A 144,179-nucleotide genomic window follows, 5' to 3' on the forward strand; every position below is an offset into this window, starting at 1 on the left:
TGGTAAATCGGCCAAGTATAGTTTGAAAAGCAGAAGCACCAAGACACATCCTTGCCGTATGCCCAAAGTGGTAAACACAGGGGCTGTCAAGGCACCACCTCGCTCAATTCTAACCTGCACAAAAGTATTGCTATACAATAACTTTATAAAGTATGAAAGATCATTGGGGCAGCCATAAAATTCTAGTTTTTTCCAAAACCTCTGCATGCGAATATAATCAAAAGCGGCTTTAAAGTCCACAAACAAGGCATAGACACTCTGGGACTTTTTACACACTAGTGCCTATAGGATCCATGAGCCTAATGTTATGGATAGTAGCTGACTGACCTCTATAGCTGGTTTGAAAAGAGTCCAGCAACTTAGCCTCATCAACCCACTTCTGTAATCTATCTAACAAGAAGCATGCAAAAAGTGTCCCTGTCCTATCAAGCATATCCAAGAGTCTATAATTACCCGGCTCACTCCGACTGACCTTCTTGTAAACAGGTATAAGTTTGGCAGATTGCCATGATGATGGTATTTTTCCTTCCAGAATTACTGTCCTAAATAAAATTGCAATATTCATGCCCATATGTCAGGGTTATTCTTTCAAATGATATTGCCAACCCATTAGGACCGGAGACTGAGATGACTTTACTTTCCCAATCTTCAGTTCAATGTCTCGCCTCCCAATTCAAAAGATGTTATAACACACAGGAGAGGGTTCTGGGTTCAACGTTGCCGTCATCATGCTGATACAATGGGCCTCATTACGAGGTAGCCATGGTGCTATTAGCACCATGGCTACCCCCTTACCACATACCGGGTCGGGGCTCTCGGAATGGGTACTTACCGGGTCATTCCAACTTTGGAGGACCCGGTAAGTCCCCATTCTGAAACCATTCCCTTTTGAGCCCCCATAGGGCTCAATGGGAATGGGCAAGTAGCTAATAACGGTACCACAATTTGCGGTACCGTTTTTAGCTCTGAAGTCCCTCAGCGGGTCCCGTCCTTAACACCTGGTGTTAAGGAAGTGACCCGCAAAGGGACCTCGGAATATGGAGGTAAGGGATTACCGGCACCAGCACCTTTACCGGTGCCGGTAATCCCTTACCTCCTACCTCGTAATGAGGCCCAATGTCTTTATATGGTGAAGCCACATCCTTTAATCAATGGGGTTTAATCATTTCCTGTCTGGATTGCCTTTTGTTTGTCTTAATACTGACCATATATTTTTTGAGTGTCTTGATTTCAAAGTGAGAATCATCTTTTGCCAGGCAGCATTATTTACCGATAATGGCCACCATTTAATTCATTGTCTGCATTTGTTCTTTATCATCATTGTCATCCTAGCCACAGTAAGATTATCAAGGGTACTGAATCTTATTTCACAGATGGCTCTACGCATAGATCTTTTACAGTCTCTGATCCATCTATCATTGAATGATAGATTTATTGTTTTTTTATTATGCGCTACTGCACAAGTGTTGCAAAGCACAACCATGCATGGGAGGGGAAGACATAGGGAGGACAAGAGAAACGATCTTACTAGGCAAGGTACATTCAGATCATGCAGGAGAACAGAATAGGAAGTGTGGGGTGGGAGGCAATAGGGACCAAGTGTGCCCAGTCCTGTCTGAACATGGGTGAATTGCAGAGAACTACCACTCTCATGGATCCTACCTGAAGTGCCGTAGTGCTGAGGCAAATGCAAGGCCCAGGGGCGCAAGTGCAGGAGACTGGTGAGGAAAGTCTCCTGTGAGACCTGTGAGGCTCTGAAGGTACAGCGGGTAGCCAGTCAGTGAAACTGAGCAGTAGTAGAGGAGAGAGAGCGGGAGAGCAGAAAGAAGTGGTTAGCAGGGGAGAGGGAGAGAGAAGGAGGAGTCGAAGAGGAAAGTCTTGAGGAGTTTCCAGAATTTAAGGAGATCTGTCTCAAGGCGGAGAGAGGCGGGGAAGCTGTTCGATAGGCAGGCACCTGCAGTGGATAAAGATATTCCCCTATGTCTCTGCTTGGAGAAGCGGCTCACCCACAGAGAGTTGGAGGAAGATGAGAGGCGGCTCGGGAAGGACAGTGTTTAGGAACAGAGCATTGCAGAAAGCCTTGTTGACAATGCAAAGGGTCTTGAACTTAATCCTTGCAGCCACGGGGAGAAAATGAAGGGATCTCTGCGCCAGTGAGATGCGACCCCTGGGCTTGAGACCAAGGACAAGTCTCGGAGTTCTGGTCTGGATGAGTTGAAGAGGACGGAGGGTAGAAGAAGGCAGGTTGAGAAAGAGACTGTTGTAGTAGGCCATCCTAGAGAGGACACAGGTTCTGTAGATGGTGAGCCTCTGGGGTGAAAGTGATAAAAGCTACAATACCTCTGAGAAGGTGCAGTTGGTAGTGGGACTTTTTAGAGATATCCGCGATGTGAAATGAGAAGGAGAGAGTGGAGTCAAAGATAACCTCCAGATTTTTTGCCTTGTTGGTAGGTGAAGGTAGAGCTAAGGGAGGCCAGCCAGGAAGAAAGATGGAAGGTGGGAGCAGGGGGTTCCGATTAGGGCAATCTCTGTCTTACTGGCATTGAGGCACAGGTCGTTTGCAGCACACCACGGCTGAACTGCGGACAGACATTCAGGTGTGAGTGAGGAAGAGGAAGAGGCTGAGGGTAGCCTGAAGGAGAGCTGCATGTCATCAGCTTAAAACTGAAAGTTGTCGGTGAAGGTGGCTATCATACTGGCCAGCGGGGCCATGTAGCCATTGAAAAACCAGGGGGATAGGTGAGATCCCCGGGGGACACTGCATGTAGAGAGAGTAATAGGGGAGAGAAAGGACCCCAGTTCTACCTTAGATGGGTGCTCCGAGAGAAAGGAGGTTAGCCACGCTAGGACCTGATCATTGATGCCCAGGGTGTCACAGAGACGAGCGATCAGGGTGTTGTGGTTGACTGTATAGAAGGCAGAGGAGAGGTCAAGTAGAATTAGGACTGAGGGAGAGTTAGAATCAAAATTTGAGAGCAGACCTTCACGGTGTTCAGAGGATCAGTTTCTGCGCAGTTATCATATGGCTTTATATGGTTTCAGATGTTTGATGTTATAAACTACATATCTAACACTGTGCAAAGCAACGCCAGATTTTATTGCAGATATCCAGTATTCTATTTCCTTAATATCACATATCTCAAAATACTAGATATATGTATTTATTGATAATAATTTGTTTCAATTAGAAGCTTATTTACTCTCTCAATATTGTTGCTACACCAGTTAATTCTATTACCTGCAGGATTAATAGTCATTGCTCCAATTTTCTCATTATCAATAGTGAACTTGGTTCTGATAGTCAGTGTAAGTAAAGCGTGATCACTGAAATCATTAGTTGTAATATATAAGGTCTCAACTAATGCCAATAACTCGTGATTAGCTAAAGAATATTCCAGTGTTGCTCGCTTCTTCCCCAAAGTCCAGGTAGTGCATCCAGGTCTATACCCGTGTACACGACCATCGAGCATGACAACATCCCCATCTTGCAAAAATTCCATCCAATATTTACCTTATCGATTAGGAACATTTGCTGCATTAACCTTTTCTGGTGCTCAATATGTTTCCAGTAGGAATACATCTTTGATTAAAAACACTTTGCTCATTGAAGTCACCACCAATCAAAGGATATTCCTCCCCATTCCCGTGGTACCATTCCACTATTGGTTCAGATAATGCAGTCATGATTGCTTCGTCATTAGACCCCTCGGAGGAACATATATATTAATGTTAAATGTTAAAGGTATTTGTACCGCGCACCGTCACCAATGGAATTGGTCCCCAGGTGCTCAGGCGGATCTGTAAACGATAAAGGTGGGATGGGTTAGTAAGGTGAAGAAGGGAGTAGGATAGTGAGAGGAGTGGTGTTCTGTTGGCAGCTTCAACTCAGTATACACCGGGTGCTGAGCTTTGGTGCGAGTATCGGATCGGAGTTAGTCCGCGTGTGCTGTTGTTGCGGCTTATGTGTTGTTGCAGTGTTGTGAAGTGCGTGCGGCTTGTTGTGCGAGAGATGGTTGTGTGAGTTTTTGAGTTAGATAAGTATGCAGAGTTTGAGCTTATATTGGTTAGTGGGTTACCTGACCTTTACCATGCTAACATTCACAACTCCATCTGAGCGCCACGCAGGCCGGTGTTCACAATTCTAGGTGTGGCACATGTCAGCATTCACGTTTTCTGGGCGTGGGCATGTTCTCCTTCAATCGATCCTATCCAGATGCGACGCAGGCCAACGTCTATCCAGATGCGTCTGCTGGTCTGGATATGTTTGTCCGGTACGTACGAGTGGGAGAGTTACTTGGGGCTTTCGTCTGGGTCTAGGTATGTGGTCAGTTTCTGCAGCCTTCCTTTGTGGCTATTTTCCATGATGTCTTATGCTTTGTCGAGTGGTTGGTTATGAGTGTTTGTCCAATTTCAGAGTGGTCGAGGTTGGAGTTATTTTCGTCATTGTTTTAATGTCTGGGCATTCTGGTGCGTCTCTGCTGTGGTTACGCTTTGAAGAGCCATGATTTGAGGAGTTTGCTGAATGCTAGGTGGTTTGTTGTATTCCGTGTATTCTTAGGTAGGTCATCCCAGGTTTTGGGTGCCTGGTGAGAGAAGGACGATCCTCCGAGTTTTTTTCAGTTGTAGGGTTTTGGTTCTATGCGTATGTCGGTGCTTGATCTTAGTGTTCTTGTCGGTTGGTGTAGGCGTAGTTTGTCGCTTAGGAATTCTGCGCCTTGTTTGTGTATTGCTCTTTGTGTGATGCACATGGCCTTGATCTTTATTCGTTGTTTCAGTGGTAGCCAGTGTAGTATTTTTAGCGCGGGTGTGATGTGTTCTCTTCTGGGTAGCTTGAGGAGGAGTCTGGCTGCTGCATTTTGTATGCATTGCAGTTTTTTTAGAAGTCGTTCGGGCATGCCCAGGTATAGGCTATTGGCATAGTCTACTCTGGACATGATCAGAGCGATGATGTTAAGTGTTTTGTTGGCGAATGACAGGAACGGTAGGATCCTTTTTGCTGCTCGCAGGAGGAAGAATCATTTCTTGATTACCGAGTTTACTTGTGGCTCCAGAGTGAGGTTGTTATCCATCAGGACCCCTAGGTTTTTTACAGTTGAAGATCGTTCTGGTGTGGTGCCAAGTTCTCTTGGCCAGGGGATGTAGTTGATGTCTCCTCCCTTTTTGAAACAATCATTATCTCTGTTTTGCCCGGGTTGATTTTGAGATGGTTGAGGTTCATCCAGTTGAATATGTCACGAAGGCAATTCTCTAGTGTGGTGTTTTCTTCTCGGGTGTCTTGTATGTTGAAGATTATTTGAGTATCGTTGGCGTAGTTGTAGCATGTGAGGCCGTGTTTTTTGATGAGTTTGATTAATAGGTACATGTAGATGTTGAATAGAAGCGGGGAGAGGGATGATCCTTGTGGTACTCCGCACGTGGAGACTCTGGGTTTGGATTTACAAGGTTTCATCCATATTGTTTCTGTTCTGTTTGTTAGGAAGGATTTGATCTGTAGTAGGGCAGTGTCTGTTATCCCTAGTCCTTCTAATCTCTTTATGAGGATGACATGGTTGACAGTGTCGAAGGCTGCAGACAGATCAAGGAGAATCAGGGCGGTGCTGTTGTCTGAGACTGCGTTTGTTTTTAGGTCGTCCCATATTGAGAGGAGAGCAGATTATGTTCCTCTCATAGGTCTGAAGCCAACTTGTGCCTGGTCTAGTAGGCAATGCTCTTCTATGATTTCTTGGGTTATTTGGTAGACGTATGTTTCTAGTAGTTTGGCTATGTTGGGTATGTTGGAGATGGGTCTGTAGTTAGATAAGTCCTCTACGTCTCCTGTTGTGTCTTTGAGTAGCGGCTTGATGTAAGCCGATTTGAAGGCCTGTGGTACTTTAACTGTTGAGATTGAGAGGTTGAGGAGGTTTCTCTGGTATTCCATGGGGGTTCCTTGTTTGAGAATTGTTTTGTATATGTCTGGGGGGCAGGGGTCTTCAGGAGAGCCCGAATTGTTGCTTTGGTTTAACCAGTTTGACGAAAGCCTCAACTGATATTTCTGGGAAGTTTCGTAGCTTGTTTGCGTGTTCCTCTTCTGTGTCGGTGGGGTTTGAACTTTGAACGCTTGGTCTGTTTTGTATGGTGTGTTGGATGGAGGTTATTTTGTTTTTGAAGTGGTCTCCGAGGTCTTCGCAAAGTTTTGTCGATGGTATTGGCGTGTTGTTGCAGGCCAGTGGGTTTTTTATTTCGTTTATGATTTTGAATAGTTCTTTTTGAATACATTACCCTTGCCAGAAAGACCATAGCCTCCCACTTCATCAGCTATGATGTTATCAAAATAGGTATTTGTAGGAATTCTCTTTGCTGGTATTGAGGAGTGAATACCCAAAATCAAGCCGTAAAATGGTCTACTAAAGTTCCTTTTTTTTTGCAAAAGACTGAAGCCGTCTAAATGCAACTCAGACATTAAACAACACTCCTGAATCAAAAAAATGTGTCTCTGAATTAAAATGTGTGTGGAATCACTATTACTCATTAAATGACTGAACCCTCTAGTATTCCATGATATACACTTTAAATCTCATGGCTGCTTGGTGATTAAGACCATAAGCGAATCAGTAAACCATTGGTCATTCTGAGTTTGGAGGCAGCCATGCTGCTATTAGCACCATGGCTGCCTCCAAACCCGGGTCCGGTGTCTCTGAATGGGGACTTACCGGTCATTCCAACCTTGAAGGACCCGGTAAGTCCCCATTCATAAAACCATTCCCCATTCCCATTGAGCCCCTATAGGGCTCAATGGGAATGGGGAAGGATCAAATAACGGCCCGCTAATAGCGGCCCCGTTATTTGCCCCCTGGTCCCTTAACGGGTCCCGCTAAGAATGGCTGGTCAGACCAGCCGTTCCTGGTGGGACCCGCTAAGGGACCTTGGAATTTGGCAGTAGGGGGTTAACGGCACCGGCATCCTTTCCGGTGCTGTTAACCCCTACCGCCATACTCGGAATGAGGCCCTCTGAATTTCTAAAAGTGAGGACTCAGTAGTACAATCGATACTATTGCTTTTGTTGTTATCCTGGGGGATTTTTTCAATGTGTGACAGAACTCTTTCACCCACTGGAACAGCAGGGGCATTCTGGTTTAAGATTGCATATCGATTTGGCAGATGACCTTTACACTTATCACACCCTGCCAAGGTCGAGGTGGCTACAGGCACCTCCTCGTCTAACACAAAACCCATGCTTCTCAAAGTGTCAGAGTGTGCACGTACCATCTGAGCCACCACACAGTGGACTTTAGCAAATGTACCATCATTAAGGCCCAAATGTTGAAAGAACTAAATCTCCCGATTGCAGCACCCTTAATGAAGTGACTTTATAAAGTAAATTCAATGTACCAGTGTGATAGAGCTTTGCCACCTTGGGGTCCAAAGATTTGGATGCAATATTGAAAGTTTTAGGATCTAGCATCTTGTTCACCTTTCCCTGGCCTATAGCTATACCATTATGACCCTTTGTAATAAACTGCATAGATCCTGCTAGCTCATCATTCAGTTCCATAGCATTTACAACCACCTGATCCTTAGTTATGGCTTCAATTATAGATTTTTCCGGCTCATATACTGTATCTGGCACCTCATCGATGATGAGTCAACTAGTCAAGGTACCAGTAGATTTCGGCTGTCTTTTTCCTGCACCTCGCTTTCTTTTTCCTCAGCTTCCTAGTTTTAGATTGTTGTGAGGAGGCCACCGTTGAATTTAAAGTATTAGGTCACAGTGATTTAGACTTAGGTTCACCAGGGATCTTCTTCAATTTGCCCTGATGCAGCTTTTGCTTCTTTACTATACGTCTCACCTTTCTGCTAGGGAAGATTGAAGATTCTTCATTTATAGGCTCCACTACTTCAAGTTCAGCCACTGAGTCAGGACATATCATTACATTTGCCTCAGGATCAGGGGGAGGCAGTTATCTGCAGCAGCTCTCTGTCCACGGTTTGTTGCAAAAGATTATTTGGAGTAAGAGTTGTTTATTAAGATTTTTCAAATCCTCATGTATCGCAACACATAGCTTCAATAAAATCTTAATGGCAAACTGTACAACATTATTATTAAAACCAAGGTGGGTGCTCGAATCGCTGGTCAGATTATTACTTAAGTCCCCACCCAAGGCTTGCTCGGACTTCCCATTATTAGACTCCAACTAAGGGCACATTTTTTCGGGGAGGGAGACAGTCTCTGACTTGAGGCGGGCGGTGAAGTTGCAGATGGTATTCCACCCAGCACAGGCTCATCTGTGGTTACTGTAGGTTGGAGCGGTATGTGAGCTGCTAAATTACTTCTGAACTTCCTGCAAAGAGTAGCATAACCCAAATAGGGAATTGTCGTGTAGGTCACCACAATCCGAGCGAGAGTGATAAGTAGTCACTTGCTGTACCGCTGCTTCCAACCTAATAGTATTGGCTCCCTCCTCCGGATGAAAGAAATATGTGATTTTTCCTTTTGAAACTTCGTCAGATCAGAAATCAAATTCACCACGTTAGCACTCTTTTTTGCTTCAAAGGCAGCCTACTGGGCATTTCTGTTGTTCTTTAATCCTTCTGAAGATGATTTTTCTCTGCTGTAAGACTTGCCCTTCTGCAAATTGTAGTGTCTTGCTCTACTGACCCTCTTCCCCAGCATTTTCCTTAAGCAGAATAACCCGTGCCTCAATAGAACACAGGAAACTGTTTAGTATCCAACACGTAGATAGCAGAATGCCCCAATTAAACTAAGGTCACCTATTTATAACAATAAGGCAAACAAGCTGCTCGATAGTTCAGACTCGCAAGATGTCTTTGTTGCTTGTATCCAATAAACCTCAGAGTTGACCCCAGCAATAATATCTTCAAAAACAACTCAAGAGTGCTTAAGATTATTTTTTGTGGGGAAAGTTAACAATGCCGTAGCATAAACCTGTATGCAACTACACCCCTTCACATTAGCGGCACCGAGAATTAAGAACCAGCTCCACAATGTAAACTGCTTTGCACACTCGTAGATGGTAAACTTACTTTAATACAGCGCTGTGACAGCCTACAGGGGCCGTGCGATAAGAGCCAAAACAATAGCGTTCCAGGACAGCTCCCCAAACACAAAAACACCTGTCGTCATAAGTTATGTCTTTGTTTGTTTGTTTTGTTTATTATTTGTAATGCGCCGGAATACCCTAGGGTAACGGCGCAGCAGATACAAGAATTTGCGAAACTTAGTTACAGACAATAAAATATAAACATGGCATATACATGGCATATACACAATAATAAAGAACGAAAGCAAGGAGTATATACATATATACAGTTAACAGATGTGTTGACAATCAATGTTTTTAGACTTCACTTGAGCCATAAGGTCCTCCACATGAGAAGTTATGTGTGGTTGATCTGCAGATGGTTAGCTAGATGGTTTGTTTGGACCACAAGGAATGGAGTCAAGAATCAGAAACTATCTACACTGGCTGGCAATAAAGGAGCGTATCATTTTAAAATCCCTGACACTGGTCCACCACTGCCTAAATGGCTCAGTTCTGGCATACCTGAAGAAGGAATTTAACTGGTATGAATCAAGCAAAAGCCTAAGATCTGCTAAGCAAGCATTACTTGAATCCAGCCATGCCAGAGTAAAAGCCACAGGCGTAGGTAGAGCTTTTAGCACTAAGGCCATCTCCCTTTGGTACGAGCTACCCCGCAAACTCAGGTTTGAAAGCAACTCCCAATCATTAAGAAAGCAGCTGAAAACCACACTCTTTAAATAATTGACACACTTACCACCCCTGTGCTCTTGTGGAGCCTATCTTACTTTCTACTTGTACTGTCCTGTGAACTCTCTGTCCTCGTGTCTCTGTCGCACCCTTATGCTTGCGAGCTTTCGGTGCGTTACAAATATATACATAAATAAATAAAATCATAGTACTGTTTCACCCAGTCCTGTTTTCTTGAGTCTTTTTGATTAGTGAACACTGCCTTGAACACTGCAGAGATGTCTTAGAGTAAGAGGGTGAGGTAATGTTGGCATTTCATTGGTCTTTAGGTCATCCCATATGGATAAGAGATCTGACTCTTTTCTTCTCATGGGTCTTATGTCTACCTGGGCATACTACATGATGTTTTAACACACAGTCTGTTCGGACAATGTATGCATGGCCGTCCATACTTTGTGCCACTGTTTTATGTTGAGTTGGAACTGTAGGAGGTTTGCGTGGTCTTCCAATTCTCATATTGCCTATTCACTAGCGATTTCAGCTGCAATCCTGAAGGCTTGCTGTGCAACTTCAATTGTCAATGATACATTCTCATGTGTCCTGCAACTTCAATTGTCAGTAGTAAATTCTCATGTTCCAGATACACTTTGTCGGGGCTTTTCTCCTTTGTATGTCTTTGCAGATGCCTGGGGAGGCAGAGTCTATTGGCAAACATGTGATTTGCTTGTATTACCAAATTTGTTGAATTCCTATTGAGTGATTGTTTTGGGGTGGAGAGTGTTTGTGTTCTTCTTGAGATGGTTCATCCTTTCCATCTGGTCACACCAGATCTACTCTTCAGCTGTTTGTATCTCCTATACTTTGTTTATGAATGGAAGTGACTTCAATGCCGGTCAGATAGCACAGTGAGATAAGCACTCACTTTTGAAATGTGTGAGCAGCCTGCTGTAGCAGGTTTGAATCCAGCTGGGTGAAATAAGCCTTTAATTCTTCCAAGGTCGATAAATTGAGTATCACTCTGTGGGATAATAATGTCTTCTATTATTTCAGCGCTCTGAGACCTATGGGTGTGAAGCACTATATAAGAAATACATGACTATTCATGTTCTTGAGACTGTGTCAGGAGAACTATTGGTCATAATGTTGGCTCTGTGTTTGGATATGGAATGTACGTTGGTGTGATAGCAGTACATCCCATGCATTTATGTTCCTAATCTCTCTGGGGCTTTGAGTGGTGTGCCTCTGCTCTTCATTGTGTTGAGTTCTGCATTGAACTGTTATAATAGATTTCATTTGTGTCTTCATAATCCTTTTCAGTTTGAATTTCTGTAAGTTTCTAGTTTGTGGAGGAGAGGATGCGGCATACCCTGTGTGTGTTTAGCTGCTGGATTTCTGATTGAATTGCATGATGGGCCTGTGTTATTGCCTGGTTATTGTTTATTATTGTTGGGAGCGAGGTCCAGGTAGTGCATTTATATTTTCGTTCTGAGTTCAAGTGTCTTAGTACATCTTCTGTTGCCTTCACTTTCTTCCATTTGTACACATGTTCTCTTGATTTTTCTGCTAGGTTCCTTGCTGTGTTTTGTTGGGGCAAAAACAAAGAGATCATGGCTGGAAGATTTTGAATGAATCTGAACTTCTGGCATTGCTCTGGGCAACCCTCCAGACCATTGTTCTTCATCTGCCAAGCCATTACAGAAGGAGGTAGACCATATGCAAATCAGGCTTGGTCCTACCCCAAAAGGGGCAGCCCAGCATGAACTGCTAGGTCACATCCCTTCTGCACGAGACCAGTTTGGTATTATGGGCTGCAGGGGTTGCAGGGGTGTCCCCCCATACATTAAAGACAGTGCAGGGGAAAAACAGGCAAAATCCAAAAACATCGAATTCCAAAATGCAGGAAAGTGGGCTGCGTAATTTTGTAATTCAATCTTTTGGGATACGTTCTTTTAATGTTCCTCTGGGTCGGACTGAGTCATAAAATTAGCTCGGGCACCAATTAAAAAGTAGCCCACAGTTGCAAATGGTAATTCTTCCCTTTTGTGATAGACTGTTTGAGTAGTACCCAAGGCGCTGTTTTGTGATGCAAATTGTGCATTTTAAAGAATATGTATACAGTAAGACTTGCCAAAACTACAAGCCACATGGTGAAGTAAGTCATCAAACTAGACCATATTGGCCAAAAATGCAGCCCACACTAGCATTTTACGTTTTAGGCTTGGGCATTGCCCTGTAGCCTAAAGGCCAGCAGGCCAGTCCGAGCCAGGAAGGAGGGATGAGTGAAGCAGAAAGTGATCTAGACCACAAATTTCTTTAGATATTGATCCTTGCACAAGGTCCTTCCCCGTTTCTCCAAGTGCTGCGAAATGTATATGCTCAATAGTGACATTAATTTGACTAGAGGCCTTAGAGGGCAAAAGGCCCTGTGATTACACTGACAATCTCTGTAATGCCACCTAGCCCCTTAAAAATGTTCTTCTACAATAGCCTGGGAAATTTATGAATGTGTAATCTGCCGTAGAAAATACACGCTGCAATGTCTTTAGGTTCGCCAGAGAAGTACCATTTAAATACATTGGTAATTATTAGTTGAAGTTAAGAATAGGGAAGGGGAGCTCGGCATAATATGATGACTCTATGAGAAATACTCCCTCCTCTAATGTGGATGGACTCTTCCTCCCTGTGGATAATATTCAGCATGGCCTTTGGTGCCACTGGAGTTATGGACTTGAAAAACACACCTCTAAACCTAGACTGTGAGCATCCATACTGGACTGGTCTCTGGTCTCTTCTGTTCCCAGCTCATGCTTTATGGAATTCCTCATCCCCAACCTCAGATATGATTCTGTACAGTCTTTCTTCTCTCTCTATTTTCTCCATTTCTCTTGAATCTGACTGCCTTTGTGAATTGGATTACTTCTTAAACAATCCACAATTCCCTTCCCCTTTAGTAGACTTGGCTTCAGAACAATCACTCAGTCTACACTTGGCATTCATTCCTTTCTTTGGGGAGCATTCTCCATGCTCCACATTCTACACCCTTTCTAGCTGAGACAATGGCAAATGATTCAGTAGTTGTGTCTAATCTCAGTTTAAGGACTTCCTTACCTCAGTTTAAGGACCGCCTTCACGCTCTAGTAAATAGAGACACATTTATTTATTCCACTTCCTTGAAGTCGCACATTTTCGTGACGCCATACAGTGTGATTTATCACTAGAAAAGCCATATCATTTATAAGACGGATTTGCAAACCTTCACAAACTGCCAAAATGTAATTTGTATTTCAGTTTTTTGTCTTAAAACTGTAATCCTTCCTGGACAGTACACATATGGAAAATATCCTTAAATATAAATACTCACTGAAATATGAATGAATATGTGAAAAAGTGCTGATAAATATGATCACTCATATCTCCATGTTATATTTCTAGCATCACACTTTGTGAACTTGCAGGTGTGTTTTGGTGGTGCATGTAACTTTTAGAGTGCCATTTTCTTTCCTTATCACACCCACAGGTGTGATCTTTCACTGCATCAAAAAGTGAGACTGCTTTTATAAGAGTTTATAAGTTTATTTAGGTGAGGCTTTCATAGCATAATCAATTTAAGTCTGCATTGTATGTAACCCAGCAGGAGTAAAGCTCAAGTCAAGTTTTGGGTATCTCTCTTTTCATCCAGTACAGAAGTGCTGCTGCACTCAAAGTCGTGAATGTAGCCATGGCACATCATCTGCCAATATGAAGGATAAGGAACAATTTCCATGGACATAAAAAAGTGCGTAGTTTCATCATCAATATTTCTGGCGTAGCCATTGCAACCATCATACATTATAAAACAATAATTAAACCTTGTTCATAAATAACAGATATAACCTCATGAAGTTACAGTGATGGATGCTAAGATGCAACCCTAGGTGCAACAAGTTTTGACCCCTTGTCCTTTCCTGTTGTAAAGCACTCTGGTTATGACCTCATGCATGTAGGATATTGTTGGTGGGCACCCCAGTATTGGTTCATTAACATTGGTTTAGCGTACACCAATCAATTTGGCTCATTTGGCTTTAAAAGAGAGTTGAGCTCCTCTTTTGGAAGGCCATCTGAAGACTTTGCAAGGAATAGCAAGAAGAACTCATCCGCGGACTCTGGCTGAAGATATAGTGTGCTCTACAACTTCTGGAAGTGAAAAAAAGGGCAGGACCTCCAAAGAGTGAAACAAGATCCCTGCCATAAACATTTTCCCAGGGAATACAGGGGGATACCATATCCAGAGGACCCTTAACCCGCTCCAGAACCGGTACCCAGTCAGAACAAAGCGTTCCCTGCTAGGCTATGCAGCAAACTTCCTATGTAGGAAGCTCTGAACCCCGAAACCAACGACAAGCAGCTACCTGCAACACACACTTCAGCTTTGAGCCATCCCCGTAAAAGGACAACACAAGCCCATTGAAGAATCTGGGGGAAGTGCCTCAATGAGCATCTACTGACATCTGCCTTAAAGGACATTTTTCGAGCCATTCGAGTCCCTCGAGCTGCAACCGACTGCTCAAAGACATCCGAGATGTCTCGACATGTGCTTCAGAACCACGATCAGCACTGAGACAATGATTCCTGACCCGATTCGCCATTTAGGCAAGCCTGCAGGCGTTCGTCCAGCTTTGCTTGCTGAACCATGTTGCCTTCTGATATCTGCAGCTGACTCCCATCTTGAACTCTGTCACAAAAGCCTGCAAAGTGCCTCGAAGACGACTCGATCCTGTCGAGCACTAAGAACACATACAGCACAATGTACATTGTTGTTCTGTTCCCTTGGTCCTTCCCAGAATGCCCCATCAGACACAGGGCCGGTCTTTGCATCAGGCAGCCCAGGCAGTTGCCTGACGTCAGTCAACCTCTAGGGGGCGCTGCACCAGCAGTCCACAGTGCTAGAATGCACATGTAACATGTTTGGTTCCTAACATTATAAAAGTGAATGTGCCTGTTCATTTTTATAATGTTAGGAAACAAACGTGTTACACGTGTATTCTACCACTGGCACTGCTGGAGGCTGTGGCCTCGGCCAGGGCAGTTTCCACTCCATTTAGTGCACAGGGCGAAACACTAGGAATGCGCCCCCCCGCACGCCATCCCATGCGCCACTCCCACTGCACCCCGCGCTCCACTCCTGCCGCACCCCGCCAACCACTCCCACCGCACCCCGCGCACAACTCCCACTGCACCCTGCGCGCCATTCCCAAACTACACCGTTAAGGATCTCCTACCCAAAGTCAAACAGTCCTTCACACAAAGAATGAATAGCCATTTGCAACGGTGGGCCATTTATTCACGGGGGCCCAACACAATTTTATGCCCCAGTCCCACTTTGGCTGCAGATAATGAGGACTGGGCACACCAGCCAAGAGACCATGAATATGGCACAGGATGCAGTAAATCCAACCAACAAAGAACACAAGATGCTGAAGGGGGTTTGGAGGCAACCTAAGCCAAAAGGGCAATGACAAGGAGACACCTGAACCCAATAAACAACCACTTTAACATTCTTTGCATGGGAATCAAGGGTATGCTTTGATACAGTAAAGTCTGTCTGTTGACTTGTTATAAGGATACATGGACCCGGATTATTTATTCATGGAATGTTTGTCGGGTACCTGCATATTTATTTATTTATGCAATGTGTGTAGGATACAGGTATCCGACAAACATTGCATAAATAAATTATCCGTCTTCAAGTACCCGACAAACATTGCATAAATAAATAAATAAACCATTTCGTAGCTTAAAGAATATTTACTCAGCAACACTGGTCAAAACTATTATCCGCATAGTGAAATAACTCATCACCAGTGCCATGGAAGTGGTTTAAAGTGTAATTGATATATAGTTTGGAAAAGAAGAGGCATGAAAGAAATAGCGCTGCTTTAAACTATTATCTTGGCCATTTTCTGGGCTTGCAGGGACACACCATGGGCCCAATCGGGTCTCCGTTTGTACCGTGTCGGGGCCCACGGTGCATCCCTGCAAGGCACGCCCACTCCCCACAGCCCACTGCACCTCCCCTCTCATCTCAATGCCAGCACGAAGCCATTTAGTGACTAATGGGCCACCATTAGCAGTTTCCTGCTGGCATTGTGATGGAAGGGGCTGCTTTAAGCTGCAGGGGGACCTAAAGTGTTTTTATTGGTGTTCTTATGCCCCCCATCACAAGTGGCGCAAAAGTGGTCAGTGGGAGCCTCGACTTCTGTAATGTCACGTAGTACTTTTGTACTACGTGACATTACAGTCGGAAGGGGCTGCGCCAGCACCTGACCTGCGGAACTTTCCCCACGTCAATGCGCCACCCACAAACTGGGGAATTCCATTATCTCCAGAGGCTCCAGGGACCGGGGCAATTGCCCAATTCTTTCCTCCTGCTCCCGTCCTCGCAGGTGATGCCTATTGCATAGGCGTTTTATTTATTTTAAAATGGTATTGCAGAGATGACTGGGCCATCCAAGAACAGCCTCTGGAGGCCACACAGCTAGACACTTTTGTCAAGGCTCAAGTAGTCATGAAAAAGGAAGCGAGCACTGGTGGTGGACTCTCCTCAGGAGATCAAAAGGCCGGTTCTCGGAAGACCTGGGCAGAGTGTCACCGTCAGCAGATCTTAGACAGTTGCACGTTCCAGCGGGGTTGGATTGGTCGGTCCATTGGCTGAGCCAAAATCACTTCGAGGGCTAGGCCCTGGGGGCTGGTACCACGATTGGGCCGGTTTGGGGGTTACTATGCCCCCCTAGTTCCCGCACCCGAGCATATTGTTCATTGTTCCCTCTTTCCTGGGCAAGCACTGCTGACTTTATTTTAGTGCAAGAGTTTCATACATTTCACTGCTCGCTCAGACTTGTCTTATACTCTTCTTTGTCGTTGTGGTTCTTTTGCTTGGAATAGCAAGCACAGTAGCCTAACGAGATAAACAAACACCTACACGAATGCGCCCTGTGAATGATGGTGTGAAGGATGGATGCAGGCGCTGGACCAAAAGCTGAGCGAAGTCTGCACAGCAGCTGGCTAGGGAAAGCGACTCAGCAACTACAGTAGAAACCGTCTCCGTGGACGGTTGGCCCAACTTCCGTATACTGCAAATACCCAGACTTGCAGGATGCATACTTCACTTTCTTTGTTCCATCCGGGGCGACATGCTGTAGCATCAATTCATTGCCTTTAAAATACCCTGCACGGTGCAGCTTCCGATGTCCTTTAACACAAACGCTGGGCAATGGCCATGACTAGCTAATGCCACATTAATCAAAGCCAGGTGTCTAAAGAATGGTTCAAGTGTTGTGGAGTCACCTGCTCACACTTTCTGTCATGTGACCAACCAGTGCGCCAAAGATGTTTCAGAGCGTGGGGCCCTTGATGCCACCCATTTCTGCATTTGATACACCAGCAGCTAAACACACCCTGGGGAGGCAGCTCCTTCTGCATAGTCCATTTCTCTCCCAAACTCGGGACAATGTTCTTTATCATAATGGAGAATGTGAAAAAGCGCAGGGCTGCAAGGCTGGGGGGTGAGGGTGGAGGGCAAAGCGCACTATGCTTGGGGTACACTGGAGATGCTTCCCCTGATACCCGCAGTACTCCAAGTCCCTTGAAATGAAATTCGTCTATACACTGCACAATGTGCAAAGGCCGCTGTTATTCAAGCAGCACGCGACTAGTAATTTGCAAAAAGTTAACTTAACGAGTCCCAAGAAAAGGTCATCTTCCACCCTTTAAGAATTTGATTGTTTTTGTTTTTATGTTGGGATGGTAGACATCGTTTTTCTTTGCGATCGTACAGTTTCATGGTGCTGTCGGGAGCTAGAATGAGTGATCATGAAGGAAACATTTAAGAATTTTGAGAGTTTACAAGCATGAGTGAAACAAACCCCAATACTGGAACTGCCATTTCTCTGCCGTGGTAATGCACTGCAGTGTGTTTCAATGTAAAGTCCACATTGTAATGTCATAATTTTAAATCGCCACCTCTCCAACATTAACATTCGGAGCTATGTTGAATTGTACATGCATGTTAACTCTCTGCATATGTTTAAAGTAGACTTTACCTCTCACATGGAGTAGTGATATTGTTTACGTTTGTCCCTCCTAAATATATTTAACTTCCTGTTAAATATTTGATGCAATACATATTGCATAAATGCATGTATTTTAATGTTGAGATAGACGTGCTTGTACAGCTATCGGTGGGTATGTTGCTGGTGCTTGTTCTTGGAGGTTTTAGTAACACTGTTCAAGACCAGTTCTTCACCTTTTAAGAGTGGCTAAATGTTTGAGGTCATACGAATGACATTAGTGTAGATCTGAAATTGTCAATTCTCTGACCTGAGTCACAGCAGCAAACTGGTCATTGTTACTAAAAATGAAGAGCAAAAGCAGACTAACTTAACCAGGCCTGTTCGGGTTTGACCCTTTTATTGCTGTTTTCTGAGGTTCATGAAATTCAGCTGATGCCAGCATTGACAATTTTGTTAACTCATAGTCCCCACTCCCGCTGCTCAGCCCACGACACATGCATGAGATCACAGGTCTGGGATGGGGGGCGCCAACGATGCTTCCCGCCTGGGATGCAATCTGTTGTAAGACCGGCACTGATCAGGCATATTAAGACCCATTGTTCCCTTTATGCTGAAGCCAAGAAACCTTTAACAGGCATGGTTATTAATCATAAGAACTACCGTTACCCTCCTGTCAGTATCCAGAGTGCATCCCTTTTCCTTCTTTGAAACTGTCTATCCTCTGCATTCCTTTGCAGGGTGGGTTGTATTTCGTAGTGTTCCTAGAACCGTCTGTTGTGATATAAATAAAGTAGATATTTTCATACAACCTTGACTGGACAGTCTCTTTTATCATTGTCTAATAATTGTAACCATTGATCCTTGACTTTTTGGAGATAAGCCTGCCATTCCGTCCATGTTACCAAAATTGAACAAGGAGCTTTATAATTGTTCTTGTTATTCCAATATGTACGGATCCCTGGTGTATTAGAGGTGTGGGGCTGATTGATGGTTTGGAAACCAGTATTCACCCCTGGACGAGTGGTACCACAGAGGTAGATTTGTCACATGTACATTAGAAAAGTGTTGTTAACACCAATGAAAAGTACAGCTCTTAAAGAAAAATCATGTGCAGAAATGTATACGACACCTCACAGTTGCCATATTGGAAGTCATTTTTTTAAACATGCAAACGAAGAGCTCTGGAAAGGAGAATGCCCTTACAGTGTCTGCCCTGAGTTAATGATGACTATGGGCCTCATTCCGAGGTTGGTGGTAGTCATGGTGCTATTAACGCCATGACTGGCACCAATAACGGTACCGACTCTGACCTGGTTCAATGGGGACTTACCGGTGTATTCCGACCTTTGCGGGACCGGTAAATCCCCATTGAAAATACCATTCCCCATTCCCATTTGAGCCCATATAGGGCTCAATGGGAATGGGGAAGGAGCTAATAACGGTACCACAAATTGCGGTACCATTATTAGCTCTGAAGTCCTTTAACGGGTCCCGTCCATAACGCCTGGTCAGACCAGGCGTTAAAGGAGGGACCCGCTAAGGGAACTCGTAGTAGGGCGGTAAGGGATTACCCGCACCGGTCTCCTTAATCGTGCCTGGTATCCCTTACCGCCCTACTCGGGATGAGGCCCTATAGCCGTTGTCAGGCCGTAAATCAGGTGACTATGGACGTTGTCAGGCCGTAAATCAGGCTCATGCTAAATATGTGGCTATAATGCCTGGTAAGAACATGGTGCTCTTAAGAAAAGCATTGCTCTTCCATGAAACAACACCCTTCCATTTTTTTGCATGCACCACCGAATAAGGCCATTAGTCACATAATATGGAGTGAATAAGAAAAGCGCTGTTCCATCAAGGAACACCATTTTTCTTATTTTACATGAAGCTCAGAATCAGGGTCTGAGATGCTCATATGCAAATGTGATTCCCAAAGATCTGCTCAAGGGCATCTGATAGAGATGCTCCATACATTTCCATAAATGTTTACACTTTTAACCTTTTTGAATCAGGTAGAAGGAGCCAATCCGAGATGCTCAAAGGCAGCCCCCAATCTATTTGATAATCAGGCCCTATGTTTTAGTAGATGTTAAGAGGCTTCTGAAATTGAGGCCGAAAAATATCTCAGATGAAATACACGACTGGTACATTTGAAGGCCACACTTGAATGACACATTCAAATATTATAGGACATTTTGGGTAAGGGTGTTTACAGCAAAGATACTGTACCCCATAATGTTCAAGGCAGCAAAGTAAAAGGGCTGAAAGCCAGCGGCTAAGCTAATGTGCACAATCTAAAAACATCGATTGCTGATTTATTTTCTAAAATACAGCAAAAGCAACTAAGCTGCACCAGCGCTGAATAGGAGCTTAAAAAGTATCACGGAGAATTGTTTTTGAATCCCCACAGAGCAGTAGATATTGCTCCCTGGACACAGAGATACAATTATGCTCCATGGTGTCATCAACAAAGCACTCAGCAGAGCAGAGTATTGTGCGTTCAAAGGGGTTACGCACTGAGCTAGTTTACTGTGCTGAAAAGTGTTAAACATCTATTGCTGCAGGACAACGAATAGCGCCTCTGTACAAACAGATGGGACCAAGAGCCGTGCATCCAGGATTACAAATCAATCATAGTGGCACAAAGAAATCGCACTGAGAAAGCTATTGATTTTTCAAGGGGGAAGGAAGGTTAAAAATACAGGTTGCAGGAGGTGGTTTGATGTTCTGTTTTGTCCTTTATTATTTTCGGTTTTATTTATTCTTAGAAGATGTTATAGTCTGAATTGCAATTATTTATAACCAACGTATTTTGCTTGAAGCAACTTTTTTTAATTATAGACAATAACATGTGACTTAATGAAACCCGTGCAGGCAATCAAACGACCTACAGCAAATTAACAAGTTAGGAAATATTGCATGGCTGAGTCTCCTAACAATTAAGGAACTGATGAGTACATCTCCACAAATCAATATACAATTAAAATCAAACATAGAACACAATTATTATAGACATATTTCAAGTGTTTTCCCTGAAACAATGTCGGAAGCTAGACCACAGTTGGCGCATCCATTGCTGTAGGGCAACAGTGACTGGCATTGAAGAATACAGAAGACCACATTTTCACTTCTCTGTCACAGTGATTTGTGTGTCCTACTGGTGAAAATCCACCACCCTAAATGTTTGTACAAAGGTATGTGGTATTGCAAAAACCTTGCACCAATGCAAATGAAATCAGCAGCAGGGTAAAGACAGCCCTATTGTAACAACAACTCATCGTTCTATGCATTTTTGCAGCTGGCAATATTTGCTCTAATCCTAGTCCTTTGCCCTGGTGCAAAAATGGATAGACAAAGTTTGTTTTTTGCACTAGGACAGTGTTTGCCATAGTGTTAATTGCAATTGCACACTTGCTAAGTTCCTATAATATGGCCCTGATAGTGTTGCGCCTTTCATTTGACTTCATTTTTATTGAACCAAGCAAAGTGATCAGTGATGTCATCAGTATGCTTAGGCGCTGTGCCTCGTAGTTCAGGTGGTGTAGCTTCCAATACCTACCAAATTTCAAGTGGTGTGTTGCATTAAATCAACACCATAACATCACTTCAAATAAAGTTGATTCACTGAATTTCAAAGGTTTGTAATGATATAACTCCCATCACCCGTAGTTCAACCTTTTTTCTGATAACATAACAGATTTCATATCTGTTCTTATTAATATGTGTTCATCAGCTACACAACATGTGGTTTATAAAGTATTTAATCTTTTTTTGTCCACTTGATAAGAATAGATTACTAATGGTCTACTTGGACAGGGAAGGGGGTTAGGGGTCTAATGCAAAAAAAACAGGCTTCTTTTCCCCCTCATAATAATCACTTGTAAGAAGGAAAGTGTATGTTTAACGTGTATGTTTGCATCATTTTCTTCAGTGGTGTTTCTATTTCATTCATGTAAAAAAAAATTGTGTCACATTTTAATGGCCAACTTAAAGGTGGGAAAATGGGTAGTGAATAATCAGCCGTTCCTTTTTGTCTTGAGCGATTCAGCACTAATAGGAGGATTCTGTTTGGTGATGCCCCAAGGACTCATTGAATTACATTATGTTTCTAGGTATGACCTTTTCACTCCCAGATTTCTTCACAGAGAGAAACAATGTGGGATTCTCCTTGTATACACACCTTAGGACCTATTCATCAAATATATAATTCCAGAAAAACATACTCTTCTTAAACATTCCCTAATTTATCAGGATGTACACTAAATGTTTATACTACCACCCCTTCCTTCATTACTTACAAATGACAAGGGTTTAATATATTTCCCTGTATTGTATCACTCCCCTCCGGAATATTTACCCTTTATCATATATTTAAATATTAATTTATTTTGGCTGTCTCACAGACAGGGGGACACCCTCAAAAGGACTGGCTCTCCACTTCTAGGAACTGGTGGTCAGCAATCAGAAAGATGGGGGTCAGCTCCCCTCCATAACCTGTCTGCTGTCTCTTTCAGTGAAGAAGGCCTAGGGCTTTCACTCCAGGTAGGTCTCACTGAAAGTCCTCAGTTTATAATACAAAAGGGATGCAAATGAATACAATCTATTCATTTCTCCTTTTTATTGTTATCAATTATCTTTTCCGTCCTTCCAATCATTATTCAGTGAGTGAGTGACTGCCCGTCCCCAGAATCTGAGTTTAAACTTGTATAGAGCAAAAACTACACCCCTTAAATGTGTGTATCATTTCTCTAATTTAATTGATCAATATATGTGATTGGGCAGTGTTCCAAAAGAACCATCACACTAAACCAACCCCTTTGGAGTCATTGGGCATATTAATGAGGAGGGCAGTCTGAATGGAGTTACTTCCAAACCGAGTTTCCCTCACATTTGTTGTGATGTCATCTTAGAGATTTTGCATTAAACAATTGTAACTTTCTTTAACACTATATTCCACACTTGTGATCATGTTACTAATTGATTCATTAGTATGCTTTAACTCAGGCAAACTAAATGGTGCTAGTCTGATCTCAGCACATGGGATGTGCGTGTCACAAATGTCTGTCTTTTTTGCTCTGATATTTTTACCCTTTCCAGCTCAGAATAACAGGCTCTCCAGCATGGGCACTAGGGTATATACATCACTGGAATGTTCCATTTCTACACACAATTATATGCATTTGCCTAATTTGTATAATTAACATAATACTAAAAAACATGTTATATTCAGCTGACATGACTTTTTAAGCTGAGCATTTGTTTTTTTTAAAAAAAACAAGTCTCAAGGACTACCTTTCAGAAATTACAAATGAAAATGTGATTTCAAATGCAATTCCAATGCTGCATTATTACAAATTATTTACATAGTATTACATATGTCCCCAGTTCCTGGTCTCACTCAGCCAAATGCAATTGTTTCCTTCGGAAATCTAGTGATTTGGGCCATTTATGACTAGGGGAACAGTTTTCCATAGACATATCCCTCAGGGCTTTTTTTACGACTCAGTCCCACCGTTTGGAGAGAAATAATTTAATGCAGACTTTCAGTTTTCACGTGTGTTATGTATTTCCTCCTTCAAGCAGCTGGGTAGATGATTTGATATGATTATGTAGACGAAGGACCACTGCAGATCACATTTCAGATCATACTTAAATGATTGGTTTTATTGCAGGCAACATCGGTTCGCAGAACAAAAGCAAGTGTACACTTTTTTTGAAATCCTGCCTCTGGGTCCGAGTGTCATTTCCTTCTCTGGAAGCAAGTCACCCCCTCAGTCCTGTTGGTGTGCTGCTGAGGGTGTGGCTTGAAATACCATGTGGTTTTAACACCCAAAGCTGATGCTAGATTCACAAAATGTAATATATATAATCCAGAGAGTGGCCCTCATTACAACTCAGGTGTTAAGGGTTAACGCCACCGTTAACCCTTAACGCCTGATTCTGATTTCAATGCTTGCTTTTAGCAGGCGTTAAAATCCATGGCGCTAACCCGCCATGGTGCTAATTACGCCGCCGTAATTTAGCGCCTTCCCCACTCCCATTTTGCCCTATGGGGCAAAAATGGGAATGGGGAAGGGAAAATGGGAAATGGGGATTTACCGCCCCACTCACCTTGGAATGGGGCGGTAAATCCGCCATCCACCATGGTGTAAACAGAGTTTACACCATGGTGGTAAAGTTGGTGCACTTAGCACCAAGGGTGTAATGACCTCCAGTATCTCTGGATGCTGCATGCTCACCAAATAGGTCAAAACAACCTTTTGTTTAGAATATACATCAAGTATTTAACATCTCAAAAATATGGCAAGCGTGTTATATCTTGAAATGAGGTGAGTCCACACCAATGTTAGTTTCTGTCTTCTTTCTAAATGTCCCTCTCCACAACCAGACTGCTGTAACTGCCTCTGCTTCATCATGGGGCTATAACCGTATAACCATCTTCTACATTTGTGTATGTCATAATACAAAAGCCTGGGCATGAGGCCTAGTCTGGACATAAACAAATAGCTACACATCTTTACATAGGCCTAGGTTTTGCATTAGCAGGAGGCAAGCACCATTTTGAATGTGACCATTTTGCATACAGTAAAGTGATAGGATGGTTCATCTCTTGCAGGCCAGCCTTGCTTTATTGAACACTCTTCCATCCTTCGGGATAACTACCCCACATAAATAATCTTTGACCACTACTGGTCCTTCATACCTCCTTTCCCTCTTTTGCACAAATCCCGGCTTGCGAATCCAGACCTTGTCCCCTTCTGACACTCTTACCAATCTCATCCTTTCTTGACATCATACTTGCTTTTCATACTCTCTCTCTTACTCTCCACCCTTTCCTTTAGGAATCTGTGGTTCCACTCTACAAATCTAGCTCTCGCCAGCCGCGTTGGACACACTGTGGTGGAGGCTTTCCTCCTTCTAATACCTGAAATGGTACCACCCTGTTGTGGCATGGGGAGCTAATCTGTATGCATATACTATTATGGAGACTTGCTCCCTTCACTACCTGACATGCTGATGAATTGCATTATGGTGCTGTTGAACCTCTCAACCAACCCATTAGTTTTGGATGGAAGAGAGATGTCTCGATATGAACAACACCAATGCTGGTCAAGACCTTTTTCATCAGGCGTGACATGAACTGAATGCCATTATCAGATAATAAACTGCTGGGAAAACCCTCCCTCTGGAATACATTGTCTAGAAATGATACCACTGCCTGTGTGTCTGCCTCCTGCACAATGAATGTATCCTTCCATTTATAGAACATATCCATCAACACAATGATATATATCTGTTCATTCCATTAGATCCTGTTATTGGCCCCAATGAACTGATAGACACAAATCCCCATGGCGTTTCTGGAAATTCAATTGGTTTCAAAGGTTGGGTATTACATTGCAGTGTCTTGTCATATTCCTTACAGAAATCGCCATTCTTTATTAAGCTCTCCACCTGACTGTCCAACTCTGGCCATCTCTTAAGCGACCCTTGGTTTTGGATATCCCTAAATGCCCTTCATGACCTATTTCAAACAATTTGTTCCCAATGCTTTGTGGGGGAACACCTCTATTGGATCTGAAGAGTAAACCTTCCTCAAAATTGAGTTCATGCCTGGCCTTATGATATGCACTTAAACCATCCTCCGAAGTCCAGTTAGACTAATTGTCTTGCACACATACTATTATTTTACTCAATTGGGTATATTTACCTTCTGCCTCTTTCCACTCAGTTTCGAGAATGGAGGGAAAACAAGTCCAAAACACCTCTCCCTCCAACTCTTCATCCAAGTTGCTTTCTCCATCAACCTGACAGCTTTCATATCTAGATAAAAAGTCAGCCAGGACATTGTCTTTCCCAGATATATGTTGTACAACAAATCGGTGCTCTTGTGGCACAGTAACTCACCTGAGTGTCCTTCTAGTCACTCCGTCTAAACCTATGGAGTTAAAATACCTACAAGAGGTTTGTAATCAGTATATACAGTAAAATTCCTACCCTCATAAAAATGTTTTGAATTTCTTACAGGCCCAAAACACTCAAAGATCCTCTTTTTCAAAAATGGAGTATTTCTCCTCTGTTCCCTTCAAGCATGTAAATGCATATGCTATCACTCTTTTACTAACTCCTTGCGTTGGCAAAAGAATGGCACCTAGACCAGTATTGCTAGGATCAGTGTGTATTAAGGTTGCGCATGTGGCGTCAATGTTATTCAGTACAGACACTTTCATGATACCCTTTTTGATGTTTTCAAATTCTTCTTGACAACATGTTGACCACTCAAAGGGAGCGTCTTTTTTACATAATTTCCTTATGGTCTTGGACTTGTCAGCAAATCCACTCACAAACTTTGAATAGTACTCTACTAAGCCATTGAAATATAGTACCCCCTGTTTGCTCTTGGGAGCCTCCATGTTCACAATGGCATTCACCAAACTTTCCTTAGACAAAACTCCCTGACCATTGAGTTATGTCCTAGTATTCAATTTCATTAACCCTAAATTTACCATCCTCGTCACCAAATGTTATTTCTTGAAATGAGGTGAGTCCACACCAATCTTTGTTTTTGTCTTTATTCAGGTTCATCGGAATGCCCCTCTCCACAATCAGACTGCTGCAACTGTTTGTGCTTCATCAGGGAGGTCCCTATATACATCTTCTACATTCTACTATGTCATAATACAACAGCCTGGGCATGAGGCCCAGTCTGGACATAAACAAACAGCTTAAAAATCTACACATATGCCTCAGTGTTGCATTAGCTGGTGGCAAGCACCATTTTGAATGTAAACATTTTGCATGCAGTAAAGTGAGCACCATATAACAAAGCATTTCATGAATACATTTGCATTGTTGTTTCAAAATTGCTTCAGTACATGTCAACATAAAAAGTGAGAAGAACAGATCTGAATGTAGCCAATGCATTTTGGATATAGTCCATCATCAGAGCTGAAATTTTATTTTAAAAAAAAAATATCAAGAAGCAAATATCAAAAGGAATGAAAACATCCAAACCAAAACATCAAGCAGAGCAGTATTCAAATTAAGACTGGTAACTGAGTTTGCAATCTGTCCAAGAAACAGTTCATACCTCTGTGAACTCTCACTAGGGGCGCACTAAGAATCATCAACGGCAAGAACCGGGACCAATATCCTGCGTGAGAAATAAGAAATATGGAGAGTTTATGAAAGACATTTTGAAAGCGCCAAAAGGGAAAATGGACTGATCATAGACACAAAAAGATAAACAAAATCAACCTGACAATTTAAATATATAGTATATCTCTAGGGATCTTTTTTCTCTGTAGTGCTCCATACTCTAAATACTAAAGCCTAGCCTTATGTTTTTGAACCACAAGAAAAATCAGTGGTGCCACCATAGAGTTCAAATGATTCACAAAATGTAACATTTTAAAGTCAACTCTATTCCAAATAGCAATTGTTCCCTAAAACAGCCCAACACTATAACATGTTGGATTGTATTGTGTACAGAGGATTCTATTGTGTGCATAAGGTAGATCTCTGACAGAGTTTTCTTTCTGTGTTTAGCCAACAACTGCATTAGCTTGTGACTTTATTTAGATCCCAGAACGTAGCTGAAAATCAATCTATGTTCAGGTTTCAGTCAGCTGTTTAACATTGCCCAGCTGATAAGATCTAGCATGTGTTGCGTTGAGAGGCTGTGAATTCTTTAAAGCAGCCGTCTGATCTCGCATGCGTATAAAATTACTTTGTGTTTCCTTTTCTATCCATGTGCTTTGTGATTCTATTTTAACAACTGTGTGTGTGCTGTGCAACTCTGCTGTGTGCGAGAGTAAATTGTTTTGGGAGAACGATCTCTGCTTTACATCAGAGAAGCCCATATTGATTTTGGACTACATTTCCCATAACCCCTGGCCAAGCTTTTAGGGAAACGTCAGGCACTTCAGCGCCGGTGCTTCTGGGCCAAGCTGGTCTTCGCCGGTCCTCGCCATCATCAGCGTTATCGGCCACACACCTATTTCACATCCTGCAGGTACATTTTCTTTGTTAATTCCTCTGGCTTTTTTCAGTCGTACTGAGAGATTTTTTTTTAACTTTCCTATTCATCATGGCTTCCTCAAAGGAGAACCCCTTTATCTAGCTGCCCTCCGAGTAAACCGGATCACACTCATTAATCGCCTAAAAAATTCCAAACTAGATGACACCACCACAACTGAATACCCTGCATTTGCAATACAGATGAATTCCCAAACCAGAATCGAAGAACCCACATTAGACCAAGCCCATTTTGTAGGCCTCAAAGCGACATCACCTACAGAAGATGCCTCAGATTTAAATCCCATATCGGCCATATCGGACAATCAAACATATGTTCAAATGCCATTAGCCCAAACACCGACACCCCACACACTAAAAATGTCACTTCTAAACACAAGGTCCCTAAACAATTACGCTCTGAACATTCATGACATGATCATAGAAAAACAGCTTGATATGCTATGTCTGCCCAAAAGCTGGCTTCACAATGCCAGTGGTCCTGCCATCAATGCAGCGGTTCCACTGGGATATTTCATACTTAGCAAGAATCGCAATTCTGGCATTGGAGGAGGGGGGGGGTTGCTATAATTGCGAGAACTGAGCTAGGCCTGTTCTCTGCTCCAACAAATTGCCACAAATGTGAGAAACTCCTAGCCAAATGAAACACAAACCCCAATAGCTGCATACATTTTGTCCTCCTTTATACACCATCCAACCCCATGCCCAATTTCAATGATGAACTCATTAACATTCTAAGTACTTTGGAAGGTACCAACAGGGCCAAACTTCTTTAGGGGACTTTAACAGGTGGAAAGTCAATAGGTCAGACAAAGAGGCCATCCAACTTGAAAAGGACTTTAACAATATTCAATACACAGTAAAAAATAACACCCGCACCAATGACAAAAGTCACAACCTCAACTGGATATGTAGCAATAAACTTACCATTCTTGGAATCCAGACATCTCCTTGCATTTGGTCTGACCACCTTTATATTGAATGGACCCTTCAGCTGCGAAATGCATCTGAAAAACTTGAGAATCTGGCCAAATACATCAGTTCCAGGAACTATAAAAAATGTTATCACTCGGAACTCTCAAACTGCCTCAATACTATCATGAGGGACACCACAGACGATGGCTCAGTAGACGATTTACTCAAAAAATACCAAGATAACTTTTCAATGCTGTGAATCGAGTAGCACCCATTAATGTAAGAAGGGTATCAGAAAATCCTACACATCCAAAATGGTTTAACGTGGAACTGAAAGAGCTAAAAAAGGTCAAACGTAAACTTGAATCCAGCTGGACAAAAAAAAACAATCTACGTCCAATAAGGTTGCCTGGAAACTAGCTTCTACAATAATGAAATAGAAAAAGCCCCAAACAACCTGAGAAAGCTCTTTGACATCGTCAAATCCCTTGAAAAACCCACCACCCTTCAAATTCCTTTCTCACCAACCACTAAAGACACAATTACAGTCCAAACTGCCCTGAATGAAATAATAATCAAAGCTAGATCCACAATTCAGGTGATACAGTGGCTAGAAGACACCAGCCTAGACTTGACAAAACAAAAGACAGCTGGCAAAACATGACATTCCTTCAAGATCACCAAGTTAGAGACTAGCGACATGATCAACATCCTCCAAAATATGAAACCCATACCCTGCTCTGAAAATATTGTCCCCTCCGAAATAATTATTTCTCAGAGAGAACCTTTTGTCCCCTTTTTAACTGGATTCACCAATGCATCTTTTCGGGACAGCAAAGTGCCTATTGGCATTAAGACCGTTGAAATCACTTTGATTTAAAAGAAGCCTAACTTAGACCCTAAGGACCCCACAAATCTCAGACCCATCACAAACTGCAATATCCTACTGAAAATCCTTGATAAAGCAGCATACAAATGATATCGGGCATGTTTTGAAGTTCAAAACATCTTACACCGGAAACAATCAGGCTTCAGACCCAACTACAGTACCGAGACCACACCATTAGACCTTCAATTGCCCGGGCCACAATACTATTGAGGCTGGACTATTGTAACTCTCTACTAGCAGGGACAACGGAAATCAATATAAACAAATGCCAGGTAACACAAAACAGAGCTGTGCGCACCGTAAATAAACCAGAAATTTGAATATGCCACACAGCACAGAAAGGATGTATACTGGCTGTACGTGACACAATTCTTTTCAAGACCATGTTGCTGTCACATAAGTCATCAAAGTCCTTTAAAAAAAATATGATTAATATTTTGGTGTTTCTTTATTCAATGCCGATTTTCTCGTTTTGGTAAGGCAAACAGACACAATGCAAGGCCCAGATTTGTTTCTTGCTTTTCCTATGACATTCTAAGCTTTTCATCTCAGATTGGACAGTTCTCCATTTTATTAAACGTTTGCTGGATTCTTCTGGTGGACCATAAAACCCTCACATGACACCTTACCCACTCAGCTAACTTCTCTAAAGAAGCAGCTCTTTGGGTCACCTCCTTCCTCGAAGGCAGAGCAATGAAGGTATTCTCTAACATAGCTAACGCTACCCCCACCACCATCCACTGTGGAGTCCCACAGGGCTCTTGCAAAGCACCCACACTGTACAACCTGTTCATGAAGCCTTTCTTCGACAAGCTCGAAGCACTTGGTATCGCGTATACGAACTACGCTGACGATACTCAGGTACTCTTATCTCTCTCTGGCTCATACCATAAAGACGCTGAGGCACTTCACACAATATATACCACCACCCAGGCCTGGATAGCGGTCAATGGCCTTTGCCTCAATGGGGATAAGACCGAAATAATTATACTAGGTCAAAAAACTACTCTAGCCAAACTTGATAAATTGTACTCCACCTTCACCATTGATAATACTATCATCCCGGTGTCTACATCTGTCAAGACCCTAGGGGTCTACATAGACTCCACACTATCCATGACCAGACAGGTTGGCGCTATCACTTCCTCATCCGCACACACCACCAAGCTCATAAACACCATAAAATCTTACCTATCCAAATCTAATTGTCTATCAATAGCCAGAGCAACTATTGGTGCTAAACTAGACTACTGCAATGCCCTACTAGCAGGTACATCTGATAAAAATCTAAACAGATTATAATTCACCCAAAATAATGCTCTTCGTGCAGCTTTAAGCATCCCTAAAAGGGAGCATATTTCCCAGGCCAGACAATCAGCGCAATGGCTCCAAGTCAAAGAGCGAATCACTTTCAGAATCCTCACTCTTACGCATAAATACCTCTCCCTCTCTGCACCATCATACCTATCAGAGACACTTACCAAATCCTACTCCACACACCCCACCAGGACACAATACACCAACCTACTCCACATCCCACAAATCAATAGGGCCAAAGCTGGTGGGCTATGCTTACCCTACATTGCCGCCAAATCCTGGAATGCACTACCCACATATATTAGAGCAGAAAACTCACTCCTTGCTTTCAGAAGAAAACTTAAAATCTCACTATATGTACTTTAAATTGCAACTGTTTATTTTGAAATGTAACTATACATTGTCTGTAATAATAGCCACCTTACTGTAAATTGCAAATGTTCATTTATTCTGTAACTAAGAATTGTCCGTAACAAGTGCCACGATGCCCCCACGCTGTTGCACGCTCTACAAATCCAAATAAATAAATAAAATTCCTGTTACACAATTTCTTTTTGTGCTTTGTCAAATAATGTTGAATATATACTTTTATTGTAGACAGACTGAAAACATTGCATGTGTCCTGGCACATATAATTTCCCTACCTGAGGAAGAGGCTTGTGGGGGGTAATGCAACAGATTACTAATTTAATACTGGGACAAGTGAGAGGGAGGTAATGGTAAAGGTATGATAACTGGTGGGGTATTGTGATGAGAAAGAGTGAGTTGGGGGAAGTGGGGTACTGTGACTAGGAAGAGCAACATGGTGCTATTGGGGGACTGTGAGGAAGAGGAGTGAGGTGGTGGTAGTGCGGTACTTTGATAGGGAAGAATGATCTGGTGGTGGTGGGGAACTTTGAGGAAGAGTGAAGTGGGGTAGAAGGGGACTCTGACAAGGAAGAGTGAGTTGGTGGCATGAGGAAAGATTGCTCAGGGACAAAATGTTTGTCTTGGAAGCAGGACAACACAGCGCAACACAGGTTCGGATTCCGATCCCACACTTGGAAACCACCCGCTGGTATTAAGTGGATTATGAAAGAACAATTATAATTATAATTGACTGTGATGATGAAGAGTGAAGTGGTGGTAGTCTGGGACTGTGATGAGGAAGAGTGCAGTGGGTGTAGTTGGGAACTGCAAGGAGAGTGAGGTGAGTGTAGTGTGACTTTGATGAGGAAGACTGATATTGTGGTAGTGAGGGACTGTGACAAGGAAGGGTGAGATGGTGGTAGTGGGTACTGTAATGAGTAAGAGTGGCATGGTGGTAGTGGGATACTGCGATAAGTAAGAGTGACATGGTTGTAATGTGGTACTGTGATGAGGAAGACTGACTTGGGGTTAATGTAAGATTATCATGATGTATTGGGACGAGGAAGAAGGATGGGGCTATACAGGTAAGGTAACTATTCAGTACTTCCACGAGGAAGAGGGATATAGGGGTTCAGGTATTGTTACTAATTAAGTTATCTGACAAAGAAGTGGGTGGTGCGATAATGTAGATCTCTTCCCTGGTGACGTCAGGATGAATCGAACTTCAGTGTTAAGTCATGTGAAAAGCTTGTCCAATCAAAACAAAGGATATTGTAAATAAGCATTGGCTTCCCTTGATCGTATGTTGCAAACTTTTATTTCAATTCAATTTAACAAATATAAGCTTTTTTAAATAAATGTAACACCCCCAAAACCCTAATAGACCTCTAAAAATGCCATCCCACAGACTTAAGTTAATTTAGGAAGCAATACCTTTATTTTTCTTTTTTATATTAAAAACACAAATTGATTCCTAAATTAACTTTAAATAGTCTGTTCCCTTAACTAAAAGTTACTGAGATTGACACATCTCAGTATATTATAGTTTTACAGTATTTACACTTTTTTTGCCACTCGAAATTCAGATCTAGACCTCAGCAAAACACTTGAAGAAAACATACAAAACAACACTATCCTCATGCTCCAAACCATCACAAATCATCTTTTGTTACCCTTCCAGCATACTCCCTTACCTCAGGACTGCCCTCCTTACACCCCTTATATCATTTCAGGGCAGTTTCACAAAACGAATCTAGATCTGCATAATGGAGGATTTCCAGAAATGAAAAACCTTTGCACTTCAATGCATCAAGGGAAATATAACTTCATTTTTGGGTACAGGGCCATCCGACTCTATGCCAAATTAAAAAAATTACTGGTCAGATTTATGCCAATCAACAAAGGATTTCCTTCAACACTTTGTGCCTGAAAGCAAAAAGGAAAAGTGAAAAATACACCTATTTAGGAGCCTTTATAGCAATTGAACTGTAACACATATTTGCAGAAACTTTCCAAGTTTTGGGAAGCCTCGACCTCAATTTATGCTTGAAAGGTTTTGTGCCTTTCCATCCTATGGCTCACAAGTTATTAGTGTGATAGTGTCATGTATACAGCCCTGTCAAATTGAACATTTCCCTGTGGTAAAATGAAAGGAAAAGTGAAAAACAGAGCTTTTTTTACCCTTTAATACCATTGGAATCGAACACACATTTGCACACATTTTCCAGGTTCTAGTGAGCCCAGTCCCCAAATTATGCTTGTAAAATTTTGTGGTTATCCGTCCTACGGCTCAAGAGTTATTAGCGTGATAATGAAATAAATACAGCCCTGTAAGGGAAGGAGCGTACCTGACCCTACCACCCTTGGGTGCCTGAATGAATTCAGGTAGGCCCCCATTCTGCCGCCACTTGCATCCACACCAACACACTGTGGGAGTTGTGGAGTAGTAGTGGGAGTGAGCAGTGGTAGTTGTCAGTGGTAGTATCGATAGTAGAAAGTGTTAGCATGAATAGAGCAAGGGGAGAAGCAGTAGGAGTGGAGAAGCGGTAGTAGTCAGAGAGAGGGAGTAGCGGTGATGTGGTATTTTTAGTTGAGAAGCAGTAGTGGAGTAGGTGTAGTAGTAAGAACCGACACATAGAAGTAATAGCAGAGGGGATATTACAGTGGTAGTTGGAGGTAGTATCTGTAGTGAGATCAGGCGTAAAAAGAGAAGTAACTCCAAAGGGTGGAGATAAGAAGAAGTGTAACAGCAGAGGGACAGTAGAAACGTGGGGCGGAAAACATCTTGGTGCCTAGTGTAGAGATGGGAAAGGTGACACCATGCATGTGTGGTGAGTCAGGGGCAGAGTGCTGAAGAAGTCGCCATCACTATAACTCCATTAGAACACTAAGCCAGATTAGGCGAGGGAGAGCTAAGTCAGCCATCGACTTAGAGAAACCAACAGTAGACTACGAAAGAATGAAAGAAAGATAGGTATGACCTTTTGATAATTACTAGTGCACCTGCTAAGGATGCCTGGAATGGCAGGGGGGCCGTGATAGGAAGTAGAGAGAGAGAGAGGAATAGCCCTAGCATCAAACTCACCAATTTGCTGGTTTGTCCTACAATTTGGCGATAACTACCAAGCCCACTATTTTGTAAAGATTGAAATAAACACACTTGGACTGACAAACGGCATCATAGTGTTTATTTGTGGCAGACGTCCTATCACATTAGCCATCACATTTTCACATTTCCTATGGATCATAGGTTTCACATTAACTATAAAGCAATGCTATATATACATATTACACGGCCTGCGGTAGCAGCCGTGTAGTTATGGTTAAGTTGCTCAACTCATAAGAAGAACACTTTTTGGGCAGCTTATAACTTCGCTCCCCCTAGCCGAATCCTTACCAAACATTGCAAAAAAAGTATATGGTCTGAATTTGTTTGGCAAGTTTGGTGAGGTCTCGTCAAGGGGGTGCAAAGTTATAGGGGGGTGTCCCACATTTTTATTCCATCGACGCAATGGAAAAAATCTTTGCTAACGCCTACAGCCCAAACCGCTGGATGGATTTTCTCAAAATTTGCAGTAGGAGAGGCAGCTTGGTCCTGAAAACGTATTTATGTAAACTTGGTGTAAATCCATCCAAAAAGTAGGTAAACAGAAATTAGTGATATCTGGGTCCGGTCCGCAGAATCATTTCCCTTTTTGGCCCATGGACAGGCATCCGGTTAGCCTTGAGGGTGCTGTGATATCCGCGGACATCGGCCGCACCCACTGTTTGGATGGTGAAAAGCGTGAAGTGCGTCAGATTTTTGGAAATGCAAGCCATGTAGGATTAGCGGACAGCGGCCAGTGTCCATGTACATCGCGGTAAAAACATACTAAAAAACACAACATTGCACTTGTCAAACTTATCAAACAATCTCTGGGGAGGTCAGGGGTGATGAGGGATGGGATGGGAAATGGCGATACGAAGCCAAAAAACAGGGTTTTTTTGTCTCTGAAGTCTGCGAACAGTACAGCTGTTCGGGACACTTTAGATGTTCGAGGACATCTGTGCCTATTTCTGCATTACAGGGTTGGTGAAAAGCAGTTCTTGGATGGCTTATAACTTTTGCTCAACTTAATAAAAGTGCATGAAATCTTGTAATGTTAGTCTAGACTTGGTTCTGAATGGTTTTGGAAAGTGTCAAGAGGTAAGAAATTTAGAGGGGGGGTCCCAAAATATTGTAAAGACTTATAAAGGGGTGCCATTGGATGAATCTGCACACAAGTTTGCAAAACGATATTAAATATAGATATACATGTTTTTGCAAAGTGTGGTGGGATTCTGTCAAGAGGGGGATAAATTAGAGGGGGCGTGTCCAAATATTGTAAAGGCTTATACATGTGGTGCCATTTGACAAAACTACACAAAAGTTTGCAAAACTATTTTAAATCTAGATATATATGTTTTTTGTAAAGTTTGGTGGGATTTTGTCAAGAGGGGGCTAAATTAGAGGGAGGTTTCAACATTTTTAGATGGCTCATAACTTTGTTGCTGTTTGACGAATGTGGACAACAGTTTTCAGAAAGATTATAGACACAACTTTGAATGTTTGTGTAAAGTCTGAATGGATTTTGTAAAGTGGGGCTAAGTTATATGACTATTGTATGCACATACATGTTGACACTTTTGAAAAAATGAAACATGGGCAGATTTAAAGCATGGTTCTGCAAATGTACCTATTAAGTCTTATAATGTAGGTACAATAAATAGTGATATAACTGAGGTAGCGCATGCGCCTGTGGCAGTGGCAAGATTGTCGGGGTCATGGTATAAGGTCATCACCCAGACAATCTGGTTACTGGCCATGACCGCGAGGGACAACAAATGAGGTTAAAATAGCCATGTCCACTGGGGACCGCCTATGTGGTAAAGTTATTCTAAAGTGGGATAGGTTTGAAAGGGAAAAAAAAGTGCCTGTGGTAATATGGTCATAGGGTTCTGTCTTTGCCTTCTCCAGGCTGCCATGTAAAGAGAAGGGGGCTCTGTATGGAGTCCCGCCTTCCCTTTCCAAGGTGGCCATCTTGGAAAACGATGTTCCTTCCTACAGCGGGACACAGCAGGTGTCCCGTTGTAGGAAGAACAATCTATTTATTAGCACCCCGGGTTCCCGTTTTGTGAACCAGGGGTGCTAATGGACTTTATACCCCATCAGAGGTACTGGAATGGAGGATGACGGTCTGGAGCCCTTGTTGTTTATTTATTTATTTATTTATTTATAATGCGCTGAAGCCAGCAGGCATCAGGACGCACACAGACACAATTTGCTTGTGCTGATAACTTGGGCTGCTGGGCCGTTTTCCCCATTTCAGTCCCTGGAACGTGGGATGGACTCCACATTATTCCCATTAGCATAACACAAAATACTAATGGGAATGTTATAAGATTTTTTTTTCTATTTTTTTAACTGTGAAAAGTGGTACCTAAAGGAACCTTTCTTTTGTTGTTTAAAAAAGTTTGCAGGAGAGGTTAGAACGTAAGGTGGTAAGGGAAATGAGGCAAGAGGCACCATGCACTAATAGGGAGGGGCAGATGGACAGGGGAAGATGTTGCACGTGTTTTACTTCTAAGGTAGTGGGCAGTGTTTCTCATGCTCCTGGATTACAGCGTTAAAAGCACTATGAAATTGCTTCCCCCTGGAGAGTGGTGTGTTGCAGTATATACAGAGGACTGTTGTCTTCAAAAGATATGGATCAACAGCCTCTTTTATTGCTTGCAATGTAGCTGGTGGGATTCTGTGTCCCACAACAGTAGACTGTGTGGTTACAGTATTGGTTGAGGAAGATGATGCGGAGGAAGACAGCTTACTACTTACTAAGAAAGGAATAATCTTTCTGAGAGCATTACAGTGGTTGGATTTGGTGTGGCGGCGCATGGAGGAAGTCCTGTTGCACTCAGTGCATTTCACTTTTGTAGCTTCAGCCTTTGGTGCATACCCAACAGTGGTAAAGAATTGCCACACCAATGATTCTCTTTGGGTGCTAGAGGCAGGCATTTCCTCTACCTCATGGGTGCCATGCTGTTTTTTTGGGCCCACGAGGGACAAAGACATTCCTAATGGAGGGCGGCCCGCAAGCAGCATCGGCCGCCCTCCATTAGGAAAATCTTTGTTGTCTTCTGGGCCGGACAAAACACTGGCCGTCATTGGCTCAGCACACACGATCCACGTCGCTTCTATGAGCCATGTAGTGCGTTTGTGCTGCACCAATGGAGGGCCAGCACTACGGTTGGCGTGGCCAGTAAGGCTTGATGTCGGAAGGCATTTCAGCCTTGCTTGCCACGCCAGCTGTAGTACGATTCCACTTACCTAGCAGTCACCAGCGTTACAGCCTACCTGCCTTCCAGCACGTCTCCGATAAGTGGTCTGTTTGTTTGTGTTTGTGTGTCGGGTCTGTCCTGCTGTATGTTTGTGTTGTGTATGTTGAGATTGGGGGGTGGGAGGCATGTCGGATGTGTATGAATGTTTGTTTTTGAGTGTTTGTGTTGTGTATGTTGAGATGGGGGGGTGTTAGATGTGTATGAATGTTTGTTTTTGAGTATTTGTGTTGTGTATGTTGAGATGGGGGGTGGGGGCGTGTCGGATATGTATGAATGTTTGTTTTTGAGTGTTTGTGTTGTGTATGTTGAGGTGGGGGGTGGGGGGCGTGTCGGATATGTATGAATGTTTGTTTTTGAGTGTTTGTGTTGTGTATGTTGAGATGGGGGTGGGGGGGTGTCGGATGTGTATGAATGTTTGTTTTTGAGTGTTTGTGTTGTGCATGTTGAGATGGGGGTGGGGGGCGTGTCGGATGTGTATGAATGTTTGTTTTTGAGTGTTCGTGATGTGTATGTTGAGATAGGGGGTGGGGGTGTGTCGGATATGTATGAATGTTTGTTTTTGAGTGTTTGTGTTGTGTATGTTGAGATGGGGGTGGGGGGGTGTCGGATGTGTATGAATGTTTGTTTTTGAGTGTTTGTGTTGTGTATGTTGAGATGGGGGTAGGGGGCGTGTCGGATGTGTATGAATGTTTGTTTTTGAGTCTTTGTGATGTGTATGTTGAGATGGGGGTGGGGGGCGTGTCCGATGTGTATGAATGTTTGTTTTTGAGTGTGTTGTGTATGTTGAGATGGGGGGCTGGGTGGGCGTGTCGGATGTGCATGAATGTTTGTTTTTGAGTGTTTGTGTTGTGTATGTTGAGATGCATGTGTGGATGCATGCTTCAGAGTTTGAGTGCTGAGTTGGGGGGTGGGGGGTTCGGGTCTGTATGGGTGCATGGTGTATGCTTGAGAGTGTGTGCTGATTTGGGGTTGTGGGGGGTTCGGGTCTGTATGGGTGCATGTTTGAGAGTGTGTGTGCTGATTTGAGGGCTGGGGGGTTTGGGTCTGTATGGGTGCATGCTTGAGAGTGTGTGTGCTGAGTTGGGGGTTCGGGTCTGTATGGGTGCATGGTGTATGCTTGAGAGTGGGTGCTGAGTTGGGGGGGTGGGGTTTCGGGTCTGTATGGGTGCATGTTTGAGAGTGTGTGTGCTGAGTTGGGGGGTTCAGGTCTGTATGGGTGCATTTTTGCGAGTGTGCTGAGTTGGGGGGTGGGGGGTTTGGGTCTGTATGGGTGCATGATTGAGAGTGTGTGTGCTGAGTTGGGGGGTGGGGAGTTTGGGTCTGTATGGGTGCATGATTGAGAGTGTGTGTGCTGAGTTGGGGGGTGGGGGGTTTGGGTCTGTATGGGTGCATGATTGACAGTGTGTGTGCTGAGTTGGGGGTGGGGGGTTTGGGTCTGTATTGGTGCATGATTGAGAGTGTGTGTGCTGAGTTGGGGGGTGGGGGGTTTGGGTCTGTATGTGTGCATGATTGAGAGTGTGTGTGCTGAGTTGGGGCGTGGGGGGTTCGGGTCTGTATGGGTGCATGCTTGAGAGTTTGTGTGCTGCGTTGGGGGGCGAGGGGTTCAGGTCTGGATGGGTGTATGCTTGAGAGCCATGGGGCATAGGGTTTGCTTGAGGTGTGGGGGCAATGGGGCATAGTGTTTGCTTGAGGCGTGGGGGGCATGGGGTATAGTGTTTGGTTGGGGGTGGGAGTCATGGGGCATAGTGTTTAGTTGCGGTGAGGGGGCCATGGGGCATAGTGTTTGGTTGGGGGTGGGAGCCATGGGGCATAGTGTTTGGTTGCATGTGAGGGGGCCATGGGGCATAGTGTTTGTTTGGGGGTGAGGGACAGGGGGCATAGTGTTTGGTTGGGGGTGGGAGCCATGGGGCATAGTGTTTGGTTGGGGGTGAGGGACAGTGGGCATAGTGTTTGCTTGAGGCGTGGGGGCCATGGGGCATAGTGTTTGGTTGGGGGTGGGAGCCATGGGGCATAGTGTTTGGTTTGGGGTCGGGGGGCCGTGGGGCATAGTGTTTGGTTGAGGGGGCCATGGGGCATAGTGTTTGGTTGGGGGTGAGGGGGCCATAGGGCATAGTGTTTGGTTGGGGGTGAGGGGGGCAGGGGGCATAGTTTGTGCTTGGGGGGTGAGGGACAGGGGCATAGTGTTTGGTTGGGGGTGAGGGGCCCATGGGGCATAGTGTTTGGTTGGGGGTGAGGTGGCCGTGGGGCATAGTGTTTGGTTGGGGGTGAGGGGGCCATGGGGCATAGTGTTTGGTTGGGGGTGAGGGACAGGGGGCATAGTGTTTGCTTGGGGGGTGAGGGACAGGGGGCATAGTGTTTGGATGGGGTTGGGAGCCATGGGGCATAGTGTTTGGTTTGGGGTGAGGGGGCCATGGGGCATAGTGTTTGGTTGGGGTTGGGAGCCATGGGGCATAGTGTTTGGTTGGGGGTGAGGGGGCCATGGGGCATAGTGTTTGGTTGGGGGTGGGAGCCATGGGGCATAGTGTTGCACTCCAAGAGTAAACTCAATAATAAAGCTAAAACGGGCACAGTTAGGAGATGTACATCCTTTGCTTTTTTGAGGAAACCTGACTCAACGAAGGCCATACTCTTCTTGGGTAACCCAAACAGCAAACTATAGCAGTCCAAAATAACGGAATGTCCAATCAAGGGTCAATAAAATATATATAATGTAATTAAACAGACGATATACAATAACTAAATTGAAATAAATGATAACAATGGAAAATGTATAGTACAAAATGTTTGTAATGCAATAAAAATCATTAGCCCTCAAAAACATATTCTTTTTCCATGTGTTTAATACAAATTGGGGGTTGAAAAAGCCTCCTGACATGTCCCGCCTACCGCCCCGCCCACTTTTACTTTTCGGCCCACTATAGCCCTCATGTAAGGTACTTTCGGCCCTCTGTCAAAATCAGTTGTGCACCCCTGCTCTACCTCATCTTCTTAGTTCTCTTCATTGTCCTTGGAAATACTGCACATTTTTGTTGTGTGGGTCTGCTGCTGGTGGCGGTAGTGACTCTTGGGGAGGAGGGATGGCAATAGCTGATGCAATTTTTAAGATAAATAGCAGTTTTGCTAATATTCTACCAAGTATGTGCTTTGTAATAGATTGTTAATGAATGAGTAAGAATAGTTGTAGGAGCTGTGCAAGGATACATTTTGAACTTTAAAGTTCTTAGATCAGTAGAAAATGCAGTTCCAAACTGTCCTTGAAGCAAGGACCTGAACGTGAAGTATAAACATGTTCATGGACACGTCATCATGCCATGCGAGTGCATGGTCCCGTAGCACTGTCCGGAAGGTCCGCAATGACGTCAGACATTCGTGGACATCCACGGACGCAAAAACTATGGGAAAAGTTGCAAAAAGTGTATAGAAGTGTTAAACATGATGCTAGAAGGAGTTTTAAGGTGAAACTTTGTAAATTGGCCAAAAAAGCTTGCTATAGTGGGGTAAGTATGGTATTAGTATGTTGTAGGAAAATAGCATGTACTGGTAAAAACCCATGAAATTCTCAGAAAAAACTTTGTTAAATGGACGTTATGGTTAAGTTGCACCAATAAAAACCTATGGAATTTAATGAAAAAAACGTTGTTAAACAGACGTTATGGTTAAGTTGACTAATAGAAACCTATAGAATTCAATGAAAAAAACTTTGTTAAAGGGACGTTACGGTTAAGTTGCACTAATAAAAACCTATGAGGTCATCTTTAATGTCCTGGGTGTTAGTCTTAGCAGTGCACGGTGGTGGCGTGAGTTATGATTGCTTAGCTTACTATAATGGGCACATTTTTGAGGTTTTTCGGTTTTACTTGTAACCATAACGTCCCTTTAATAAAGTTTTTTCATTGAATTTCATAGGTTTTTATTAATGCAACTTAACCATAACATCCCTTTAACAATGTTTTGTCATTGAATTTCACAGGTTTTGTTTGCTTACTCTTATTATTTGCAGTGTTGTTAGCAGTGGTGGGCATTTTTGCTGCTAAACACACACTGCAAATAATCAGAGTAAGCATACAAATATGATATTCATGTAAGAATTTAAATCAGAGGCAAAAACAAATGTGGTGTTCAATTGATTAGTGAAATTAACATGTATCGAGTTTATTGAAAAAAAACAAATCAAGGAAAATAAAGACACATTGGGCCTCATTACGAGTTTGGAGGTAGCCATGCCGTTTTTAGCAGCATGGCTACCCCCAAACCGGGTACCGGGTCCGGGTCCCGCAAAAGGGGATTTGCCGGGCCATTCCGACCTTGGACGGCCCAGTAATTCCCTTTCGCAGGACCCGGACCCGGTACATCCCCATTCCCATTTGAGTCCCCATAGGGCTCAATGGGGAGGGTGCTAACAACGGGCCTGTTAACGACAGGCCCGTTGTTAGCATCCTGGTCTGCTAGCGGGTCCTGCTCGACCTCGTAATTTGGCGGCCCGGAATGAACAGTGCCGGTCCCTTACCGGCACCGTTCATTTCGCTGCCGCATACGTTGTAATGAGGCCCATTAACTCTGTTCTAAATAAACGTGAAAACAAAACATAAGACCAGTCTGTCTTTTACTATGAAATTCTTTGAAAAATGATTGCAAACATGACAAAATAACGTTCTATTGTATTCAGTGTTGCCTAAAATAACCCCTAAAATCAATGCCTACAACCCTACCAAAAAGTCAAATGCACCACAAACACAGATATCACCTTCCTCCATCCCTGAGAGATTGCAATGACCGCTGAAGCACTCCTGGCGTAAGGTCTTTATGCAAGCATGCAAATGTGACAGCCCAAACTCGATTAACTGAATAGCTTAAATGTATGAGAAATGTTGTGTATCCCAGTTCGGCCAAATGTATTCACCCAGACCTATATGAGACATGCATAGTTCCTCGCTTGTCTGCACCCAATAAAACAACGTTGTTGCTACATCATTGAAAGTAGAGGAGTCATTGAGCATTGCAGTGCGTTTGGGGACAATAAGCCATATCTTACCCTGACGTGCCTCACTACATGTAGGCCAAATAGACATGGGCTATACTTGCATGCTCACTAGTCGAACAGACTCAAGCAGTCAATCATTATTACCCTTAAAATCCACCCTAGAAAGACATGGCTTGCAACTGTGATCATTTCACTGACCAATCAGCTCACAGATGGGCCAGGCTGAGATTCGTCAACAATCCTCATGGTGAGTGGTTACAAATACTGTGTTATCGATCCTGTTGTCTCCAGTTGCAATTGTTTAGGATCTGGAAGATACCTTCAGTCAGTTTAGGTCAATATAGTTGTCCCTTTGCTCGTCCCATGACAACTGATCTTTTACTCTGTTTTGGTTTTTCCATGAGACCACCTATTCCACACTCAATATGTGGCTGGGAGGATTTTGAGTTGCTTACATTTTTTGATGCTCAACTTTCTTGTGGTAAGATAAAGTGTTGGTTTCACTGCATGGGATGCCTTGTTTGTGAGAGTACATTAGAAACAGTTGTTTTTAAACATTCTCAATGTTTCAACATGTATACCTACAGTTTCTGACAAACCTGGGCCTCTGGAAAGGGAGTTATACTGTGTTGAGGGTTAGCCTTCATTACAGACCAAATAAATGATGGACGCTAGGCAGTACATTGCTTATATGCAGTCAAAGCCATCAGGGTTTCAGTTGAGACCCCAAACATAAGATGCATATTGCTGAGGAGTGCAATACTACTTTATGTACTGGTAGCTAGAGTTATATTATTTTTAGGCTAATATCTGATTATGGCAGTACACAGTAGAATTGATTCCAATTGTAGGATGTCTGGCATATTGCTAGCTGTGAATTTGTTGATTCCTACCTGTGATGAAAACTACGGTCTCCAGAATGCTTGGCTGCAGAGAGGCGGTGACTGCAGGGTTTGATTGGCCTTTGAACTGCTTTCTGTTACAACTATAAAGTGTGATGCTGAAGCGCTGCAAAGTAAATTTGCTGATTCTTTCAAAAATGTCTTTGAGACTAATACCCCTCTTGACACTGGAAGCTCTGAATCAACTGTGACAATGGTTCTGGATAACAGCTGTTCTGAAGCTGCTCTGATAGCATTATCACCAAGCAGGCCTCAGCAAGACACTTATACAACTGAAATGAGTACTGAAACTAGAGCTGTTAACTTCCCTTGTGTGGAATAATCGCATGCTCGTGCTACTAAAATGGTGATTTTGGCAAACGTGGCTGCCCTATCTATAAGCGGAGTTGCGACAATAGACGTAAATGTAAATTTAATCAACGATATTATTTCTTCTCTCTTGCCTCCATTGATTCCTATTGTTGGAACAAAGGAGGTGGGCTCTACCCATAGGGGTTTATAGTCATTTTTTCGAATACAAAAATGTCGAAAGTCATTTTTTCGAAAAAATAATGTAAAAAAAAAGTTGAATTTTTTTTATTGCATTTTTTATTCGAAATGGGGGGGGTTCCCCCCCCAAACCCCATTTTTTTACATTTCTTTTTCGGTTTTACCCATTTTTTTTTTTATTCCCGGAACCCGAAATAAAAATATAATTTAAAAAAAATAAATTCGACTTTTTTTTTTGTACATTATTTTTTCGACATTATTGACATTCGACATTTATTTTTCGAAAAAATGACCGACCACCACCCATAGGTCTGCATACATTTACATAAGGCATGGTGGCCCCTACAAGCAGGCCTGAACACCAGATTACCTCCTCACCTGTTGAATTGGTGATGGACAACAGCTTGGATTCTAGCACATCTTGTGCACAATTTTTAGTATTAGAACTCTTATTAACAACCATACTTAGAAAATGTGAACATACGTCAAACTGAGAAGAGCAACTAAAGGGCATTCATGATGAATGTTTATTAATAAGTAATATGATTAAAGCACATACAGTGACACTCAAACTATTGTACGATGAGACTAATCCCATGTGGCCAAATACAAATGTTGCCTGCCTGCAGGACATTGTTGCTGAGCCATTACCAGAGCTAATGAGCGACTCTAAAGCTGTTGACGATAATGTTCAGACGGCTGTTAAAAAATCAAAGAGAGCATGGTCTTGGAAGTTAAGGCTGTCATGGAGCCTCCTCCAGCTCATGATTTGGGAGAGGCTGCTAAGGAGGAGTCTACTAAGCATTCTGGGAGAGTTAATTGACAACATGGATGAAGTGAGGGAAAAAAAACGTTCAAAATTCCAAGATGGAGGCTGTAGCCAAACATAATAAAATAACTATAAAAAAAGGTGATAGACAGAATCTGACGCTTAATAGGTGTCCTGTCACTAATACGATTTAATGTATCTTTCAGCCACATAATATTACCAATCAAGGGAAGAACATGAAAAAGCCTCCTAAGGTAGAGGATGCTAGTCTGATTATGTTGGAAAACAAAAATCTCCCTTTGAGCCTGATCCCACACCTGTATCTGTAGTGGAAGGAGAAAAGATATGTCGCAAATGTAACTGCAATGGTCTAATGACACAAAAGCAAATGCCAAGCAATAACGATGTTTCTGAAGTTGCCACGAATAATAGCAAAGGGAATAACTTTACCCATAAGGTAAATGAAAATCCAGACATGTCTAGCAATAACGTTTCACGGATTGACTCACCCAAGTTGGGTAGGCAAACATAAAATCTACAGCCTGGTCTTTTGGGTAGGGCTGGATTTAGAACTATTAAAGTACAGTCTCTTCCACAAATTGGACACCTTAATCTGTAATTGATTGACTTTTTTAGTTCTGCTTTGTTACATCCCACAATTACTTGTTGTCACCTCTTGTGACATTAAACTTGTTGAAATCCGTGATAAAGCTGAGATGGCGCCCATCTATGTAAATTATTTTCAGGACTCAATTGTGGAATAGATCCAGGCAGCAGAAAATGATTTCTATACACTTGGATTTACGTGTAGCATTGCCTGAGAGGCTGGGGAGAAAAGGGCAGAACTTCATCCAGCAAAGGCCTCTGGGTTGGGAAGCAATCTGAGTAGAACGTGAAATTGAAAGGTCATCAATGGATGGTATCATATCTACTTATCTAGAAAAATGTGATATGGGTCAGGGCATGAATAGCTTACCCGAATGTCTCAACCTACACTTGGTACCCAGGAGAGAGAGGGTCCCTAGTCCCTGCCAAGGAGATGAGGTCCAACAATCAATCACAGTTTAAGCTAACGTGAATGGGAGGAGGGAAGTGGCATTCCAAAAGCAGACTAACCTACAACTACCTGCAAGTGAGCCAGACTGGACAGGGTTATCTCTCTTCCTTCCAAAAAATACTATAAATATCCCTAATAATAACTTTAACGTCTCATTGTGGAATAGGGGAGGTAACGCTCACGTATTGGCTGATGATGGTCTCGTTCACTCTCTGCCTCCTATAATTGTATTAGCCTGGCAAGAAACGTTTTGCATGCAGGACCTTGTGCTTGACGGAAGAGTCACTCTACAAAATAATGCTAGTAAGGGGCCCATTGGTCACCCTAAAGGAGGGCGTTTGTCTTTTGTATTGCTCATTGGCATCTTTAGAGGTGGATTCAGCCCATACACAACCATTTATTTTAACATGGGATCATGTTGAATTGGGATCAGCCAAAGGCTGATTATTAACATTTATGATCAACCCGGTCTTACTAGATCTCGGACTATATGCAATTTGGTTGGGAACTTGATAGAGAAATCTAATACAGTTGGATGTGACGTGTTTTTGTGCGCTTTCAATGCCAAAGTCCCTCCAAATGCACATGACTGCAAGGCTTTTCCAATGGCCAAGCTAAACACACCACTCTGGATAACAAAGGCAAAGCATTGGCCGCTTGCCAGAATGATCTAGATATATTTATGATCAATGGAAGGCATAGTTTGGATTATCCTGGGTATTATATTCGCCTTACTGTTAACTCTGCCAGCACTGTACATTATTTGTTTCTATCATTTCACCTGATTAGCTTGAATGCTGATATGTGTTTAATACATTGTACTGAGAGTGCCCATTTTCCTCTTTTTGTTACATTGAATATTGCCATCCCTGAAGCATTAGCGGAACACAGTTGCTGCATTCAAATCAATTCTGCTGGTAAACGAGCCATCTGGAATTCCAATAAGCTGAGGGTCACTAATCAATTCACCATGTCAAATCCCAAAACTAGTGTAATGGCATCTGCACATGAATTTCATTGCAAGTGGAGTAAGGTGCCAGCTTTTCATTTTGTGGAAGCTGGATATCGGGAGATAGTTGACAATGTAATTGGAAGCATTGGCGCCAACTCAGGGCTGTCATAAATCACATCTAATCGGCACACTGGGCACTTTGATGTGAATATTCCAAATGCAAAACGTGATCTCCACAAAGAATTGAGAACTACTGCCAAGAAGTGTGGTGGGAACAAAGAACTGGCTTGTTTGATCAGAGACTGCAAGCGTAATTGCCGCTCATGGCTCAAAAATGATCAGAAAGCGCAACAGCATGAAAGGAGGAGCAAGCTGACGAGAGTCATCATTACCAGACATAATAAGGTCTTCTGCAATATGGTTTGTGGTACTACTCAATCTAATTTACTAATTTCCTGTGTCAGTGAAGCCGACTGGGATAAACACATAAGGGCCAGCTTAGGTCAATTGCTAAATGAAGCAGTTAATGTTACTATTCTGCTGTGAAATGGGAGAACAACACAGTAGAGTCTGACATTTGCACTATAATTAAATTCCTAAAAATATCACGGCCCATGGTCCTGATGACCTGAGTAACGACCTACAAAGACCTAACCCAGAATGGTGGGGTAGCCTGTTGCATAGCTCGTTCGGCGCTATTTCTGCTATTAACAAACTTGCCCCGATGTGGAATAAAAAAAGGATAATAATGCCAGTGCATAAGAAGGGCCTTAGACAAGATCCAATAAATGATCAATTGTTAGCGATGATGGATGTGCCTTCCAAGGTGTTTGGTAGAGTACTCCTAGCTGAGCTGGCAATCTGGGCTACTACAAATGATATTATCTAAAAGTTTCAAACTGGCTTCCAGAAGACTGCTGGCATGGCAACTAATCTCTGATCATTATCAAGCATGGTACAGTACTCTTGGCATATACGCAAATCCAACATGTGTGCTGTTAATGTAGATTTTGCAGCTGCATTTGACACAGTTCCACGTGAAAAACTGTGGAATAAGTTTGTTGTCTTGGGTATATCACTGGGATTGTTGTGACTGATGATGGCCCTGCACTCTAACACATCTGTGAGAGTGAAAACGGACAACCCCCATTACTACACATATCCGCCTAAAACAGGTTTGCACCTCGGCACCCCTGTTGTTGAATATTTATCCAAGTGATTCACATATTGCATTAGCAAATAGACAGTCGGTCACTCCTAGGTTGGGCATGACGAAGATACCTTGGCTAGGCTATGTCAATGTCTGGATCCTGCTTGACTTAACACTGTTAGGGCGGCAATGTAGATTTGAGTGTTTGGTGAATAACTGTGACAAAAAAGGCCTGAGGATTAATGTAAGCAAGACCAAGACTATGTTGTTTAGCCCTAGAGTGAAACGCTCTAAGCAACATGTGATCCTGCGGAAGGGATTGGAGTAGATTGAACATTTGCACCAGTATGAGGATTTAGGGATCATTCTGAACAGTCATCTAACGTGGGAGTTACATCTGGAGCACGTACAGAGGACGGCTAAATCTGCACTGTCTGGTTTGAAAATCTTCGGAGCAAGACAGCTGGTTTTTCCCTAATAAATTCAATACATGTATACAAGGCTAAGATTAGTCCACTATTGCTGTATGGGGCTGCCATCTGGTCATCTAAAATATTACAAAAGATGGTGATGCTGAAAAGTATTAGCCTCCGGTCCTTCTTGAAGCTTCCCACGTGAACTCCTTGGAAAATGCTTGTCGAATGTCCTATATAAATCTTTATTTTAAGATCATGCTTGCTACTGAGGGTGATCTTTTACATGACAATGGTTTATTAGTAAATAATGACTGTTGAGTGCAAAAAGCTATCATTCTGTAGGAAACAGCAGGATATACAAGATGTGATTGATAGTAGGAGGTCTCCTTTTAACCCACATTCAGGAAGTGTATCCTTCTCTGTAAAACGAGAACTGTTAGCCTTTGACCATGAGCAGGCCTTGATCAATTTAGCCACCAAGCCTTCAACAGCGGAATATGTAGTGCACGCGATGAGAGCTTCAGGTGGCAATGGTTATTTAACGGCTTACCCCCATAACCAAATTACAGTGGTTTGTATGCATTTCACATTTAATTTGTGCTATGCCTTATTTATTAATAAGGATTTAAGTGTAACTAATAACCAATGTAGGATGTGTGGAGGGTTATTTGAAGAAAACCTCAAACACTTACTGGTAGAATGCAACTCTTTGGATTCCCTAGTAGACAACGACCCTTAACAATTCGAGCTGACATAATAATAATTTATATTTACATAGCGCTACGAACCCTCAGGCATCTGAGTGCTGCTTATTATTACCCACGGTGTGTGGTGCTCATTTATTGACCACGGAAGGATAAAAGGCTGAGTTTGGCTCTGCCCGGATTCAAACCCACATTAGCAGGTTCTGCAAAGATATGAAAGCGAGCACTCTACTTGCTGTGCTATCTGACTTGCAGGATGACGTGAATTTAGTATGGCAAACGTATTTGGAGGGAGATGATTTTTGCCTTATGTATCATTTGACAACATTTGGGGATTGCTGTTCCTGACCCACCAACCCTTCAAATGTCCTTTCCCACCCTCCAAAAAAATGCGATGTGTTTTTTCAACATTTTTTTCGGAAAAACACCACTGGTACCACTGGTTGCAGGATCCAATTACATCTGAATGAGAATCATCAAACACTGCCTTTCTAGACTCTAAGGTCTGTAGCTCTTTCTTTCTATGACTGACTCACAGAAATATGGGAGCAGGATGTGAACAATAAGGGAGGCGCTTGTTGCAATGACCTTTGCAGCTATTTGAGATCATTGGATAAGCATATCATGTTTTTGCTAGGCCTCCATCTACAGCACTCCCCTACTATATATTATGCGTTGTATTATGTTCTCACATGCTTGTATTGCTCGTCTCCATACGCCACCGGCTGTCACTTAACTGTTTCTGAAGTGTACAAAGGCTTTAATGTTCCCTTTTCTGATACTCGTTGTTGTCAACTAAAAATAAACAACAAATAATTAAGGAAAGAAAGAAGTGACATAGTTATGGGGGAACAGGAGGCATTGATCTAATCAATTCTCTATGGGCCTCATTACGAGTTTGGAGGCAGCCATGCCCTTAACAAGGGCATGGCTGCCTCCAAACTCGTGTCCGGGTCCGTGGTCCCTGAATGGGGAAATACCGGGCCATTCCGACTTTGGAGGGCCTGGTATTTCCCCATTCAGGGAACCTGGACCCGGACCCAGACCATCCCCATTCCCATTTGAGCGCCCATAGGGCTCAAATGGGAATGGGAAGCATGTTAACAACGGGCCCGTTCATGACAGGCCCGTTGTTAACATGTTAGTCCCCTCGCGGGACCCGCAAAGAACGTCTGGTCTGACCAGACGTCCAGAGCGGGTCCCGCAATGGGACCTCGTAATAGGGCGCTATTGGTTTAACGGCACCAGCAGCTCTACCGGCGCCATTAAACCCATACCACCAGGGTCGTAATGAGGCCCTGTGTGTTGGACTTCCGTATTCATAGTCGAAGTTTATAAAAGAAGAGGGCAAGCAACCATCACACTCCTACAGTCAAATTTGGTAGTGGGATAGGTTGGCAAACTATAAGAGAATGTATTAAACAGCAACTCATTATTTGGGCTGCTGTTAATCAGGCAGTTAGAATAACTGTATGTTGGGATATTTGCAAAATCCAATTTGAGTGCCTATACAGCTAAAAAAATAAAATAGAGATACATTACAGTCTCATTATCCCACAAAGGTTCCCAAAAATCAAGAACTAATGTTTCGTAATCCTTTACAATCACCTATGTGCAGACTCGAACTGGCCTATAGGGCAATGCCTGAACCAAAAACGCAAAATGCTATTGTAGGCCAGTTTTTTTGGGTCAAAGTGGGCCAGTTTGATGACTCACTTCACTATGCAGATAGTAATTTTGACCATTGTTGCTGAATACATATTTTTAAATTGCATATTTAATCCGAAAACTCCACCTTGGGTACAATTCAAACAGTCTGTCGCGAAAGGAATGAATTGACACGAATAACTGTGGGCCACTTTATCATTGGTGCCCTAGACAATTGTATGCCCCAGTCCGACCCTGCCTATGTGAACAAGAAACAAGTGAGCCCGATATGTGCCTTTGTTATTATAGTCAAAAGGCCTCATTACACAGACGGCGGTAACCATGCCGCTATTAGCGCCATGGTTGCCGCCGGTATTTTACCGAGTCCGCCATGGTGAATGGCAGAATTACTGCCCTATTCCAAGGTGTGTGGGGGAGGGTAATTCCCCATTCACCATGGCACTTCCCCATTCCCATTTTTGCCCCCATAGGGCTCAATGGGAATGGGGAAGGCGGTAATTACAGTGCTGCAAATTGCGGTACCGTAATTACCTCCAAGGTCCCTTTGCGGTCCCGTCCTTAACGGCTGGTAAAACCAGCCGTTAAGGTAGGGTCCCACAAAGGGACCTCGTAGTAAGGCGGTAAGGGTTTACCGACACTGGTACCCTTACTGGTACCGGTAAACCCTTACCGTCATCCGTGTAATGAGGCCCAAAGTCTGACAAATACAGTGTAATAGGCCCTCATTACGACTCCGGCGTTAACCAACGGCGCTAATAGCGGCTTGGTTAACGCCGGTAACTTACCGATTCCGCCAATGGTAAAAGGGGAATTACCACCCCATTCCAGGGTTGGTGGGGCGATAATTCCCCATTTACCATTTAACTTTGCTTTAGAATTTCTCTGCAATCTCAATAACATGTTCACAGGGCTAACCCATAAAACATCCCCCAGAATTGTGAGGCCAAGTTCTTTATGGCAAGCATTTGTAAAAGGGACAAGATGGTAGCCAAAATAGCCTTTCAAAATTGACTTTGGACCCTTATCAAAACTTGCCATTCTTCAAGCCCCACATATCTTACGTTGCTTGGAACATTTTTAGTTCCACAGTTCCACCAATGTCATGTAACATATGCACCGCTTATTTTTCTGGATTCATAAATTCCATACATTCATACTGAATCTCATACCGAGAAGATCATATGATTGTACTCCACCCACAATTTCCTGGTTAATTCCAAATGGACATGGAGGCTGATTATGCTAATGAGCGTAAATCTTCATCTGATTTTTTGTTCTGGTTTTGCTATATGGGTATTAATAGTTTTTTTTTATGGAATGTAGCATTTGGGCTTTGAGAGTGCTATCATCTGCATACATCAATAAAGGAATACATAAAGTATCAATATGTGGAGCATCCAAAATGAGCTTGCATAGAACTAAGTATAAAGAATTAGTGAAACAGTGAAAGAGCAGTATGGCAAGGACACATCCTGATAATCAAGTGATATCAGAAAACCACTATGGTTTCACAGAGGGGTATAGTACAGCATAACAGGTGCTTGATTTAACATTGATGATTTCAAATTATGTTTGAATCAAGTTGATGTACGTACCTTGCCTTTGTGGACATGTCTATGGCCTTTGACATGATCAATAGACTTTTTTGAAAGACGTTGGTGTCCCTAGTCATTTCCGCTTAGGCAACCCCATGAGAGAAACAGCACCACAGTATGCTTTGGTTGTAACAGTGAATACAAAGAGTCATTCCAGTTAAAACAGGTGTACAACAAGGTTGTGTACTGCCCGCAATAGCGTTTACTTCATATAGCAACTGGCTTGCAAATTAATGGATTTCCTCTGCACCGGATTCATCAACAATTTGAACCAAGGAAGTTATTTGAGTAACGCTGATAACAGAGTACTTCTTGCCATACTGCCTTCAACCTCTGGTACATGCAAGAGATCTGGTACATTCAAGAGATTCCTACATGAATGATAAGGACTTTCTTCTTATTGAATGAAATCTCAGATTGTAATAGCTGGGTTCAAAATATAATACAACTCTCCTTATATACGAATGGTGGAATTCTGCAGCAAGTCAAGAAAATTGACTATTTAGCCAAAATTAGCGTTGAGGTTGTATCAGGGAAATTTTAAACTAAGTTATTACTATTCGTTTTGTTTTTATCAAGTTTGAACATGCCACAAATATCTGTTAGGATCTTGTACAAAGTAACACACATAATATTATTAACACAGATATAAACAGAAGAATCAAATGTAAAAAAAAAAAGCATCTAAAAAGAGTAAAGAATAAAATAAGAATAAGCGGTAAAGCACTTTGTTTCACAGTCATACTTTTAACAATTTTCAAAGCCTTAATAATAATCTGAAACCTCATGCTGGGCAGAGGGACAAGATTGTTAAGACACACCAGCTTCTTCAGAAAATAGTGTCTCAAAAATGGAAGGGTGGAATTTAGGAATCTTCAGTCAAATGATTTCACTGAAACAAATACCCTCCATTCCACCGCGTTTGAGAGGGTACAGTCTTGTGAGTTAGGCAAGTCATCTTAAAAACTAGCATGGCATCCAAAGGCAATGAATGTAAGAGTTTAAAGACATGAGAAGTAAGATTCAAACAGGGATGCAAAGTAAAAAACAAGAATTTAGTTGGAGAAGCACATTCCCAAGGAGCCCTAGAAATTTCCTTATCAACAGTCCAAGACAGAATAGAAGCCAGAAGATTAATATAACAAATCTAAAGATCTGCAGTCTTGTTTGTGTTCTTTTTTAATGAATAGGAAGCCACACATGGTTTGATGCCCTGCAGGCAGTCTCAGACGCAATGCATCTGGTGAAATATTCTGGCAAATCTATGTATAGGTTGTATAAAACGGGTCTCAGGATCCACCCTGGGGCAACCAAATGTCAGAGGGAGTGCACTATAGTGAGCCCATCGCACTGTGATAACTGAGAATGAATGGCCAAAACAAATAGAATCACCTATTGACCCGAAGCCCAATGCCAATCTGATTTAAGAGGACATCAAGGATCAGCTAATGGTCAATTGAGTCAAATGCTGTTGGGAGATCGTAAATGCAGGCAGAGAGGCACTTGCATCATCGTTCTATAATAGACCTCATCCACCACCGGCAAAGCGGAAGCTTCAGTTCTGCAGCACGGTCGAAGTCCTGACTGGTAGGGGGCCTGGAGATAATGTTTCCCTGTCAGGATGATGGCGGCCTGTTCCTCTGATATCAAACGACTCTTTCTAAACATTTCCCTGATTAATTCACTTTGACTGTGAGTTTCAGCCTAAGGGGTCTCTAGAAGTTTCTGAAACATATGTAGTAGTAACATTGAGCACACTTTCTGGATATTTCATATCTAAAAACGTTTTGAGAAGTGTCTCAACCCAAAAAATGTATTCTACTGATGTAGTGTTTAATACGGAAAAAATGTGAATACATAAGTTTGGTTCCATGAGCTTTTCGATGATGCAAATTAAAATGTATAAAGGTTTTTTGCTGGTTAACTTGTTGTAGGAACTATAGTCCCTTTGGGCCATTGTGTGTTGCTGCACGTGCGTATCGTTTCAAGGCTCACCAGGTCTAAGGAGACTTCTGTCATCATGAAGTCCTTTTGCAAAGCTTGTTTAGGCCAGTTGAGACTGATCTGGTGTTTGTCGTCAAATGCAGTTGATTTTTTAACTGTTTGGATGCTTCTCTTTTTCTCCTCTGCCATGATTCTGCTACTGTTTTATTGTTTAGTTTTATCTTTTTTAACATGGTGGTAAACTATCAAGAATCATTGTTGTTCTCTTAATGACAATAATGCCTCCATAAGTGTTAGAGTTCACGAACAAAAAGTACACAGTCTCCGAAAAGGTTCCGTGGACATATGACAACCCTCTCATCAATTGTTGAAAATCCATGATCTTGTAGGTCACTGTACCGATTCGTTTATCGCTTGATGTGCTTTGCAGCATGAAATAAACTGCACAGAGAATGGGCGTGTGTGGCTGGTTGACATACCCGAAAGCAGACATTGTGGGAGGCAAGAGTTGGTGTGCTGCTGCATACTGGAACTTACTGTGCTCTCTCTGCACCTGTTTCCTCACCCTGGCATGGTGCAGTTAACTACGGTGCATTGTGATGCAAATTGCCCAGACACATTGCGTTCTAGGGTTGAGGACTGGTCCTTCTAAGACCACATTGACTTTTCATCGATTTCAGGCAACATTCTTATTTGTGAAGGTGCTGAAATCCGGGGAAAGTGGTGGGTTGTTCAAATGCCATGTAGCCAGTATTGTCCGGAGGGTCCTAACAGGTAACTATGCAACACTTGGTGCAGATTGGTGAAACAGTGTGGAACTGTATGAGGAACAACACTTCTTCAAGCCACAAACCCACAAACACATTTTTACTTGTACTGAAATCTCGAGAAAAGGGTGGGGTGTCCACATGTCATGTAGACAGTAATATCCAGATGGTCCTACCAGGTAACTTCCAAATTTGGTACAGATTGGTGAAACGCTGTGGAATTGTATAAGGAACAACTTTGCCAAGTCACAAACCCAACCACAAACCCACATATTGTTTCTTTTATAAATATAGATAGATAATAAAATTAGATGCAATATACATTACATTTATCATGGATCAATGATTTTAACTATTACACATACATACATTGTCCCTAGTAGTATCCACTCTGTACTAATTAATGCTAGGTCAGCGCTGAGTAATACGACTGGGGTGGATGATTTTATTGAACGAAAAAAACTTTTAAATATTTTCTTTATGACAGAAACATGGTTTACAGATGGCTATATTGCATTTGTTAGACCCTCATAATTTCTTGAATAAATGGGTTAATCTTACCCCCCAGAGAGGGGCAGGATTTCAGTTATCTGAATTTTGATGTACTGAGCTGGGGGACAGGTATCCACTTTTAATCTGTTTTTCTCAGATTTTCATTTTGCTATGCAATTGTATTCCAGGCTTTGCCATGTCTTTTCTCTGAATTTGAGAGACTATCTTGCAACTGATGCACTTAGACAGCCTATGATACTATTAATTAGTGATTTTGATATCTGGTGTGATGTGACTGATGATCCAGGTTCAGATAAGTTATTGGTGATAATTCACAGTAATGTTTTGTTATCTTTCGTTTAATCTCCCTCTCACTTTTAGGACAATTGCCAAAATCTGATTCTTGTTCAGGGATCTGGAATTATTTGTGTGCATACTATTCCTTACTGCTGGATACTGGTGTGTATCACTAGCTGAAGACATGCAACATGTATTTGTGTTTTCATTTGATAAATCACAATATGCATGGTACTGGAGCCCTTTGATACGTCAATAGTGGAAGCTGTTTGTGATATTCCTGAGCAGGGCACTCCCAGATGCAACTGAAAGAGGAACAATAGTTTATGTGGATGATGTGCTAATCATAAATGAAGATTTGAAAAACAATTTCAATGTGCTCGGCCAGCTACAGAAGGCTGGGGCAAATGTATCTCTACAGAAAGCACAATAGCGTAGAAAAATAGTAAGCTTCCTAGGCCATTAAGTGACAGAACATGGGTTAAACCCCAAAACAAAAAAGGTGGAAGCAAGTTAGAAACTAAAAGATCCCACTCATTTGAAAGGTTTAAAAAGCTTGTTAGGAATGACAAGCTACAATAGGAAATGTCTTGGAAATTATGCAGAAATTACATAACCTAAACAGTTACTGAAGCAGGGTGTACCTTGGAAATGGGAAACATAATAAAGTGAGGCAGTGGCCAAGATAAAAGGCTGTCTGATGAAAGTGCCATGTTTGGCATAACCAATAGAAAACTAGGGTTTCGTTGTAGAAAAAGGATTCACAGAACAATGTATGTTAATGGTGTTATACCAAAAACATGATGTAAATAAGAAAACCTTTGCATATGCCAGCAAAGCATTGTCACAGGCAAAGACCAAGTTTAGTGAATGTGAAAAACCACTTCTGACCATTGTCTGTATATTGCAACATTTCCATCCCATAATTCAAGGGGAGCGAGTGATTGTTGAATCAAATCACCAGCCTCTTCAATTTTTGCAGAGTAAAAGGATCAGATCTGGGAATTTGGCCCAGTCAAGAATCACTTCGTGGACATTAGCACTTCAGGGATTTCCAGTGGCGGTGAGATGTGGACAAAACAAAAAGAGCCCAGTTGCTCAAGGGTTAGCAGAATTACATGACTGTGCAGCTGTTTCTGCACCGTAAGATACAGAATTAGAAGCACATTTAAATGAATGTGAGCAATCCCTACACAAGGCTTTCAATGTAAAAACATATAAGGATCTCCCAAACATGTATGTAGCTGGATGTGCATATCATGTGGGAGGTGATTCTGAAAAAGAACGAGCGGCAGGAATAGGAAACTGGTGGATTAAATGCTGTAGCATCCCGAGAGTAAGCAGGAGGCTAGGCCCTAAAAGCAGTCAAGTTGCAGAATTGTCCACCATTTATAAGGCAATATCTACAGCAGTTGAATATAAACTTAAAGAAATAGTTTTAGTCACTGATTCTGACTATGCACAAAATATCTTGTGGAGTATTTACCTGGCTGGAAAGAGAGGTGAATGCTTACATGTGGCAAGAAACCACATAAATATGGCAAAATGATTCAAGCCATAGACAAACTTGTTTAAAATGAATTACCTGGTCATCCATTGGAGAAAGGTGCATGGTCATTTGAAAACACGTTGGGAATATAAGGAAGGAATGATATGGCAAATCAATTAGCCAAAAATCAAGGCTTTGATGGGCGAGTTATTCCCCATTGAACACCTGCAGGGTGAGATGCAGGTGGATGCGATAACACATTCCAAATCTCCTAAAACAATTGATCAGTGCATAGCACAATCGAGTTTTGATACTCCTGATCAAGATTTTATCAAGGCACAAAAATAGGATCTTATTTTAGGTCAATTTTACAATAACTTGTTAGATGCAGAACAAAATACTTTGACTGAGGAAGATTGCGAAGGAAAAGATAGTTTACAAGATGGGCTGATGATTAGGGAATCCGTGTTAGGACAAATTTAATGGGTAGGGATTCATGTTACATCATGCCCACGTTGCCACAATTGCAGGCCACAGAGTTACCCAGAAAACTTCTGGAAATCTCAAAAGATTGTGCCTACTGGCCACACATGTCACAGGATGTAGAACGATGTGTGCAATTTCAGCCTGCTTCCACAGCTCACAAAACACCATTAACAAAAAGAGGTTTGACACTCCCATTGTCCGATCTAAAATAGATTTTGGATGGCCCGTGCAAAGAGCAGCAACCATAAACAGGTATATGTTAACAGTCTTTTGTTTAATGTCCAAATGGGTGGAATGTATTCCAGCCCCAGACTGCAGTGCCCAAACCACAGACGTTTTGTTAGTCAATCATATCTTTTCAAAATTTAGTTTGCCTCAGAGAATATAGTCAGACTGTGAATTAAATTTTACTAGGTCAGTAATGACAAACATGTGGCAAATATTGGCAGTGAAAAGGAAGCTGCAAACTTCCTCTTCAGGGGGAGTGGAACGGTGTAATAGATCAATCGTTGACATGTTTAAAAAGTTTGTATCTGAAGCAGGATCTAACTAGGATCTTTGACTTCCTTTGGTGTAATGGCTATCAGGTCAACACCATCTAGATTGAAAAATGTCAGCCCCCATGAAATTTTGAAATGTAGCAACATGGTTTTGCCACAACGCCTACTTTACTGAACAAATGAACAGGTCCTTGTAAATGCATCCACAATCCATAAATATGTGGAAGAACTGAGGAAGTACTTGCAATATGCTTTTTCATTTGCACAGCAAAATTTGGAAAATTGCCACTGACAGTGCAAAATCATACTATGTTTGGAAAACATGTGTGAGGGAATATGAGGTAGGCGACCAGATATAGTTTAATTTTGGAAAAGGTAAACATAAAAACTCCAAATTCCTTGCATCATGGTACGGTCCATTTGAGATTGCAGATAAGGTTTCACCTGTAGTCTACAGAATCCCCAAAAACGAGGGAGGATTACCAGTGGAACACGTTGTCCATGTTAACCAGATTAAGCCCTTGGACCCTAAACATAAGGTAAAAAGGCTTCAACAAATTGGAGAAAGCAGGGAGTGAGAAATGTAGTTATGTTCGGGAAATAAAGCACTTGCATATCAAACAGAATCACCATAGCAGGTAAGTAGGTATACATATTTTAAAAAGTATCAACTTGGAGTGTAAAGGGGTCAAAAGGAGAGATACATCAGGTGAGTAACTGTGTATAGCTTTAATAATGATGTGTGAGAAAATGAGATATGAAACAGGTGGGTACATGAATGGAAATATGAGCCCAGAGTGTTCAGGAGGTAAATAAATATATAATTGATAATTAAGAAAGGGGGTATAGTAGGAAAGTAAGGTGTATATCAGAGATGAGAAAGGTGGGAAGTTGATTGCGTGAGTATGATTAGATTGTGTGAGTATGATTAGATTAGCTGGGATTTTTAATGCAAGCGAATTTGGTAGGAATGTTTAATTAATTTGTATTCTTTTTTTCATTAGCTGCTGTGTTGAGATTGGTTTTAGTTGAATAATATGCCTGGACAGGTGCAGTGTTCTTTTTTGGTACTTAGTCCATGTTGCTTTCAGATGATTCTGAAGAGGTTTCCTCACTGTATTGTATTTTGGTGTATAATCTGCATTTATATGCATAATTCATTTTTGATTTCAGATATCCAAATGAAAATGGAAAAATTAATGGATCAAATACTTGATTCTTAATTTGTTTTTTTCTGTTTGCTCTAGAAATTAACTGATTATCCCGCCAGCGCTCTGAGCGTTGGAGTGCAACAGATCTCTGGAGGACCCTTGGAGTGGAGTCCCCTGGAAAAGACCCACTGGACCGAAAAAGAGGGTGAAGAAGGTTAACCCCAGAAGGAAATCCCATTTGCAGAGGATGAAGGTTTACTTCATCAAATACCACTTCCTGGACAAGAGCCCTACTGGAAATTCTCTCTTCCTTTGGTATGAAGACTTTTTAAACCTCATATTTTATTTTATTATTTTTTATAAACATTGACTTTTCAGGAGCAGACTGCCACTGGTACTCATGGTTGTTTTTGAATGTCATTTTATTTTTGAATGATTTATTTATAAAAAGAGAAAAACAAAGATATCAAAAATTCTCAAGAAAAAATAGGTGATATAGGTGATATAGAAAAAAAGAAGAAATCAAAACAGAGATCACTAATAAAAATTAGGTGGTAAAGGTGATCAGGAGAGTAAAATATATCTATATTTGTGGAGACTCTACCGTCTAACACGAAAGACACTACGGCCTTCCTCAACCAGATCGCTCATATTCCTTTGCATCACAAATGTCGTCTTGTGGTTTCACTCTACATGTGCATTTCACATTCCCAAAGCCTTGCAGCAGTGAAAAGGTACCCGTTGACGAGGTTGCTCAGTTACTAGGACCTTTCCCAGATGTTACTAGAGATGTTACTCTTCATTCGGATACACAATACATTCATGTTTAACCAGGATTTCTACAATCAAATCTGTGGAACTGCCATAGACACTGCAGTAGCCCCAACCTTTGCTAACTTGTATGTGGGTTCTTGGGAAGAGAATATGTTTTCAAATGAAGAAAAAAAGATTTATACCAACAAGGTTATCCTTTTGCAAAGGTATATTGACGACCTGAGGCAGAATGGATGGACTTTTTTCAGATGTTAAATCAGGAGCAATTTAACCTTAAGTTCACTGAACATCATGACAGATATGAAGTGGTCTATCTAGACATTCAAGTGAAAATTGTGAATAACACTACCACTATGGAACTATACCAAAAAGACACAAGCACAAATGCCAATTTACATGCTAGAAGTGCACATCCAACCTGCCTTAAAAACAGTATACCGTATGGTGAGTTTCTGCGAATTAAGAGGAATCGCAGCAAAAAGGTGATGTGGGAAAACAATGCCAAAAAGGCTGCTGCCAGATTTTTTGCAAGAGGGTACTGCAAATGTGCTACCAACAAAGCTTATGACCGAAGTTGCAGTAAAACTAGGGAAGAGATACTTGCCAAAGATCAGACCCAACTCAGAAATTCCCAAGATAAAGGTGACTACCATCAGATTCATCACAACGTACAATCTAGGTGCAAAAGGAATAAGGCACATTTTGGATAAACATTGCCATCTACTAAAGAGAGACAAAGACATCAGTCATCTTCTCCAAGCAAATGCAACAGTCACTTACAGCAAACCGGCCTCTATTGAAACAAAACTCTCACCAAGTATGTTCCATACTACTAATGACCAAACAGCGGGCAGTTGGCTTCCAAACTGAACACCTAATTTTTTTAGTTGTGCCAAGTGCAAAGCGGGCCATTTTGGGTTGAATACAAGAACATATACCCATCCACGAACAAGGAATGCGGTCTTAATTAAGAAAGAAATTAAATGCTTCACACAATTTGTAATCTACATTATCACTTATGAGTGTAACCTTTCGTATATAGGCAGTACTAAACTGGAGGTAAAGTTGCAAATTTTCCAGCATCTAAAGGCAATCAAAAACAGAGACATGTCCTACCCTTTTGCCAAGCATTTTGAGGATAAACATCAGGGCACCACCTCCTCATTCCAATATTTTGTGATTGACATGATTGCTGTACATCCACGGTGGCTCAGACAAATGGAATCTCACTATATAGTGGATTACAATACCAAATCTCCAGCAGGCCACAATCGAGATGAAGAATTATATACCTTTGTGGGTGACTGAACAGTCCAAGCAATATACAAGATCCATAACATCAAGGGCCTCTGGTAAATAATAAGTGGACCCTTGAGAACTCTAAGATTATTTACCCTTAGAGCGTGTATCAACATTATTATTTTGTGGTTTCAGATGTGGTTGAACTTTCACAGATGTTTTTAACTTACTTTTATTTAGTGCATTTTTACATTGCTGTTTGTATTTTCTTTTTATTACACAAGGATTTAGTGGAATATTTGTTAGCATGTAACACAAGGAGAATGTCAAATTGTAGATATAATAGCAGATGCAGATCAATTAGGGTGTGCAATATATAGTATGATAGAATCACCCTTGTTCTCTCAAGTCCAGTATAGTACAGTCACCATTTTTGGACTACTACTACTCGTAGTTTGGACAGCACACAACACCCTCAATATTTGCTATTTGCACAATGCCTATTGAACAGTTCCATTTGGGGTGTATGTGATGGCCCTGTTCTGGGCAACCGGCACCTGTAGCAATACTACTATTAGTTTATACAACACATTGCACATTCTTAATGTAGAAGGTACAAGAACTCGTAAGGGAGAACTTGCTAGAAAACATTGTGGCAATGCTCAGCAAATTTATTGCATATTATACAGTTCTATTTGTGGTGTATGCGATGAGCCTATATTGGGCCACTTGCGCTTGCAGTGACAATACCATTAGTCTACATAGCACATTGCACTTTATTAATATAGAAAGTAGAAATACCCACAAGAGAGAACCTCCTAATTACCATTTGAACAATCTGCTATTTGCACAATGCCTATTGAATGTATTGCATACAGTTCCATTTGGGGTGTACACGACAATCCCATATTGGGTAACCGGCACCTGTAGCAATAATACTTAGTCTATTTCACATTGCACTTCATGGATGGATAGTCATTAGCATTGACTAAAATTCTATTTTGCACATAGCACATTGCACTTCATGGATAGAAGCATTAGCTAGCATTCTAGTTTGCACATAGTATATTGCACTTTATAGGCAAAATGATTGATGCATCGATCGAGCATGATCTACAAGTGGTATTTTATTATTTTTGATAAAACTATTGAAAATACAGTAGGTATCTTGATACACCCACTAGGGTTGATGGATCATGTCAACTGATCAAAATCTCTGCTTTATTTGCACTTTTATTCTGTTGTATTTTGTCCTGTCGAGTTTTAAATCATATGGCGTATATATCAGTGACAACGGTGTCAAATGTCTTTAGGCGTGTTGCATTTCACACAAAGTCCCCATTGCAGATAACTAACAAATGACGATATTAAACTATGAACTGTGGTAGTAAATTTCATTAGGCGGTGTCACAGAAATGTTTTAAATACAGCCCACTGCTGTAAACAAGAATCCATATGTATATTCGGGTGCCGTTGAGTAAGTCATATCAATGTATTATACATATTTGGGTGCCGTTGAGTGAGTCATCTCAATGTATTTTGTATTTTAGGGCACCTCAAGATGGCAGCATGCATGGACAAAACATTTCAGTTAGTCATAATATGCAATGGTCACTGCTAACAACAGAAATGTAGGACCAAAATCTGTTATAAAACACAAGTCCGCTTTCCCTTGCACTTAAACCCGACGAAGCCCTATTAGGGTGAAATGTGTTTTTCTCTGATTTTTGCTGCCCTCCTGTCCACTATTATGTTTCAATAAAGGACTTCATGTACAGCAGCTACGCCTGGTATCAAGTTTGTACTCTATTTTTAATAATTGCCTGAGTGCACCCTGGACTGTGTGACAGTCTGTTCTTTTCCTCTCATGATTATATATATATATATTTAATGAAAAAACTTTAAGGGAACGTCATGGTTAAGTTGCACTAATAAAAACCTATGAAATTCAATGAAAAACCTTTGTTAAAGGGACATTATGGTTACAAGTAAAACCGAAAAACCCCTGAAATTCGCCAGTCGTGGTAAGCTAAGCAACCATAACTCACGCCACGACCGTGCACTGCTAAGACTAACACCCAGGACATCAAAAATTACATCACAAATGTCATTGATGACATCACTGATGACATCACATATCTGGCCCACTTGTTTTTGTTCACTGACAAAATATTAAAATTGAAAAAGGGGCTATATATCTAGATGTTAACCTTGTCATATGTTCTTTAAGTACTTTCCCTAAGGTTTGGTCTCAGCTCATGGTGCACATACATGGGGAAATAAGCAAGCCTCAAACACACAATCCATTTGTATACATGAAGATAAACTTTAATGTTATTAACATTTTCTGATGATGCTGTTTCTTTCTTACTTTAGTTTACCTATATGTGCCTGTCACACGCCGTAACCTTTGGCGTGTATGGAAGAGGTGGCGCTTGAGCGGCATTTGAATGTTCCATCATGCTCTGTGTATCTTTCGGTGGCAGTCTAGCTCTCGCGGCCGTGCGAAGCCTTTTCCGTACGTCGAACCCGGAAGCCTGCGTGTTGCAACCCTTTCGCGTCAGGCTTCGTGTGAGACGCTGCTGGAGTTTTCCTCGCTTCGCTGTGCCTTCGCTACATACTTTCTCTTCCTTTCGGGGATTACGTTCTGTACCTCCTACTTTCTGTTTACTCTTCCCTTTCCCTGGTTCGCCTCCTGTCCCTTCACCTACCGGTCAGTTATTTTTGCCTTTTGCCTCCTCTTGCCATTTTCATTTCTTCACTCCTGGTAATTTTCCTTTCCTTTCCCTCTAGTTTAGTTTTTTTTCTTTTTCACTTTCAACGTCTGGTCTTTTTCCCCTTCATCAGTTTTCAAGGTGGTTCCTCATCCAGTTGTGTGACTTTTCTTTGGTGCCATCAGAGTTCCCTTCAGCTTGAAATAGACTAAACTGCCTCTGGACACCGTAATCCAACATAGCCCAGAGAGGGTTTTTTTGTGCAAAACTGCTATTTATCTTAAAATGGCATCAGCTAATGCCATCCCTCCTCCCCAAGAGACACCACCACTGCTGTAATCAAGGAGCATGAGAAACACTGCCCCCCCACCTTAGAAATAGCACACACACAACATTTTCGCCTGTCCAACTACCCTTCCATATTAGTGTTTGGTGCCTCTTCCCTCATTTCCTCCCTACATTTCGTTCTTAGCTCTCCTGCCAAAAACCAAATACATCCAAAAACAACAAAAGAAATGTTCCTATAGGAACCACCTTTCACAGTTAAAAAATAGAACAGGAAAAAATCCTTATAGACTCCATCTACTTTATATTTCTCAGTAAAGTACATAGAATCAATATGATTTTCCAACATTTGCATTTTGTGTTATGCTTATGGGAATATCGTGGCATTCATCCTCCATTCCAGGAACTGGAATGGTGGATACAAGCCCGGCAGCCAATTTATCAGCCCAAGCGAAGCGAGGGTGGATAACGAGGTCTCTGGACCATTATCCACCCATTCCAGCCCTTGTAATGGGGCATGAAGGCCATTAGCACCCTAGGTTCCCAAAGCGGGAACCCGAGGTGCTGCAAAAAAACTATTTTTCTTCCTTTTTCCTAGGAAGGAAAATCCTTTTCCGAGATGGCCACCATGGAACGGGAAGGTGGGGTTCCATACAGGGCCTGTCTTTGCTTTCCATGGAAGCCTGCAGAAGGCGAAAAGAGAACCCTATGACCTTATTACCATGAGCACATTTTCCTTTCCTTTCAAATCTATCCTAATTTCGAATAACTTTACCACAAACCCAGTCCCAGGTGGACATGTCCACTTTAATCCTATATTTTGTCCCTTCTAGTCATGGCCAGTAGACAGATTTTCCGGATCATGACTCTATTCCATGACCCGGACATTCTGGCCACTGCCCATGGCCACAGGCTACCCCTGATTCACAAAAGCTATACCGCAATTTTTTTAAACTACATTATGACACTTGTCAAATAAGAAAACACTGCCACATTTGCAAAACCATGCCTGTAGATCATTGCCAATGCGCCTTAAGCAAGTTTGCTGGAAATCCAACCACGTTTTATTTTTGAAAACTGTCAAATGAATGCACATACAATCGTCATATAAGCTCTGCACAAATTCCCACCAAACTTTGAAAACTCATTCAAATCAGGTCAGAAATATCCAATCCCTTCCTCATCACCCTTCACCTCCCCAGAGAATATTTCATAAGTTTGACCAGTGCAGGGGGGCGTGGCTAAATGGCCGCGTGAAAGGATGTGCCCTGGAGGAGCTCCCCATAGATCCGACATCGATCCTGAAGAAAATTGAAGTTTTCATGAAACGAGGCATGCCGGCAGCATATCCACAGATGCGTGAATAGCCGGTGCATACACCGGGTTCCAAGAGGGGGCGATTAGCAGCTGGACTATGAAGCTATAGCAACCGGAAAAAGCAGGGTGCCCGAGACCTAAACGCCAGCAAGATGGCTGACGGAGGACAAAGGGCCATAAACTGGCCGTGGAGTCGCCGCAGCAACATCAGCTGGTGCGGCTGAGATCGAAGCCGCTGCGATGTAGGTTTACTGGTGCAGCTTAGGCGGTGCCCAGACCTGAGCATCCGGCCAGAGGAGTCCCGGAGGACGAGCCGCAGTTACATTAGCTGGTTTGGCGGAGAACAAGCCCGCTTCGACACAGGCCCTCTACATAAGTCCAGTCCATTAGCGGAACCCTGCACCCGGCTGGAGGGGCTCTACCAGATCGAGGGACGAGAACCGAGGCCCGTGACAAGCTGAAATGCAGCGAGAGACTATACCAGCACTGATCGCCGAACACTGTGTGACGCCAGAATTAAATGCCCCCCTGCTGCCGCCACTGAGGACGAGAAGGCAGGACAGTGGGTGCTGCACGCCTAGGGCTTTGTGGCTGAATCCGAGGCCACCTAACGGCGCGGAGGCCCTGCAGTGTCGGGGCCAGGGAAGGCTGGACGGTGGTGATCCGCATCACTGGTGGTTGAGGCCAGAATCCGAAGTTGCTGCACAGCCGCGAAGGGACCCACTAGAGCTGGGCCCAGTTGATGCCTGAGCTGGCTGGGCAGTGACCCATCGCACCCAGGAGCAGAGCAAGGAGGCCAGAACCGGAGACATCTCCGAACACTTGGGAACCCGACAGAAGATCGGAGTGCCCGGGGGTGGCGCCCAGGGGGTCTCCCGCACGACACGTGCCAGGATCGCCGGAACGATCGCTTGGCCCTGGAAAGTAGGGGAAGGCGCAAGCCCCTGGTACAAGGCAGCACCCGCAGCCATTGAGCGGCAGCCGAGATGAAGCACAAGTCAAGGTGAGGACGCCGGAGTGCCCAGACCTAGAGTCAGAGGGGGGACGCACTGGGTACAGGGACACTTACCAGGCACCAGGGCCCACACCGTTTTCCACGGAAGGGAGAGGAATCAGTGAACCGCCTAAACGAGGCCCAATGGTCACTAGAACCTGTTGCCCATACGGGGCAGACCAGCGTAATACGCTTCAGGGCATACGCTGCACACGAGAAGAGCACACAGAGGGTAGTCTGTGCTGGCACAGGGCCCGGGGGCACACTAAACACACCACCGTCGGTCGGGGGGCCGAGGGGTCCTACCTGGGCCCAGAGCAGAAGAGTGGAGGCTAGCTGAAGCACCTGACCACCGGCGCCTGTGAGAGCTGCGGTGCAGGCACAGGCCAGTGAACTGAGCAAGCCTGGTACGTGGGAGGACACAGCCCATTCCAGGAATATAACAGCTAGTCAGCACACATTTCCGACATGCCCAAACCACATCTCAAGGCCTGCATAGTCCAACACTATGCAGGCCTTGAGACGGGGGTCCGTTGCATTGGCCCACACCCCGCTGATAAAGCACGAAGTCCAACAAGACCGTAAGATTGAAGAGCAAGCAGCCCATGCTGGATGACTATACTAAGAAATCACCAGGAGCGGAAGGAGCCAGGAGCAAGGATAAAACTACTGTCGGGAGCGCGGAGGCACCGGGCACAATCCAGGAGGTGCTTGCTGCGATTGCGGACCTGAAAGTTGCCTGGGAAACTAAATTGGGACTAGCCATGAACAAACTTAAAATGGCATTGGATCTTAAAGTTGGGGCGGCCCAGGAGGAGTTGAACCTACTTAGACAGGACGTTAGGACACTGGCAGAGCGCACCGGGGACTTAGAAAAAGAGATGGCCCCAAACACAGCAGACTGCGCAGCCCACAAATCGGAACTACATGCCCTTCTGCAGCGAGTGGGCAACCTAGAGAGCAGGGCGGAAGAAGCAGAAGGATGCGCCTGACAGAATAATATCCGCATCATAGGTCTGCCCGAGGGCACTTAGTGGCCCAACCCAACGGAATATGTTGAAAACATGTTACTGCAGGAAATAACGGGAGGGGCGCTGACCTAGGGGTTTGCAGTTGAAAGGGCGCACAGGGCCCTGATGAGGAAGCCGCCACCCAGGCCATTGATTGCGAAGATCTTAAATTACCGGGACCGAGAAAAAATACTTGAATTCTTCCGGAAAGTCGGAACAATTGAAAAGGCGGCGGCGAGTATAACAGCGTACCCTGACTACACTTTGCAGGTGCAGCGCAGTAGAATGAACTTTGGGGCAGTGAAAAGAAGACTGGAAGAAACAGGCCTCAAATATATGCTGCTCTACCCAGCCAAACTAAAGGTGTTCCACAAGAACAGAACTTTGTTTTTTGAAACTCCTGAGGATGCCATGGGGTGTTTGGACATGCAAAGCTGCCCCCAAGAATCGGGAATCCAGACGGGTGCTGAAGAAGATAAGTAATATCTGTCTGTGGCACCCAGGCTGAATATAGTATTGGTGGAGGTTATTGGGGTTGTGCTGCTTGGAACACACATGCATGCAGGATCCGCCTGAGCTGAACAGCCTTGATTACACAAGTGGGAGCTCCAGCGAGCTGATCCTAATACCCCCATAGCGTTAAGCTTAGTTAGGTCACTGGTAGTCCGGTGACACCCTGCCGGGTTCTTGTCCTCAGGGATACCGAGGAGAGACCAAACGCGGGTGGGCCTGAGATCCAGGGATGGAGCTGGGCATCTGTTGGGGCTGGGGGAAGGGGGGAGGGAAAGGGTGGTGTGCAGTGGGTTGTAGTTGGTGAAGGGAGGGAAGGGGAGGGTATGGGAGTTGGGGGGCAAGTGAGCCAAATTCTGTGTCATCGGGTGCAATCTGGGAATCTGAGAAGAGAGGCAGGACATCAAGCTAATGGTGTCGGGTAATCTTAGAGTGGTGACCTGGAACGTGCGGGCCCTTAATAGTTACCTGAAACGTAATAAAGTAATGATGTTTCTGAGGAGGATGAGGATCGATATAGCTTTATTACAGGAAACACACCTCACCAAGGAGAAATTGGAGGTGGTTAAGAGGAAATGGAAGGGGAGTGTCACGGGCGCCACGTACTCAGCGTATGCAATGGGGGGTCGCCATATGGGTGGCACTGCACGTGCCGTTTCGGCTGCTCCGGTCGACAATAGATCCGGAAGGCAGAATGGTGGTGGTGGAGGGGCTCTTGGAAAACCGAGAAGTGAACATAATAAACTTATATGCCCCAACCACGACACGGCAGCTTACTTTAGGTCACTGTACAGTAAAATCAGCCCCCTGCTAGGGGGATCTATACTGTGGGGAGGGTATTTCAATTGCCCCTGAACCCCAGGGTAGATAAGTCGGGTGGTAAGTCGGAAAAACCCACGCCCGCAGTCAAAGTGCTGAGAGCACTGTTGACAGATTTTAAACTGGAAGATGTGTGGAGATGGCTGCATCCAATGGATAGGCAATATTCACATTACGCTGCACCGCATGACCTGCACACCAGGCTGGACTACGTGTTTGCTGCCACTGAGATAGTGGGCGAAAAGATGAGAGCAGAATATAAAGCCAGAGTGCTTCCGGACCATTCTCCCTTGGTCCTGGAGTGTATCCCAACGTGGAGGCTCAGAGCGGAGGCCCTACAGGACTCTGGATTCCGAGAGGACCTAAGAGAGGCTATCACGGAATACTTCAATATTAACACTGGCTGCGTGCAATCAGTGGGAACAGTATGGGAGGCATTTAAGGTGTTAGTGCGAGGGGCAGCTATATCAAAATCCAGGGGGCTCCAAGGGGGTGTAGAACAGGAATTGCAAGACACGGAAAGGAAGCTAGAGGAATTGACGCGAAAAGGGGGGACCACCCAGGAAGTTGGTGCAAAGATAAGGGAACTGCAGGACGCTAGCGGCGAACTGGGATAGGCTATGTAAGCTGAATTACAGGAAATACATAGAAAGGCAGCACGCGGGTGGAGACAAGCCTGACAGACTGCTGGCCTGGTTATACAAAAATGAGACACCCCGACCGGTGATTAGAGAAGTCAGGGGGGTGGAGGGTCAGATCCAGGATACACAAGAGGGGGTGAATGAAGAGTTCTTCAGATACTATAAATGCTTTTATGAGGATGTGGGTGGAGATCTGGGTCAAGAGATTCAGGAAACACTAGAAGACATAGGTCTGCCCACTCTAAGACGATTTGCAGCGAGCGGACTTAGATACCCCAATCACTGCAGACGAACTGGAGACAGTGATCCAACACCTGCCCACGTGTAAAGTGCCTGGGTCGGACGCATTACCCAGTGAACATAAGATGGGTCAAGATGCTATACAGCAACCCGATCGCTAGAGTTAAAACAGGTGCCTTAATCTCGGAAAAATGGCGACTCAGCAGGGGGACCAGAGCAGGAATGCCTATGGTCGCCAATGTTATATATTCTCGCGTTGAAACCGTTGGCGGTCTGCCTTAGGAAAAAATACAGAGAGATGGGGATTCGTACGACGGAGGCACACACTTGATATCCTTGTTTGCCGACGACATGCTCCTCTACCTGCGCTTCCCGGCGGAAAATTTGCAATATGTCCTGGAGGTAATGGAGCGATATGCCACCATCTCGGGCATAATGGTGAACCCAGGGAAGTCCAGCGTGTTCCTCTTGGGGAGATACAGAGGCATCCCACCGGAGAAACTGCCTATTTTACATATACCCTGGCAGACCGAGACGTTTCGATACCTTTGCATAAATGTGTTTCATGAGATAGAGGCAGAGCATAAACACAACACTGAGAAAGCAGTCGAAGGTATCAAAAACAGCATGGTGTTTTGATCTAGATTGCCCTTAGCCATGATGGGGAGAGCAGCTTTGCTCAAGATGGTCGTTCTGCCTAGACTGCTGCACTTCTTTGTAAATGTCCCGTACCTGAGCCCCAAATGATTTTTTGTCAGACTACATAGCTTGTGTAGGGGCTTCATATGGCACAATTCTAAGAACAGGGTGGCCCTCTGGAAATTGCAAAATTCATGTGACAAGGGGGGTATAAATCTGCAGAATTTTGAACTGTATTATCTGGTGGGACAGTTGCTATGTGTGGCTAGGTGGTTGTCCGAAGAGGAATCGGCAGAGGCCAGGCTTCTGCAGAGCGGCACTGCCCCTTACTTCCTTAGAGACACAGTGTGGTTACCCAAAACGAAAGTGTCAAGGATGGGGAAATTACTGGCACTGGGCTGGGAGGTCTGGCGCAGGGCATGGCAAACTGTGGGTGACCCGGACTCGCTTTCTCAACCGGTCCCGTTGGCTGTGTTATGTGGGGGAGACTCCCAATTTATTAAAGGGGTCCGCAGATACTGGGAACCAGTGGGCCTGGCCACCCTGGGTGACATGTGGCAGGAGGGGGAGGCGTTGGGATTCCAGAGACTGATGGAGGAGACCGGGGTGCATAAAGGCCAACATATTACATACTCCAGAATTATGAAGCAGGTGCGGGAAAAGTGGCCCGAAACAGTGCTTGCAGAGCAACCTGAGGCCACCATAGAAATGATGTATGATGTCTCAGAGGGTGGGCACGGAATATCCGGGATATACGAGTTACTGAGTACGAAGGCAGGAAAAGAGTTGCTCCAATTAAGACAAGACTGGGAGGAGGAGGTGGGGATACCCATGTCAGATGGACAATGGGAAAGGGCACCAAGGTACCACAAGAAGTATCCCGGAATGCGAGACTGCAGCAGATCCAGCTACATGTCACCCACAGGGCATATTTGACCCCTGCCAGGATAGCTAGGTTGGGAGGCTCAGCTGTACAGAAATGCCCTAGGTGCGGGGAGGAGCGGGCTGGGTTACTGCACATGTTCTGGGCTTGCCCGGAAGTGAACTTATTCTGGTTAGAACTGAAAACACGATTGGCTTGCAATGGGGTGGAGCTTGATGTTGGATCTGCTTGGGCATGCATGCTGGGGAGCTTTCCCAGACCACGTAACCTGAAACATATTAGCAAGATGAAAGATCTGGCCTATGTCCTGGCCAAGCGAAGAATCGCTATGTGTTGGAAAGCGGCCCACAGGCCTAGATTGGAGATGTGGTGGGCAGACCTCTTGAAATGGGCAGAGGTAGAGACTACAGCTTGGTATGAAGCAGTAACTAGAGGTGGGGAGGCGGAGGTGGGTCCCCTGATAGCCTGGAGGCAAATGGTGACTTCGATAGTTAACCCCCACCAGGTTAACCACGAAGCAGATGACTTGCAGGAGTTGATGATAATAGAGACGCCTGAGGGGGGCTCAGGCGGATGACATGGACACAAAGGCTCAAGTTAATGGGGAGGGAGGGGGAGGACAGACGTGAGCATTTTATAATGTAGCATTTTAACACTGATCACGAATGTCCTAACTGGTTGTAATGTTTGGGGTGTTTTTTTTGTTGAAAATAAAAATTATTCAAAAAAAAAAAAAGTTTGACCTGTGCAATGCTCAGAAAATATTATTGTCCCGAGGGTTCGACCATGTCTTTTTATACATAAGTTGATCTATCGCAAACATTTCCAATGCACCTTACCTGACTTTTCTTCTTTTATAAACATGCGAAATCTGGCAGCAGGGCGCGTCCATCTTGTGCTATTCTTATCCATTGCTGCATCGGCCTAAGGTAAACTGCCCTGACGTCACTAAATCATATTCCCCGCCCCTGAGCCTCACTTCACCAAACCTAGCAATATTCTCCACCTTTCTCTGTGACGTACCTCGTCAGCGTAGCCAAACACGCCCATAATCACCTACGTAACGTAACGCAGACCCGAAAATGAACACACATGGACTCACAACACAGCAAGTCACAATTCGGAATATTAAACTGTACTTTAAAAGAAAACAACACTGTACAATTTGTAAAGTACTTTTATATCACAATAAACACTCAGAGAACATCGGACTATTGCCATATTCAATCAAATTGCCAATTTGTTTCTTCGCTCGCGATCCAAAAGGTTTATCGTGAGGCACGCGTTGTTCTTTTTGCGTACACAAGGTGTTCGTTTCGGTAAAAGAAGCGCTTCGGTCGCACACTGAATTCCAGTGCTTCTGCATCAACTTGGGCCTAGACCACCATAAAGGATGTTATGTTGCTCCTAATCGCTAGTACAGCGTAAGGACATATGGGCCCATGGCGATTGTCCCAAAATATAGTCACTGTGATCCAGTTATTAACAACGATCTGCAGCTGCCGATTAAAAAAGCCATCAGTTGGCATCTGTAATCGATGACAATCACAGAATGGAAGTATGTATCTGTTTCGAAAAAACATAACAGAAAATGTGTCTCACTACCTGACCTTGATTACAATTTATCTATTGACTTATTAATTCGGCATAGAGTTTATCTATTGACTTATTAATTCGGCATAGAGTTTAAACTAATGATTAGCACAGACATCAAACAATCTCAACAGAAAGAAAACAACGTGGAAAGTGATACACAATTCGGCATGGTCATATATGACATTTTAATGAAAAATTTGCGTTGAACCTGGGGGAATCGAGTGGTGGTCTACATGCACCTCGATGCTGAACTCCCCATAACCACGTTAAAAAGACCACTACACACAAAGATTGTACTTGCGTCTCATTGCAATAAGCCACACAGAACAGACAAATAGAATCTAACGCAAAAATAATGTTCAGATAATAATAAGTTAATGCTCTTTCCAGTATACAAACGTCAAAAATCAAACTTACATTATATTCACCATTTCCATTCTCTTAGCGTAACTCAGACTGTAACGCTCACTGTGTTAGCACCACCGATTCTTCATTAACTGAATTTACATGTTCCATACACACGTTTGGAATGCATAACCTTATTATATCTTCAATATTACAAACCTCCTTTCATTAAATTACTGTTGGAATGGTCCCTTTCTCTCAAGGTCAAAAACAATTGAACCTTATACTGTGTGTCCGATGTGTGGGCTTCCTTAGCTCTCAACCAAAAATTCAAAGCTGGTGACCTTCACTCAGAATCAAAATACATTCCTACTTCGCAACAACTTGCCTCACTGCATCCATGAGAAGTTGTATTCTCATCCGCGTCCATCAGGCACTGCAGGTGGCTGCCTGACGTACCAGGCTCTAGGGGGCGCCAGTCTGACTCCATTATTATTTTAATTACATTTTAACACAGACACATTAGCCCTTTATTTGCCGCGCTCTGAGTGTACCACCATCACATCAATTTATAAACATCAAGCATTTTAATTAAGAGTGTAAAATAGCCCGAAATTGCTTCTAGAACGGGCATTCGGAATGTAGTATTACTCTATAATACCACAAGGTAAGGTTGGGATTGGAGGCTGCAGAAGCAACAACCTATATTTACAAGTCCACAATCCCATGATTATACATCTCCATGCCTAATGTCTTTCACCTGTACTTTACGCACATATTGTGGAACACCTCCAAATGTACCAAGTGACTTTCGTGACAAAAAAACACAAATTTTTTGCTTCTTGCACCCATATCACATCCCATCCTCATCACCCCTCACCTCCCCAGAGATTATTTGATAAGGTTGACAAGTGCTATGTTTTGTTTTTTAATATGTTTTTACTGCGATGTCCTCGGACACAAAACACAGATCCAAGATGGCAGGCGCATCGGAACAATCTGACGCACTTCACACTCTTTACCATCCAATCAGAGAACATGTCACATGTCCGTGGACATGACGTGAGCCGATTAGCCAATCAGTGTCCTGTCCGCGGAGCGAACAGGGAAGTGTCTCAGCGGAGCAGACATAGATATCACTAATTTTTTGTGATCTACTTTTTGATCGTTTGAAAAAAAGCTACTGGACGGATTTTCACCAAATTTACAAAAGCATGCTTTTGGGACCAATCTGCTGCTCCTGCCGCAGATTTGGTGAAAGTCCATACAGCGGTTTGGCCTGTAGGAGTGAGCAAAGTTTTTTCCCCATTCAATCTATGGGAAAAAAGAAGTTTTGGGACCCCCCTTATAACTTTGCCCCCCCTGGACCAAACATCACCAAACTTTGCAAAATAACTCAGAGTGGGCCATATACTTTATTTGCAAAGTTTGGTGTAGATTTGTAAAGGGAGAGCGAAGTTATAAGCCACCCAAAAGTGCTCTTCCTATGGGAATAGCAACTTAACCATAACTACACAGCCACCAGCGTGGCTGTGTAATGTGTATATATATATATATATATATATATATATATATATAGATATAGATATATATATATGAAATTCAGTGAAAAAAACTATGTTAAAGCGACGTTATGATTAAGTTGCGCTAATAAAAACCTATGAAATTCAGTGAAAAACTTTGTTTAAGGGACGTTATGGTTCCAAGTAAAACCGAAAAACCTTTGAAATTAGCCAGTTATGGTAAGCTAAGCAAACATAACTCGCGCCACTATCGTGCACTGCTAAGACTAACAGCCATGACATCAAAAATGACATCACAAATGTAATTGATGACATCACTGATGACATCACATGTGCATTTACCTTTCATGAAAAGTCTGTACAAGGGTTTCTTATTGTAATGTTAATAAAAAAAGTGTGAAGGATCATTGGAATAAATATCAAGGGCTAATTAGTCCATCCAGTATACAAACGTGCTCATGTAGAAACGTAGGTATTGTGTGCAGCAAACATGATGGAGATGCAATTTTCATAAGCTTGCCATGTTAAATAGTGAAATGATAACTGTTTTCTTATTAGACTTTTGAATACTATGAAACATGTGATAAGTAGATAATAAAACCCACTTACTACATAATTGCATTATTACAGACAAAACACAAAGAGACACCACATGCAAATATGAGTATATACAAAGAAATTGAAGTAAGAGAAAAACAGCAGCAGTAGTAGCAAAAAGTGTTCATAAACTAACTGATTACCTTTATGCAGATAAATGATTGTTGTTCTGTTTCAAAGCTGCTACTTACCCTATGCATATAATTCACATGATGTTCCTGGACTCTAATGAAAGTAGTGAAGTAGCTCCCCCCAATTTCCTCACGACCATGGCTCAGAGAATCGCGGCCTAGACACCCACCACGAGATGAATTCGCCTACCTACCAGACGACCGAATACCCTGGTTCAAGAACATACGGATATGCCCACCAGCTTGCCCTACTCAAGCCGACACCTGTGGCATGGATGAACTCGACTAAGACCTCAACAACAAGCACCCACATCGTTAGAAATGCCATGACGACCTAGCCAACTGCCAAGAACACACGTGCCACCATGCACACTGGACACTCACACACCAACCCACACGAAGAATATAATCAGTGCTATGACGTAGGTGACGAATACACCCACTGACGCGCATCTTTATTATTTTTCACATAGGTTTTCCGAAATGCAGAAATGCAAGACGCACAAAGCACTCGCTTACACGCTTGCTGACGCTTCTCCTGACCCTTGCATCGTGATGAAAATATAACGAAGACATGATGTTGCCTATGAAGCCATGTCGCACCGCAACACAGGTGCCGTGCATTACACATCCCCACCTATGAACCAGGCCCAAGTAGGCCGCAAGCAAGAGCCGCCATGAAAACTGAACGAGCAAGAGTATAAGTGCTGACCATGCAGAACGAGCCAAGCGAGAGCTGACAGCCAAGGGAGCGATGTTGCAACTCGTATGCTACCAGCCGACGCCAAGGTCACACCTGTAAGCAAAGCCAAGCACGCAGAAGCAAATACAACTTTAAATGTGCAGAATTCTGCCTCAGCCACAGTCTCTCCTCATGTGACCAAGCCAACCTGACAAGGTGCCAGACCCACGAGGGAGAAGTCGCCTGGGTCCCACGTCTGGGACACAGGCTACAGCAATGAAATGACCCAATGGACACCTACAGCGATGGGAATGGTCTGCTCTCAGGCTTATGAGCAAATCCGTGCATTGTCTGCACGAACACATAATTACATATTGTTGCTAGTGACAGGTACACAATGAGCTGGGAACAACGATGGTCCCAGGTTGGGGGGCTCGCGAGTGGACATGGGGGCACTCATCACTGACGCCACTAACATTAGCCAATCATTAGGGGTCTTCGTGTAACAATTTTCAAGTATCTAATAGAAGGGACAACCCAAGTATACCACCTGACTGACCCTCAACCACTAATAATGTTCTCTATATGTATGCTATACTAACCCTACCACTCGAGGAACCAATCCAAAGTGGCGATAGGTTTTTCGCTAACTTTCCCAGGTGATGCAAGTAGCGCGTCATACTGAGGTAAAAAGGGCCTGCGAGCCGCACGAACTTTGAGAGTCTGGCCGGACGCGTACGTTCCTAGACCCATCCCTGCCCTTGTTCAATAAATAGCAGAACCACCTTGCTTCTTGCGTGTGTCTCATACTCATTTTTGGGGAACATGGGAGGAGTTGGGGCCTCCCAGCCTGGAGGTCCGCGGACAGCCCAGCCGACCCCGGGAAAAACACCCCGACAAGTTGGAGGCACTGCTGAGATCTGGTTACGATCTACCTTTTTATTTTTCCAAGCCGCTGCCCCCTTTTTGAGGACTACAGGACCATCGCGGAACTGCGAGAAGACCGGACAACGCAATCCGGATATTGGCCCTCAGGAGCCGGTTGAGAAGTATCCCGCCCGCGGTTGGCGAGTGTCCAGACGAGGGGAGGTGGCGAGCCGCTTGGAGGGGTGCACGCATTCGAGCGGCCCCGCATCAAGAGAACTTGGTGAGTATGTCACACCCAACAAGCAATGTGAGATTGTGAGAGAGTGGGGAGAAGTGAAATAAGGGTCGTGGGAGGTGTTACTAAGGTGTGCGGCAAAGATTTGATAAATTAGTGTTGACGGTGAAGTGAATGGTAGCTGGACAGGCGCGAGAGCCGTCGGCTACGTCACGGAGAAGAGTGGGCGGAGCAAGAAAACATCACGTGCGGCTGCTCGTAGACACTGATTGGCCTAGGTTGTGACCACCTGTAAGAGGGTGGGTGTGTGTGTGTGTGGCTTCCTACGAATTGGCGGTTATTGATCAATGAGTAGATGAGGATCCCTATTGCTCGAGCAGCGAAACTCGATAGATAGATGACATTTTCCTGTAGGCGGTAGCTAACTGGTTGCTTAATACGGAAGATAATTGGCTGGTTAAGCCCTCCTGTTGAGGGGTGTATCACACGCGAGGCGACACAGCGTGCGCAGTCTGATTATATTATTGGTTACCTTGTTCCAGGCGTGACAAGAGGACAGCTGTGGGGTTAACGGGAACAAATAGCAAAACTTATTTCGAGCTTTCTGAAGCGTAAAAGATCTTACCGATAGTTTTGGAAGAGGTTGGTGACGTCACCCGTAGGGCTTTCATAGGATACCTCGACCACACAGCATTGTTGAAGAGTGGTGGGGAAGTGAATAGTGGTGAGGGTGTGAGCATGGAGGATGACGGCCACGACGAGTGAGGAAGGAGGAGGAGGGGAGGAGAAAAGTGGGACGGCTGTATAAGCACGTCACACAGGGCACGCAGCCGCAGGGGGCTGTGTGCGCCTTGGCTGTAGGGGGGCCGTAACGGTATTAAGGAAGAAAAACAAATACAGGGAAACAACAGCATATTTGCAAGCGTTATATTTGGCTGTTTTTCTTTTAGCGGATGGTCGCAAGTCCCCAAACTACGGGGCCAGGTAATGACTACTATACTGAAGGGAGCTAACAACACAGTGTAACCATATCATACGGGTTAGGATCGGGAGGGTGGGGGAACACCCTCACTACCCCACTACAGCATATATGTAAAACACTATCACCCCATAGGGAAAAACTGATCAAATACAGCATAGAATGGACACAAGGGACGGACAACAAAATGACGACACCCTGGCCGTACGTCCAACACTCGCTACTGACACATATACATAACACATACAAGGGGAAGAAGTTGACGCACCACGTGGAGGTGTTTAACCTATGGAGGATGTTCCAGGGGTCCCGACCAGGACCAACCGGAATGTTCACTGTGGAAGAAACGAAGGAGGAGAAGAAGATTAAAGAGGAAGAAGGAAATGGGGAAAAGGAGGTTGAAAGGGCACAGTGCGCGGGAAGAGGCCGAGAGGGGGAGGAAAGGCTTAGCATCGTAAATGAAACAGAAATAAAAAAGGAACGGACCGATGACATGCCTTTAGCGAAAATAGTGAAAAAGGAGGAAGGGGGCTGATATCCTGTAACGGAACTACGAGAAGTGGTAAGGCAACAACTAACGGAGGCTGAGTGCTATTCGAACCCAGCGTAGAGCCCACCACCATATACAGCTACAGGTGGCTACACAGGGGGGGAGGTGACAAGTGCGGTAGGTCCAACTTATAAGAAGATGCACGCAAAGGAAGGGAAGACTAGTGAAGAACCAATCCCAACCATAGGACACGACGAGTGGGTAGCTGCGCAGGTGCTGCTAAAATTGCGAGGGCCATTAACGGGAGAAGAGAAGGAGGTAGTAAGGAAAATGAACAAGGATGATGAGAGTAGCAGTGAAATAAAAGGGGAAGAAGGTAAAAAGAAAGAAGGGAGCTGTTATGAGCAGAGGAGGAGATGTTGGAGGAACGATTGGCGGAGTTAAGGAATGAGCAAAACGCCCTGATCAAACAGCTTGAGAGGGAGGAACAAGAGAGAAGGAGGGAAAGGAAGGAAAGTAAGGATGAGTTAGAAAAAATGAGGGAACGAACTGAAGAAGGGAGAGGGAAACTGAAAGGATGAAGGTGATAGCAGAAAGGGTATCTCGAGCAGCACAGCGTGACAGGAAAAGAGAGGAAGAAGAGAAAGAAAAGGAAATGGAAATATGGAAGAGGAAAATACTATCAGAAACCACCAAGAAATACGAGGAAGGGAAGGTAATAGAAAGCTTATTAGAAAGGGAGAGACAGAGATGGGAAAGGAGGAGAGAGGAAGAAAGGATATTAGAGAAGGTGAGCAGTGAGGTGATGTAGGAATTAAAAAAGAAAAGAGAGGAAATAGGTGGTGAAATAATAGAGAAAAGGGAAGGGGAAAGAGGAGATAGGAAAGGAGAGAGTGGGGTAAGGAAATATGTACGCAGGGACGCAGAAGTAGCAACAACATCAGCACAAAGGGGAGCAATTGGTAAAGAAGAAGTGGGAGGAACGGATTTAATAGTTTTAAAAACAGTGACGATTAGGGGGAAAAATACAGATTTGGGGTTGTCGCTCCTGGATGATTTTTGCAGCGAGGAAGAAGGAAATGGGGGAGAAGGAAGAAGGGGCGAAAGGGAAAGCTTAGACAAATTGTACATCACCCGCACCAACAGGGAATCCCCATGGGCATGCAGAAGGAAGGAAGAGCTGGGGGGGAGTGAGGAGAAAGAACAAGGAATGGCGGGAAGGCAAACACGTGCAGCTACACCCGCATCATCCCGTCCAACATGTCCGCCAACACCCGCTCCTGAACACACCCCCTACGCCGGCAGGCTTAGAGATCTCCCCGGACGCAGGCAGGAAGAACGGACACACACACCCACATCAAATAAAGGAAAAATTAAGAGAAGGGGAAGAGATGAAGGAGAAACCGCAATGAGCAGGGGAAATATGGACATAACAGATGACGTAGACGGCACAGAAGAAGAGGAGGGGTATACGGACTCTACACCGCAACAACTGGGGGGACAGATGGGACACAATCTAATGCCACTATTGGAGAGAGGGGGGGTCAGACCACAATACGTCCCTTGGAAGCATGCAGATAAGGAAAATATAAAGTGTAGGCTCCCATCACTAAGTGGAGGAGCGGGAAAATGGATATATGAGATGGCAAAACACACTGCAGGACAGAAACTAGCAGTAGGAGACGTGAAGGGCCTACTAATATCAATATTAGGGGATGCGGCAGATGACATCTGGAAGAGAGCGGGTTTCCCCGGGGTCACAATAACGAACACATCACATGACGGGACCGCCATTTGCGAATTGCAGGCATGCATTATGGCAAGCACTGAGGGTACAACCCAGACACCTCAGACATAGGAGCAATTACATCATGCAAGATGCGTGAGAACGAAGATCCTGTTGATTATATCCAGGAGATTCAGGAGAAGTGGTGTATGGAAACTAGAGAGCAATGGGACAAGACACCGGCAATATTTTACCACATACTAATACAAGGGCTCCCGGAGGCAGTACAAAAACAATTGAAGAAAGTAGTGGGGATGGAAGCAAAGGCTTGGCCGGAAATACAACTGACAATAGTACACCATTGTAGGACGTGGCAAGAAAAGATGAAACAAAAGGAAGGAGATAGAAAAGCGGAAGAGGCTAAATTAGTGCAGAAAAAACTGACTAAGTACACCATGGAAGGTGCACTAATAACTACACCAACAACAATGACACCAAACCCCAGCAAGTAGTGGCCATGCAGGATCCCTCACAACTACAAACACCACCACTACCACAATCACCACAAAGTATAACACAACAGCTGCCACCACCCCCACCATACACAGCTAACATGGGAGGAGGATACATGGCATCAGGAACTGGATATTATAATAACATTAGGGGAAGGGGAGGAATGATGAGGGGGAGGGGATATGGCTATCCTGCACAACAGCAAGGGGGAGGATTCCGAAGCTTCTACCCCACTGGGCAACCAGTGTACCAGGATAATGCAGGAAGCTTCCCATGGCAGACCAGGGAACCACCTGTATGTTGGGTTTGTGGAATGTTAGGACACATGTCACGTACATGTAGAATGAGACCCTCCACACCAGCATGGGGGGAACAAGAACAACAAGGGCCTACAAGGGTGCAGCAGGGTTACCAACAACTGCAGGGGCTGCCACAGAGCAGCACACAGCAACAGTTAGTAACACAACAACAGCCACAGACATATTCACTACCGCAACAACAGGTAGCAATAACACAACAACACCAAGTGCAGCCAGTGCAGCAGCCCACTCAAATACAGGACCATAAGGTAACCTCCACCGATACACAGCTACAACAAACACAATTGGGAAGGGTGACTATCCTGGGACACAACCCTTACACAGGAAGTGGTCAGTCATTATACCCACAATAGGACAGCCCACAGACATCCTTGGTGTGTCCCATCCTGTCGATAACACCTAATAGTGTGGAGGAACCACGCATTGAGGTAACGATAGGTGACAAAAAATTATCATTCCTTGTTGACACTGGGGCAACCCGGTCTTGCATAAGGGAGGGTAGATTTAAGATGTCAGGTGAGGCCATGAACACCCACGGATTCTCTGGGGTTAGGGGGTTGGTTCCCTTTACTGATAACATCTCCTTATCTATTGGAGATTATGACATGTCTGTCCCGCTCCTGTATTCAAGGGAATCACCAGTGAACTCGTCGGGAGGGACATAATGAGCAGGATAAATATGACAATCTCCTTCACGGAGGATGGCATAATTTGTTCCACTCCAGGAATAAACATGCTCACTGCACGACAAATACTGCAAGCATACTGTGGACAGACAGTAACTCGGGCTGAGCCAGTGGATGGCGAACTGTTCCAGTACGAAACGGACATGGCATTCGCCTGGATGCCAGGAATAGAAGGAAAGATCTGGAGGAGGCCAGCAGCATATTTGTTCAGGCCCGAGACACCAGCCAATGAACCAGAAGGGAAGGTGATTTCGGTGAGCATCGAGAGTATTATAGTAACTATTGATTATATCGCAGTACATGCCCAAGACCGGGAAGGGAGAGCATGGAGGGCAGTGATAGCCCTGGCTGAGGGATGCAGGCTCACCCAGGTGTCCGATGAGGAGCTCTTTTCAGAAGACAAGGAAGAAGGTGAAATGGTATTTATGATGAGTGCAGATATATGGCTAAGAGTGACATATAAGCAAGTGGCACAGAAAATGGCCATGGTACTTGAAGCACCCGCATCTACCCCAGTTCCCTTTTACGAGGAAGATATGGCAAAAGTTCCAACATCACTGTGGACCACCAGTCCCTATGACGTGGGCTGCATAAAGAGTATCGGGGGAGTAAGAATAAAGCTGAAAAAGGGTGCAATACTACCTAGAGTGAAACAATACCCATTATCAAAAGAGGCAGATGAGGGCATATATGAAACCATAACGGCCCTAATAAATAATGGCATATTGGTACCATCAGAATCACCATGTAACACGGCTGTGTACCCAGTGCGCAAGGCTAAAGGAGGGTCTTGGCGTTTTATCCAGGACCTCAGACCCTTGAACAACATTGTAGAAGCAGAATACCCCGTAGCAGCAAACCCAGCCACAATATTATGTGGAATTCAGGCAGAGGCCTCACGGTTCACAGTGATTGACCTCACTGCACCCAGATTCACAAGACTTGACAAGCTACACATACAGAAACACAAAATGGAAACACACCAGGTTACCACAAGGGTACTGCGAGTCACCCTCAATTTTCAACAGAGTAATACAGATGGACTTGGGAAACGTTGAATTGGAAAGTACGGTGCTGCAATATGTTGACGATATAATAATTTGCAGCACAAGCCAGAAAAGGTGCAGGGAGGACTCATTGAAAATGCTGACGGTATTGGCTGAAAAAGGTTACAAAGTAGACAAAGAAAAGTTACAGTACTGTCAGGAACATGTATTATACATTAGTCAACTAATATCCCAACACGGAAGAAAGATTGCACCACAAAGAGCACAAGCTATATCAAACACGCCACTACCACAAATGGTGAAGGAGCTGCAGCAGTTCCTGGGATTGTGCAACTACTGTAGAGCATGGGTTTTTGACAACAGCTCATACATAGGACCCCTACTTGAAGCATTGAGAGAATCACACAAAGGGGACAAAACATTGGGGTGGACAAGGGAAATGAAGGAGGCATTTGACGAGTTGAAGCACGCCATACCCACTGCTCCGGTACTAGCCACCCCAGATTATGAACGGCAGTTCTTTATCTTTTCACATTGCGACTCTGCAGTAATGAAAGCAGTATTGACTCAGAAAACCAGCATGGGACACAAGCCAATAGCGTTCTACAGCGGTCACTTGGACCCTGTTATGTTAGGTCATTTCCCTTGCGAACAGAGTCTCGCCGCAGCTGCATTTGCGGTAGAGAAATCATCATCGATTACAATGGGGTGCCCAACCACACTATTTGTGGAGCATGCGCTGTTTGCAATATTGAATAAGCCTAAGTCCACACTAACCACGCAGAGGGCGTCAGGTGATGAGATCATTTTGTCTAGACCTGAACTGTCAATTGTCAGATGTAGTACAGTTAACCCAGCAAGGTTTATAGCGGAAGTTATTGAGGAAGGTGACTATGCTCATGATTGTACACAGATTATCGAAATGTATTCATGCACTAGAAAAGTTGAAGAGGATGCACTCAACGGTGGAGACATTTTGTTTATTGATGGGTCATCAACAATAGACCAAAGTGATGGGATAAGGAGAACTGGGGCAGCAGTTGTAAAAATGACAGAAGATTTGATGTATGTCCCGATGAAATGTGTGCAGTTACCACAGCATTATTCGGCTCAAGCAGCAGAATTGGTTGCACTGATCTTGGCGTTGAAGGAAAGAGTTGACAAAAGAGTTACTATGTATTCTGATAGCGCATATGTCACGTCAACTGTCCACTCGGGGTTGATAAAATGGCAGAGAAGGGGGTTTAGGAGAGCTGATGGCACCCCAGTGCAACATGCTCTCTTGTTAGCAGAACTAATTGAAGTAATTAATGATCCCCAAGAAATAGCTTTGGTTAAATGCCCGGCACACACTAATGGAGACAACCATATATCGAAAGGAAATGAAACAGCAGACGCACATGCCAAACATGCGGCGTACTTCGGTGAAATATGGAACCCTCCAGAGTCAGAGAGAGAGAGGGAGGGGGAGGGAGATTGCCAAACAGATGTTGATGAAAGAAGGGTACACCCATCTCCCAGCCACACAGATAATGGAATTACAGGCAGCCGCACCAATGGCAGAAAAGAAACTATGGGTAAAAAGAGGATGTACGATGTCCCCAACTGACGCACTGTGTCGTCAAAATAACACCGGAAAGGTGGTCATGCCGTTGGCACTGTTGAACACCACCCTGGCCCAGCTCCATCACCCAGCTCATACAGGAAAGGAAGTAATTGCAGCACGAATTAGGGAAGACTGGTTCTGCCCCGAGTTAAATTCTCATGTAACAAAGTTTATCAGCAATTGCCTCACATGCCAACAGTTTACGGCCGATCACACGCTGTAAGTGATAAAAGGTACTATACCCCAGCCAGAGAGACCCTTCCTGCACATTCATATTGACTACGTTGATATGATCAATGTATGTCAAGGTTGACTACGTTGATATGATCAATGTATGTCAAGGAAATAGGTATATAATTGTAGTGGTATGCCCGTTCTCCAGGTGGATCGAGGCCGGACCCTGCTCACATGCAGATGCGTTCAGAGCAGCTAAATTTTGTGTGTTGCGGTCAGATAACGGCCCACACTTTGCTAATGAAATGTTTCAGCACATCACGTCCTTGCTGGGTATTAAGCATACATTTGCGTGTGCATATCACCCACAGGCCAACGGTGTATGTGAATGCCTGAATGACCTATTGAAAGAAGAAATAGCAAAGATACAGCAAACAACCAAGAAGAGCTGGTTGTACTGTCTCCCGCTAGCTCTATTTGAGCTAAGGAATAGGCCAGGGTCTGATGACCACCTCACTCCTCACGAGGTGGTGACAGGACGTCAAATGCACCTTCCTCTGACGCCTACATCAAGAGCATTCACAGACCATGAAAACACTGCAACTGTTCTTGGTGACGAAATGTATCAATATGTGTCTTCTTTGATTACTAGTGCAGCGTTTGTATCTCAACAGCTCGAGCGCACAAAGAGTTCTCAACAAGAAGACACCGACAAGGAACTGGAAAAGGAAGGACTAAGCAAAATTGCTAAAGGTGACCATGTACTACTCCACAACTTCAATAGAAAGTGGAACGGCCCACGCTTTACTGGTCCTCATTTGGTAGAGGAGGTAGCTACCAGAGCGGTGAAACTGCAGGATAAGCGTGCCTGGAATCACCTTCACGATGTGAAGATCTACAAACTCCAGACCCGCCCTAGCGTTAACGACAGGGCCATTGGAAGAGCAACGACAGCAACGGAATTGGCTACGGAGAAGGAAACGTCAGCCACAGCTGATGACAGTAGTGTCACCACATGTGATCACACCCCAGATTCCCCAGAGGCAACTACTGAAATAGACACTGGACACTTGCCCACAGCCCATCCCATGGTCACAAGATCGAAAAGTAAACAAACTTCCGCCAATTGAGCCCCAAACCCCCTCCCCTCTAAGGTCACCCCCAATTGAAGGACATTGTTTTGCGCACACACACACACGTAAAACACTTGTATGTTTTTCTCTTTTTCTTCTCTCGCACATGCAGGTACCGTGTATAATTGTTTTGTTAAGAAAATAGGTAACAGTGTACTGTGCCCAGGAGTAGATGCTGCCCACGGATGATAGCACCCCTGAAGCGCTATCACACCAATTTGTATATCACATAAAAAGACTGAAGTACCTGAAAAGAAGGAGGGTACGTGTATATTACACCGCATTTATTTTGGCCATAGAACAATCATTTCCCCATCTCCACCAGCACTTACCCGTGCTAAGGGATAGATCACTAAGGTTAGCGTGGGAACAGCTCTTCGCCTGGGCACTGAACGATTACTTGATAGGGAGAGCTTAATAACAACCACTAACAATAATAACAAGCGTATTGAGGATTTTCAGGCGGGCACCTTTAACGTCGCAAGATTAAGCTGCCGGACTGCAACAAGGTAAGAGCAAATGCTGGGGAGACTAGCTTTTATAATAAAAATGATAGGAGTATTGGTCATCACTGGTCTATTGGCTGCCTCTGTATGGCAGAAAAGTTATGCTATCAATATTATGGCTGCACCCAAACCTAACATACCCCCTCCCACGGCCGCAACAGGTGTCACGTCAGGTGGTACTAGCAACCCTCTGCATAAGGGAAGTAGAGTTAAACACAGCACATATTCAGATAAGAAGGGTATTGATAATTACATAACAGATTCAGCACACGTCTCAAACAACATGTGGTACCAGCACATGACCCAAATAGGTAAGCAGACAACAGAAGATAGCTGTTATGTTTGCTCATTGATCCCATACGCCATGAGCGCTTCTCGAACATTCGTCGCCACAGAAATACAAGAAAAGACAGCACGATGTATAGTATATCTGGCACTATTCCAAACGAGAGGGCGATTTCAAGGAACGGTGATGAGAATGGAGTGGAAAACAAAAGACACATACTCATACAAAAACAATTTCCTCAAGTCATATTTGAGTTACCATAAGAGCAGTTTGCATGCTGAAGCATTCAGATACATGAAAAGTGGCCCTGAAAAGGGAGAAACGAAGAAAGTAACCTTACAATACCTACCATGTGATTGGTACGCCACTGAAGTTCCTGGTATACAAGGCCACTGGTAACAATAACAGGGAAGGTATACATGAACAAAGAATGGGAAATAGGAGTGGTCGGTAGCATCATGGTAACAAGAGAAAATATTACCACCATAAAGGAACACAATGACAGATGTTGGTCGACATGGGGCAAGTACGTACCCATGCTGACACGGATGGAGAAGGATGAAGACCCAATAAGCATACTACCCCTGACCGTGCCCAAGTTATGGTACCAACACAGAGGAGATGTGGAGGTGGGATACAACACCAAATGTGGAAGCGTGTTAGAATTACCAGAGGGGGGTGCTGGAATGGCAGTGATAATGGATCACTATTGGGCCTGCGGAAATAAGGCATATCACACCCTGCCCCCGTTGTGGAATGGTATATGCACAATGGTACACATCAATGTAACATCGCTAGTGGTGCCCCAAAAACATGTGAATATGGCCGACTTCCCCAAAATGGATGAAGGGAACAAGAGGAAGAAAAGATATGTACAATCACAGGAGAGAGAGAACAACAACAACAACAACAACAATACTGTCCTAAACAGGGAAAAGAGACAAGGAGAACCCCTGACAGGAAAGTACCTGTGGGGAAGGTCGGAAACAGCTCTCACTTCTATTCCACCAGAACACAGGTTATTTAGCAGGGCTGCTATGTTCTTCTCGTCAATAATACACCCTGGACTACAAGCGTATGCAAACGCTAAATGGCTCCAGATAACCCGATGGGAACTAATGATGACGATTAATTCAACAGTAAACGGATTCAATGCAATAAAAGAGGAACTGCGAGCAGTGAGAATGGTAGCACTACAGAACAGATATGTATTGGATCTCCTCACAGTGATGGAGGGAGGGGTTTGCGCAAAGATAGGACAGTCATGCTGCACATTTATTCCTGCTAACGATGCCGATAATGGTACACTTACCGAAGCAGTATCACAACTGGCCCAGATGCACTCCAAGATGATGGAAGAAAGTAAAGGAGTAAAGAAGGATGATAGCTGGTTTTCATTGTTATGGTCATGGATGCTATCATGGCTGTCGGACGGGCTGAAGATAATAGTTGAATGCATAATACTGGCTGCAGCTGTATTGATTGTAATAAGGTTTTGGAAGGCCAGGAAGGCACGCACTACAGACGAAATGATCGAAATGGTTGGCATGCACCCCTTGATGCCAACTGACGATGACCAGCACACAGACATGATAATAAAGGAAAGAGAGAAACTGTGCAGACAGATCATCGCCAATCACTTAGACCCACCATCCGTAAAGCTTGAGAACCCAAGAAACCCGAGGAGCTATATCAGAAGATGGGTATACTGCAAACCGGGAGGGAGCTGTGTATACATGTACTGGTCATTTGAAGACCATGTCAACCACTATGGACACCTGGGAGGAGTGACTAAAATATGGAGAGTAAGAGGAGATAAAGAAAAATATATGTTTGTGGTCGACAAGTCGACCAGAGGGGGGATTGAAGTGGGAGAATGGGAGAAAAAGCTCCCCCCAATTTCCTCGCGACCATGGCCCAGAGGATCGTGGCCTAGACACCCACCACGAGATGAATTTGCCTACCTACCAGACGACCGAATACCCTAGTTCAAGAACATACAGATATGCCCACCAGCCTGCCTTACTCAAGCCGACACCTGCGGCATGGATGAACTCGACTAAGACCTCAACAACAAGCACCCACATCGTTAGAGATGCCATGACGACCTAGCCAACTGCCAAGAACACACGTGCCACCATGCACACTGGACACTCACACACCAACCCACACGAAGAATATAATCAGTGCTATGACGTAGGTGATGGATACACCCACTGACGCGCATCTTTATTATTTTTCACATAGGTTTTCCAAAATGCAGAAATGCAAGACGCACAAAGCACTCGCTTACACGCTTGCTGACGCTTCTCCCGACCCTTGCATCGTGATGAAAATACAACGAAGACATGATACTGCCTATGAAGCCATGTCGCACCACAACACAGGTGCCGTGCATTGCACATCCCCACCTATGAACCAGGCCCAAGTAGGCCGCAAGCAAGAGCCGCCATGAACACTGAATGAGCAAGAGTATAAGTGCTGACCATGCAGAACGAGCCCAGCGAGAGGTGACAGCCAAGGGAGCGATGATGCAACTCGTGTGCTACCAGCCGACGCCAAGGTCACACCTGTAAGCAAATCCAAGCACGCAGAAGCAAATACAACTTTAAATGTGCAGAATTCTGCCTCAGCCACGGTCTCTCCTCACATGACCAAGCCAACCTGACAAGGTGCCAGACCCACGAGGGAGAAGTCGCCTGGGTCCCACGTCTGGGACACAGGCTGCAACAATGAAATGACCCAATGGACACCTACAGCAATGGGAATGGTCTGCTCTCAGGCCTATGAGCAAATCTGCGCATTGTCTGCACGAACACATAGTTACATATTGTTGCTAGTGACAGGTACACCGCGAGCTGGGAACAACGATGGTCCCAGGCTGGGGGGCTCGCGAGTGGACCAATCAGAATATGGGGGCACTCATCACTGACGCCACTAACATTAGGCAATCATTAGGGGTCTTTGTGTAACAATTTTCAAGTATCTAATAGAAGGGACAACCCAAGTATACCACCTGACTGACCCTCAACCACTAATAATGTTCTCTATATGTATGTTATACTAACCCTACCACTCGAGGAACCAATCCAGAGTGCCGATAGGTTTTTCGCTAACTTTCCCGGGTGACGCAAGTAGCGCGTCATACTGAGGTAAAAAGGGCCTGCGAGGCCCACAAACTTTGAGAGTCTGGACGGACACGTACGATCCTAGACCCATCCCTGCCATTGTTCAATAAACAGCAGAACCACCTTGCTTCTTGCGTGTGTCTCATACTCATTTTTGGGGAACACGGGAGGAGTTGGGGCCTCCCAGCCCGGAGGTCCGCGGACAGCCCAGCCGGCCCCGGGAAAAACACCCTGACAGTAGTGTGAATACAAGATATAAAAATAGGAGCTTATACAGGGATAGTACAGTAATAAAAAAACAACAGAACTATCAGAAAGTGCTGACAACTCTACTGATTATTTTAATGCACAGAAAGGATTGCTATCTCTCAAGCTTGTGTCTTCCCCTATGTATATGTTTCATATGATATGACTGGTCCCTAAGGGAATTATTGTAAGAACATACTTGAAGGATAAGTCTACAAATATACTACCTTTTCCACTTTTAATTCCTGACTGCTACTGAAGAAACCATGTGGCCTAGATATGTCAGTAAAGGAAAAAAGAGGGAGCCACACATGTAATGTCATCAGTGATGTCATCAATGACATTTGTGATGTCATCTTTGATGTCCTGGGTGTTAGCCTTAGCAGTGCACGGTAGTGGTGTGAGTTATGGTTGCTTAGTTTACCATAACTGGCGAATTGCAAGGGTTTTTCGGTTTTACTTGGAACCATAACGTCCCTTTAACAACATTTTTTCACTGAATTTCATAGGTTTTTAGTAGCGCAGCTTAACCATAATGTCCCTTTAACAAAGTTTTTCACAAAATTTCATAGGTTTTTAGTAGCAAAGCTTAACAATAGTAGTTTTGACTTTATGTACATGTAATATGGAACATACTGAACCACTTCTACTGAATGTGATGTCCGCGAACTTTTTTGATGGCCGCGGACATGTTCGGACAACAGTACCACTACCTAAAAAGTCTGGGGGGGGTATGTTTAATTGTTATATTACAACATAACATTTAAAAAATTCACAAAGTAGAACACATACATATTATATGTAGTTATACATAAGAAATGTAACCCATATATGTACCACACTGACCATTCATTTAAATATTATGTTCTAAAATGGAATATACCAAGAGAAGATAAATTGGGTTCCAACATAATTACCTCACAGACACTCCACAACTAAGACCAAGACCAGACCTACACAGTACTCAGAACATATCTTACCTGAAATAGTAAGTGTACATCATTTTACTCATATCTTTATAAACTTTCTGTATTAGATTAAAAAAAAATTATTATATATTTTTTTTTTCTCACAGAAATATCTAATACTCTGGAATGGCTAGAGGCACACTTCCCACATGACAAAATGTCAGAAAATAATGAAGCTAATGGTACACACTTTACAATATAAACCATTTAATTGTTATTATTTTATATATATTTAACATATATATTTCTTTTTGTACAGAGCATACGAAAATAGAAAATATCTCTGAAGAAACTGTTATGGAAAACACGCTTCACAGCTTAAAAGAAAAAATGGATTTATTATTGAGCAATTTTAATAATTTGAAAACTTTTGTTGAGGTTCATTTTAAATCAAAAACCTCAGACCATTGTCCCACATGTACTTGTCCCCCTCACCATATCCCAGTCAATTATCCCCAAACCCTCTCCATAATCCAAAACGTTTTGATGAGACTTCCATCCTTTCTTCACCTGATACCAATCATGTTGAAACCCCTAATTCTCCTGTTTTTATTTTTGTTCCTGCCTCACCTTCTCTGTCATAAATTATTAATATATGTGAAATAAAGTTAAATTTTATATTATGTTGTAATTAGTTCCCATTTTTTATTTTTTTAAAAGCAATGTAGATGTCCGCGGACAACACGGGTGTTCTGAAATGTTCGTAAATAAACGAAAATGGAGGTGTCCTGAAGAACACTATACCTGTCCATACTGTTCGCTAGCAAGTTGAAACTGTTCTAAGAACCCAATTGGTGTCCTGAAATGTTTGTAATTAAACGAAAATTGAGGTGTCCAAAAGAACACTATACCTGTCCGTAGTGTTTGCTAGCAAGTTTAAACTGTTCTAGAACACACGCGATGTCCAGAAATGTTCGTTTGATGTGTGACACACTTTTAATTCATTCAGGACCTGAACACTGTCCGTAGAACATCAACGCGCATGCGCAATCCAATGTCCGTGCATTTGGTGTCCTGCGGACAGGAGCTTCCTTCGCGGACATGTTTGCGAAGGGATCATGTGACCGCACCAACGCTAATCACGTGTTCTGAATGCGGACACTGTTTGTGTCCCCGAACAAATTAAAAGTACATTTTCAAGTAATCCACAATATTTTTCGATAAAAACTCATCATGGCACAAGTCCCACATAGTAATCCTGAGTTTTTACATATCTTTTGAAACTTTTTGAACCCTTTTTTGTGTTTGATCTGTCCGCGTACAACGTGCATGTCCGGAACCGCGTACAAGCACCCCTATAAAAGACCACGCCTTGAGAGCTTATTCTCATTGGGTTTCTGGCTATTCTTCAGAGCACAGCTATTTCTCGTGCAACTTGCTGATTACAGCATCGAGATGGCATCCCTGGCTGCAGAACTGCCACCTGGTGCTGCACCTGCTCCAGCACCACCCCACCTTCCCAAGGGCCTGAAGAGGGGAACAGGAGTGTGGATGCAGAGGAGGAAGAAGAGGATGACGAGAATGAGGTAGAGGAAATCCCTACTACCCGCACTAGACTTGAGTCTTGGGTGTGGCGGTTATTTTCCATTTATGGGAATGGTCCTAAGGCTTGTGCGAACCGTGTTATCTGCAATGAGTGCAAAATGATACTCAGTCGCAGGAAGCACGGTTCGTACAGCTTTGGGACCACGACCATGAAGCAACACCTGAGGACATTTCACTCTGGGGCTAGTCGTAAGGTTGTACCTTGCGAAGAATGTAGTAGGTTGATTTCCTCTACTTCATCCTCCGTTTCTGATCCTGTCACCACAAGGACCACCTCTGTGGGACAGCGTCTTCCTCAAGCTGCCTCACAGGCCATACAGATTTCTGTTGACCCTTACCTTTCGAGGGTCACAGTTGTATGTATGTACTGTGACACAGTACTCTGCAAGGGGGAGCGACTTCGGAGTGCTTTTGAGACTGTCGTCTCAGAGCACGAGAAGACCTGCTCACTACCCAAATAAAACTCACTCTACATCTTCCTCTCTCAGCTCGCCCTTTCTTATCCCTGTAGTTGGTGTCCCCCCTTTACCCTCCTTTCCCCTCCTCTCCTAGTGTGTCGTGTCTAAAAAACCAAAAAAGAAAAAATTACAAAAATCAAAAAAAATAAGGCTCTTTTCATAGCCGCCTTTCACAGTTAAAAAATAGAAGTGAAAATAAATTAAGCAGGGCCCTTTGTATTTTTGAGAAGTCTGCCGACAGTTTGCGGACATCAAAAAAATTGGGTTGGTACCCTATCATAACCATTGCAATTTTCTCTGGTAGGAAGTGGTGGCTCTTAAAAGAGCCTTTGGGAGGTGTTTGTATGTCAAAAATTATAAATACTTAACACCTACTTCAAAATAGATGCTGTAAATCTAAAAAAGGTTGTAATGCATTTTGTATATTTGTCAAAAAAATCTGATTGCCAGCATAAGTAAGATGGACTCCATCTCTGCGAAAAATGTATGTACTACGAAACATAATATTTTCATTATGAGAATAAGACATGCCAAAATCTCTTAGAAAGGCACAAACAGCCTTATTAACATTGCGCCTTGCTTTTTCCATTCGTGGACCAAATGAAGAAGGACAAAGCCACATTTGTCTCAGTGCAATCCGTAAAATATGACTTGAGAATTAGGAAACATGTCCATGACCTTCCCAAGTCCTTCCTGCATAGAAAATTGCAAAGAAATTCCAGACACATGTCCTAAACTATTGCCTCCGCAATGAATTACAATTATGTCTGGATGTTGCTCTGTCTCCAAAGTAGCACAAAGAGGTAGCAAATCCAACCACTTAATTCCATGTACTCCATGCCAGTGTACTTCCACATGTGGAAATCCAAGATCTACAGCTACTCCACAGCTTTCTGCATGTACCTTCAACCAATGTATCCATGAATCTCCCAAAATCCAAACAATCTGTTTTCCGAAAAATACAGCCATAGCTATCTGTTGTTCTCTCAACAAAAAAAGTATCTGAGAAACTCTCTCCTGGCACAACAAAAAAAGGATAGGACGCTCAACAGCTCGATTCCTTCTCTTCAAAGACATGTATGTACGCAGAGAACAATTTTCTCTAACTCTTGCATACACAGTCACCATTCATAAATCACAAGGTCTTACCCCAGACAAAGCAATGATAGACATTGGTAACAAAGTCTTTAAAGAAGGCATGAGCTATGTAGCACTATCACGCTTACGTACACTTGACGGTCTATTTCTAATCAACTTTGATGCAAGTAAAATAAACGCTGATATTCCTTGCATTTTAGAATACAATAGACTTAGTCCACTATACACCCCCCATCTAGAAACATATCCTGTTCCACAAAAAGGAAAAAGGTCTAAAAGAAAACTAAATCAAACAGAAATGCAACAGGATGTCACTGCAAATCCTCCAAAGAGAGTAAAAGAAACTAAAACTTCATCAAGTACTACAAGCAAAAAAGAACCAATTAGGGAAAGTAAACCAGGTACTTTGTCAAAGAAGGAAGACAAACTAAATAAAAATCACTCAGATACAGAATTACCTGGTCCATTTAAACTCTCAAATATAGCAATGAATATTCTATTTCAATTACCACCAATTGTTGACAACATTTACTTACACAGTACAGACCCATTGTGTATGCAAATGTTAGTACTTCACAGAAATGCAGCAAACAATCCTGACAACACGTATAGTGTTTATGGAATAAGACAACAATTGGACTACTGTGCTGGAATGGTGAAATTCACTATAAACTCACAGGAAGATCCACAAGAATTTCTAATTTACTTACTACAAGTACTGGAAAACAAAAACATACCTATAAATGAAATCTTCTAGATTTCATACATGTGGAAACATACATGCATTCTCTGCAACAATGTGACACAAGAAGAAATCCCCAATGAATGCTTCGTATATATATCAATACCTAATTGTGAATCCATTCCATTTCAGCAACTTGTACAAAATGCAAACCATGGTAGATTATGTTCTACCTGCAATTCAGATAATCGCTCCACGTTAGTAATACAAACACATAGTAAATATGTAATACTAATGCTTCTACGTTACAATGCAGATGGTACCAAAAACAACTGCAAGCTGACTGGATTCACACATGGTCAAATATCACTTGGTAAGAAAACCTTCACAACACTAGGTATAATCTACCATGCAGGAGCCACAACCAATTCAGGGCACTACACTGCATATAGAAAAAAGAAATGTGGATGGTTTGAATGTAATGATAGTACCATTACTCTAAAGCAGAGATTACTAGCAAATCTTACAAACGCTTATTTAATGTTCTTAAAACCAAAATTTGATAACTAAACTCTACTTAAACCTCAAGTAAAATTGTAGTAAAAAATATAAACTGTTAGAATATTCCAAAAGATATCTAACTGCCCAAAGATTCTACAACAATTAATCAGATAAATGAATACCACTAAATTAGAGCAGAAAATAGACAGTTAGAATACGCCAAACTGTCCCAAAATTTAACAATATCCAAACAGATAAATCTATACTACTAAAATATATAAAAAAATAAACAGTTAGAATATGCCAATTGGTATCTAACTGTCCCAAAGTTTAACAATATCCAAACAGATAAATCAATACCACTAAAATATATTAAAAAATAGACAGTTGGAATACGCCTACTGGTATCTAACTGCTTCAAAATTTCATTATATCCAAACAAATAAATATGTTACTGCTCCAAAAAAAATGCAACAACCTAATGTATCAAGCATTAGCCAGAAACAAGAAATGAACACTGAAAACAAACAAACAAATAAACTGTAGCATAACCGAAAAAGGTTTTTTTTAATCCAACATGGATTATTTTCTCCCACAGACCCAATGATTTTAGCAACGAACACAGAAACTGAGCAAATTGCACAGTACTCTGGTTTGTAATCTACTAAATATGAGGGTCCAAAAAAAAAAATATGTTGATTATACAATGTAATAAGTCATTACAAAATACGAATACTAACATGCTATTTTCTTTTATCACAGAAATTAACAAGAAATACATGTACTCCAGTTACTAAACCAAACAGTAAGTATATTATACACTCTATGCCATGGCCACAACCATCGCAGCATATCACACCCATAATATCTTATAACTTTGTTCCTTATAAATTTGTTTTTGACCCAAAGTTATAAGCAACTATAAGTGTGATATGCTGCGGTGGTTGTGGCCAGGGCATAGAGTTTTGGGTGCATGCCCTCTGCCCTGGCCACAACCACCGCAGCATATCACACCCATAGAGTCAAACATTTCAACTGTAGCCTATGGAAACTTTTAATGTCAGTGGACATTACCAGTGTTCTTAGAACACTTTCAATTTGCCAGCGAACAATACGGACAGCGTCTTCAGAACACCCCCTGTGAACATTTCAGGACACCGCAAGAGTTCTTAGAACACTTTCAACTCGACAATGAACAATACGGACAGCGTCCTCAGGACACCCCCTACGAACATTTCAAGACAAAGCGTGTGTTCTTAGAACACACCCCCATTTTGTATATGTGCGAACATTTCAGGACAACGCGAGAGTTCTTAAAACACTTTCAACTTGACAACGAACAATACGGACAGTGTCCTCAGAACACCCCCATTTTGTTTATTTGCAAACATTTCAGGACACCCCGAGTGTTCTTAGAACACTTTCAACTTTCCATTGAACAATACGGACAGCGTCTACAGGACACCCCCTGCGAACATTTCAGGACACCACGAGAGTTCTTAGAACACTTTCAACTCGACAATGAACAATATGGACAGCGTCTTCAGGACACCCCTACGAACATTTCAGGACAATGCGAGAGTTCTTAGAACACTTTCAACTTGACAACGAACAATACGGACAGCGTCCTCAGAACACCCCCATTTTGTTTATTTGCGAACATTTCAGGACACCCCGAGTGTTCTTAGAACACATTCAACTTGCCACAGAACAATACGGACAGCGTCCCCAGAACACCCCCATTTTGTTTATTTGTGAACATTTCAGGACACCCCGAGTGTTCTTAGAACACATTCAACTTGCCACAGTACAATACGGACAGCGTCCCGAGAACACCCCCATTTTGTTTATTTGCGAACATTTCAGGACACCGCGAGTGTTCTTAGAACAGTTTCAGCTTGCTTGCATACAAAACAGACACATATTGCTTCACGCTCAACACCATCCAATCAGCGAACACGCCATATGTCCGCGGACATGACGTAAGCCACTCGGCCAATCAGGACACTGCCCGCGGAGCGAACAGGGAAGTGTGTCCGCGGACCGAACACAGATATCACTAATTTTTTTTTACCTACTTTTTGGTCATTTTAAAAATAACTACTGGACGGATTTTCACCAAATTTGCAAAAGCACGCTTTCAGGACCAAGCCGCTGCTCCTGGTCCAAATTTGGTGAAAATCCGTCCAGCGGTTTGGGCTGTAGGCGCGAGCCAACATTTTTTCCCATTCAGTCTATGGGAAAAAAAGAAATTTTGGGACCCCCCCTATAACTTTTCCCCCCCTGGACGAATCCTCACCGAACTTTGCAAAAATATTCAGAGTGGGCCATATACCTTTTTTGCAAAGTTTGGTGTGGATTCGTCCAGGGGGAGTGAAGTTATAAGCCGCCCAAAAAGTGCTCTTCCTATGGAAACACCAACTTAAACATAATAGTTTAATTCATTTTTTTAACTATTTGAAATCAGGGTACAAAGTTGTGTATTCATTGTTGTGCCCAAGATCATATAGGTGTACTGAAGCTTCATGTTTGTTTCTTTCTGCAGTGATTTTGGTTATGTCCCAGCAGAAATAAATGGAGGGCGTGTAGGTAGAGGTGATTCAACATTTTTACAGTGGCTCTGAATTTTGGCTAGGGCTCCACATTTCAACAAGGATAAAAAAAAATGGTCCCATTAGTGAGCAACAGTATGAGACGCACGTGTAAAACTCAGGTTGAATTTAGTATATGTCAGTATTGTGGATGCGCAAAACACATGCCAGCTAAAAAATAATTTGAATGTGATACTGCACAACATGGATTTTACTCCCTATCACAGTCATGGACTGAAATGTTGTGGACCAAACATTAACATGTACTAATTTACCGTATTCCTCTGATTTATACTTATAACATATTCCCTATTAACATTCAGGGAAAATCACTGCATGATTTTGTGTACACACCTCAGTGCAAATTGATAAATTAAATGTGCTGTGCAGAGTTGATTTAAAATGCAAACAAATAACTATGGAAGAAATGGTTTTGCAGGGGATCTAAAAACTGGTTCCATTGTTCATATAGTAGAACAGGAAAGGACAGAGCAGGGAAATGTAACTTTTGCATCTGTTGCTGTTGCTCTAAGCAGGCAGTTTAGTTAAGTGTTCGGAAGTTTACAGAGAGTTGGATGATTGGCAAAGGGAGGTGGTTCTGATGGAATGATGTCACTGGAAGAGGCAGGCATTTCTATATTTTATGGAAGCAAGATCTACATTATGGACAGTCTTAGATCAGAGGGTTTAAGTAGCACAACACAGGGGGACTGGCTCTCTCAGGCTCTTGGGCTGGTGCAGGCACCTTAGAAGGGTCTAGCAATCTCTGGCACTCTTAATCTCTGGCTGACCCTGAGGGCGTGCAACAAGTGCCGTCAGGCAGGCTGAGGAAAAGACTTTGTGGGCAGATGAAGGTAAGTTCCTGTGCAGGTGTTATCCTGCTAGATGGTGAAAGTGATCAGTCCGGGGGCGCACATAATTAAGCTTCATTCTTGGTGAGTGTCTGTTTAAATGAGATACGTGTAGCTTTAAAATCACAAGTGTAGATATCGATTTTGCATGGGTTCTACATATCAGGAATCCCAAAGTCTGTTCACTCCACATTATACTGAAGTGAATTGTATTTCCCAATGCAAAATTAGTTGCCAAACAATAATAATTGCAAACAATAGAAGTTACCACACTCAGAGCATTTCGTAGTGTTCTCTGGCAAGTTAGAGGTGTTAGAGAGGGCTACAGTAATTCTCTGAACTTCTGGAGGGGTCATAACCTGGGTCTAGAGAGGAGAGAGCAAAATGTGTGCTAAATATTGCCACTGGAAATGTAAACGCATTGTATTATTTTAGTGCATTACATGTGCTGTTATATTTTTATTCATGAATCTCAATTAGTTATAAAGTGCTTACAAAAGTGCTCTGGTATTTATGTATGTGCCCAGGTTTCTTGTGTTGTCATGCAGAGGTGAAGAAAGTAGTAATTGCATTTTACCGCAGGTGGTATTTCACTGTATCACATGTGGTAAAATGCAAAGCAAAGATAGACACTGTAAATTGTGTCCTTTTAAGAGGCTCTGAATGAATGTTCATATTTGGTTTATATGATGAATGTATTCTGAGATGCTGCCAAAAGGGCATAATGTGGTATTGTAATAAAATACTGCAAGTGCATAAAATCATTCTTTAGAGAGTACTACGGCCAATCTTTGCTTACCTTTAGTAACCCCAGTATAAAAACAACCACAATGCAGTTCCCTATATTCTAGGTTTCCACGAAATACCAAAAATACCATCAACCAAAAATAGCACCCAGAAATATCTCTTACAGGACTAAACCTGTGGAGTTATCACACAAGAAGCTTCAAGATGCTTAATAACTTAATCCAAAGATGCATTTTCATTGTTTTTGGCTGCAACATATTAAATTATGTGTACTCTCCAAAGTTGCTTTTAAAGCATCTCAGACATTATGTATAAAAGTATTCTGATGCAGATTAGTGATAAAGAAATTAGTAGAGGTGGTATTCTACTCATGAGAAAATATGACAAGAGCAGGATCATAAATCACCATAGAGCCTATGTGATATATATAAAGGGGAGTATATTAGTGCACATCAAATCAGCATGGCAAGATTGTCTGTGGGGGAGAGAAAAAAGGTAAATTCACTCATGTCAATATCAGTGAAGTGCTAGTTGCCAGCAAGTTTTAATTCGCCAATACAAATACATAATTAAATAAGAAATACACAAATACATGAATAATCTCCTAAGGGGTTCACAGTTAACAAATGTAGTGGTGAATGTTTGATCTAGAGCAAAACCAATAACTTGATTACAATAATCAAAATCTTTACGCCTGCCATAACTGTAGCCAAATAACTTTTTTTTAAAAGTGAAAGCTAACAAACAAGGCCTCTAAGCCTTGGACAATAAAGGAAATTATTTGAGACTAATATTATTTATTTCATAATTCATTTATGATCCAACATCCTTCGTCTAGTGTTTAAGAAATTAAAATAGCAACATCTTTTTTGTTGTGAGTCTTAAGAAAATGATCTGTCCTCTCCACATTCTCATACACTTAAAGCCTTCCTATTCATTGAGCTGCATTTCTTGCATACAGGCTCTACCCGGTGTGAATGCAGATGGGTGAGCTAATATGAGCTGAAGTTTAATTCATTTTCCAAGTGACAACTTTGAGATAACATAAGGTATAGCATAGATTTCAGTACAGTATGTGCACTATAAACATGTACATTGCTCGAACAGGACCGTCGAGGTCATGTCAAATGGGAATAACCAGAAAAATAAATGCATGACAATTATATTCAATAATAAATAAGGATAGGAGAGAAGGAATAAGACAACATACACATTAAAAGAGCAAATATGGTGATACTATGCAAGCATCAAAGAGTAATGAAGAAGACAATTGATTTGGGGAACCAGAGAAAGAAGACAACCAATCCACACCTTCCCCATCATCAATCCAAAATGGAAAAAGGTAAGAAAAAGGGAAAATGCCTAACACGTGGCAAGCTCTACAAAGTTTTGAATATTAAAACATGTTTAAGTGTCAGAGCTAATGATGATGAGAGCTATTCATGCAAATACTCATTAATAGCAGTAGATATTAAGATAAATGGATAGAACAGAAATCAGTGATAAGCATATCTGCTAGAAAGGATGAAACTGTAATACGCATAATGAGCAGGAACAACTGAGTAAAGGCTTCAAACCTGGTCTGTAAGAGTGGCTGAAAAAGTGGCAGTCGTTTTGAAAGTAGAGCTCAGTGTTGTTTCATTTGCTGTCTCAGATCTTCCTCCAGGACAGGTACTTTTGCTAGGCCTCCGTTTATTCCATCTGTTCATTATAGGAAAGACATGCAAACTGCCGGTAGATGAAGAAGCCGGGGAAATTGCAATGCTGGCATCCAGGGCCACCGTATCTGAATAAAGGGAATAAATAAACAGAAATGAGACATAAGGCTCCGGAAATTCCACTGTGGAGATGATCTGTTTGGTGAAGATCATTTTGGCAGGTTCAAGAAGACCATATATGAGACCAGGGGCCAGATTATCAAAGACTTTCATGTGAGCAAAAAGAAAGAGAGCATATGAATTTAGCACCGATTTTGCTGCACTACTAATAGAGAATGGAGGTTTAGCCCCAATCTGCATTATCTAAACATGTTTTTACTGGGGAAAATAGAGCAGGCTGTCTTATTTCCTATGTTTGCTGCATTACATGAAAAGATATGTAGTAGACAGCTTTTTGTTGTATGGTATGCAGCAAATATAGTGCAAAAAACAGCCTTATTAATGTTTGCGCTCGTACAGATGTCTTTACATAACATGGATAGTGTCACAATCTGTTTCCTCCATTTTGCATTCTCAAAATATTTGCTCACTTTTTAGCACCAGTGCAAATATTAGATAATCCGGCCCTTGGTTTGACGGGTGATCTGTCATTGAGAATTATTTTATGCTTAGCTACAATTTTGGGGGACAAATCAGTTAAACAGTAGATTTGATGGTCAGCAAACATAAGGAAGGGGCGGGGGTCATTGGTCCTTTGCTGCAGCCATTACACTTTGATCTGTTTGTTGTTGACACATGATATGATATGATAGTTTATTTATATAGCGCCTATACACAATGTGTTTCAAAGCCCTTCAAGGCAAGGGAGGGAACAATGGAAAATACAATGACATTCTTACAGGCCATGAACAGTAAGGATGTGAAATAAACTATCGTACTAGGCCTGACGACATTTCAGATAGTGCTGGGGGGGGGGGGTGGGGAGGGATACGGTACATCCTTAATACACACAGACCTTTCCTCCAGGGAAGACACCATCATGCGCAAGATATATGTGAAAAGTTGCATTGAGGCAACACAGTGAGGAGAAATGAGATCAAATCCTCACAGATCAAGTAGGGTGAGGATATAATTAGAAGTAGAACAGGTCAAAAGCTACCATACAATGATGCATCTAGAACTGTGTGTGGTTCGAAAAGTGCAGGCTAATTCTACGACAAGACAGGAGGCTCGCATTATGCTTATCTTTCTTTAATACTGCCATCTCAGCACTTTTACACATTAACTTAACTTATTTTTAATATTTTCTCTGGTGAAACATTAGGAAAAAGTAAACAGTAAGTTCAAGTTTAATATCTTCCAAATTTCATAAAAGTGCCCGGGACCACGGCTCCCATGATCCTCCGGCCTTCAGTAGTTCTGACCGCCGTCTGTCCACCTATCAGCACCGAGCATGGGATATAAGCACTCTGAACCCAATGTCCTTTCCTCTTTCTTTTGGCTGCCATTTTCCAGATTAGTTCTAATTATCCATTATTTTGTAAATGTTCTTATTATGGCATTGTCATTGTGAACATAATGATAGTTATTAATACCGTTAGGTCAGAGTTGCTCTATTTTCATATTAGGATTGTTATTGTTAAAAGATTAAGTGACGTACTGAGCAGCGCCTGAGAAAAAGATGAGGTGATTCAGTAAAAGCGTGCACGCGCGTTTCAAGACATACCTTTTTGTTTTTTTCCCCTTTTGTGTTACGAAACTCAGCATTAGGTTCATCCGAGCACAGCGTTACAGTGCGGGGGGAGAGGTCGGCGGAGGCGCGGGCAAGGCCGCTCGCGTTAGGCAGCCGTCCCCTCTCTCCATACTTCGCTGGGTGCCTGCTCGCATCCGCGAACACGACGGGTTTTAGGACCTGGAGGCGCCAAAGTGTACAGAGATTTCCCGGCATTCTCCCGGTCCCGCTAACGCTCGTTCATTGCAAAAAGTATAGCGAACAGAGCGGATTAGTGTCCTGCAGTGTTTCTTGAAAGGAATAAAAAAATATATAAATACATATATATTTAGAAGACTCTATTAACCAGCTATACAAGAATTGGTAGAAGGGCAGAGTCTCTGTCTTCATTGACTTGGTCAGAGCCTGATTACTAGCTGACTCCCCAGAAGTTAGCCTTGCTAACAGTGGATTATGGCTCAAAAAGCACACAGAGAATCCCAATCCACCCCCCCAGAGTGGAGCGAAGAAGAGTGGGAAGAGAAACTTTCCTTGCAGGATTCTGATCTATCCCTCAGCTTCAAGAAGGTGCTGGGAGACTCCCTGATGCAAGCAGTTTCCCAGGGAGTGCAACTTTTGACACAAAGGTTGGATATGTTGGAAGCATTCATGGCTGAGCAAAAGCAACAGCGAACAGCCTGAAAGAGACGGGCAGATAGCCCTGGAGAGGGAACGTCAGCAGGACACCCCCAAAAGGGGTTGCTAATAAGGAGTGTAAGAAAGCCCAAAAGAGCGCAGACTCTCTGACCCCCACGGGCACGGATGAAAGGGTTAACTCTGTTCCCCAAAGACATAGCGACCCTGTCGCCAGGTTGAAAGAGGCCTTTCTAGCAAGGATGCAGATTGCAAAGAGAGACCCCATGCCTCAGATGTGGACAATTCATGGGAGTACAAAGTGGGTTATGCACCCGACGATGAAGGTGGCAAAGAGGAGGACATAGTAGAACCAATTAAGTCAATTGTTCCTGAAGAAGAGGAGAACATACTAGATATGTTTGATCCGGCAGGCCATTAGGTACCCGAAATGATCTGAATGGGCGCCCTCACCTAGAGTGGCGATATATAAAGCCCAACATATTAGAAAGCCACTGGACAGGGAAGTCCGATCACGCATGAGGGCGGAATGTCCAAGGCCAGAGCTTCCAGGGAAGCTCGCGGAGACGCCGGATCTCCATCCTAAAATGGTCACATTTGTTACCAAATCCGCACTAGACATCAGAAAATGTGTCGATCGCGCCTGGAAAGGCTGTCAGGACAAGGTCCTACACTTGACGGGACCGCTAGCTAAGATTATGGATTTGGTGGAGAAAGCAAAAGACACTGGAGTCCCGGTAGATACCCAAGCTTTAGGTAACTGGGCGCAGAGGGCAGTATGCCTCCTGGGAAATGCTAACTGTGCTCTTCGGAGAGGAGGAGAGGTATCCTCCTGAAAATCGACAGCAAACTCAGCAACCAAGCCACTTATGAGGCGGGTGAGGGTGCCAAAGGACTTCTTTTTGGGGAAGCCTTCGCTAAAGAAATGTTGCAGTTTGTAGGAACATATTCCGTGCTAGAGAGAGCCCAGAGCTCCATAAGGAAGATCTTCCTGGGGCGTGTTTTTGCTGGGACCGGAAGCTTCAGAGGTCGTTCGTCCGATCTATTCAATTATCAACGCAGACCTGAAGGCCCACGCACACAATATTGGGAAGGACGCCCGCAGGATACCTTCTTTCCAGCCAAGGGAAGGAATACGGGAGGTCGCAGAGGCAGAGGCTCCTATCGTCAGCCCAGTGCAGCAGGCGGTGAGTACACCAAGTACACGTGTGGGTGGGAGAACCCTCCACTTCGTTACACAATGGCAAGCTTTATTGAGCGATGCTTGGGTTTTGGAGGCGATGACAGGCCTCAAACTGCAGTTCATAGGCGACCCAATTCAAGTGACAGGGCCTCACCCCATCTGCATGCCACGAGAGGAAAAAATTCTTTTGCACAGTGAACTAGTAAAGTTAGTACAAAAGAATGCGATAGAGTGTGAATCACTAGGAGGACAGGGATTCCTCAGCAAACATGTTCCTAGTTCACAGAGACGACAAGATCTGACCCGTCATAAATCTGAAGAACTTGAACTGTTGGCTTGCGTACAATCATTTCAAGATGGAGGGCATTCACCTCCTTCGGGACCTCTCACGCACAGGAGATTGGCTAGCGCACCTAGATCTCAAAGATTCATATCTCACAATTCCGATAGCGACTGCTTTTCGGAAGTACCTCTGCTTGCAATGGGAAGGGGAGATATGGCTTTTTACGTGCCTACCGTTCGGTCTAACGTCAGCTCCTTGGGCTTTTACAAAATTAATGAAACCAGTGGCTGCAGCTATCAGAGAGAGAGGGATTTGCCTGATCATCTACCTAGACGATATTCTGGTGATGGGATCCAGCATGGAAATCCTAGCGAGAGGCGTGCAATGGATTTTCAAGCTCATATCCTCCCTAGGATTCTTGGTGAACTTGAAAAAGTCCCAGCTCATACCAGTTCAGAGAGTAGAATTTCTAGGCTTCACCGTAGATACGGCAAAATCGATTGTAGAGCTCCCAGGTCACAAAGTGAGGGCGATAAAAAAGGAGCTCAGAACAGTGATAGTTGCATTACCGAGTGTTGCAGAGGCTCAAGATCAGACACTTGCACTGAGGTTTAGCTTACCATCACGTAGTGAGCTTGGATCGCGAAGCCATTACAGAACTTCAATGGTGGCTGGAGAATAAGGAGGCCTGGAACGGCCGAGCTATATTCAGAGACGTCCCAGATCTTGTCATAAGATCAGACGCAAATCAGGTTGGGGAGCAAGGTGCAAACAGATTCAGACAGGAGGAAAGTGGTCAGACGAGGAATTAAGCCTGCACATAAATTGCCTCAAGCTTCTTGCAGGCTCCTTCGCAGTCCAGGCATTTACGAAAGACAAGATAAGATGCTGCGTGTTGCTCAAGATGGACAACATCTCAGCGTTCCTCTACATCAACACATTAGGGGGGATGAGGTCAAAGATGTTAGCGTAGCTAGCAAAAGATTTCTGGCAATATTGCATGCAGAACAAGATTGCAGTCACGGCTGAATATCTTTGCGGGAGTCAGAACAGTATAGGAGACTGGAACTCTCAATATCTTGCATACTCCAGCGATTGGAGGCTACATCCTCAAGTATTCAGACACTTGCAAGCGTTATGGGGACCCCTAGACATAGATCTGTTTGCATCCAGACTGAATGCACAGACGCAAAAGTATTACAGCTGGAGGATAGATCCGGGGGCAGCGGGTACAGATGCATTTCTACACCCATGGAGCGGAACAGTCCACTACGCCTTCCCACCGTTCGTGATGATCACGAGAGCCCTGGCGAAAGTCCGCAGAGACAAAGCAAAGCTGGTGATGGTGCTGCCTTGTTGGAAATCGCAGGCCTGGCTTCCAGTAGTGATGGAACTTTCTTCGGATTTTCCGAGAATAGTTCTGAATCTTCCAGATCTTCTACTCAACCCGACCGGTCATGTCCACCCGATGATAGAAGCGGGCATGCTGCAGTTGATAGCATGCAGGGTTTCAGGAAAAGATGGCAATTGCAATTGCTGCAGATTGCATCGGAGATTCCTGGGCGCCTTCCACTATTAGAAGCTATAACACCGCTTGGAATAGATGGACACTGTGGTGTACAGAACACAGTTTGGATCCCATTTCAGCTCCTCTAGTGCAAATTCTCTACTTCCTAGCTTCGAGGTTCTAGGCAGGCAGTGCCTACAGAACGATAGGAGTTTACAGATCAGCGATCTCAGGTCAAAATAAAGTGGAAGGGAGTTCCGTCGGAGAGCATCCAGCAGTCTTGCGGATCCTCAAAGTGATGAAATTGAGAATACTGCCAGAATCTAAATACGTGGTCCCGTGGGACATCATTTCTAATGCCATTATTAGAAATGACCGACGATCCAACCTGTCGAAAGGAGGTGGTGTCGCATTTATACACAGTGACAAGATCTCCATGAGACCTATTGACAATGCCCAATTCAGCTCCACAGAATCCCTTTCAGTAAAACTAGCCCTTTCACCTACCAACACAGCTACACTGCACCTTATTTGTAGACCTCCAGGACCACTTGGTTCATTCACCGACGATGTCACATCCGCATTGTCCGCCAACACGAAGCCTAACTCACAAGTAATGCTATTAGGGGACCTCAACCTCGGCTTCTCCGGCCCCCAAGGACCACATGGCCTCGGAAGTAGCAACTACCCTTGCCAACCTAAGCTTCCAGCAGCGTATCCTCACTCCAACACATAACAAAGGTAGAACGCTAGATTGGTTAGCTGATCTGAACTGTAATACCACGATTTGTTCTAACACTGCCTGTGCCTGGTCTGACCACCACATAATTACCTTCCTCATGCCAGCCACCAACCCCCAGCCACTGCCCACCATAGCCCCGGCCATACCCACGAGAAACAAAAAGGACATCACCAGGGAGAAACTGCTTCCCCTCATACTCCCCATCCTGAACACCAGTGCTGCACAACACAATGACCCTACAGTCTTAGTAGACATATTCAACAGCACCTTGCTCAAAGCTATTGAGACTATAGCCCCTCTAAAAATCTGAAAAGCTAAACAACACTCCCACTTGAACTCCTGGTTCACCCCGCAGCTCAATACTCTACGCAAACAAAAGCATAAGGCCGAAGCCCTCTGGAAAAGCCACCCTAGCCCGACTAACAAATCTTCAAACTTGATCACCTGACTCAACTATAAGGAAGCTATCCTCCAAGCCAAAAAAGAAACGTACAACTTACGCATATCGCAGGCAAAATCTAACACAAAAGAATTATTCAAAATTCTCAAAGAATTAGATTCTCCATCACCAGCCCCTGACACTTGCACCAAAGCAATTGACTACTTGGTGCAATAACATACAAAACGCGCTTCTTAACAAAATTACGACCTTGCAGGCTAAAATTAGCGCTAAACAAAACACTCTCTGCACCCCACACCCCCCCATAAGCAAAGCAAGGCTCCCCCAAACTACCACCTCAGCCTCTATTATGCCTTTCAGCTTCACGCCACTCACCACCTTTGAGGTTGAAAAAATCATCTGCAACCTGAAACCATCCAACTGCCAAGGGGACTCTTGTCAGACACTTATCATCAAGGAATCGGCCCATGACCTTGCTCCTTTCATAACATCTTTTATCAACTCCTCATTCCAATTGGGAGTGGTGCCTAACAATTTGAAGGATGCCTGGGTCACTCCTCTGCTAAAAAAACCTACCCTAGATCTGGAGGTTCCAACTAACTACAGGCCCATTACGACGGTACCGTTTCTCTTAAAAATCTTAGACAGAGCATCTTACCTACAGATACAGAACTATCTGGAATCTAATAATCTCCTAGGCACTAGACAATCTGGCTTCAGACCCAAGCATGGAGACAGCCCTCTTAGACCTCAAAACCCAAATCGAGGATCTAAAAGACAAAGGCAAACTAGCCCTGTTACTCCTGCTAGACTTATCCGCTGCCTTCGATCTGGTCAATCACCAAATCCTTTGCCAACACCTGAAAACTGCTGACCACTTTTCTGACAATGCTACCAATTGGATCAAATCTTTCCTGGACAACAGACATATGAGAGTATTCTCCTCTTTGTCCTCTGCCAACCCTGCACCAGTCCCTTGCGGTGTCCCCCAAGGCTCATGCGTATCCCCTACCCTATAAAATGTTTTCACTAAACCACTGTTCGATGTGCTTGACTATCTGGGTGTCCCCTACTCTAATTATGCTGACGACACCCAGCTACTCATCCCCATCACAGGGGATTACACGGTGGACTCGAATTTTCTAAATGACATCTACCTTGTCATCCAAGCCTGGATGGCTCAACACGAGCTGTGTCTTAATGACGATAAGACAGAGCTCTTCATCCTAGGTACACAACAAAGACTGAACAAACTGAACCCTCTGTTCAGCTCCTTCAACATCGACGGTAATCTGATAAAAGTTTCCAAAGACACAAAAACTCTTGGAATCTATCTCGACTCCACCCTCTCCCTCCACAGACAAACAAATGCAGTCACAGCCGCTTCTGCATACACTTGCAAATTAATTACAGCATGCCGTCCATTCCTTTCGACTCAGAACTGCGTTACCCTTGCTAGGTCTCTGGTTTTGCCCAAACTTGACTACTGTAACGCACTGTACCAAGGCACAAACCAATGTAACCTCGACAAGCTTCAGGTCATACAGAATAATGCCATAAGAGCAGCCCTCAATATCCCGAGATCAGCGCACATGTCTGAAACAAGGAAGAGCCTTCACTGGCTGTCAGTCACCCAAAGAATCTCATTAAAATCCCTCGCACTGACCTACACATGTGTGAATAACTTGGCCCCTACCTATCTATTCTCACGGTTCACTCAGTACACCCCACTTCGATCTCTAAGATCTGCCACGAGCCTGAGCCTACTGATCCCTAGGTACAAGCTTCAAACAGCTGGAGGGTCGAGCTTCCCAGTCCTGGCAGCCAAACTGTGGAACTCTGTGCCTCTCACTATTAGAAACCTACCATCCTTGAATTCTTTCAAACACAAAGCCAAACTTTGGCTTGCCACCTTGACGACTATCTGATGTATCGATAACACTGCATATTAGGCAATCTTTATGTTTACTCTGCACTACGTTCATAATATGCATTCTGATTGTACCTCAATGTTCAATTGTTAATATCTATGTAATCTACTTGCCGAATATGCATTCTGATTGTACCTTAATGTTCAATTGTAAATATCTATGTAATCTACTTGCTATGTAACCTTTTGTCTCAAGATATGCGCCCGGTAGCCTTCGGGCCTGGTTTGCGCTATACAAATAAAATAGATATAAATATAAATATCAGAGACATTTTTCATCTGTTCTTGAGGTGGCCTCAGAATGTATATTTATCCCGATTCCCCATTATCAGGAAAATTAGCTATGCTTCTATGCCTAGTGGCGTGCAGGAGAGTGTCAGACGTTAAGGCACTAGAGATAGACAGAAATATATTTTATCCAGAAGGAGTAGCATTTTCTGTCACCAAGAGAACAAAGACCGATTCTAGAGTGATTTCTTATCCTTATTTTACAGAGAATAAGAAATTATGTGTAGCGCAATGCATTAAAGATTACGAGGCAGGGACAGCGCAGATTAGGCCTCGCAAAGTGACCCAGTTGCTTCTAGCGTGCAGGAAACCACACCATGCAGTAGCAACGGCGACTATAGCTAGATGGGTAAGAGAGGTGATGCACTGGGCAGGCATAGACATCCTTTTTTGGCACGCATTGTGCTAGAGGGGCGATGACTTCTAGAGCGTTTGCAGCAGGGGTGTCGCTTCAAGACATTATGAAATCAGCAGGGTGGTCCTCTGAGTCGACCTTTAAGACATTTTATTTCAAACCAGTGTCAGATATGCCTAACAGAGTGGTAGCAAGCTTTGAACAAGCATAATGCGAGCCTCCTGTCTTGTCATAGAATAAAGATTTCCCAGGCTGATAGCTCAGGTAGTCTTCATTCTATTAAAGACAAGGAGGCGAGCATTATATCCCGCCCTGAATGACAAAGGAATAAATCTTGTGTAGTATTGTATGCCAGTCTTGGTTCAACCCCACCCTCATAGTACCTTTTCTATTCTCGCAGGAGATGCCCAGAAGGCGCCTTGAAAGGATTTGGATGAGAGAAAGAACAAGTTGTCGCAAGTTGCCCCCCTTGGACCAAAGATTATCACAGCAGTGGAGCAGTTAGCAAAGGTTTATGGGCTTCGGCGTTTGATGACTGTTCATGTTCAGAACTAGAACTCTAATGGCAAGGAAAGAGGAAAGGACATTGGGTTCAGAGTGCTTATACCCCATTCTGGACGCTGATAGGTGGACAGACAGGGGTCAGGACTACTGAAGGCCGGAGGATCATGGGAGCCGTGGTCCCGGGCACTCTTATGAGATTTGGAAGATACTAAACTTGAACTTACTGTTTACTTTTTTGTAATGTTACACTAGAGAAAATATTAAGAATAAGTTAAGTTAATGTGTTAAAGTGCTGAGATGGCAGTATTAAAGAAAGATAAGCATAATGCTCGCCTCCTTGTCTTTAATAGAATTAAGACTTTCTGATCTATCAGCGTGGGCAATCTTTATTATACAACTGGTCTATATGTTTAAATGATGACATGACACTGGTTTCTAATACATGGAACACACAGTCTAGTGCCACATGCTGATCAGATAGCACAGTGAGCTAAGTGCTCACCCCAGATATCTCTGTGCAGCCTGCTGTGGCAGGTTCAAATCCCAGCAGAGCCTTCTGTTATTTCAGTGCTCTGAGACCTATGGGTGTGTAGCGCTATATAAGAAATACATTATTATTAAGTAAAGTATGTTAATGTATCTGATTAATTGTTTTTTAAAAGAAACAATCAATGCATGCAGTTATCAAAAAGTATTATTTAAAGAATGCATTTCTAAAGTCAGCATAAGGGTTAACTAGTCATTTATGTACCCAGACATACATGTCCAAATTGTATGAACAGTTGTCATGCATCACAACATGCATTCAAGAGGCAGCATATATTTGTACATCACACAACCTGCAAATGTGATGTTTATTTATCCCAAGAAGCAATATTTTCTCCATTCATGAGTTCGTGTTTATGACTTTACGCATCAGTATTCCCCAAATGATAACCAGGTTGTGAGGCTTCCTGTGATGTGATATGTCAGTGTAGTTATGAGAGACAGTGTAGTTATGAGAGACAGGGCCTGATTCATAAAACATGTGCTGAGACCCTGCAAAGTACTGTGTGCGTAAATCAACTTTGCGCCTACCTGCACTCCTAAGTGTGCTTTGCGCATTTCGGATATTCATGGAAATATGCCTACAACGTAACCCTAGGCGCGAAGAAAAGAAAGCAGTGCACGGGAAAGCCATGACATCCCTCCGCAAACCATAACTAGCGACATATACCGACCTTTTTGCCTACTTCATCCCCACCGTCAAGCACAACCGTAGAACTGCAGGCTGTCAGCCGCAACCAAGGCAGTACCCAGGCAAGACTACTTAGGAACACCTGCGTGCACTGTCGCAGACATCGCTCGACTGCACATGACAAACTTGCTCAAAGTCCCAGAAATGCACGTACAGTCTGATCCGTGAATCGGTCAAAGGAGATGTGCACGCTGAAAAGTGCACAAAGTCACTTCTCATTGTGCAGAAAATTCCACGAATTGGGCCCACAGTTCTGTAAAACAAGCTTTACTTACTTGAATAGAGGAAGCCAGGCGTCATTCTGTTCACAAATGTTCACACATTAGTGTGCCAGCAACCAATCAGAAGTGTCAGATGACTAAAAAACTAAATGCAGCCTTCCGTCTTAAGCTCAGAGGCAAATCAAAATCAACAAAATTATGGGAACGCACAGGCATGACTTGGAGCAGGAAAAAACAGATGAGAGCCTGCAACAGGGAAAACACAGATGCCAAGTCTCACTTGTGGAGATTAAATTCTGCTATTCAGTCAAAGCACTTCAAATGACTGAAATTGGACAGCAAAGAATGAAATCCAAGCAAAGGTAACTTGCATTTCCCCACAACATTTTCCCAGCATGAACATTATACATTTGAGGCATAAAGTGAGGTGTTCTTGTCTGATTGGGTGACTTCAATTTATGGTTGGGATGTGACGCCACAGCCAAAACTATGGAAAATATATTAGATTCTTTAGGTCTGTCTCATCATATTAGAGTCCCCACTCACATTAAGGGACACACTCTCGATTGGGTTTCCTCTTTGAATGTGAGTCTTGCTAACAAAGAGGTGAATGTATGTCCCTGGTCAGATCACTTCTGTATTTGTTTCCAAATACAGATGGACTATTTTGAGAGGAGAGCTATCATACCTAAGCTATCACTTAAGGTACAAAATCGAAGCAAGTTAAATCTTACTGACCTTGCCGACTGGTCGTCCACTCTTAATAATCAGATTATCGTAATGGACAACTTTGAAGAAATGTCCACTACATTCTCGAACTATATTGTTTCAATCACAGGGAAGCTTCTGCCAATCAAAAACAAAATACAAACGTTAGTGGCACGCAACTCGTGGTTTAATGAAGAGCTCCAAGCACTTAAATCTAAGAAAACTAAACTCCTTCATATCTGGCGCAAAGGTGGAGATCTTGTTGATCTCAAAGCCTATAAGAAAATGTCGGCGGTCTACAAACTGGCCATATACTCTGCCAAGAAAGAGTCTTTTAACATCAGCATAATAAAAGCAAAGTCAGACAGTCGAGAATTGTTCAAAATCTTAAAAGAGCAGTTGCATACTCCGGGCCAGACGCAAGCTACTATTAATAAAGATGAGGTATGGTGTACGGAAGTACAATCTGCCATATCCAATAAACTCGAGAAAATAAGAGGTGATCGAGGAGCAAAAAACTTGACATGCTGAAGCAAATGGTAGAGGACAAGTAACACACCATATATCAATAAACATGGGGAACAAGCCACTTTCAGCCTATTTCTGAACAAGAACTGGCTAAGGTCATCTCCAAATTAAAAAGCACAAGCTGCCAAGGGGATGCCTGCTCATCTATTATAATTAAAGAGTGCTCTCCAGTCCTCATTCCAGCTCTGACAAAGTTTGTTAATGCGCCTTTTGCGCTCAACAGAGATCCAGAAAACATCAAAAATGCATGGATTACACCTTCACTAAAAAAGCCGAATCTTTGCCCCCTTACTGCATCTAATTATAGGCCTTTTACAAATACACCCTTTCTGTTGAAGATCATGGATTGGGTGGCCTATAATAAGATTTCCATCTTTTTGAAGCAGAATCATGTCTACCACGAGTACCAGTCAGGGTTTTGTATCAACTATGGCACTGAGACGGCCTTGCTGGCTCTTAAGTCTCATCTACTTCATAAGATGGACGGAGGCCATATGTCACTTCTAATGATTTAGACGTGTCAGCAGCCTTTGACCTGGTGGATCATGCCATCTTATCCACCTCGTTAAAGATGAATGCCAACTTTTCTCAAGATGCGATAGATTGGGTTAACTCCTTCCTAGAGGGGAGGAAAGTCAGAGTAGCCAGCGATAGTGCTGAAGCTAAACCTACCACGCTTATGTACGGTGTTCCCCAGGGAGCCTGTGTGCCGCCTTGCTTTTATAATGTCTTTATGATTCCCTTCTTCCAGATGCTGGAAAGAGAAGGGATCATATTTGCAAATTACGCAGACGACACACAGTGCGTCATCCCCATATCAGGATCTTATGTGGAGGATGAAGGCCGGATTAATGAAATTTACAAAAAAATCCAGGATTGGATGGTGATAAATGGCTTAGCCATCAATAGCTCGAAAACCGAGCCCTCACTAATTGGCTCAGAGAATAAACTCGAGAAGCTAGGACTCAGCTATAAGTCATTCTCTGTAGATAGCTGTAAATTAAATGTCATGAGCAAGGTCAAAACGTTGGGCATTTACTTAGATAAGAACTTGAACATGAAGGCACAAGTGAACAGCCTCATTTTCTCGGCTTCCTATCTTATCAAGTTATTTTGCTGCCTTAGACCGTTTGTGTCAGAAATAAATTCTGAAACACTGTCAAGGGCCATTTTTGGATCGAAGATCGATTACTGATGTAGTCTCCTGGTTGGTCTGCCATTATCGGATTTTCATCAACTTCAGGTCCTACAGAATGGAGCGGTCAGAGTTTTAAAACACCTGACAAAAATATTTAATGTGTCAGATGCACGCCGCAGTTTACACTGGTTACCTGTTCAGGCTACGGTTGCTTTTAGGCTTCTCCTTATTACACATAAATGTGTACACAGAAATATGCAAAAATACCAGAAATCTTAGATCGGACGAAACTAATACTCTTGTAGTAATATATATAGCGCTTTATAATATTTGTAGCGCTTTAGAATATATAGCGCTTCAATAAATGTGATGGCATTTTGTTGCCAGCAATAAAGTGGCACACACATATAGTCATATTTATGTTGCCAGTATAACATGTGAATATGTGGCTGATGGCATGCAAGGTACAGGATTCATAATGCAGCAAAAGCTCAATGTGAAACTGCAGAGAGTAAAGTGCACCATTTTTTTTTTCTCTTGAATACCTCATACATAGAAGACTACATTATTTATCTATAACTGACTAACTTTAATTAACATTTACTAAAGCACGAATTCTAACTTCCTTAACACTATAATGTAGTCTTATGTACAAAATGAGGTGAAAAGAGAATTTGTTTTTAAATGTGCACTGGCATTTTTTTTCTCTCTCTTCTGTATTCAGTTTGTAGAAAGCAGAAAGTATGCATAGCAGGAAATAATAATAGATACAGTTGCTCCGTGAGCAAGGATTCCTTTGTTAGAAAAGTAAAGAGTGCTGTTGAAAAAATCCTTTTTAATATGATTGGAGGAAAGTTTCGGCAGATTAAACTACGTAAAAAGGGGCTGCAAAAAAAGTCTCTTGATGACAAGGGAGGAAAAAGAAAGTCAGATCGGCATGACTGGACTTTGAAGACAGATATGCCTGGTCTCACTGAGCGCTGGCTGGAGAACCTCTTGTTGTTGCTGCGCTTTCCAAGCACCCAAGATTACAGGAGCAGTTTGGTGACTGGGTCTGTTTTTCTGAGCCAAGCAAGGAAAGGTCGTGTGGGAGAGCTTCACACAAATAACTCTGGTAAGCAGACAAAGTTTAAGTGAGGTCACTGTGTGCAGTCGGCTGGATGACCGAACTAAAAATATCATGTAGGCAGAGTAGCAAAGGAAATCCCCTGCATTTTACTTTGTCATGTTCAGAATGTTAAAAACTAACTCAGATTTTTAAAAAGGCTTGTTTGCTCTGTTTCTGTTTTTTTTTATTTTTTTGTTCCAGATAATGGTGAAATGCCCATGGTAAGCATTGAATTGTGAATTGTACTTGTATGCAATATAATTAGAATATAAAAACAAACTGTTTAGAGTCATTATTGCATTTGGGATTTTATATGTGGAGACAGGGGAGATTCATTCTCTTTGGTAATACATTTGTCAATTTGCCCATACCAGAAAAAGCATTGTTAAAATAGATGTATGTGTGTCCTTCATGCATGTTGTTTTGAGGGAATCTAATATAACATATTGATTACTGGAGGTCTATGAGCCAGTAATGCCTGTGGGCACATAGATCACTGGTTTAGATAAGCCAGTGATACCGGCCACAGACTGTAGGTGGCACTCTATATAAAAGTGTTGGGTTTTCTTGTGTGTATCGGTCAAAGGCCCTCTATAGATCAATAGGAGGTATTCTATTAGAAAGGAATGTTTTGTTTATGATGGGGTCATGCTGTAAGGAAGGAAACTATGCTCACCACTAAATACTGCAAACAACACACTACCGCAAAATATATTACTAGATTCTCCAATATAATATAACAAGGTATGGTTACTAGAATTAAATGAGGCCAAGCCCAATCTAAATGCAAGGATAATTTACTACCAAACTACCGCACATAGTTTGGCGGTAAGAAAAGTACCGCCAAACACCAAATTTATATAAAATATTCTACACATATGGTGTGTTGGCTGGGAAAGTGGCTATAGAGCTCCTACTGGGCATGGCAAGTGTGTCTCACACTACCATACGTGCATTAGAGGGAACCTTTTTCATGATAGCAGTGTGACACTAAAAGTGAATTTCAGAATGTCTCAAATGGAGGCCACATTCCCAGAGCTAGTGCAATATCTGGAGGCAAAGCTATTTGCACATGGGACATGGTCATCAAATAATGCCACAGAATTGCATGACCGCATCTATGGTGAAGTGCAGAAAGAACCATTACACAGCATTTTTGCAGAAGGCAGCATAATTCAGGTCTGCCTTTTGAGACTATTAAATGCAGCTGATAAACATGCAGAGAAAGATTGTCTGATACGGCTATGTGCCAAGACATGGTTTATCCTAAATAGGTCCCTGCTAATGCAAGAAAACGATAACAAGCTAATTAGCAGGTTAAAAGCTGATCTGGATGGAGCAAGTGAAAAAGAGGAAATGCTAAGAGCAGAATTGGAGGTATGTCAAAAAGACATGCAGTTAAAATGTAGGGCTCTTGATACTCAATTGTCTAAAAGCAAAAAGCAGTTTGAGGATAGTGAACAAGAATTGAAACACTTGAAATTGTTGGTAGATCATATTAGACAAGATAAAGATGAGGTTGTTTTGGAAATGCAGGTTTTGCAAAAAGAACATTTTAACAAAGAAAGCGATCTCCAAAATGCTGAACAGAAAATGGTTAAACTATTTCAAGAAAGAGACAAGAGAAATAAAGAATTCAATGAATGCCAAATGCAAATGGGCGATATGCAAGAGGTAATTAATAAGATGGGTGATGAGAACAATTATTTGCATAAGATGGCAGATTGGCTCCTTAAAAAGTGCAAGGTTTTGGAACAGCAAATATGCATTTCCAGATCCCAGGATAAACGGCAGGGCACCACATTCAAAGGAGTTGAGGTGAATCCTATTTCTATGCAGAGAACTAGTGCCCCAGTGGCTGGGCCAGCGAATGAACTTGGTTGCAGCACCCTTGGGGGATTTGATGCACCCATTGGGGGCCGCCACCAATCCCATACACCTGAAACCAGGGTTGAATCACAAAGCAGTGCAATCCCATGCATAGCAATGAGTAGCCCCATAACAATGATGAAATCAATCAAGGCTCTGATCAAACCATTTACAAAAGGAGGGGAGTGCTGTATAGAGGACCACTTAGAAGCGGTGCATGATATATTTAAAGCCCTCCAAATACCTAAGGAACAATACAGACAATGCTTTCACTTAACTCTGGATGCTCCCACATCCAGTATCATTAGGGGGTTAAATGAACAGCAGAACAAGACATGGGCAGAGTTTGAAAAAGAGATTAGACATCATTTATCTCCTTTCCAATCATTACAAGAGGCAAACAAGGTTGCATACACGATTACTGCTGGACCAAATACGTCCCCTCACCAATTTTTGCAAGACTTAAAAAGAGCTTTTTCTCACTTTGATGTATCTTTTGACCCCAATTCCAATGAGTTTAAAACTGCCTACTTCTATGGGCTACAGAAAGACCCGCTCCCCTCCACATATGAATCAAGAGTTCAGAAACAACTCCAATATAATTAATTCTCCTGAGAGGTATCAGAATAGATTCAATCAGGGGGAAAACAACCAATATCGACCTAGGCCACAGAGAGAAGATTCTAGAGAAAAGGAAAGATTCCAGTGTCTGGAGGCCCAAGTGAAAATGTTGGCCGAACAAATAGGAAAGCTTTGTACGGCACAAAAACAGTCATCAAAGGAGGGGGCAGAAGGCAATGACCGGGTGGTTTCTGATAAGTGACTAAATATTAATGATACCTCAATGCTAAGAAAACAGATCGTCTGATTTGGTTTTACATAATGATTCTGAGATGCTTCATGATTTAAAAATGAAAATACTGACAAATGAACATGTGACAGAAATTGCAAATACATCTAAAAAAGAAGTTCGATTTAATCTACAGTTAAATCAAACATTGGACATTTGCACAAATGAAAAAGAAAAACATGAGATTCCAAAAGAACAAAGGGACAGATTTAAGAAGACAATTCATGCATGGGTTTTAGGGAGAATTCTCATTTCATGGCTAATTTCCCTTACCTAGTGAGTCCCTCAGCAGCTTTGCTGGATCTCTGGAGTTATTTCTTTCCACTTGGTAAGTGTGAGCTTTTCGCCACTCTTACTTGTGTTTTGCTATGTGTTTCTGCCTGTTTTTGTGCTGGATGGACTCTGGAGTACACCACTTCAGTAGTCCCCATCTTTTGTGTGTCACACAGCACCTTCTGTGCAGTGACACAGGGTTGTCGTTCAGACTTCCCACCAACTCCATTTCTGAGGCTGACTACTGTCCCCCAGAAAAGGGTAAAGTTACCATTAACTCAAATTAAATTAAATTAAATTAATTTAACCACAGATCCAGAACACCCTATCTTACATGGGGCCTCATTACATGTTGTGCGGTAAGCATGGCGCTATTTGCGCCATGGTTGCCGCCGGTATTTTAACGTGTCCGCCTTGGTGGATGGCGGAATTACCGGCCTACTCCAAGGTGTGCGGGCCGGTAATTCCCCATTCACCAAGGCCCTTCCCCATTCCCATTTTTGCCCCATAGGGCATATTGGGAATGGGGAAGGTGGTAATTACGGTACCGCAAATTGCGGTACCGTAATTAGCACCGAGATCACTTTGCGGCACCCTACTTTAACAACTGGTAAAACCAGCTGTTATGGTCGGGTCCCGCAAAGGGAACTTGTAGTAAGGCGGTAAGGGTTTACCGGTGCCGTTACCGGTACCGGTAAACCCTTACCGCCTACTGTGTAATGAGGCCCATGGAGTACTGGAAGGGTTAACTCTTAGCCCTTTTTATCTGTACCTCGTAGAGCATTGTTTCGCTCTTTTTTAACATTTAGACATGGCTGGTGGCAGTGGTATATACCCTAATTTTCTACCGCAGTGATCTTATATAACCGTGGTAATATTGTAGGCTATTGTGTTCGCCTGGAACTTAAACCCGCTTGACCAAATACTTTTTCTTTTTGCTCCGGTGCAGTTTATTCTCCATTTCTTTTTGTTAAAATCCTTCTTGTGTTTTACTTTGCGCGGCAAACCAGGTTTGCCTTCTTTGTTCACTGTCTTTTGGCGGGCTTCTGCCGAGAAGCCCTCCTCAAGGCGCCTGGGTGTCTAGGTGGGCTGAATGTGCGGGAGGGGTGTGGTCTCCACCTGCACAGGGTATCCTAGGAAACCCAAGTCGCACTTGTTCATGATGGGCTGAGGTGGTTGTCCAGGCTGGACAACCCCCCTGCTGTGTGATTGACAGCCAGGCTGTGTGAATGGGCAATTTCGCATAAAAGGCAGGTCTCTTGGACTGGAAGTCGGAGAGTCGCCACTGGAACTCCAAGGAACCGAAGAAAAGTGGAGGAGAGGTCGACTGCTGCAAATCTCCCATACCGGTGAAGCCCTGCTGCAGTCCTGAGCTATCTACCCTTCAACGACTAAGAGGAGATCCAGCCAGTGTCTTCTTCCCTTGAGCCTGGTGGCGATAACCAGCTCATCTTCTTCACCCAGAGGTCGCCTTGGTGGTCGAAATCACTGTGCACTGCTGTAGTGGTCCGGATAGCCACCTGAAGAGCCTCTCCTGTTTTTAAGGAGCACACCTTTTATTCATTGTCGCTGCTGCCGGCCTCATCCCTGTTTGGTGTAGACCCCTTCATCGTCCTTCTTCGTGCCAAAGCCAGGAATCGTGGGTCTACAGGAAACTACCAGGAACAACTGCCATGGCGCCAGCTTCTTCTTTCAAAAGGTACTGTGTCCTGCTTGAGGAATTTTGGGTGAAATCCCTATTTCTCGCTTATAAGGCTTGCCCTTATTTTTCCCTACTTCTTATAACTTTTGCTTCCGAACATTTGACAATATCTAAATTACTTTTGGCAACTTTGAATCGCAAACTATCCAACATGTGATCCTCGACACAGGAACCTGGTTCAACTTGACACTGGCTCCCGCCTCTTGACTCTTGTATTTCTGCCTATGAGTGTTTTTCGATTCTGTTTGCCTGCCTAACATATTGCCTATGATTCTTGCCCCAACTCTCCCTGGGTATCTCAGGTGCTAAGTGTGTTTTTGCCCCAGTAGCATTTCTTGCCACGGATACGCTTTTATTTAGTAGACCGAACTGTCAGAAAGTGATCGCAATCATATTCACGGTAACGTGTATTGTTTTGTAAAACCGGTTCTCTCAAACACAGGGTACTTACCTTGATTTATACCATACAAAGTAAATTGGTCAGTTGTAGTGTATTTAACGTGTGGTTTTAAATTTTATAGAAGTGTTGTGTTAATAACAAATGGTTTAAAAATAAATGTACTTATATTTTTTACCTGAAACCTTGAGTCAGTGTTTGCTTGAGCCACAGTAATTGTGTCCCTTTGTGTAATCTATGCTACTGCTCATATATTCTTGAGATAAGCCTGGCTGCTCCGCTACTGCTACCACTTTAACATAGTAGTACAGGCTTGTACCAAAGGTAAAACTTGTATTGCCACCTGTAGTCTTAATTGTGTGTAGTGGTCCCTAAGGGCACTGCACAGGATTCTGCCTAACACTGGTGTACAGCGGTGAGGATTTGGAAGTAGAGTGATTACACTTAGAGTGCTGCTATTGGTTGGGTTCAACTAACCACAAGGCTAACACCACTAATTCCATTTTACTGAGAAATGATGTCAAATATGGAAAGCTACACCGAAGAGTCTCTTGAACTACACTGCTGAGCTTTTGAGAACCATGTGTAGAGAGAGGAGTCTCTCTGGTAAAGGAAAGAAGTCTGAATTGATTGCAAAGTTAATAGAAAAGCAAAGTCTCGAGAGTGGGTCAGAAGGGCCTACCCCTCCAGCAAATGTGGATACTGATGTTTCTGATTCTGAGAGTATTGATTTGGAAGAAGTATATGAGTCCTTGTTAGGTGACCCTACAACTCCTTTGCCTGCTCAGAAAGCACAACCTCTGTCCACTGGGACCCCCACAGGTCCTACACTTACTCCTGAATTTATTGCACTTGAGAAAATGAGACTTGAATTAGAAGTAAAACGTATTGATGCACAAACTGCCATGAAACATCAAGCGTTAAGGCTCAGAGAAATGGAGCTGAATCATGAACTAGAGATGAAAAAGTTGTCTGTAGAAAATGCTTCTCTCCCAGAGTCTTCTAGGTCTGCCAGCCCTAAGAGACCCCGTATGCCAAAGGAAATGATTGGTATGTATGAGACTAAACTTGATGTTTTGGATTGGTTAGCAATGTTTGAGTACAATCATGGGATTCAAGGTATCTCAGGGAATTAGCTGATTCCCTGGTTTTTCTCTAGGCTTCCCCCTGTTGCAAGTGATGCTGTAATGGAGTTGGGGAGGAGGATAAACAGGATTATGAGTGTGTGAAGCTAGCATTAATAGCTAGATTTGGGAAGACCCCTTCCCAGTACCTTAAGAGGTTTAGAACCCTCAAAAAGCATGATGGTACCCCTTGGGCTACCTGGGTGTGTGAATGTTTGACAAATTTAGATGGTTGGGTTAAGGGTTACAAAGTGAACACTTATGACGGTTTGAGGAATCTTGTAATGTTGGAGTCTATTTTTGATGCCTGTTTCCCTGAGCTTAGATAGCACTTGGCTGATTCAAAGGAGATGGATCCTAAGAAACTAGCTAAGGCTACTGACTTTTTGGTTGCGAACAGGGCTACTCACACGGATTCTGGGGCAACTCAGAAGAAGGATGAGGGAAAGCAGCCAAAGAAAGACAACAAAGAGAATTCCAATAGTTCCAATCCAAAAGAGGGCCCCAAACATAACAAGGCTAAGTCACAAGGAAAACCGAATCAGGCTAGTGTACCATCTGGTCCCAAACCATATGGAGGTCAGAGTAAACCCCCATTCCAATGAGCATTTGGGAAACACTTTGTTTGTGGGCTACCTGACCATGTGAAAGGAGATCCCAGATGTAAGGGTAAACCTTGAGGGGTCAACACTGTCTCCTTAGCCTTCATCCAGGTGGATGAAGTACCTATGACCAGTGGAAACCTTCATTTACTAGCTGATGAGCCCATGAGAGTCTCAGCTAGTGTTTTTTTAGTGTCCTTGGGTCTTTGGGAACAACAGAACTTAGATGTCTATAACTCAATCCCAGATAATACTAAAAGAGTATTACAAAGATAGTGTTCTTGTGAATGGACAGGAGACCCCTGCCACCCGAGACACTGGAGCCAGCATAACTGTGGTTGATGAATGTTTTTTCAAAGTGGAGGATGTTGCTAAGGCACCCAAACATTTAACCAATTTAGCTGGAGGCCCTGTGCAAATGGTTCCCCAGTTACCAGCTCTCATCCAGTCTAATGACATGACTGTCAGGATACCTGTAAGTGTGCAAAATAACGTACCTGGGAGGGTCCTGCTGTGTAATGACCTCAAAACTCTTGGAGTTGTGTTTCTAGTACCCCAGGCCCCCAGCAGAAAGAAGCAGGAGCTCACAAGGTCTGCAAGGGAGAGAAACCTGAGAGGCTCTCCTCGGGACAAGCTAGAGGAAGCTATCACCCCAAGTCCACGGGACTTACTTACTGCCATTGCAGGACAAGAAAAGACAAAGGGGAAACTCAAGTCTGCCAGCAAGAAACCAGCAAGCACTCCTGTGCCCAGAAGGAAATCTCGAAGACTGTCTAAAGTCACATCTGTGACTCCCACACCAGCTGAGGCTGAGCGTGAGGTTCAACCCTGTATGGTCAAACTAGATACTGAGGAATCAGATCTAGAAGAGGATCTTACCTTGGTAGGAGATCTGGACCCTGTTGACCGTCCTGAGCTGCAGTCTTTACGGGCAGAAGGTGGACCCAACAGGGAAGATTTCAGTAAGGGACAAAGAGAATGTCCTACCTTGGAAGGTATTCACCAACAGGCAACTTCTCAGCTCAATGGGACTGAGCCTGGGAAGTACAGGTTGCACTGGGACGATGGCCTCTTCTACAGTAAACCAACTGAGTCAACCCCTGGAGACTACAAAAGACTTGTAGTATCTCTAGTGAACCGACTCCAGTTTCTGCAGTTAGCCCACGAGATACCTTTGGCTGGTCACGTAAGTTTTAAGAAGACCAAGGAAAGGCTCTCTCTTTACTTCTACTGGCCTAAGATGGGTTCAGAAGTAGACACATTGTGAAGAAGCTGTCACATTTGCCAAACTTCTGGCAAAAGTGTATCCAAGAATGTGGCACCCTTAGTGCCTCTCCCAGTAGTGGGAGTTCCTTTTGAGAGGGTCGGGATTGACATTGTTGGTCCTCTCGATCCTCCCCATACATCTTCAGGCAACAGGTTTATCTTGGTTGTAGTGGATCATGCCGCTAGATTTCCTGAAGCTATACCTATGAGGACTGTTACGGCTCCAGCTGTGGCTAAGGCCCTACTTGGTATTTTTACCAGAGTAGATTTTCCTGAGGAGGTGATATCCAACAGGGGGTCACATTTTATGTCCAACTACATGCAAGCCATGCGGAAAACCTGTGGAGTAACCTACAAGTTCTCAACTGCCTACCATCCTCAAACCAATCGCTTGGTAGAGAGTTTTAACAGAACTATGAAGAGCATGATAGGTGCTTTAGAAGAACCCCTTAAGAGAAAGTGGGACTTTCTACTGCCATGCCTTCTCTTTGCATATAGAGAAGTCCCTCAGGAGGGAGTAGGATTTAGTCCATTCAAACTTCTTTATGGCCATCCAGTCAGAGGTCCATTGGCCCTGATTAAGGAGGGTTGGAGAGTGCTCCTTCTCCCAAGCCAGTCAGAGTGACTGACTGTGTGATAGGTCTCCGGAGGAGAATGTCACACATGATGGCAGAGGCAACTGATAACTTGAAGGCTGGTCAAGGCATGACCAGAAGGCTAACATAGTTGAGTTTACTTAAGACCAGCTTGTTCTTGTTATGGTCCCCACAAGGCAGAGGGCCTTGCAGGACACATGGATAGGACCCTTCAAGGTTGTGGGTAAACTTGGAGAGGTGAACTATCTGGTGGACTTAGACAAACCTAAGGAGGCTCCCAGAGTCTTTCACACCAACCGTTTGAAGGCATATGTCTCTCGACCTGACATAGGAGCTTTGCTTCTACCTTCATCTCAAGAGGAGGAGGAGATTGAACCTCTGCCTAACTTCCTCAGAGGCTTACCTTTAGATGAGCAAGTGGAAGGAGTTAATCTCTCTTCCAGTCTCACATCTGACCAACAGGATGAGTGCAAGTTACTGTTAATTCATTTTGCCTCCCTGTTCTCACTTTCACCAGGCTTAACCCCTTGGGGCCAGCATGATATACTCACTGGTGACTGTTTGCCTGTCGAAAGCAGGGGTTACAGAATGTCTGACAATGTAAGAACCCATATAAGGAATGAGGTCAACAAGATTCTTGATCTCAGGGTTATAGAGCCCTACTAGCCCATGCTCTAGCCCAGTTGTGCTTGTACCAAAGGCAGGTTCCAAGGAGTTGAGATTCTGCGTGGACTATAGATCTCTGAATGCAGTTACAACGACTGATGCCCATCCTTTACGTAGGACAGATGAGCTGGTGGACAAACTTGGTGCAGCCAAGTACCTCAGCACATTTGACCTAACGTCAATGCCAAGGAGAAAACGTCATTATCTACCCCAGCTGGCCTCTACCAATTCAAGGTAATGTCTTTTGGATTAAAGAATGCACCTGCTACATTTCAGAGGATGGTCAATCAAGTTCTGAATGGGATGGAGGACTTCTGCATGGCATACTTGGATGACATTGCAGTGTTCAGCCTTACATGGAAAGAACATATTGAACACCTAGACTATGTATTGCAGGCTCTGGAACAGGCCCATCTAACCATAAAGGGAAGCAAATGTCAAATTGGTCATAGTACAGTGGTCTACCTTGGACATGAGGTAGGATGAGGTGAAATAAGGTCACTGCCTAGCAAAGTACAAGCTGTACACAACTGGGCCACCCTACTACTCAAACCCAAGTGAGAGCCTTCTTAGGCCTCACTGGGTACTATAGGAACTTCATAGAGAACTATGGGACCATAGCTTCTCCCTTGAATGTCATCTCCTCTCCCAAATTTCCTAAAAAGGTCAAATGGAATAAGGAGTGCAATCAAGCATTTGAAGGTCTGAAGAAAGCCCTTTGTCAAGCTTCAGTCCTAAGAGCTCCTGACTATCACAAACCCTTAATTGTACAAACTGATGCTTCTAATGTAGGTATAGGTGCAGTCCTTAGTGAGCTGGATGAGAAAGGTAGGGAAAACCCCATTTGTTTCATTACCAGAAAGTTAAAGGATCCTGAGACAAGGTGGGCAACAATAGAACGAGAATGTTTTGCTATTGTGTGGTCACTGAAGAGGTTTAGACCATACCTGTATGGATCTACCTTCATCTTTCAGACTGACCACCAACCCTTGAGATGGCTGATGCAAATGAAAGGGGAAAACCCAAAGTTACTCAGATGGTCAATCTGCCTACAAGGATTTGATTTTTCCATTTAGCACAGAGCAGGAAGTCACCACCAAAATACTGATGGTCTCTCTAGGATGTTTGTAACCGACTAGAGGTATGAGAACCATCCAGGAGTGGATTAAATCCTCCTGTCCCTTAGTCTGGTGGGGGGGGGTGTTATGGAGAATTCTCATTTCATGGCTAATATCCCTTACCTAGTGAGTCCCTCAGCAGCTTTGCTGGGTCTCTGGAGTTATTTCTTTCCACTTGGTAAGAGTGTGAGCTTTTCACCACTCTTACTTGTGCTTTGCTATGTGTTTCTGCCTGTTTTTGTGATGGTGGACTATGGAGTACACCACTTCAGTAGACCCCATCTTTTGTGTGTCACACAGCACCTTCTGTGCAGTGACACAGGTTGTCGTTCAGACTTCCCACCAACTCCATTTCTGAGGCTGACTACTGTCCCCCAGAAAAGGGTAAAGTTACCATTAACTTTACTTAGTCAAATTAACCACAGATCCAGTACACCCCATTTTACATGGAGTACTGGAAGGGTTAACTCTTAGCCCTTTTTATCTGTACCTCGTAGAGCATTGTTTCGCTCTTTTTAACATTTAGACATGGCTGGTGGCAGTGGTATCTACCCTAATTGTCTACCGCGTTTGTCTATACAACCGTGGTAATATTGTAGGCCATTGTGTTAGATTCGAACTTAAACCCACTTGACCAAATACTTTTTCATTTGGCTCCGGTGCAGTTTATTCACCAATTTCTTTTTGTTAAAATCCTTCTTGTGTTTTACTTTGCGCGGCAAACCAGGTTTGCCTTCTTTGTGCATTGTCTTTTGGAGGGCTTCTGCCGAGAAGCCCTCCTCAAGGCGTCTGGGTGTCTAGGTGGGCTGAATGTGAGGGAGGGGTGTGGTCACCCCCTGCACAGGGTATCCTAGGAAACCCAAGTCGCGCTTGTCCATGATTGGCTGAGGTGGTTGTCCGGGCTGGACAACCCGCCCTGCTGTGTGATTTACAGCCAAGCTGTGTGAATGGGGGATTTTCGCATAAAAGGCAGGTCTCTTGGGCTGGAAGTCGGAGAGTCGCCACTGGAACTACAAGGAACCGAAGAGAAGCGGATGAGAGGTTGACTTCTGCAACTATCCCGTACCGGTGAAGCCCTGCTGCAGTCCTGAGCTATCTACCCCTCAACGACTAAGAGGAGATCCAGTCCGGAGTCTTCTTCCCTTGAGCCTGGAGGGGATATCCAGCTCATCTTCTTCAGCCAGAGGTCACCTTCGTGGTCGAAATCACTGCACACTGCTGTAGTGGTCCAGATAGCCACCTGAAGAGCCTCTCCTGTTTTTAAGGAGCGCAACTTTTTATTAATTGTCGCTGCTGCCAGGCTCATCCCTGTGTGGTGTAGACCCCCTTCATAGTCCTTCTTCGTGCCAAAGCCAGGAATTGTGGGTCTACAGGAAAATACCAGGAACAACTGCCGTGGCGCCAGCTTCTTCTTTGAAAAGGTACTGTGTCCTGCTTGAGGAATTTTAGGTGAAATCCCTATTTCTCGCTTATAAGACTTTCCCTTATTTTTCCCTCCTTCCTATAACTTTTGCTTCTGAACATTTGACAATATCTAAAGTACTTTTGGCAACTTTGAATTGCGAACTATCCAACGTGTGATCCTCGACACAGGAACCCGGTTCCACTTGACACTGGCTCCGGTCTCTTGACTCTTGTAATTCTCCGAATCTGTTTGCCTGCCTAACATATTGCCTATGATTTTTGCCCCCAACTCTCTCTGGGTATCTCAGGTGCTAAGTGTGTTTTTGCCCCGGTAGCATTTCTTGCCACAGATACGCGTTTATTTAGTAGACTGAAGTGTCAAAAAGTGATCGCAATCGTATTCACGGTAACGTGTATTGTTTCGTAACACTGGTTCTCTCAAATACAGGGTACTTACCTTGATTTATACCATACAAGGTGAATTGGTCAGTTGTAGTGTATTTCACGTGTGGTTTTAAATTTAATAGAAGTGTTGTGTTAATAGCAAATGGTTTAAAAATAAATGTACTTATATTTTTTACCTGAAACCTTGAGTCAGTGTTTGCTTGAGCCACAGTAATTGTGTCCCTTTGTGTAATCTCTGCTACTGCTCATATACTCTTGAGATAAGCCTGGCTGTTCCACTACTGCTGCCACTTTAACATAATAGTACAGGCTTGTACCAAATGTAAAACTGGTATTGCCACCTGTAGTCTTAAATTTGTTTAGTGGTCCCTAAAGGCACTGCACAGGAGTCTCCCTAACAATGGGGAATACAAGTGAACAGGGAGTAAGTGGGGATGTTAGAACACTTTCCCTGGATAATCAAAACACTAACCAAACCCAAGCAGAGAAAATAAATACTCCAAAGGAGGGTACAGATCAATCGGTGAGTTCTTTGAGCCACAGATTTTTGAAGAAGTTAAAAAGACTGGTACCATACCAAATAAACACAAATGCAATGAATTAGAAAATGGCAAATTACCAGGTGATGTTTTTACACATGTTCAGTTGGAGGATTGTAGTGTGACCTCTGATGATCCCTGGATGGATGTGTGAACAGTGGCTACACTCCAAAAGACCTCTCAATATGGGGAAATGAATAAAGTGTCTCACAATGAAATGGACAGAAAGGAGGGAAACATGTCTTTCTATTTACCAATGTGCTTAGTCAAAAGTGAAAAAGGCCTGAGAAAGGTGAGTCCTGAAATCAGTACGAATTTGCACTTTTTATGTGTATTAGAGGAAGTTTAAGACAGGTATTATGCTCCCCTCACTGTGGAAGAGAAATGCAATACATTTGTGATGATCGACACTGGCGCACAGGCCACAATTATGTCCAAAGAATTGGTAAAAAGTATCAATGAAGGGAGATCTCCACAGAACCAGGTCACAGTGAGGCAAAGTGAAGGTCCAGTGCATAATTTTAACGGTGAGGAGGTGCCTATTATAGGTGTTACCAAAGTTGACATAAAGATAGGAAAACACAGAATGAAACAGGAAGTATTGATCACATCTATTTGTGAAATTCCATTTTTGATGGGGACAGATTGCCTGAAAAGATTATCTCCTCTCATAGACGGGGTAAATGGGGTACTGTGGTCCTTAACAAAATAAAAACATTCAGACCTAAGAAAATAAAATCACAAAACAGCACTATAAATGAATGCCACATTGTTGCCAAAACGAATGATGCAGTGGAGGTATACCTCCAGAATAGCCATGCACCTTGCGTTACTGTCATTTTAATGTGTCAAGATAAAATGCAAAGTGAAAAAGAAAAACAATCTGTGCAGATTTATTTAGATCCTAGGAAGAAATGGCAAACTGAAATAGATGAGCACACATTGCGCTTCTATTTAAAAGAGAAGAAATGGAAACAGAATGCTTCTCCTAAAACAGATACAGAAAAACACATTACCACTCTTGCTGAAATACACATGGAAGATGAGCAACCATGGATTCACATTAGTATAAATGACCATTCTAAAGTGATAAAAGCTACCTTAGCGCTTGAACAGGAAAGGAGCTTTATTAATGAGAAATTACTGCAGAAAATAATGGAGAGTGCAAGAATGGACAGCAAATGAAAGATTCTGATGCATTAGTGCGCTTAAATGAGTCCATGCAGCAACAAGGCCGCCTGGATTATGAATACACCCCATTGATAGATGTTGGAGAAGGATCTGTCAAAATTATGGTGAATAATAAAGGACATCAGGATATTCATTTAGAGGAAAATTTGTCACTAGGAATGGCCATAAAAAAATCCCATTATACTGCAGATTTGAATAACATGATAATTGGAAATATTCCTGAGAGATATGTAGATGCACAGCGTGTGTTGCCAGAATATCTGGATTCTCAGCCCAAAGGGATCTTTAAAATTAAATCTGTATACCCTTATAATTCAAATGAGACAGTGTGCTGTCACCAAGAGAATTATATAATATTTGACTTAAATGAAAATGAAATAGAGAATCAGCACATTCAAAAGGAGGCTAATATGCCAACATATTTAAGAGTGGCAGCTTTACAGAGAGACACAGCCACACAGTTGGAGGAAAGCACAGAGATTCCTCCACTGTATGATTTTCCAGAATTTTCAAAAATTGTAGAGGGGCAGATTTTTTTAGCAGATGCATGTGATAGCGATGAGAATAAAAATGAATTGAGGGAAATATTTATGGAATTTAAAGATGTCTTTGCTAAAGATGCATATGATTGGGGCCTAACTAATTTACATGTTGCTACATTACCGGAAGGGTGTGGTAGAAATCCAGTATTTGTGCGCCAATATAGATTACCACTGGCATGTTAAGAAACATTGGCAGAAATACTTAAAAACTTGGAGTCTCGGGGATTGTAAGGCCCATTCATAGTACATCCAACACTCCTATTTTGGGTGTGTTAAAGCCAAATGGTCAATGGCGTCTGTGTGCAGATGTGAGAGAATTAAATAAAAGTCTGCCAGTGTCCGGATGGCCACTGCCATTTATTGATCAAGGCCTTGCACAGGTGCATGGCTCAAAGGTGTTTACTACATTAGATCTCACATCTGGATACTAGTGTGTGTCATTGGCAGAGGATATTCAGAATTTGTTCTCATTTTCATTTGATAAGAAGCAATACGGTTAGAACACCATTTGGGTACGTCAATAGTGTGAGTGAATTTGGCATATTTTTGAGAAAGGCTATGCCTGATGCAGCAGAAAGAGGAATTATAGTTTATGTGGATTATGTCCTGATAAAAAATGAAAGCTTTAAAAGCCATTTTGATGAAATTAGACATGTTCTTGGGCAATTGCAAAAGGCAGGTGCCAAAGTATATTTACAGAAAGCACAATGGTGCAAGAAAAAGGTGAATCTTCTAGGCCATGAGGTGAATGAACATGGACTAAACCCATAAAAGAAAAAGGTGGAGACCATACAGAAATTAAAAGACACTAGAAATGTGAAAGATTAAAAAAGTGTTTTGGGAATGAGAGGATATAACAGGAAATGTATTGAAAATTATGCTGAAATTACTCAACTGTTGATTAAACTACTGAACCTGAATACACCCTTGAAATGGAAAAAAGAGCAACCTGAGGTAGTTACTAACTTAAAGGAATGTCTCATAAAAGCACCATGTTTAGCAGACCCCATAATAAACTGGGATTTCTTTATAGAAATAAGTTTCTCTGAGCATTGTATGCCAGCAGTGTTATCTCAAAAACATGATTTGAATCACAAAGCCATTGCTTATGCAAGTAAAGTATTTTCTCAAGTTGAAATTAAATTCAGTGAATGTGAAAAGGCCCTTTTGACCACTGTGTGGGCGTTACAACATTTCCACCCCATTGTTAAGGGAGAAAAGTTAATCATTGAAACTAATCATCAACCATTGCAGTTTTTAGAGAGTAAAAGGATCAGCTCAGGCAACCTAGCACAGTCCCGAATTACTTCATGGACATTGGCATTGCAAGTCTTTCCTGTAGAAGTGAGGTATGGCCAAAATAAAAAGAGCCCAGTTGCTCCAGGATTGGCAGACTTACATGACTGTGCAGCTGAACATGTATCAAACGAAGTAGAGGTGGAATCTAGATAGCAGGAGTTTGAACAATCACCACACAAAGCTTTTGATGAAAAGACATGCAAGGATTTGCCAACTGTATATGTTGATGGTTGTGACTTTCACATTGAAAATGACAGCAATAAACAATTGGTATCAGGAATAGGAAATGGCTGGTTGAACTGTGAAGGCATTCCCAGCATAGGAATGAGAATTGGGGCTAGGAGTAGTCAGGTAGCGGGATTGGCAGCCATGTATAAAGCCATTACTACTGCAGTTGATAATAAATTTAGTGAAATTGTCCTGGTGACTGATTCTGATTATGCACCAAATAGCTTTGTGGAATATTTGCCTGGCTGGAAAGCAAGAGGCATGATTGCGTACAATAAAAAGCCCCTCAAACATGGAAAAATGATACAGGCCATAGACAAATTAGTGTCAGAGAATGATTTAACAACATATTGGAGGAACATTTGTGGACATTTAAAAACTCCAGGAGAAGATAAGGAGGAAAATGATAAAGCAGATCATTTAGGCAAAATTGGGGCTGTGATGGGAGAGTTGCTACCTATTGAACACTTACTTGGTGAAATACAGATTGATGCTATTACACGCTCTAAGGCTCCAAAAGAGGTAGAACAACCGGTAGTGCAATGGAGCTATGATACACCAGATCAAGATCTGATTAAAGCACAAAAAGATGATCGAAGAGTGGGGATCTATCATAATCATTTAATGGTCCCTGAACAAAATCCTTTAGCTGAAAAGGATTGTACGGGAAAAGAAGAGTTGAGGGTGTTATTAAAGAATAGAAAACGAATCAGACTACAGGATGAACTCATGATTAGGGAATCCATAACAGGATAAATACAGTGGGTGGTACCCCTTTCATTCAGAGGGCTAATGCTACACCATGCACATGATGCAATAACTGCAGGACACAGCGGTTCATCGAAGACATTAGAGATACTGAAAGATTATGCTTACTGACCACATGTGTCCCAAGATGTAGAAAATATACTAGGGGGTGTCTAGTATGTGCCCAATATAAACCCGCTTCACCAATACATAGAGCTCCACTGATGAAGAGGGTTAACCCATCCATGGTCAGATTTGCAAATAGAATATGTAGGGCCTGTAAAAAGGTCAAGCAGGGGGAACCATTATATTTTGAGCGTGGTTTGTTTGATGTCAAAACGGATATAGTGTATTGTTGCACCAGATTGTAGTGCGCAAACCGCAGCTACTTTACTGGTAAATCATATATTTTCAAGATTTGAGTTACCACAAAGAATAGAATCAGATAGAGGAAGTCATTTTACAAGCACTTTAATGAGTAAGGTGTGGCAGATACTGGGGGTGAAAAGAAAACTGCACATTGCATACAGACCCACCTCTTCTGGGAATGTTGAACGTCGCAATAGGTCTGTTGTGGAGATATTAAAGACATTTGTAGCAGAAGCAGGTTCTAGTTGGGATTTATGTTTACCCCTGGTTTTGATGGCAATCAGAAGAACTCCTGCCAAAGCAACAGGTATCAGCCCTCATGAGTTATTGACAGGTAGGAAAATGGTATTACCACAACATTTTTTATAAAGGACAGTATAACAGACACTTGTAAGCACATCTACAGTTCACGAATATGTGGAAGAACTAAGGAAGCATTTACAACATGCATTTGCTTTTGTGCAACGAAATTTGGAAAGGGCTGCTGACAGTGCAAAGTCATATTATGATAAAAAGAAATCTGTGAAAGAATATAATATAGGGGATCAAGTATATAAATTTCATTTTGGAAAAGGTAAACACAAAAACTCTGAATTTCTTGCAGCATGGCAAGGGCCATTTAGAATTGTGGATAAAGTGTCCCTAATAGTATACAACATATGAAACACAGAGGGTGAAACGGTAACAGAGCAATTTGTTCATGTTAACCAAATTAAGCCCTGTCATCCCAAACATGAAGTCAGGAGACTTGAGCAAGTATAAACAGCTTAAGTATCCTGGGGACATGGAAGAGAAGACATGGTGACTGTGCTCATAGTACCCCACATCATAAAAAAAAATATACACATAGTTATAGTATTATTTGTTAGGGAGAATTCTCTCTTTAGGCTGAATTTCCTAACCTAGTGAGTCCCCCAGCAGCTTTGCTGGATTTCTGGAGTTTGTTTTTTTCTTCTGCCAAGAGTGAGACTCTTTTTCTCCCACTCTTGGACGTGATTTATGGTGTTCCTTTGACTGTTAATGTGTTTTATGGGCTATGGGGTCCTTTACTCCATAGGGTCTCATGTGTTTTTACTATGTGTGTTACACAGCACCCTCCGTGCAGTAACACAGGGGTGTCATAGTGACACCCCACCATAGACTCCATACCCTGGGACTGACTACTGTCTCCCAGGGCATGTAAAGTCACCATTGGCTTTACTAGTCCCAAATTATTAACAGAAACCAGTACAAACCATCATATTGTGGACGTACTGGTCCGGGCAATTCGATTGCCCCGAGGTCTGTTAGTCGAGGGGGCACGTCTCCATCCCCCCTGATCGAGTTTTGGCTGGTGGCAGTGGAAACTACTTTTTATATTCGACCGCAAATATTTTCCTATGGGATTTTCCCATTGTTCGAGGCTACCAAATTTAATTATTTAATTCTCATAGCCTCGAACATACCGCCGGTTATTTAATTAATTAATTCCCCTGTTGGTATTTTTTGACAGGACTCGATTCTAAAATGGCATTTGTGTTCTCTTCTGTGACTCCAACCCAAGTCGAGCCCTTTGTTCCACTTTTTTGGCAGACTTCTCCACAGAAGCTTCCAAAAGTGGTGCCACTCTTTCTGGGTACCACAGGCGGTGTGGGAGGGGGTTTAGGCACCCTGGACTGAGTTACCTTGGTAACTCAAGTCGCACTCTTGTGTGATTGGCCCAAGTGGAGAGCCGGCCGGATCACCACTTAGCATGTTTGATTGACAGCTAGGCTGAGTGAATAGGGGTATGCTGCATAAAAGCAGGGCTTTGGGGACTGGAACTTCAGAAGTCGCCACAGGACCTGAGAATCCGACGAGGGAGAAGCTGAGCCGACCTACCACGATGACACCACCAGTGGAGCCCTGCGGAACCGACTCACCACTTCCCGACGACAGAGAAGATCTCCCGGCTGGAGAGGCTTCTTCCCCTGACTGGTGGGCACAGCCAGTTTTACCTTCTTTCTTCGCACCCCAGACCGGTTTGTGGTCAAACTGCCTGTGCCAAGCACCCCGTCGGCCGGTAGCCACTCACCACTGAACCGCAAATCAACAGACCGCTCCTTTAACCTGAGAAACTCCGCGGCTGGTTTCTTCCCTGACAGTGCAACGGACTCCTGTCTTCCTCCACGACGAGATCCTCTCTTCCCCCGGACAAAGTACCGACTTGCATCCGCTGCCAGGAACAACTGCCCCGCTGGAGTATTCTCACCACTTAAGGTACCTTGTCCGCCAGGCCTCCCTTTCTAAAGATTGCTACAAGATAATAATAACCCCTTAACCTTCTGGACTGGGCTGGCCGCCTTGACCCTCTAACTGGTCCCTTTCTTTGGTCCAACTCCTTTTTGAACCTTTACAAGACTTGTGTGCACTGCAACCATGTGACCTTGGACACATTTCGTTTGATCCTCTTGAAGTGGATCCGGCCTATTGAACTCTAACTTCACGGTTTTACTTTGCCTTCCTCTCTTGTCATGTTCTTGTAAAAGTGTTGGGATCTGTTTCAACTTATTCTCTGTGTTTCTCTCCCTTTTATAAAAATGAATTATTAGAGTGCCATCTACATTAAGCACTCACCGCTGTCTGAAAATAAGTGGGGCTTTACTAAGACTTGTCTAATATTCTTTTAAGGAAGTGGATATCTTTTAGTGACCGTGTTTTTGAATTGCTTACTATTAGTGCCTGTGTGTTTTTCTAGATGTGGTTTTAAATAAATAATTATATCTCTTTTACACCAAGCCCTGGTCAGTGTTTACTTGTTCTACTGTGTTCTCTTGACCTATTGTGAATACTCTGTATACTGCCTAACTCTTCTTGAGGGAAGTCTGACTGCTCAGCCACAGCTACCAAGTGAATCTGTGTGGTGCAGACTGCTACCAAGTGGGGTTACTGCCAAACACCTGTAGTCCTAAATCTTTTGCAGTGGTCCCAGAGGGAACTGCACAGGTTTCTGCCTAACAGTATTAGAAATAAAAGTAGATGAAAATACCATATATGGTAAACATTAAGAAAAGGGGGCTGAAGCAGATTGAAGTGTTTTAATACAATGTTGAAATATATTTAATGTATAATGATGTTTTGTGTTTATGTTTGTTTTCTCTCTAACATGTGTTTAATTTCAGAAACTAAAAGAAAAAGGGCCAAATGTTTTGGACTAAATATTTTATTTTTGGTAAAAGGGTGAAATTGGTATTGTGCTATGTTCTTAATCTGTCACTTTTCTATTTTAATTTGGAACGATTAACCTGTGTTTTGAGGTCAAAGGTCACAGGACCAGAGGACATGAGAGATGATGGAGTCATGGAGTCCACGAGATGAAGATCAAGTAATGCCTCTGGACCAAAATATGGAGGTGAAGACAGAAGTAACCGGGACGCCAAAAGAGATGACTTTGCAGGAAAAACATCCAAGAGTGCCAGAATGAAAGAATTGCACCGAATGAACCAGATAATAAAAGCCAATGATCAGGACATCTTGACTCTGCAGCGTTCTGAGTGGAGAAGATTATCCCTTATGTAACTGGAAGGATGGGCGATGGAGTCCCACAACTTTTATTAGTTTAATTAATTATTTTAATTAATTTTGTTAGTTCTTTGTTTTGTTTATTTATTTTATTGTATTATTTTATTATTGATTTCAAATATTGATTTCACAATTGAACAAAGACAATTGAACATATGGACATTTCAGTTGGAAAGAAACGTGTACAATGTTTTAACAGTCATCAACCCATTTGAGATTAATTTTGCTTTGATGGTGACTGAGCAGTGATTTATTATGAAACATTTGAATGTTCATTTTATGGAGTTGCCATGATGGAAAGAAAAAGAGGAGCACAACATGGTTTTCCATATTGTAGATTTGAATATTGCCAAATTGTCAGAAAAGGAGGGGTATGTAGTAATATATATATAGCACTTTATAATATTTATAGCGCTTTAGAATATATAGTGCTTCACTAAATGATATGGCATTTTGTTGCCAGCAATAATGTGGCACACACATATAGTCATATTTATGTTGCCAGTATGACATGTGAATATGTGTCTGGTGGCATGCAAGGTACAGGATTCACAATGCAGCAAAAGCTCAATGTGAAACTGCAGGGAGTAAAGTGCACTATTTTTTTTTCTTCTCTTGAATACCTCATACATATAACTTCCTTAACACTATAATGTAGTCTTATGTACAAAATGAGGTGAAAAGATCATTTGTTTTTAAAAGTGCACTGGCATTTTTGTTTCTCTCTCTTCTGTGTTCAGTTTGCAGAAAGCAGAAAGTATGCATAGCAGGAAATAATAATAGATACAGTTCCTCCGTGAGCAAGGATTCCTTTGTTAGAAATGTTAAGAGTGCTGTTGAAAAAATCTGTTTTAATATGATTGGAGGAAAGTATCGATAGATAAAACTACGTAAAAAGGGGCTCCAAAAAAAGTCTCTTGATGACAAGGGAGGACAAAGAAAGTCAGTTTGGGATGACTGGACTCTGAAGACAGATGTGCGTGGTCTCACTGAGCGCTGGCTGTAGAACCTATCGTTCTCGCCGCGCATTCCAAGCACCCAAGATTACAGGAGCAGTTCGGTGACTGGGTCTGTTTTTCTGAGCCGCGCAAGGCAAGGTCGTGTGGGAGAGCTTCAAACAAATAAGTCTGGTAAGCAGACAAAGTTTAAGTGAGGTCACAGTGTGCAGTTGGATGGATGACCAAACTAAAAATATCATGTAGGCAGAGTAGCAAAGAATATCCCATGCATTTTACTTCATCATGTTTAGAATGTTAAAAAATAACTCATATTTTTAAAAAGGCTTATTTGCTCTGTTTCTGTTTTTCTTTCTTTCTTTTGTTACAGATAATGGTGAAATGTCCATGGTAAGCATTGAAATGTGAAATGTACTTGTATGCAATATAATTATAATATAAAATCAAACTGTTCAGAGTCATTATTGCATTTGGGATTTTATAGGTGGAGATTCATTCTCTTTGGTAATGCATTTGTCAATTTGCCCATGGGGGGGGTGGGGTGTGTGCGTGTTTTCGTTCCCTGCATGTTGTTTTGGGGGGTGTGTGTGTGTGTGTGTGTGTGTGTCAGTAATGCCTAAGGGCATATAGATCACTGGTGTGGATAAGCCAGTGATACCGGCCACAGACTGTATGTGGTACTCTATATAAAAGTGTATAAGTCCAAGGCCCTCTATAGAATACTAGGAGGTATTCTATTAGAAAGGAAGGTTTTGTTTGTGATGGGGTCATGATGTAGGGAAGGAAACTATGCTCACCACTAAATACTTCAAACAACACACTACCGCAACATACCGCAAGTAATACATATAACTAAATTCTCCAATATAATATAACAAGTTATGGTTACTAGGATGATATGAGGCCAAACCCAATCTAAATGCAAAGATAATTTACTACCAAACTAACGCACATAGTTTGGCGGTAAGAAAAGTACAGCCAAACCCCAAATTTACACAAAATATCCTACACTCTAATTGTCCCGTGTTTGAAAACCAAGAAATCAAGTGATGCTGCTTTCATATACGCAGCTCCACAGAAGTGGAATTCTCTTCCATCCATATTGAGGTTTACTGCATCCATCAAGGTCTTTAAGAAAGGGTTGAAAACTGCTCTCTTTTCATTGAGCATCGCCCTAGTCAGCACTCGACTCAGCTCTCTTTAGGTCTGGTGCTTGGCCAGTTCTCCTTCTTCTTTTGCTCTGTGTGAGCCCTCATTTGTCTGAGTGTTGTCTGAGTTTTGTGTTCAAGCGCCCTTAAGCCTTCGGGTACCTGGCACTCTATATAAATGGTAAACATAAACATAAAAACAGATCACTGCACCTGACATTTTGAAGGCACAAACTATTGCGCTGTTTAGAAAATAGTCTATTATGTTGTGGTTGTTAGATGTAATCCTCAACTAACATGCATTAGAAGTTTCTGATAGCATCTGGTATTTGTTCCCACCATAAAAATATTCTGAAGAAAATGGGCCCGATTCATGGAAAGGTGCGCATATATCCTGCAAAACCTCCACACCAAGAATGACTCTGCGCGAGCCTGTGTGCATACGTTTTTCTGCATGCTCCCCATATTCATGGAATTGTTCCCACAAAGTAACCCTAAATGCAAGTTGTGGCTGCAACGCCCCCAACACTCCCCAATGTAAAGCAAATTCAGCCACGTACTCCTAACTTTGCGGGCTCCATGGTCATGAACTCATGCACCCTGTTAACACTGCATGGGGTCCCCCGCAACCAAGTCAGATCCTCAGCGACTCTGTATATGCCCCCTGTAACTGTTACCAGCACTCCAACAACATGCATACTGTTTTACGTAACTGAGGTTAAACTCTGGTCGATGTGTGTGTAAACCCCCATAAACTGTTCCTGCACCTCGTTACACTGCATACGTGCACACCTAAGTTAAATCCAGACCCCATCTGCGTGCATGCACCATTAAAATGAACATGTAAACCCACCTCTGTGCGGTAATTCATATGTGCAAGTGTCTGTAAACCTGCCTTTGGGTGGCGGATAGATCAAGAGCTTTGCACGGCCATTTGAGTTGCATGGTCAGATCCATGAATACACTCCGCTGTGCTCCTTTGTGGGTATGCAATGGACTGCCTGCAGGCCGTCCCTCGTAACACCCACATTTCCCCTTGTTCTTCCTCATTTTGTGTGTTCCACCCCCATTATGGTCTCTGCGGAGGCCACACCCACGCTCTGAGTGGTGTCTCGTGCAAGGCACTCGGCCACTCGCAGAGACATGCCGAGCCTGCACAAAATCCCTGCAAAGTACACAAACGTCCCATGCAGTCGATGCTACAAATCAACGGAGGGGGTTTTGCACATGGTTTGACCCACAAAGTTCCCATTCACTGCACAAAAATTCAGTGAATTGGGCCCAATATTAGGAAATAATTCATGATTCATGATACACTTCAGCTCATTTGGGAGAAGGCAAGTACTTAAGCTGACATCTTGTTTGCTGCTGGATATGTGCCCTCTCCACCATTACAGGGACATTATAACATATAGTTTATTGATTTAGGACTATTCCACAAATGACAAAGCTCAGGTCATGAAAGACTTTAATGTTCTTTCATCTCCCTATGGATGGGCTTTACCCTCTGCCCAAGTATTGCTCAGGTTCTTGCCTCACAGACTTGAGAGCTGCCTCTTTTTCAGTGCAATGGCTATGTTCACTCCCCATGAACAGATGGGGATATTATGTTTATGGGAATCCTTAAAACAGATTTTAAAAGGCACACTCATCTATTGCTAGTGCACATATTTTGACATGGTAAAAAAAAAACTGATTGATATACAAAACTCCTAGCACAGCATTAGCATGATGGGTCACAGGTGGCTGGCACTACACGTCCATATACGCTACAATGAATAACAAGCATTGGAAGGTGTCCGGACATTTCATCGAAAATAATTGGTCGACAGGACATCTGGTCGACGTAATATCGTCGAAAATCAAATGGTCGTTTTTTTTAAAATTTATATATATATATTTAAGGTTGTAGTTTAGGGGAAAAAAGGGTTTTTTAGAAATAAAATGGGGTTGGGGGGGACTCCCCCCCCCAAAAAAAACTCAAATTAATTTATTAACTCTCAGAAGACTGCTTTGAAAAAAACACTGGCAGGCCTTTTGAGTGCAAATATTTGATGGTAAGGCTTGATAAAAGCAAGCCCAAAGAGTTCCCATGAAGAGGTGTTTCGGGCGGGGAGGGGTAGGAACTGGGTGGGAATGGCCATAGGGATTAACATGGCCACGGGCAGTCAATAGGTGGGCAAATAAGCAAACAACACCTACAAGCTGTGTGTCCCTCTTCTCATGCCATTTCTACATACCTGCATTCTAATACAACAGTTTGGGTTTATAGGTGTTGCAAGTGACACCTAATAGCCCACACTAAAAAGCATACACCTCAACGCGTATTCAGGAGCTAGAACAAGAAACAAGTACTTCTACACACCAATGACTGATGACACCCTGAGAGGTCCCAATGCACCACTTCTTGGACAAGGTCAGGCGCAGCAGTGATGGGCACATTACCAATACTGATCAGCATAACATAACATATATGGCGCTATATCCAATGGCATGCCCCTCACTAAAGTCCTGTGTCTCAGGACATCATTTGGGCCCTGCCCATGATCTTTGTTGGAAATCTGTTCATCAAGTGGTCTTTGCGCTTGCAACATTTCTCAAATCTGCGCATTAGCTTAATTACCTTTTCCGGTGACACATTATCACAGCACATATAAAGCATAGATTCGAGGTGCACTCTTTATCAGTTTTTAAGGTGGCTGTGCTCGTCCTTGCAGCTAAACATAATCTTTTTTAACAAAGAAGTAAAATTCAAAACGTGCTAGAGCTGAGCCCAGCCTGGCATCGTTTTCAGAGAGAATGTCCTTTTCCATGTCGCTATTCGGCCCGAATCTGACCCTTCCTGTATCATTTGCGTACACAGCTTTAAGAAGTTCCTTCATGTCTGCATGAATGCCCTCATGATAATTGCTTGATGAACACTTGAGGTTTTCTTTTAGGTCTACAATTCCCGTATATGTTTAGTCCTTATGGAATGGAATGTGCTTGAGTATTAATAACATCAGCCTCAGCAGCTGGTCTACTGTCCCGGCCCCAGATGGAGACCACCTTGCATTCTCGGCATTTTTGTGCTCTCCAGGTCCCATGTTTGGATCAGAGCCAAGAATGCAGTATCCACCATGGAACACTGTTGAACGTGTATTCCAGGTGACTGAAACCATGGGTGTCCAGATATTCTACAAAACATCTCCCATCGTCCTAGGAAACACAGTCAATGGTGAGAGACAGTAGATGTTGTATTCTCAAATGTTTGGAGATGTGCAGGTTGCAGACCCTCGTCTTATTGGGTTGTGCTACCCAAGAGTCATTGGGCCTCATTACGAGGCTGCCACCTGTATTTATTTTTTTCGGCACACAGAAATTGGCAATTACCATGTCATTACGGTCTTGCCAGATCTGGTATTTGCCCATTCCTGGGCGCCGGGAAATATTATTCCCCATTCCCATTGGGTTCAAATGGGAATGGGGAAGCCGGATGCACCGACATCGTTATGAACGGTGCGGTTGCATCCGTCATGCTGTGCTCGCAGGTGCCGCTCTGCCCGCCATGTCCGAACAGGAGGGCAGAAAGGCACCCGCGAGCACAACTTGTAGTTTGCCCGGCCCGGGAACTACGCTTCTGGCAAGCTTACTGGTACCGTAGTTCCCACACTGGCAAACTTATAATGAGACCCATTGCGTCTTCCTGGAGTGTGTGGAAAAGAATCTGCAAACTAAGGGCTTTCCTGTTTCCCCGGAAAAAACAGTGCCAGGGGGCCTCACAATGATCCCCCCTTGAGAGCTCTATGATGCTTCTATATCATTGCCAATTAGAAGAGTTTAACCTTAAATGCTGCATGTAATAAAGCAACGGAAATGACTTTATTTGACAGCCCTCAATGTATCCAATGCACTAAACTGGGCTTGAGCTTTTTACCCCATCCGTATTCTTTTATTGTTTCTTTTATTGTTTCCTCAGGGAGTTGCATAGGGGTGAAATGTCCCTCTTCTTATTCACATCTTTCAGACTCTACTCAGTTCATCGTTTTAGATCTGCTGACCCAAATTGTGTTGTATTTTTATGTTTAAAGCATGGACCTAGCTCGAGAAGTGATTGTTGTCCAGGGCCCTCACTGCAAAACCCTTTCTGTGGCACCTTGATGCAGTCTTGTTACCAACAGACTTTCCCATCGACTATCCCAAGTTTTCTGAGTCGCCATAATTACATACTGAACACTTGAGTCATCCCCCAAAAATCCCATGCTTGAGACAACACACACAGACATTTTGGAGAGAGAAACACTAAGTCGACTGTGTACCATTTCATGGAGCGGCCATTTTCTGCAATCACCTCTCCCAATGCGATATCTGTTTTCAATGGGTACCCTTCTGAATGGACTAACTATGGACTGCTCCAAGGGCCTCACCAGGAGATGGGCGGTATCTCAGTGCTAAATCTGCCAGAATACCGCTCAACACAATTACCGATAATGTCACTTGGTCCAGCGGTATTTCTGCTACATCACGAGTGGCAGTGGCGGTGTATATCCCCAATTGCACCGAATTTGTCCGGAAAGTTGGGGTATTCACCTCCAGCTCATAGCTGGAGGTGAATCCTCTGACTCGTGATTGGGTGGTGCAGCATTGTGGCTTAACGCTATTACTGCTGCATTTTGCTAGATCTGGAAACTAGATGAACAGGGCAATTCACAATGCTCATTCCATGAAGTGCCCTTATTGTACATCATGTATGAAAGTCTCTTCCCTCATCTGATATCTCACTCTGTTGAACTTTATGAGGGTGGATAACCTGGATGGACTGCCACTAATAGACACAATTAAAAATATGGCTTGAGGGTAATTTTACTAATTTATATGATCATTGAAGTTACCTAGGACCAAACAATGTCCCTTTTTGCAATTAAGCTATTTACTTTAAGAGACATTCTTTGTAGCAGATAGAAACCATTGGCCCCCTCGGGAACCATCCATTAGGAACAATTGTATTGTATATGTTCATGGTGTTCAGTAGCTGTTTCCACACCTCCAACAGCCTCAAGCATAGAACATTTGGAAACCCAGGCTCCATCATTTGAGCAGCTACCCTCAACACTATAGAGACACAGTCATGCATGTCACCACAAATGTGACCCTTCCTTGAAGGTGTAGCTAGGGTAAAGTAGAGCACATGATCCTCTTTATATTAGTTAAGAAAGGGTTTACTCTTGCACATTAGTACAACAGGTTCTCCTTCATCACACAAACTAGTTAACATATCACCCGTGCCGGACTAAATTGCTGAAAGAATATTCAATCCTTTTTCGGAATTTGTTTGCTCACTGTTAAGAGTTACTCACTTTGCTCTTGATCCCACCACCTGGGTTCATGACTTAGGGTCCATCAACTGTTGAAATGTCTTTCTGAAATCTGTTTTACGTAGCTGTGGTGATTTCGGACCACTAAGACTACATGGTCTTCTTGATTTCTCTTGCAGATCTATTTTGGGCTTT

The sequence above is a fragment of the Ambystoma mexicanum genome, chromosome 6q (genome assembly GCF_040938575.1).
Source record: "Ambystoma mexicanum isolate Mex_15411 chromosome 6q, UKY_AmexF1_1, whole genome shotgun sequence".
NCBI classification, from domain to species: Eukaryota; Metazoa; Chordata; class Amphibia; order Caudata; family Ambystomatidae; genus Ambystoma; species Ambystoma mexicanum.